Here is a 144,179-nt window from a genome sequence, read left to right on the forward strand (position 1 = left end):
GTTGTATTCTTCTGGGAGCATATACACAACTGCATGTGCTATTGCCTTTACTATACTTGGCTGTGTGTGGGGGAGCCCTTGTGTTGAGCAATTTATCCCTTCCACTGTTCCATCCCATTGTAATAAGGACCAAATTTACCTGTTTTAATAAGGACCATCTTGTGAAGGGATTGGGGTTCTCACGTTTTAATGCAGAGATGTTCAGGTTTATGAACGATTTGGAGAACACACACACCAGTTATTAAGATATAATTATAGATTACTAAATCCTCTCTCTCTCTCTCTCTCTCTCTCTCTCTCTCATATCATGTTTTCCGCCACTGAACTACAGTCCTGTGGAAATACACATGTGGCCATAATCCAGTACAGACTTAGACACGGTTCAACTCACTGAAATAAATGGACTTAAGCTTTTGAATTATGGTGCTGGAGAAGACTCTTAAGAGTCCCATGGACTGCAAGAAGATCAAACCTATCCATTCTTAAGGAAATCAGCACTGAGTGCTCATTGGAAGGAGAGATCCTGAAGCTGAGGCTCCAATACTTTGGCCACCTCATGAGAAGACCCTGGAAAAGACCCTGATGTTGGGAAAAATTGGGAGCACAAGGAGAAGGGGACGACAAAGGATGAGATGGTTGGACAGTGTTCTTGAAGCTGCTAACATGGGTTTGACCATACTGCGGGAGGCAATGGAAGACAGGAGTGCCTGCTGTACTCTGGTCCATGGGGTCACGAAGAGCTGGACACGACTAAATGACTAAACAACAACAAGAACAAAGCATGCCTTGCCTCAAACTGCAAGAGTGTCAGCTGTCTAAACAAATCACCCACCCACCCACACATCTTTTAATTCTCAACATGTTTCAGACACAAACACAAGCCAGTCTTAAGCCACTGTCTCACTTAAGATAGCAAATGGTTCTGTGGTCTGAGCAGTTGCATTGCCTTGAGTTGATTGCAGTCTGGAAATATAAGGCAGATGGATTACTCTTGAATGGGCGAGTAGCTCTAACTGCCTTCCTTTACAAGTGAGTTTTTTTGTTGAAACATGCTGGGAATCAAAAGATACTTCTTTGTCTATGCAGCTGGTGCTCTTGCAGATTTGAGGCGACCCTTTTAAAATCTTCCCTTGCTGCTTCAGACTTATTTATTTCTGAAATAAATATGGACTGAAATAACACTTTTAGTGTCTTATGCACACTTAACTGTGCTGGATTTTGGCTAATGTATTTTCAAGAATATGGGATTTTTTAATTTTTTTATTTATGTGCAACTATTTGTGAAACATGGTTCTCCACACACCATTCAGGTCACAAGATAATATCCATTGTGCTTATCAGCTAATTTATATATAATTTTAATCAGGGCACATATGTGCTAGCACAACTGATATACTTGAGATGGCATTCTACTGCCTGATTTTTGTTTACTCATTTATCTGAAAGGTGTTAGCGCTTTTGGAGCCTATCACTTCCTTCATTTGGAAAACACCTTTCAGGAGGTAGGACATAATAGTCACACCTCCCAACCAGCCAATCAGAATTCTTTCATTTATACAGCATAGTTGTGAGCACCATTGCACATTGTGAATGCATCAATTTTATCAAGACTATGGAAAGGTGTTTGCAGTTTTTTTCTGGCTAAGGTAGCATATCTTGCAGGCCTATGAGCTGCTGAGCTCTAACTAATGGACTCTTAGAACTATGGCAAGTCTGAAGATTTAGCACTACACTATACTATGCTGTGGTCTAAACCACAGAGCCTAGGGCTTGCTGATCAGAAGGTTAGCGGTTTGAATCCCCGCGATGGGGTGAGCTCCCGTTGCTCGGTCCCTGCTCCTGCCAACCTAGCAGTTCGAAAGCACATCAAAGTGCAAGTAGATAAATAGGTACCACTCTGGTGGGAAGGTAAACAGCATTTCCGTCATAGCTGTCAACTTACAGATTTGAAAATAAGGGACCAGCAGCCAAAATAAGGGACCTGCAGCCTCACCTGTTCCAGGCACTCCAGTCTTCCTGTCCTCCTGCAGTCTGGTCAAACTCATGCTGGGTAGCTTCAAGAACACTGCCCAACCAACTTTGTAACCAGAGGTTCAACTGAATAGAATCTGAATCACATGCACCACAAGGCCTATGCAGCCTCAACTTAAGATGGCTCCCCGGCCTGGCTTTGCACTGCAAAGTTTGCAGCAGCACGTGCAACAAATGGCATCCAGCATTCAAACCCCCCCTCAGCTTGCATTAACTAGCCACACACAAGGCATGCAAGCTCCACCCCCCAGTCGTTCTTAGACTTCTTATTGGGTGAGCAACACAGCCAAGCAACACAGTTGGAGCCTCCCTTCTCCCTGGCCGGCAAGGAGGGAGGGAGAGGAGCTGCTTCCTTTGAAATTTAAGGGACATCATTTAAGGGACATTTAAGGGACATCCATCAATAAGGGATAGCAGCGGGACATGGCGCTGTAATAAGGGACTGTCCCTTCAAATAAGGGACACTTGACAGCTATGATTTCCGTGCACTGCTCTGGTTTGCCAGAAGCGACTTAGTCATGCTGGCCGCATGACACGGAAGCTGTCTGCGGACAAACGCCGGCTCCTTCGGCCTGTAAAGCAAAATGAGCGCCGCAACCCCAGAGTTATTTGTGCCTGGACCTAATGGTCAGGGGTCCCTTTACCTTTACCTTTATACTGAAGCCCATGGCCAGAAATGTTTTGGTGAAGAGGTCTAAGGATAAACTATGTGTAGGGTGCACATCATGAGTAATGTGAAACAGCAAAAAAAAAAACAGCTACAGATACAAGTATAACCCTGATATGTTTATAGTTGCTAACTTATTATTTAATTAGACTTTAAAACAGAGCAGGGAATGTTAGAATCTGCTCAAGCAATGAGGCTACGTCAGGTTTATCCATCACACCCCTTCACAATTCAAATTAGCATGCTATAGGACTTCAACAATGGTGATTGTAACCAACAAGTGAGACCATGGTTTCCTAATACATCAGTTCCAGGCAAGTATCTTGCCAACAAAAGATTGGTTTGGGTAGCTGTAGGCTTCTCAAGAGAACTCTCCTTATTACTGTGATTGTGACATTGGTTTCCTCACACTGGTACAAGGCCAAGCTCTGTAGTCGTTTATAGATCTACCAGTTGAGACAGACCTGCTTGGATTGCAAGAACCAAGAATCTCAAAACTATTCTGTAACACAGGGATGAGGAGCCCATGGCCCTCTAGAAGTTCTGTCTAATTAATTTTTATTAGGACCCTCTAGATGTTGTTGGATTATGACTACCAAGATCCCTGAACATTGGCCATTCTGTTTGACGCCGGTAGGAGCTGGGAGTCCAACAACATCTAGAGACCTGCGGGTTCCCCATCTCTTGGTGAAATATTTGAAGTAAATGTTACACCTGCAAGAAATATGCCATACCCACTATTCCCCACCTGTGAAGCACAATAGGAATAGTGAGCCCTCCATGGGGATGTCATATTTCTTGCAGGTGAAACATTTATTTCAGCGCATCTGTGGTGCATCTTTTGCACCTCAACTGGACTTTCTTGTTGGCTGTTAGTTTTGCTGTTGGTTGGCTGTTACATTGACCTGGAGATTCTCCACATAATGGTGGCAATCCAACCAGCAAGTCGCTCTACATTTTGCTGGTAAAGTCTGGTGTAAAACCACAGGGCTACTTATTTTGGGCCGTATTCCCATGACATCTGTGTGTTCTCTTGTTCCAACAAATGAAGTTCTCTTTATTCTGTGATATAATATCTCATTGTGGGCCCAATGACAGTATAATTATAGGAAGCAAAACATGCAGACAGCAATTGAGGAGCGGTGTTGTATGGTCACCTATGTAGGAGACACTTGGGAACATGACTGTGTACCATCATCTGTCTTTGCCTTCTCATAGCTCCTCATGATTCATGCAACATCCTCACTATAGCAGCAAGTTGCTGGAATGGGAAAATAAATGCCATTTTTTATCACCTTGTTATGTTGAACATGCTTAATGAAGATCAGCAGTGGGTGTGCCATTTTACGCATAGTTTAGGATGCCAATTCCCGCCCCCTCTCAGATAATAAGCTGTCAGCTTCCTGTGAGAAACACTGGTCAATATGGCTTGTATATAAAGGTAAAAGGTAAAGGATCCCTGTATGGTCCAGTCAAAGGCGACTATGGGGTGCTGTACTCATCTCACTTTTTAGGCTGAAGGAGCTGGCATTTGTTCACAGACAGCTTTCCAGATCATGCGGCCAGCATGACTAAACCGCTTCAGTGCATGGAAATGCCATTTACCTTCCCGCCACAGTGGTACCTATTTATTTACTTGCACTGGTGTGCTTTTGAACTGCTAGGTTGGCAGAAGCTGGGTCAGAGCAACGGGAGCTCACCCTGTCATGGGTATTCAAATCGCTGACCTTCCGATCTGCAAGCCCAAGAGGCTCAGTGGTTTAGGTCACAGAGCCATCCGCTCCCTTGGCTTGTATATACCAGGTTGGAGAACCTATGGTCCTACAGATATTTGTTTGACTTTAGTCCCCACCATCCCCAACCATGGGCCCTGCTATCTGCAGCTTTACCCATCAATTTAAATAGTCACTTGATTTCTGAGTGGCAATTTCCTGTTTAGCTTTCATGTTCCTTAGGCATTGGGTACATAGTAAATAATCCATGGGCAGGCAAACAGATCTGGCTCAATCGCCTTCTAAATCCGGCCTGCGGACGGTCCAGGAATCATCGTGTTTTTACATGAGTAGAATGTGTGCTTTTATTTAAAATGCACCTCTGGGTTATTTGGGGGGCATAAGAATTCGTTCATTCCTCCCCCCCCAAAAAAAATAGTCTGGCCCCCCACAAGGTCTGAGGGACAGTGGACTGGCCAGTGGACTGAGGGACAGTGGACTGCTGAAAAAGTTTGCTGACCCCTGTTACTAATCTAAGGCCATCCTGTGGCTAAGTGGGCATTTGAACCCAGCTGCCTTTAGTCCTAGCCTTACTCTTTGACGACTACACTGCACTGTCTCTTCAGAAGCCTTGTCTATCATCAGGCTCAGCAGTGCATCCTTGCCACAATCAACACAAAACAATACTCAGCCGATACAAGGGTAATGGCTTCCTTTTAATTATCACTAGAAAGCAGTGTTTCCTTACACACCCAGAAACTGACTGAGCAGTACAAAGAGATGTAATCAGTGGGGCATGAGGCCATAAACCGGCTATCAGGAGTAAGGCATGCAGGCTCTTCTGATCCCAGTGTAGGTTGCTTTTGCTTGTTCAGAGCAGTCATCCCAGTATATAATCGCAAAGAGGCAAAAAAACTGCAGCATTTCCTTGATTAAGGTTGCACCAACCTCGCAGGCTAGTTGGTTAGTCAAGATCAGAATGGGTTAGTGACATGACATAAAAACATGTGGTTTCCTTTAATGCAACTCTCTGATCATTTGTCTTTACCTTTACCTCCACTGGAGAGGTGTAAAGCAAAGCTTTCTTTCTACCTGGGGAAAAAAGCCATTAAAAGGTGGTATCCCATCTCTCTACAATAAAACCAAGCAGCTTATGCAACTGTTAGCTGCTAACACTACAGGTCTCCAATGACTTTATCATCTCAAGTGATGGTGAATGAGTTTTAAAGGAACACACTCCACCTATTTATTTTTTAAAATGCTTAAACTATGTTTATGACCAACAAAAACCACAATTGTCCTATTTTTAGGAACAACATGGATCCTAGCTTATTTTCAAGGCTTCTTGAATGTATCACACTTGGTTTCTGAAGCTTAAAGTGGCTCCTTTTAAAGTTAAGTTGAAAGTGTATCTCCTGATGTTTTAGGAAAAAGTAGCGTCTTGGGAATGACTTTAAAATAAATATAATGTGCCTTCTATTTTATTGAGTGGCGTTAACTAATATCTACTCTGAGCAGATCCACTGTATTAATCATGTTAATTTCAGCAGGCCTACTCTCTTGAGTAAAACTCAGTTGAGTACCACACAGTATGTTTTCCCACTACAACTTTCTTGAATTCAGTCTAGTATGTCATTTCCTTTTGCCAATGTCCATTAAGTGTGAGGAAGAAAAACTTCTTTTTTAAAAATAATAATCACTTTTTATTGAAAAAGAGTTAAAATAAATTACATTTTACAAAGTCTAATATGTACATACAGTGATTCCAGTGACACAAATCAGCAAACAAAAGTACAGACTGAAACAGGAATTGTGTCTATTCATGGGATGGAGTGAGAGATGAGATCATTAGGTCTGTGCACACTTCCAGAAGCATATGAAAATGGAGACCCTCATTTTAAAATTCAGTGCAGCATAGAAAGCATGAAAACTAAAGGCTCTAGGAAACTTTTAAAATCAGCAGGGATACATAATACTTTTTCCAGAGAAGATACTAGTACATTTTCACTTGTACCATATCAATAAAATAAGGGGAGTATCAGATCATGCTCAGGGCAGAAAACTTTAGTTTATATGTTTTGAAACACCCATTGCCAGCAATGGAGTCAACTATGTATTCAAATTATGAAGAACCAATAAAAATGTTGCTTAAAAGTTTCATACCACTGTATTAAATTCATAACAGTTGTGTAAGCAAGTGTTTCAGAGCTTCATTTAGTGGCTCCCTTTAAAAGAAAAGCTAGAGTGATATACTCATTTACACTATCTATGGGTCAGTTTTGCAGTGGAAATGCATATCAATCAAACATCAATCTGGCAGGTGGGTTGTAAAGCTTCTCCTGTATTTTTTCAGAGCAAATTTTCACCCAGTTGCCACCCTACTATAAGATAGTTGAATACCCAATCTCAGTCCCAGGAATGACCCCAATGTTTGGCTAATTCTGGTCATGAGAATATCCTATACACCAGAGGTTTTCAACCTTTTGTGGCCCACAAAAGGTCCTTGACCAACTACATTCTTTCTGTGGCACCCCTGTGGGACTCAGGAGTCCAGTAGTGTCACCCCTTGTGTGTAAAGCTGGCAGCCTCTCACCCTTTTTTGGACACCCTCCCTTGTGGGGTGTTCCCTCAGCCTCCTCTCTTTCCCCCTCTCCTTGGGAGTCATCCGGGCAGCTACTGCTGCAGTCCCTGGTGTCTGAGCTGCCCACCCCAAAGAGAGGTGCTTCCCAGAGGCACCATTCGCTCACAGATCTTATAGCCAGAGCTGCTGCAATAAACAGCTGTGTAAGTCTCTGGGATGCAGAGATGCGAGAGGGCATCAGAGGAAGGGAGGAAAAGAAAGAGGAACAGAGGCTAGTGTTGCCCACGGCACCCCTGACCACCATTCAAGGCACACTGGTTGAAAACCACTGCTATAGACTGTTAAGGAAAAAGAAGGAGAGTTGGTGGGTTGTTTGGTCCAATTTATGGAACTGTATTTCCTCTCAATAACACTATGAAGCTTAGCAGCTATTGCCAGCATTCTGGGTTGTTCTGAGCCCAGTGACAACAGTAGCGGTGGGACGAAAGGTAAAGCAGCAGTACCAAGGTTTCATGATCCACAGCTTGGTAGAGATAAGTGGGAAGGAGACTCCTCCCTTTCCCTACTGAAACACATGCATAAGATTGATGCTCTGGTGCATTTGAAGGTTAGCAGCTTTCTTTTTTTTAAATAAAAAAACCCTTCCATAAACACCTATAACATGAACATAAAGTGGAGATTCCCCACTCTCAGGCCGGAGGAGGAGAAGAAGTTTCCAAACCTAACACTTTCGCTTGTTTTCACATTATGGAAATCCTTCTCAATACTTGGCTGAGAATTCAAGCTAGGCAAAGGCACTTCAAAGGGACTTAGATTGAAAAGACTGAAGCTCCACTAAACATGGAAGACAGTACTTCAGACCAGGAGAGTGCTAAGGCAAACCAGTCCTCTGGTAGGTCTAAGGTGACTCCATTGTTTAATGAATGCTAGGTAAAGAAAGAAACCAACAACTAACCGGTAGAATCATAGAACAGTGAAGGGAAAATGAATAGCTTTCAGCAGCTAAAAACCATGATCCAGTAAGTTATGCATATAGCCTTTTGGGCTGGCCACTTTATGACCAAAAAACCTCCTCTGCAAGGCACATGGTGGATTTGTTGAGAGGTAATATTCTACCAGATGATCCAGCTGTTTCTCACATGTCCACTTTGATTTTAACCAGGCACTAGGCAGAACACTGAAGTCTTTGTATCTATCAAATTTGTCTTCACTTAAAACAAGGATAAGGTTTCCTTGGAAGTGGGTAAAGTTCCTAAAATGCAGAGCAGTACCTAACCTATGTTTTCATCAGGACACACAAGCTCACTTGTAGATGTACAGGTGAGCCTTAAGATGGAGACCTCAGCTTCAAGTTCCTATCATTTTGTTTCTGCCTGCCTATGCACTAAACAACACAACAGTCACACCAAGACGTAATGTTTCAAGGGAATTATATGTTGTTTCTTGGCTGTTCCTATACTGATCTTGACACTAAAAGAAGTGTGCACCGTTCTGTACCTCTTTTAGTACAGAGAGAAACCTTTAAGTCATTCATTCATGGAAGACACAACAGATTGCAATGTCAACATTATGAAGTTATTTTCATAAAAATGATTTGCACTTCTGTAACAAAAATGGGACACAGTTCAGTACTTAGTGTATTAACTGCTATTAATATGAGGAACACTGTCACTGATAAAAACAGCAGGATGACATTTTTTGAGTTGTGAAACTGTTTGATGCCAAATGTTGTTTTACAGAGGTAAAAATAAGTCATGCCTGCAAAGGGTCAGTCTAACTATTAAAAAGTAGCCACAAAGCCTCTAAGAGAAACATCACTAGCCTCCTGGCCTTATTTCAGCTATACATTACATAATGCATAAGATAACACTGGCAAATCCAATTGAACAATTTCCTGTCTGGAAAAGTGTGAGAAAATAGAAGTTTTGAGTTCCTTCTTAATTTCTTTTCTCCTCTTGCAACCTTCCTTGTATATACAGTACGCATTTCCAAACAGAAATGAACAGACCATCTTTTGCAGCTAATGCCTTTGAGCTGTCCTTCTGCAGACATTTTCTAAGAAAGGGAATACTACACACCTCTTCCCCACTCTTCAGAAGCCAAACAGTAGTCAAAAAGAGAAGTTTGAGTATATCTAATCATTCAAGATCAGCACTGCAAAAATTCCACTTGGCCCTTCTTACCATGTCAGATTCAAAAATCCTCCCTCCAAGATTTTCATCATCCACTAATTCTTCCATTTCAGATCAAAACAGGAGGAAGTACAATTAAAATCTACACTGGAGTGACTCACAACCTGATCCTCAAACATCTCTAGGACTGTGATCTAGAACACTTAGGCCAGAACACTTGCTTAGATTGTTCACCATTGTAACCCTGCTCCAAAGATTTATAATGTAATTTAAAAAGGAATACCAACCACTGAGTTAATTATTTCTCTGCCATGCAAAGCCAATTATCAGATAAAGCTCTTTGCCATGATATCCTGCTTCAGCTGCTTTTATAAGTCTTCTCATACTCTCCCCAAATGCTAGTTAACATTTTCATTTTACTTAGAAAGCAGTTGAAATACAGTAGAAATATATGAAAAACCAACAACATTGTGTGCCCATAACAAATATGCATCTACTCTAAAGTATCAAATGGAGTGGATAAAAATGGAATGTTTTAGAATCAGAGAGACAATGAATATAACAAAGCAGCTCTTCAGCTGTTCAGACAAACATCAAGGTATTCAGGCTGTGTTTTGCATTTTTTATATATCTAAAAACCAGTCATTCAAAAGGGCAGTGTCACCCAACTTCACTTAGGAGACACGAGCACATGAAATTCAAGTATTTTCTGTAGACTATGGACAATGGAAGGGCACTTCTGATGCAAAACTGTTTGCCACTGTGCTTTTCTTCATTTTAAATCTGTCATCCGCAATCTCCTCGCACCAATCTGTTACTAAATTTTAAATATTAGTCATATGTACTTTTCATTATAACCAGGTTTAACTGCAGATAGTTTCTTGTACAATAGAAGATATAATGTCTCCATAAAATTGGTTCTGTGCCTCTAAGTTAGTGCTTTTGTTCATGGACCGTCAGCTCACGACTCAGAACTGGCATAACTTGAACAGTTATTGTTCAAGTTCCCTAGTCAGGACTGCCAATGTATCTCAACTCTGACCTTTAGATACTCAGCCCTTCTGGTTCAAAGCATCCCTTTGAAGGAGAATGGAAAGAGAGCTTCATTGTGCGATTTTGAGCTTGCATGAAACAATCAACATTTTCCACTCTGAGCCTAGATGTGATCTGAATTCAATTTTTCAGAAATCAAGAGTTAGTGCAGTAACCAGCCATGTCATACATACAATCAATCAATCAATCCAAACCAGTCTGATTTCAAAATCAGAACGTCATTCTTCATCAAATACTGAATAGGCCCAATAACTCTAGGCTTTTCTTCCTAACTTCAAGCACGACCAACTCCCCAAAGGGAAAAGGAACCCTCAAGTTTTTAGAATTGTCACTTCACAGTGAGTAATCAAACTGAGTAACAAACAACTAGAGATAACATCCAGCTGTTGAATGCTTTCAGTATGCTAATGCAAGGAGGTGGTGGCAGTAGAAAATGCCAAACATGGTATACCTTCCTCTTTTTCCTCCTCATGCATGTTCATCTGTTCAAATCTGTGTTAATTGATCTTCAGGAAGCCAGTAACAAAAAAGAAAAAGCTGTTGTTCACGTTGCAGCTTTTGCAGTATTCACTATGTTGTATTCATTCATTAGCTGCTCATAAGGCACAGATATCTCTAAATCATTATTGGTAAACGTAGATTCATCAGAGGATGAAAATGTCACCAGTTTTTTTGGAGACTCTGGTTCCTCTGCAAGATTGTCATCCATAGACGACTTTGAAGTTTCTTCATCATCTGAAATATCCTCTTCATCCTCATCTTCATTTACAAAAGTTATATTGGCATTTTCAAAGATCAGGGGTCGATAGTCCCTGGAGTCCCATGCTTCTCCTTCTTCCTCACTGATCCGATCCAGTTGATTTACAAACCCACTGCCCTCAATTGGGCTATCCCCAATACGTCTATCAGTTAGATGCCTCATAACATGAAAGTTTTGGAGTCCCAGAGAAACCTCATCATAATCAAATAACTTGCTCCTTGTGTACATCACTTTGACATCTTGGCTAGAATGTTGCAAGGCTGGCTTCACTGGCTCTCCATTTAGGATTTTGTCATTGCTTGTTTTCAGACCCTTCTTTCCAATCTGCTTGATGAGATCATTGTAAGTCTCTTGCTTCTTGGAAAGGAAGCTGAAAATGTTCACATCTTTTGGGTTAGACATCTGAAGAGCTTTTTTTGTAGGAGGGTGGGTCTCAAAGGACTCCTTCCTTTTTTTCCTTCGTTTCTTGATTGCTTTGTGGACCTCAACAAACATGCTGACCTTCCAGTTAACAAAGAGCGAAAGCCATGCTAGGCCTAAGTAGATCCACAGCTCCACAAAGTATCTGTAGAGTGAATGGTAGGTCATATTTGGATTCACACCTGAAAGGGGATAAAACAGAAAACAAAATTATAGGACCATACATACATACATGCCTTAACATTAGATTGACATTTTCATGTTTCACAAGAAACACAGGCAAGTTGTGCTTCCAACCCACTAAAAAGGAGATTTTTTTAAAATGTGAACAACTAATTGTAGGGTCTTATTTGTAGTACCTCTCATAACTTAAAATAGTCATATGGTACTTTGGGATCAGGGTCAGCCTTTGTGCCTGAGATCAAGTACCAAACCCCAACAGTCTGTTCTGCAAACATCGAGTGTCCAAGATTAAAAAGTCTTGTCACATATTTAAATTCCAATAACTGCACATATATGCTGACAGATGTTTCCATAGCTGGAGCCTTCTTTGTACAGGATCTTGTCTATCAATGAGTACCTAGGCAATCTCCTCATCACGTAACACATTGGCTGCCCAGTTTCTAGTCCTAATATGCGTTAATTGTGCCTTTCTTTCAGACCTACTGGTTGGTTATCTGGAACAACCTGTCATTCAGAAACCTTCTTGGCAGAGTCTCTAAATTATTATTCTTAATAAAAGTATCTATAAGATGGCTTTTGGGATTTGGCATGCATTTGTGACCGCTCATTTGTACCTGCCCCTTATGTCTAACTACTTGCCCTCAAGCTACTGAGTGGGCACATTGGGAAGAAAGAGGGGATGGATGGACTTTTACGCCCAACGTGACTGAAGTGGGTCTGCTGGCTGTTTCCTTATTTTCCAAATTAAACAACTGAAGGAAATGGTGAGTCCCTGCATCTCACTAGCTTAGTGGAAGGGTGGTGGTAGCATTACCAAAGAGTTAGTGCTGTGGTTAGTATTTTACTCTTCCCAATCAGGGTGAAATTCTTCCTCACACCAGTATTATTATTATTTTTTGTTCAGTTCACAAAGCAGGTGGTTTGCAAAATGTCAGTCAAGTCCCAAAACACAACCAATAAAATGCTTACAAGAGCAATCCATTAAAGCAAACATTGCAACAGAACCAAATATGGCACCATAACCATACACAGCAGCAATGCTTCAAGTAATACTGAGCCTCACACAGTAACATAATGCCAAACACGTGGCTGAGCCTATACTTCTTTAAATGGGGTGGGATCCCAGTAATGTAAGAGCTGCCATGCCTCAAGGGGGAAAAGATCCCGCATTCATGACAAAGGCAGCCCTCAGTGTGTCACCACACAATGAGATACGCTTGCTTGTGGGATAAAAAGAAAGAAAGACTGCAACCGCTGTTCTCAGCTTAATAATTTGCCCTTCCAATGTAATCTGATTGTTTATGTCAGTTGTGCATGCACCAACAACCACCCACATGACAGCCCGCGTGATTTTTCTTCTTTGCAGAACTGACAATTCCAATGCCAATAAAAAGTGGAGATGAGTCACTTATATAGGAAATCACTCTTGCATCTCCGCACATTGACTTTGTGATTGGCGGTGTGTTAAGAAGTGCTGCAAACTTGCAAAGTATTAATGTTAATTAGCTGCCAGGGTGTCATGAATTGTTACTGACCAGCAACGTAGTCTCCAAATCCTATGGTGGTAATAGTGATGAACGAGAAGTAGAGTCCTTCAATATAATCCCAGCCTTCAGTCACCATAAAGACAAAGGGAGGAAGAACCAGGTGGATCAAGACTCCCCAAAGGATGAAAATAGCAGTGCATGTAATTTGTGCTTTTCTCTGCAATAAATGAAAAGGGGGGGGGGAGGAGAGATAAAGATCAATCATTTTGTTCTCTTCTTGTGCATTTTGCATTAACGAAACAAACAAAACCACAATAACTGTCTATCCTGTGGCAAGAATGTAGCAACTGCAGCCAAACTGAAGGAAGTAAATATAGGAAGTAAATGAGTAAAATGCAGGTTCATTTGAATTTTTGGTTATTTCCGGACATGTTTTCTTGCTGGTAAGACAAGAAGCATCTTGGCATAAAACCATCACACCATGGATTTTCCCATAGCATTTTCGCTTTGCGAAGCATTTGTGTGGAACCTGCCCCACAGTTTAACAGTTAAATGAGAGAAACCTCTTAGTAACTACCTTTCTTTCTCAAGTTTCTAACTTGTAGATTTTTTGAGATGGAGGTTCTTTTACATGAATACCTGAGCAGAGCAAAAAAAAAGACATGGCAAATACACAGTGCAAAACCTGTGTTGTAATAAAACTATATGACACAATGTGATGAAGTTTAAACCATTAGCAAGTTCTTTCTAGCCAATGAAGATTCACCCAGCACCCAAGAAAGAGGGAAACAAACAAACCAAAAGAAACCCCATCTAGCAGAAAGATGGGATTGCTCAATCCTACAAGAACATAATGTATTTTTTCAACTAAGATAAGCCTGAGCCCCTCAAAACAGGGAATTTAGAGGGAAACAGAAGAGTACAGAAATACTGTGAGACATGATGGTACAAAGGGCAGGGAAATATTATTTTAACAGATCTGGACAGGGTTCCAACCTTTTACATTCTGAAGCATATGCCACTCATTCGGATTCTTTGCTAAGCAACAGCAGGAAGCCAATGACAGTTCTGGTTCTGCACTCTTTTTTATTGGCCCTTATTTAGAACTTACGTGAAGAATCTGGGCAATGCATTCTAGCTGCATATCTGAGCAATGTATTCTAGCTGCAATGTATGGACAGTCTTAGAAAGTAGGGAACAGAGGAAAGAGGGGAAGTTGGGGCAGAATGGAAGGCTGGGAATAGCTACCAAGGGGGAAAATTCACATTCCCAATCATCTAAAATTGTTTTTGATATGCTGATATGTGAATTATGGGTAATTTCCCTATACATAGCCCTTTTATTTTTTGTGTAGCTCATGCATAGGAATTTGTACTAAAATTTCAAGCTGCTTAGCTGCCTTGGTTTTAATTCTGTCCAGTACTAATTTATACTGCAAGCAGTTCTGGCGTGCATCAATATTGTTATCAGTAAGGAAAGGTGATCCATTGCATTTGAGTTACTTCAAAATAAAGGAAATGTTTTCTGCATCATCTGTCTCATAGATTGATTTTAAAGGTCTTCAGAGTTCCATGCATCCTGTGCCGGCAGTAAGATAATCAGAAATTCATTCCGTACCAGGCTTACTCCTCTCTTTGTCAGGAACTGGCCCAGCCTCTTGGCACGTCCTCCAAAAAACTTCCCCAAAGCACTGATCCATGTTAAGCAGAGAGGAACACCAAAGAGTCCATAAAATATACAGAAAAGTCGTCCAGCTGCAGTCTTCGGAGCAACATTTCCATATCCTGAAAAAGAGCATTTTATTAAAATTTACCTATGCCATTTTCAAGCACCAAACAATAATAATTTCTTCTCTGTGAAAGTTTTTGAGCTTGCTTACACATGACAGTTTTGGTCTGACATCCTGCAAGATCCTGCAAGATTTTTACTTGCCTCTACTGTGTAACATATGATCATTTAGTAAGTTACCAGTCAGTATTATCATAGCCTGCATATACATATCGGACACACATGGGCACTCACTGCAAACAGTAATAGGATATGAACTAGGCTAAAGATTCTGCGATTACACATTGCATATGCAGAAGCTGGCCTCAGAATTCTGAGTCCTAAGATTCTTTGCTTTCCGGTTTAAAACAAGTAAAGTTTTCGGCCCTTAATAAAGACATTTGAAAATGAGTGGATAGACAGTGAAATTTCAGAAGCCAGTCAGAAACCATGCAGCTGAATACTGAACAAGACATTGTATTTGCCAGGCTGTCATCTCATGATTGATCTGCAATGCTGGTGGAGGAACCACCTCACTTAGCTGTTGCTCTGTGCAAACACCTCTGTTCTGTGCTGTTCTACATGGTTATGAAGATGGGATCAGAAGATATTTTGTTTAAGGATTCAGACAGGTTACATATGCCATGAAAACTGGCACAAAAACTGGCACCCAAGCTTTATTAAATACTATATGGCATGTACCAAATTGCTCAGCCACCTGCCACTGAAAGAGAGAAAGACAAAAACAACTCTCTTATGCTTTCAGTCCTCGTGGCTGAAAATACACTAAACAAGGACCTAGGGAGAGCAGAGCCCATGTGTTGTAAGTCAATAAGAATATTCAAGTTTAAACCAGTTTCTGCTTTCTTGAACTGTTTATACAAAGTTTTTCTGGGCAGGGGGAGGAGGAAAGAATGTCAAGTTTCCTTCAAATTATTTTAAATAATGGTAACAAGTAGACCATAGTGCTTTATTTGGTTATGCAGTAAGGTTTCTACCTCCCCTTGCCCACCTACTCTGGTCAGTATGTTTTCTAACACTAAGCATGTTCTTTCTCAAGACAAACAAACAGACTGTGGCTCTGATGTTTTCCTACATCTTACAAGATTTTTTTTAACAACATGAATAATTTTGCAAAACAAAAAGCAGCATAAATAAACCCTTTAACACTGTTTTCTCTCATTCTCTCTCTAGCTTGGGAATGAGGCACAAATAATACATAAAGCTTTTTATTGGTTTGATTGTGGCAACTCATTTTAGTCACTTTGAGTCACTTTTGTGACCCAAAATTGTGGTACCCAGAACTCGACACAATACTTTAGGTGTGATCTAACTATGGCAGAATAGAGCAGGACTAGGACTGTGATTGTGGCACTTATACTTCCACTGACGCAGCCTAGAATAGCAATAGCTTCTTCTTTTTGCTGCTGCATCACACTGTTGACTCATGTTAAGCTTGTGGTCTACTAAGAACCCTTGTTCCTTTTCACATGTACTGCTGGCAATCCACGTGTTCCCCATCTTATATTTGTGCAGCTGGTTATTCCTGCCTAAGGGAAGAACCTGACATTTGTCCCTACTGAAATTCATTTTGTTAGTTCAGGCCCAGTTCTCCAATTGGTTAAGGTCCTCTTGAATGCCTATTCTGTCTTCTGCACCATTGGTTACCCCTCCCAGTTTGCTGTCATCTGCAAGTCATTTATAAAGATATTGAACACCAGTAGGGTCAGAACAGAACCTTCAGTCACCCAAATTGTCTATTTTTTCCAGGATGATGTAGAGCACTATTAGTGAGCACTATTTGGGTTTGGTCAGTCAACCAGCTACAAATCCACCTAACAGTTACCTCCCTCAACCCACATTTTACCACCTTCTTTGCAACAATGTCATGGGGAACTTATGCATTCTTTATTCACCAGAGCTTTAAGAAGGAGAATATTCAGAAAGCAAGAGCAAGCCAATACTCACCAATGGTTGTAATCACAGTAGCAGCAAAGATGACAGCATTAGGCCAGTTCCAGTAGTTGAAGGTGTCGTTGGCATCAATAGAAACCCCTTGTCCAGCAGCTTCTGATACCACCTATAGAAAAAATGACAGCGGTCACTCAAAATGCACCCAGAGAGTTAAACAAGACAAGTCATTCTTCCATTACAAAAATATTTTTTCCATTACGAAAATCTTCGAAATATATTTTACCCCATTCACACATGTTCTATTTTATCAATTTATCAGTGATAATTTTAAGATTGGCAAGAAAATCTAGTACCTCCCACCTTATAATATTTTTCAAAACCCTATAATAGCTGTAGATTTTGGAAGTAATTGAAATTAAAAGAGTAACTATTCAAAGCTGTAGAGCTATCTTTTGTATTAGATTCTGCAGTCATAAAAACACTTGGGATAGTCTATAGTCCAGTTTTCAAATGCAGTAAGCGATAAACTGAATTTGAGAATGATTTCTTGGTGTTGCTTTAAAGAACACGCAATGTTGTTTTGGGTCTTATCAAGGCCAGAGCGTAAGCATGGTGAATGGAGTCTTTTGGCAAAGCTGTTCAAATGAAAACAGTACAAGCACAGTGGAGTGCTTGTACACTTGCTGTGCTCAGGCAAGCCTCCATGAAACCAGGCTTTTCAGTTTATTTTTCTTTGCCTCATTTCCTAAATGAATTTCATGCTATCAAGGCTAACTGAGAAAGGGAACTGAGTGCAAAGAAACTTTCAGACTTGCTGTCCCAGTTTGAACACTAAATATTTATTTTGGGCATTTTGTGACAAGCGAGCCCATTCCTGCGACTTAAGCATTTCAGTGTTTTAAACATTTCTCCAAGTACAGCAGTTTTTAACAAGGGTGGCCTCGACTTTCTGTAGGCATTACTTTGGGACACACTGCACTTCCAACCTTTTTTATTGGTCCATTGTAGATTGCATATATTGATCCCAGCAAGAGATATGCATTGATTGGAGCCAACGAACCAATAATTTTGTTTTTCTTAAAACAAAACTTTAAAACCAAAACTACTTAAGGGAATTGAAGAGGAATTTTGCAATCCCTTCAGATTTTCCTTTCAGGGATGAGGGAGAAAGATGTCAGGAGCCTGGGGCTTTAAAGGGATGATTTACAGTAATATTAAGGTGGGGATTGTATGGCCAACCTCAGCATTTGCATATTCACATAACACCTAGTGTCTCACAGTACAAACTGTCTCTGACATCACTAGGACTCTCACACTTCCCCATAAGTGAAGAAACACCCTTGCTTTTGCTGAATTCCAGAGAAATCACTGTCAACCTACGGATAAAAAGAGCAAAACTGAGTGCATGTATTTAGTGTATACCTCAGAAACAACGGTAGCCTTCAGAAATGGAGAATATACTGAACTTCACATGCATGAAATTATGTCAAAACCTGCCCCATGTCATGCATATACCTGACAACTGTATGTAGCCTTTTGCCCAGCAGGTAAGGACCCAATAGCAAAATGAGCACATACGTTGTATTTATAACACAAGAAGACGAAGAAAGAGAAGATATAAACAAAGTTAAGATCAGAATGAAACTGCTGACCCAGCTAAGAGGCTACTTCCACAATCAGTTAATGCCACACTCAGAAAAGTAACTAGTGGAACGCAACCACAGGGAGCATGGTCTAATGAGGCAAGCCATTTGTGGCATGACTTTGGCGATTTTCACTATGTGGTCTCTAAAATGCCAGAACAAAATTGGTTTGCATGGGCATGATTTAAGTTATCAGAAAAACATGCAGCACAGCACAGGCTCCACAGAATTGAGTGGTCTGATTGAACTGCCCAGAGCCCTTTTAGGAAGAGGTGTAGCAATTCCATTATCTCTCCCAGTCACTCCTCTCTTAAGGCCAAGTGATATTTCATGACCTCAGACTCCCACAGTAAAATCAAAGACTCTGAATGCCACTATGCCTTATGCTGTTGGGCCATCCTGGATGTCATGATAAACCATGATTTATTGTTACATAATAAACCGTGGTCTCATCCACTACCCCTCTCCTCAGACAGGGTTGCAAAGGGAAGATTGGAAGCTTTCACTTCCATTTTTTGATTGACCTCAGTTTAGTGAACACCCAAACCCTAAATTGTGGCTAACCTTAAGGCAGCTTCTTAACCATGGCTTAAATTTGGCTTGTTGCACAGAAAACCAGAGTTAAGATTAAGCATGGTTTGTTGGGCTGGTCAAAACAACCAGCTGTGCTTAATAATCATAATAAAAAACAGAAATGAAATATTCATATGACTGTGCCAGAGGGAGAGAGGGGAGGGGACAAGCATAAGGGCCAATGTGGCTCAATTCTGTCATGTAAAACAATGGTTTATGACAATGTCTGAAACAGCTCAATATGCTAAATCTTATGCAGATAACTTCATTAACCACAATCTCTGTTCAATTACGCATTTCAATCTATACCCTTGTCTGCAATTCAAAGAGTCAGTGAAGCAACACATGCATAATGGTTTCTTCTTCCTCTCACATACAGATGACTACACTGGGAAGTTTCTATCTTACAACAGGGCACTTGAAACTTCTGGGCTCACAGAATTTTGGATATGTTGCTGTTAACAACCTCTTCCAAATTGGCTTTCTCCCATTCCTCATATATGAAATAGCAGACACAATCTTCAAGTGCTTGTGTTTCAGGGTAAAGAGGCGGGAGGCATAAATCAGCAGATGGAGAGGAAGAGCATATCAATGCAGTTCATATCCTGAGAAGCTACGGGGCCAACTCTTCTCATTGCTGTGTCAACATTTCACAAGTTCGCGCTCACAGCTGTTCTTCTGCCAAAGTTGCACCTCCCTCTTGTCCCCATTGGCATGCTTTTACCTAGGATGAGCTATGGCCTTGCTTGGCACGGCTTTCATTCTTTTCCTCATGTCTTTTGGCTATAATAAATCTCAACATGGAACTGAAGCAATATGGAGTCCATTTCAAAATACACAATCGAGCCATAAAAATTCAGGACACTTCTGGAACACAGAGCAGGCATTGTCCTGTTTGTTTGTCTTTTTGAGAGGGCTTAGTTATTATCAGGGTATCTAGAGTTTTATCCTAAAGGCATTCAATTTTTATTTAAAAATGGAAACTTGCAAGTCTTCTTTCTGTTAAGGTCATTTTTTTTTGCATACATTGCATGCATGCATGTGTGTGGGATTTTTCCTAAATAATTGGAAACCTGCTTTTATTTCATAATTTCTTCCGATTCTCTTCAGCATAATTCAGTACATGGGCCATATTTTGTGCCAACTCCTATTGTTGTTGTAGTGGTGGTTGCCATTCATTGATCTCAAGAGTGTGCCTCCAGAGAAGAAGACAAACCACTGTGTTAGCAGCACTGACATGAACTCCCCGAGAGCAATAGGTCTGGTATCAGCTTGGCTGCAGGAGTTGCTGGAATGAGGTGTACGAGGTGCCATCCAACTGTCTTAGGGACTCCTTTCTGGATTGGTGTAGGCTCCTTGGCATGTTCTTCTCCCAAAGATATCTCTCAAGGCAACAGAGGTTTAGGATCAGAGTTTTCCTTCTCATAGATGATGAGCCCCACCTGCTCCATCCTTTAAGTAATAAGGTACTAGACTAGAGGAACATGAAGCAAAACTGCTATGCTTGCCAGCATATAGCTAGAAGCCATACACACAACTCACGTTTAAAGGCACATGGTAACCTACCCACAAAGCTTAGTCACATGGCTCCTGCAATTCGAGTTCCTCAAACTTTAAAATTGCTGTTATCCACCCTAAGCCTTTAAGGAAACAGGAGTTAAGTTTTAAACAAATAAATTATAGTTCTAAGAGCACAGAACCAACAGGGATCTCTTCCAAAATTACAATCTCATCTCAGCTATGTTAATTGTTGCTTATAATGCCTTAGGATACATGTACAACCTTGAAGCAGACACAACTTACACAACTGAGATTAAAAATAAAGGAATCACGAGGCCGGAAAGAAGTGAATATTGTTGCATGGTATAAAAAGAAAGTAACAACTCTGAGCTGAAGACATTCCACAACACACTGAAGTAAATAATATTTGGGTCATTCAAACAATTTAACTAGCAAGCATCGTGTTTCAGATTTTCTTAAATTTGGCTGTGAAAGGTTGCTTTAAAAATTTCAGAATAAAGAGCCTAAAGGGCAGAGCTGAAAGCAGAGCTGAAGCACCAACATGTGCATAATAGAAGCACTGCCCAGTTTTTCAGCTGCTCCTGAGGCTTCAAAGAGATGCTTCCAGATTCCTCAGCTTCTCTTCTATCATAAAGGCTAGAAGCACGCCTGAAAAATTTCGACACTGCGAAGGAATCACCTGATTCCCTGACAAAATGGCAGCTCCCAAGTCCAGCTAAAGCCTTATAAAACAGCTTGGTGTTTTTTTACAACTGCACAATATTATCGGAAGGTATGCTAGCGCAGTCACAATTCTTATCTGTTCAGATAAAGCAGAAGATTATGGTCATATAAAACTTGTTTTGCTGCAAAAGGTTTCATCAGATGATGCTTATACTTATACACCTTGGCACAAGGCTGTTTACAAGTCAACACAAGCAGGAATAGCAACACAGGCAGTGACAAAATTAAGCTCTAGTAAAGAGCTAGACTGAACACCTTGCAATATAAAGGCTATACAGTTTTCAGATAGGGATGTGTTGAAATGTTAGCCTAGAAATATTTTCAGGGCAAATGAGCCTTTGAGGGGTTCAAAATATTGCCCCAAACCTGCTTATTTTTATGGGTGGAGGTTCCCTAGCATTGTTCACAGCTATTTTTTCTCCTGGACTGCAAATAATTCAGTACCATTTCTCTGCTCTGATATCCACTTTAGTGGTCCTAGCCAATTAGGGACCAGACAGTCAGTGTGATGATGCCAAAAGTAGCTGAGTTAGAGAAATGGCAATGATTTCTGGTTGTGTGGTCAGTGCTAACTAACCAGGAACACACTGCCTCTCTAGTGTCACAAAAGGTTTGTTCTGCAGCTGCAAGAAATCTATCCTTTAATATGGAAGCACCCAACACTTGGAATTCCCTGCCATAAATATTAGGCAGGAACTTTTACTGCATTTTTTGGCATCTGCTAAAAATAAATTTGTTTCAGCAAGCCTACCCAGGAATGCAATTTTTGCATGTTATTTCAGTAAGTATAGTTGTTGATAAAAAAGAAAATAACACCAGTAATTTTTAGTAAAATGTCACTTGTTTTTAATGTTTGCTTTTTTATATGTATCTTTTTATATATCATTATCCATGTTATATGTATTTGTCCTATGTGACCCTGTTGTACTATTATTTTCCTTATTTGATGAAACACTCAAATTTTAGAAACGAGAATATGCATTTAATGCCTGCTTCCAAGCCCCTTATGTAATTTCTTTCAAGATAGTGGAATGTCTGTGGATCTGTTATCTAATCACAGGAACACACAAAATACCAACGATTTAGCCAATCACAACAAAACAGCCCAGGAGCATGGGGTTTGAATTTATAATCGGATGAAACTTCATATCACTGTTCCTCTTTCAGAGGTTTTTTATTTTAACAGAAGCCAGCAGCAACAGAGCAAAATAGTAGGAGACAATAAGCCCTCCAGCTGCTCTCCCTGCAGTCCTGCCTTTGATTTCATCACTAGCCCTTTGGAGAGAAGGATGACAGATCAAGGCAACAAACAAGAAAGGGGACCCAGAGGTTGGATAAAACATAATCACATGGGTCTACATAAAAACAGCAACACAAACCAGCAGTCTGGAGACAGAAACTTCTTCACACCCAAGAAAGGGGATTTTCCTCTTCTTTCTGTTTTACCCAGATACGTTTGTAACCAGAAATTTTATAAACACAGCATTTTGACGCTAGAGAAAGGGTGGAAAGAGGCTGAAGCAAAGAACTTTGGTGCAGAGCGAAAAGAAGCTGCAAAAAAGGGGCAAATGACCAGATCACATGCAACTTGGGAGATAAGCTTCACCACTTTTCTTAACCTTCACTTAAGGTGTCAACTCCTTTCCAAGCACTGAATAGGAGGCCAGATGCGTATGTGCAAATGTGTGCGTAACAAATACATTCCTAGGAATTAGGACTTCCTCAGAGTGTATCCAAATCATGAGCACTCAGGCCTTTGGTTACTGCCCATCCCAATTTCCCATCTCAGACATAAATGGTAATGTTATGAATGTTCACTTGGCCTCTGCCTCCCCAGCTGCTTGAAACCTACTGGCACATGACCAGTGTCAGGAGCAAACAGCCAAACAAGCAACTCTTATAAGCAGCCTCAGGCACTTGACACAGCAGTCTCTCAGGGACTCTAGGAAATTGACTTAGGATGGCTGTTAAATCACTCTCTGCTTCCCTCTTACTTCCCACCTAGTAACATTATTTGAGATTCCGTTTGATACTTGACTTTTCTGGGAATGCTCAGTGACCTTCGGGGGTGAGAGAAAAACAAACAGGTGAATTGCATTGTCTCAAGCTGGCAGGCAACACCCTAGAGGTTTGCAACCTGTGGGGAATTTTACACTTTCATTTAACTGACCTTAATAGAAAAGCAAAATTCGAAGGGCTTAGGGGTGAAAGAGTCCAGGATATGAGTCAGCATCAACATTCATGTGCACTTGCACTGAAGGAAGAGTAGGTCATTAATCATATATATATATGCAAAAGCCAGAGATACTCTGAGATGATAAGTAGCTGCATATACCAATTCCCATATCAGCAGGGATTACTTTATCAGGCTCATTAGTAGGGGTGGAGAACTTGTGGCCCACCCAGATGAAGCTGGGCTACAGATCCCAGGGCTGGCCCACCCATGAGGTGGACTGAGGCAGCTGGCTTAGGAGGCAGAATCCAAGGGGCATCACTGTTGGAGAAGTGAGGAGAAGTGGCTTCTGGTGAGAACTTGTGAGGGTTTTCAAGAAATCTCAAGAGATCTTGCTGGAACCTACCACCATGTGATCCCCGGTAAGTTAGGCTACAGCTACTTTCCCATTTTGCCTCAGGCGGCAAAGATGCAATGTTTTGAGAAGCATTTCCGGTCTATCTGCTTCAGCCACAAGTGGCTGTTTGCTAAACTCAATTTCCCCCAAATCTTGATGATCTCTTCATCATGGCCCATGTCATGGTCCCCTGCAAAGTTTGTACCATCTTCTTGGCAGAGAAACATATGCATTAGGTTTGGAAGTCTACTTCACATTTACTAAACTGAACCCCTCACACCCTATAAATCAGTCATCTGGCATCATCTCTTGAAATGAGAACAATGGGAAGTCTTATATGGTATGAAGACTAGTTACTTTGTTTGGAGATCTAACTGGATCACCAACTTATAACTCTGTCAACATCCAATCTTATCACCCATCTCCCTGCAAAGCGTTATCATACACTTTACTTGTAATGTTGCCAAAATGACAGGGACATAAACATCTGAATATGTGGGTCTCCTTACTCATGAAAAACATATAAGGAGCAAAATGTTATTTCTAATTTAATCATTGCCCCAGCCTAGCTGATATGTTAGGAAGATAGTGTATAACTTACTTCCTTTCAGAAGATTCATAGCAAGAGCATGAGACTCTTGAGATTAGAACCCCACACCCTCTTCTGCTTCATTGGCAGAGCGATGCAGTATAAAATTAATTGAGCATAAATTTAGCTAACTCCATCTGAAGACAATTTAAAAGAGCTTTGGCTTATTTCTTATAGGGAAACTGTGAATTAGCCCAAAGGCATAATGGGAGCCAGGTAAATAGAGCAGGAAACTGGGGAAAGTTCACATAATGTCCTGGCAGATCATATCTATATTCATAAAATGCTGACTTCCAAACAGTAGTTACGTACAGCATGACCCTTAGAAATGGAGGCTACAATCCGATTGTAAGAAGGGCCCTGTTGGATCAGGTCAAAGGCTCATCTAGTCCCCCATTCTGTTCTCACAGTAACCAACCAGATGCCTATGCAAGCAGGACCCTCCCCAGCTGTGACTTGGTCATCATGGCTAGCAGCCACTGATGGACAGTAAATTTCACTTGGAAAACACTATGTATTCCTTACACTGTGTGTGGCCCTCTCTAGCACCTAGGTATTCATTGCAAACACTGAAAAATAGCTGTGAAAATTGTTCACCTCCCTTCAGAGGAGTGGATTCAGATTTTACTGCTGCAAGTGGCATCACTCCCCGACATCTAGTTTCTGAAATGCATGAAAAAACAGGGCCATCCCATGAAGTGGACCTGCATTAGGAGGTGCATGTTGACTCCCACCCTATACACTATTGCAGTTTCTGGAAGACTAAGCTATCTATGAGATATATAAGAATTGCTGCCAGTTTTGCTGCTCCACCCAAGCAAGAGAGAAGCAAGGGGGAAGAAAAGCGGGGAGTGTTCAAAGTACAGACGTTAATACTATTTGCACTCTTTGATAGCTGTTTAAATTTGCTAAGGCCTTATTCAGGTTTTCATCTGTTATTGCCTATTGTGAAGAACTGATTGTTGCTAGCAGATACCGTTTAATCATTTCAGCAGTTGTTTTGACTTGCAGTTATCTTTCAAAGGAATGGAATCAAAGTTCAAAGTGCTGTTGCAATTTCTCCACTGAAACGTGAACTTTTCTCAGCTGTGCAGGTGCAGCTGGAGAACTTTATGCACCGCATAAAGTGGATTACCTGGTGAGTCAGGCTATAATCAAATTAAAATTTTGGCTATGCTCCCCCTCTTATCAGCTGGCCTATGTGCTGCACAGGTTTTTTAAAGAACCAAAGTGAGTAACACCACTGCAGAGAAAAGTGAAGTTAAAACATCCAACACAAAATTTAAGGTTGCAATTCTAACGATGCATATTTGCGAACACATTTGGTTGGAATCTGTAGGACCTACGTTGGAATAAATATAGCTAGATTTGGGCTACCTGTTAAACCTATCAACTGATTAATGAGCAAGTGGATAATAAAATCTGCATCTCAGCAACACAAATATATGTAACAACTCCTGCTGGATCAGAGTGTATGTAGTCCAACATCCTTGATTCAACTTTGGGCGGTCTGGTTCTTCTGGGAAGTCTACAGCTGGCTATGAAGAGAAAAGCCCTCCCCTGCTGTTCCTCCCCAATAATGGCTTTTTAATGCAAAAAGCACCAAGAAACCAAATCATACTCTGAGAGAACAGCTTTGCTCTTTCAGATCGTTTTTGTAGCATTTATATAACAGTACTACTGAGTGTTCACATATTTTGGGGCTTCAAGGCACGATGTCTCATTTATTGCTGTTCATCTGTTATTTACTGTGCCAGCAGCCTAGACTTGCATCTGAACAAACCTCTGTTTCTTGCCTAACAAAGCGCCCAGAGCTTGTGGCAAAGTCTGAAATCTAAAGCATGCAAGTAAATGCTGCCGGGTTTCTTGTTTATTTCTTATGTAACAGAACTACACACACTGGGCATAGTTTTACTTCTGATTGCTGCGGGAGAGGGAGGGAGGAGATGTCGTCCAAGATTTTGTTGTTTTATCATCTACCAGCAGATTTGCCAGAGATTTAGGAATTCTCCATTTTAAAAAAAGGAAATGGGAGAGGGAGGGGAGTCATGTTTCATAGTAGCTATACTCTGCTTCATCACCAGCCTTTGTGATTATATCTGTCTATCTATATCTCTATATCTATACAGTGGTACCTTGGGTTACATATGCTTCAGGTTACATACACTTCAGGTTACAGACTCCTCTAACCCGGAAATAGTACCTTGGGTTAAGAACTTTGCTTCAGGATGAGAACAGAAATTGTGCTCCAGCGGCACGGCGGCAGCAGGAGGCCCCATTAGTGAAAGTGGTGCTTCAGGTTAAGAACAGTTTCAGGTTAAGAACGGACCTCCGGAACGAATTAAGTTCTTAACCCGAGGTCCTAACGACAGCTCTGTTACAAGCACTATTTATTAATCAAAGGGTGAGCAACAACTTCAGTGCAATAAAAATAAAAAAATGTAAAAGCCAAAACATATGCATCATCTCCCACCACTACCTCAGTGAGACTCACCAGAAGCCCACAAAACCAGAGCAGTTTCCATTGCACTGAATGCTGGAATCACTCAGGCTCCAGGGAAAGGAATAAAGCATGACCTGAGATACGAGGCATAACTAAACTAAAATGAAAAAGGCAAATGTTTCTGTTCCACTTGGAATGGTTTTATGTGTTTTAGAATTGTAATTGTTTCTATTATTGTATACCATGGTGAAGGAGTGGGTAAAAAATCTAATAAACAAACTAACAAACAAACAAACAAACCAGGTTTTAGAATATGCATGTAAAGTGAAGATGGTAACAATTAAGCTTAAAGGATACCTGGATCTTAAAGGATCTGCAGCAATTGGGTTTCCTTTGAACAAGTCTGAACTTTGCACTGTTAAGCTGGGGGCAGAATCAGAGCAATTAATGTTGGCACTCAACATAAATAGCTGTTTAAAACAAGCTAAAACCACGCTGCTTCAGTGCCAATGTTACAGGCAGCTTTAGAAGCAAAGGATATCTTTACATACATTTACTATATATTAAATACTTCTTTTTGATTCCTCGTTGGGGCATTATATAGTTCCCTAATCTGTTTCTTCATAGGTTACTGATAAAATGCTACCAGAAAACATAAAAAAGATTGCATTGTGGTGGCAAGCCAGCAGTATCTGACATGTTGTTGCACACCATTCCAGTCTCTGAGTGGTGTGAGATTCCAGGGGTCCAGTTGCTTACCCAGGGTTCTTGTTTCCTTTGGAACTGAGGCACAGCAGAGACTGTGGTGTCTTTATGATAATCACACACATATACAACCTGAGCCTATGATGATGGAAGGGTGCAAAGCATTACACTCCAACAGGGTCCTGTTTCTCTCATTGCTGCAGCCTTGGATCCAGAAAGAAATGAAGTCTCTCTGACCCTCTGCTCAGCTTGCTGCATTTAACAGCCTGACACTTCTCTCTCTCTAGCCCATATCCCAACCAACTGCAATCCAAATACAACTCTGCTTTTTTCCTGCTAACTATCTCTCAATGGAAGTGGGGACTCACACCCATCTGCTGTCCAGCACAGCATATCTGCTTTGTTTGGTTGCCCATTACCTTTCTTTTGTTCTCCGTTATGGCTCTTCTCCCAGGTGATTTCCTGAGCACGGGAAAAACTGGTTTGACCTGTATTTTGACACTGCTAAATTCAACACCTGGCAACCCATATTAACACTCTAAGCATTGATTAAACACCAAGAACCACTAGACCCAGGAATTTAGGGGAGGATCTGGCATCCACAAACTCATTATTATATGAACCTATGTTCTATGTTCATGAAGACATTGCAATAGGGAAAGGTTACGCATGCTGTCCTCACATGCATTAACAAAAAAGATAAAAGAAAACTTAAATCATGGCATGTAAATTGGCAACTATAAATTGGGTCCTCTGTTTGTCCATTGTCCTGCAGCTTACAGTGCAAATGAATACCATACTGCCAAGAAAAGGTTACCAGGCATCACAGACTGCTGGATCACACCCAGAGCAAATCACTGTCATCCTTGAACTTTTGACCTACTTGCATGATGTCAGAGCAAATAAGCAGAAGCTAGGATGAAAGCACAATTATTCCATCCTTACATGTTGGTTTAACACTGAACTTACTTTCTATTTCTTTTCGCCCAACTGCAGAAGCCACTTCTAGTTAATAAGTTACAAGCATCCTTGACTAGAAGAGCTATGACTGATTACCAGTTCTCTTAACAGATACTAATTCTGCAAGTTGACATAACTACACAATGGACATGTTTTACTTCTGAGACAACTGGAGTGGGGGTGGGGAATGGCCTTCCAAATTTGGATGATTTCCCCCCATTTAAAACAGCCAAGAATTATCTCCCTGCCATGAAGTCTGAGAGTACTTCAGAACAGAAAACAGAAATCAGTGTCAACAGTGGTTAAAGACAAACAAGCAGCTGTTGAGAAAAAGCCTGCTGTCAGAAAACCGAACAATTTGGTGTGGGCAGATTTCTTCAGTACAGAATTCTATTTAAAGTGTTAAAGCATATTATAAAATCTGCACAAAATCAAAATATTTAAATGAACTACCATTAAAATGTGGCTATCCCAGTGTTGTATTTGTCAGAGTACAACTTAAAACTCTAATTGATGTGGCCTGATTTGCATGGACCATGGTTTAGAATTATGTGCAAACCAAGCCCAGTGCCTTAACTATAGCTTATTAACTATGGTTCATTAATGGAGATAAGCCATGGATATTTGTTGACTTACTGAACTTAACTATGATTTAACATTATGTGCAAACATGGGGACTTCCTTAGCTATGCTTTAAGTGTGATTTGACAATCAAAATTGCCCACCAAGCAGAGACACTACACAAGAGCAGCTGTAAAGCAAAACTGCTCTCAGTGCTAAGCCATCGTCACTGCCAACTCTGCCTGGTAACAATATCAGTTTCCCTACCAATGTGGCTTTTGTTTCACAGATGCAACATGCATAGCAGAGGAAAACTTAAAAGGGACCTTTTTGAATTATTTTCTTAGTCCGTGTTTGCACTGTTGAAAGATTGCACTGTTGAAAGATTGCAACTAAATGCAGCTTTATTACATGCCTCTTTAACCTGTAGGGAAGGGTTTCAAGTCATGTTTATGTGCCAGATACCTGCTGTTCAAGGTTTCAAAAACAATTCACACAGGTAGCAGCAGACACAATAATCATGTCACACTTTCACTCCCTGAACTGACCTAGGTGAACTAGGATGCCAGTGTGTGCATTAAGCAAGGATGTGCTTTGTGGTCTTTAACTCTCCCTAAATTTTCTATAAAGCACAGCTGGGGAAATAAAGCCAATAAACATTGCAGCAGCAAAGTGGAGCAAGTAAAAGGGTTAAGAAACTGTGTACTGCTAAGAACTCCAGGTATTTCTTTGATAGGGGAAGGTGGGGAATTAGCTGTTGACAAGAGCAAATGAAGCACTCAAGAGAAAATTTCCACATCTCCTCTCTAGCAGCTGGCCAATGGGAAGGGGTACTGTGATCCAGTGAGCAGGAGCAGGGTACTTCAATGGCTTTCAGGAGAGCAAGGAGAGGGAAGTGGGGGGAGGAAACAAGTCAATGAAAAACAAAACAGACCTAGGATTGTTTATTTGGTTGGATGGTTTGTGGCTTAAGCGTGGCTTGTTTCACCAAATTCTGAGTTAATAAAACCATAGTTTGACTTAGTGTGATATATGTGGCCTCTGTATGAGGATGCGAAGTACAAATGATGCCTGTGCTCCTAGATACAAAATTTTATTTATAATTAATCCCCAAAAGCTCAAACACAAGAAAAACATAGACACTGCTTCAAGACAAGAAGCTTGGAATTCAGTTGCCTAAAAGAGAATTCACAGCCTTAAAAACCATAGAAGTATATAAAAAAATGGACACCAGTATTGATAACTTCTGTTGAAATAGTGTGATCTTAAATCAAAGTGAGATACAGAAGAAGGTTGCATCTTGTTTTTCCTGCAGAGTTTTGCAAACATCTACTAGCTCAATCATCAGCAGATAGATATTTGTTCTTCTGAAAAATGATAGCTTGGTTTTTCAAGACAGATGGCAAATGAAGTTTTGCAGAATTCTGTGATGTTTATAGGCGGTGCATGGAAAATTACACAAGAGTAATTGACCAAACACAGCATGTCTGCCTGAGGATAGGACTCCTCCCAAGACACAAGCACACGTTTTCATTGCTTCAGTGTTCCCTTTGGCATGGAGAACAAGGATTCAATATTTTAGAGAAAATGGAAAAATGTCCTGGGAAATCAGAACCACTGTTGTGGCAAGACAACCTTCTCTTTTGTGGGGTGTTATTTTAAAAGAAGAATCTTTCTCTTCGTGTCAGCCCTTTTCTACTATACATACTTCAAAACACTGTGATGACCCCAAACTGAAGAATTCAAAGTACAAAAATGATTTGGCTTTAAAACAGTTAGCAAGATGGCTCACTTTATAGAGCTAAGCCCCCCCCCCCCAGGCCACACTCTTAGTATTTTATCAACAAATAAAATTCAAGTGGTGTAACTATTTAACAGAAATGAGAAAACACTCTAAACAGCCACATCAAGGGCTTATTGGTTGAAAGGCAATGTATACTACTATAAAATGTAAATATAAATAAAAAGGCACACAGTCAATACTCATGCAAGCTAACATGTTTCAAAGTAAGTTAACCTGATGTGCCAAACAAACCCACACACAGGCTGCTGCAGGAGGTTTCTGTTCCTGAAAGATCTGGAATCTTATTGAATTCTTAAGAACAACAACAATGGACCGCAATTTTGATCGTTGTTCCTCCTAAAAAATTACCTAAAGCTACCATCCTGTGCACACTTACTTGAGCAAGCCTTATTGACCCCAGCAGTATTTACTTCCCAGTTTAGACTACAAGTATCTAAAGCAAAGCTGGCTAGCCTGTGACCCTCTAGATGTTGCTGGACAACAACTCCCATCATCCCTGATCATTGGCGATGTTGGCTGAGGCTGGTGGGAGATGAAATGAAACAACATATGGAAAACCATAGGATGCCCACCCACTAAACTAGACCTCACACTGAAACTAGACACACTCCCACTCAAAGAGAGGAGGTATCTGACTCACACGCTCCGCTGTTGACTCCACTTGTAGGTACAATATCTACAAAATCTTTATTTTCAGCTGGAAACAGCAAGTTCATCATTTCATAGTGAGTTTCCATCTAGTTGTCCTGCATGTAAACCAAACGAAATCCAAGAGAACATCCATCCCATATAATTAAAAAAGGAGAAGCAGCTAAACAAACTATCCAAGGGTGAGTATTGCCAAACCAGTAACTGGTTACTGTGTCATGAAACAGCAATTTAGATAACTATTTTAGAGGAGTCATTAAATAATTGTAGTTAAAGAGACATGTTCAGTCAACACAGATGGTTTAAGAAGCAGCGTGGATAACTGGGGGAAAAACTCTTCCCCACCCCAATGTACTGTAATCTGCTTTTGATTCTGCACAACAAGCACACTGTCTTACAGTGCAAACAATCTGGGGTTGTAACACCAGTTGCATTGCATGGGTGACACAGTTTTTGTTCACATGTGAACCTGTAGAAGCAAATTATATCTCATTTTTAGCCTGTGTCTCTTTTCGGGTTGCATCCTATTATCTGCTTCCACTGGTTCCTCATTTTTAATCCTTAACCGCAAGGCTTTTCAGTTCTCAAGAGTGGGATATTAAACTTTATAAACAAACAATAAACTTTATAAACAAACAATAAAACTCAGTAGCATCATCCCAGTTCTTTCCCAACACTGCTCCAGAGGATTTTGCGGTTGCGGGTGGTAGCAAGAAGCACACCCAGTTCTGCACAGCTGGTCTTCAAACTTGCTGGATCACGTATGTGTGTATTTCATACGCGGATCTGTGTACCCAAGTAGAAAAAGTGAGGTTCTGTTTTAAGGCTGCTGAAGGAGGTAGAGAGAGATGCCTCCTTGCATACCTTCACTTTAATGGCACAAGACCCTGAAAATGCCAGCATATTCCATATGTAAGTTCCATATTCAGGAACTTACATTTTTCAAAAGCTTAACTAAGGCACAAAATAGAGCCTTTATTATCAAACTTCGGTTATCCTAGTCCACATAAAAGACAGGGCCTTATCTGGCCCCACTCTGATGTGGTCAGGAGGACTGCCAGCAATAGAGGATTGGTGGTAGCACTGAATTGTTCCCTAAAGCTTTGGTGTGCTCCATATAGCCCAAATCAAACCTAATGCATAGTATTCTCATTGAGAGAAACTTTGGCTAATTAAAGCACAAGATGTTCTCATCTTCATTCCCCTGGGAGTTTAGATAAAACGAAGCTGAATGAGAAGAAATAAAAATCTGCTTGGACATTTAACAGTGCTTTACAAATGAGTCATGTGCTGCTCTCAGTTTAATGTGGTTAATAGCCCTAAATTGAATTATGTTAATTTAATATAATTTAAATACAGATTAATGTTGAGGCTTTGACACATAACTTGCATTAAAAGTGCAAAGGTTTGTCTAAACTGCATTTGGATACCAAGGTGTAACTTATGGGGAAACTGAACAAGTTTGTTTCATTATAATTAGTGGGACAATCAGTCTTACAGTACAAGCTAATGATATCTACTCAAATGGAAGTCGTGTGGAATTCAATAAGGCTTAAGGCTTATAAACATCCACCCGCAGAAAACCAGAATTGACATTTGCTCTGGTTTAGCTGTACAGAGTAGTTTTCCCAAGGGAAGCGCAGGGCTAAATAAATAAATAAATGCATGCTTGGAGTGTTAAAGTATGGACTTCTGCTTGGAAAGAGTGAGGCAAAAGACAAGTGAGGATGTGCCCTTAGTCTCAGGTAAGTGGGGCTAGAACTTAACTAATACAATTCTGTTACTTGTCAGTTAGGAGGTTTTACTCTGTTCTGTCTGGAAGGAGGATATACTATTTCAAGGATGTAGTTTGAGTTCTAACTGCCATTTTCCTAATTTCTTTGAATTTCAATATTTGGGGGGGGATTTGCAAAGAATGCTATTTAAGGTCTGGCTCTGTGTAAAATAAACCTACTTCCTGTGCTGTCATGGGTTCTAGTAACAAAAAAACCCACGGAAGGCAAGAAAAAGGAAAGGGGGGTTTCCGTCTGTGGTTCTTCAGAAAAGGTAGCATGTAACCAGCTACAAGTCTCGATATGATTCCTACAGAAACTTTTTGAAATGCTGTTATCGTTCTTACAATGACACAAACAGGCTAGTCAAATGCCATAATATGTAAATTCCTTCCAGTAGCACCTTAGAGACTAACTAAGTTTGTTATTGGTATGAGCTTTCATGTGCATGCACACTTCTTCAGATACACACGGAAAGCTCATGAAAGCACAGTACTACAATACTGTCTTATTTATTTTATAGTACAGTACATTGATTATTGCTTCCATTTTATAGATCAATGGTCTCGTTGGATAGTAAAATTCATGTTAAATTGCTGTTTTAGGGGTTGTTTTTAAAAGCCTGGAACAGATTAACCCGTTTTGCATTACTTTCTATGGGAAAGCACACCTTGGTTTTGAAACACTTTGGTTTTGGAATGGACTTCTGGAATGGATCAAGCTTGAGAACCTAGAAAGTTTTTCAGTGTACTATTAGAACCAAGCCTTACAGTGACAAGTGAGCTTTGCAATTTCTTTACATTAATATAAACACAAAGACTGCATATGCACAAGGACTGTGCCACTGTGATACTGTACCTTAATGCAATCACATCCTCTAGTTAGTAGCATACCACTAACCCCATGGTGGAGTGCAGTATTGAACAGTCTTGCTTTTTCAGAACTTCAGGCTTCACACAAATTGTTGCTGCTTTGTGGTTGGGCTTCATACAACAGGCCTAGCTGCATGTGCTGATAAGCCATTCAAAGAACTAACATGATCTGCTCTTACTAAGATCTGTATTAGATGCAGGCAGCTAAGAAAGGCAAACGTGCCCTTGAAAAATATGACCAGGAGGACGCATTTTGCTGGAAGCAGCAAATTTCTACTAATTGCTCTCTTTTCTCCCTGTCCTCAGTTTCTGTAGCTTTTACATCTGCTTAGTACAAAAATAAATAAATATTACCCCTCCCCACCTCAACAGTGCAGGAAACGGCTGTCTCAAACTTCTTTCCTTTAGCCAATTTTGTATTTTCAGGAACCACTGAAAATGTAACACCCTTCTTTTGAAACAAGTGCAGCTGCAAGCGCTGTTGCATCATAAAGCCTGAAACTGGATCGACTCAATGATGTGTGGGCCAGAAAAAGGAGAGCAGCTGTTGGGACTTCTGTCCAAGTAAGCAGCTGTCCATACTGGAGCAGGTCTGGATATGCATTCTTAAGATGTCTGTAAAATGGAAGCTTGGCTACTCCCTAAACATTTCATGTTACTACTACTATTACATGATTGACCTTAGCTGTACATCTCAATTGGAGAAAATATGTAACGCTGCTGCATATATTCAGAGGTGGATTTAGGGGAGCACGACCAGTTTGCCCACACTGGGGGTATCCGAGAGGGCACTGCAACAGTGACTTATAGAACGTATGTTGAGAGGTGGAGAGGCGGTGTGTGGGTGTGTGCGCGCGCCAAATTTTGGCGTTGCACAGGATGCCACTAAAATTTGAAAGCCCAAGTCTGCCACTGATACATTTCGGGGGGGGCATTAAGGAAAATTGGAAGTATGTGTCAAAGTCTCTCTGGAAGTTTTAACAAAATAGCTAAGTCCAGGAGTTCATGAGCTTGCTAGTTCTGGATGAGGCTGCATTCCCTGTGAAGGAACGGCTACATAGCTTTCAGGTCCTCTTGCATCCATCTTTGTCACTGGAGGACCAAGCAACTTCTTTGGCAAGGAGTACCTATCATCAACTTAGGCTGGTACACCACATATGTCCTTTCCTGAACAGGGCTAGCTTGGCCACCATTATCCATGCATTGGTATCCTCACAACTGCACAACTGTAATGTGCTCTCTTGGGGGCTTCCCTTCAGACTGGTCTGGAAGCTGCTGCTGCTGCAGGATACTGCAGTGAAGTTGTTAAATGCAGTACTTGGATATGCACATATTACATTATATTGAGGAAACTGCTCTGTCTGCCTATTCGGTACTGGACTATCTTCAGTGTGTTGTTACTAATACCTAACTAATACCAAGGCATTATTACCTAACAGCTTGGGACCAGATTAAAGCAGGTTTCAGGTAAATGAATTAAGTAAATAATGGATTGCATAGTGCAAATGGCAGAAATAGTGGTTCTCTCAGGCGTTGTCCTAGAGCTGAAGATATCTCAGTAGTTATTTCCAAGTTTCAGGAGGAGTTAATGTTGCTTCAATTCCACCAAGAGTATACAAGATACTTACACATTTACTTGGATATAGATGTTGTGCTTCTTCTTCTTCCTTTTCTTTCTTATGTCTTTTTTAAAGTACCCAGAAGCAAATCAAGGGTGGGGTAAGAGACCGCTCTGGCAAAGATAGCATCCTGTTCTTTGTAAGAAGCCACAAACTTGTTGTTCATATTTAGGTTTATCTAGGCTTCCTGCAGCTGCTTCTTCCCACCCCCACCCCTTATCCAACTGGGACAATCAATGGTATGTATCTTGAAAGGTCATGATAGCCATTGTCCTTAATTCACTGTCTGAAATATAACTGGCTCAGCTCTTGGCCAATCTGCTCTAGTGTATGTCAGACAGAAGTTGGAGTGAGGGTATCAAAATAGTAGGAATGTAAAATGTAATATGGCTAGTCCTACAGACATCAACATATGTAGGCTTTCCACTGAATATATCTACACATCATGTGTGAAAGGGGGCTTATACTAATCATGGGGTTGAGAGACAGAGCTTATCCAGACAATGAAGTCATGCTGCTACTCCATCCTTTTAGAGATAAGTCCTGCAACTCTTAATTCAAAGACAAGGTTTCATTATATAATCAATAAAAAACAAAAGATGCCAGGAGTCATCTTGCTGACTTCCACTCTTTTTTTAAAAAGCTGGATAAATTGTGCTCCCATGTATGATAGGGGAAGCAGTCGCACTCCAAGGAATAGCAAATTAGTTTCACAGCAAATTCTGTATTCATCTTAATTTACTTCAGCCCTTACACCCCTCCTTGTAGGCAGGATCTTGGATGTTCCGGTCCTAAATGGCATATGCATTTAGGAAATAAGATGCCCATGGCATTTGCTGAGCTACATAGAATACTGCAAACTGCCCTGTGATCCTTGGTTGAATGGCAGTATATGCATTTTAATAATTATAATAATTTTGACAGCACTCCAAATTGCAATGGCTCACTTGCTGGGGGGGAAAAATCTCATTTGCTCAACAACAATCTAAATGCTTATTGAGATGTGGAGAAAGTGGAAACATTCCTTCCACAAAGCAAGTATGGCAGGAGCTGGGACACTTTGGCCCTCCAAATGTTGCTGGATTACAACTTCCATCATTCTTGACCATTGGCCATGCAAACTGGGACTGATAGGAGCTGTAGTCTAACAATATCTTAAAGGCCACAGGTTAAATACTGTTATTGGAAGTGTGGTGTGCCTGCTCCTCTCTTCTTCCTCCATCAGCAACAATGCAGATGTTAACATCTGTTTAATTGACATAGCAATATAACATGTAATCAAGTTCTTGTTGAAAAATAAATTGGTACGTGACAAATGCTAAAGAAAGAGAGGCGGAGGGGAGGGGGGAGGAAGAGGAAGACAAGAGGTGCACAATTTCTAATTTGCGCAAGACACAGAACCAAGGAAATGATGCAACAAGCTACCCATGTTTCTGTGACTCAGTGGTTGTTCATAACATGAGTAGGGTGATGTGCTTTAGTTGCACTTCAAGGATCTGTGTCTGGAAATATGGAACCCAAAATTTTCCAGCAATGTCAAACATCTACACAGGAAGGCATTGGGGTGCATATCTACAAAGACTGCAGAGTATATTGACAAAATACACAGGTCTTCTCTCAAATCTTCAGGATTAACAGATCCATTATGGCCTAAGTTTTTGTGTCTACCTCCTCAGGCATATGAACTACTATAATCAGCTGGAAGATGTGTGAGTAGAGGAACGAGGGGAGTTGCAAGCAAAAGGACATGAAATGCAAAGGGGTAGATTTTGTGATTGAAGTACTGATGTGAAATGTAACAAATTATTTTGTTAAATTTCTGCTGCATGTATTTAGTGTTGAGCATATATTGCTTGATTGTAATAAAACCTCTAAGCAGTTAAGGGGGAGGGTAGCTAAGCTTTGAAATAGCAGTTCACACATCACCAGTTAGTATAGACTTGTCCTTCCCTGTAACAACATATGAGCTTTTAAAAAATTCTCAGCAAAGTTACTTCAGAGTAACCCTCAGTGAACCCAATGGGAACAGAAGGTTCACTTACTACATTACAATGCAATGAATTTATGTGCGCTACTATATACATGATTTGCATCACCCATTATTGCAACCTCCCACCAATCCTCTGCATCCAGCCAGTCCCTTATACAGGGGTAAATATCAGATGTAATAGAAGCTATGGTTTCCCACTATGTGAATGTGTATCCAGTTTGCACCTTTACCCCCTCCTCTCCCTTCCTTGGGTGTGCCTCTGAGTTGGAGAAAAACCTTTCCTTGCAGTTTTTAAACAAACCACAGTTCCTCATTATGTCTGAATTTATGGAACTGTGGATTGTTTGTTTAGTGAATATAAGCCAGAATTAAATCATGATTGCAGATCCTGGTTTGTTCTAACAAATGTAAAACTTTAGTCAGGACATAACAGAGAACTGTGCTTAGTATAAAACTGATCTCCTCATGGGTGCAAAAGAGGAAGCAAGCACAATGTTCACTGTGGCTTATTCATAAGTGAAGACCATTAAGACTGAATTAGGCCTATGTAAGTTCTAAATCATAATCCCAGAGCTGGTTCAAGCTTCTGCCTAAGGCAAAGGAAGAGATGGCACTCCCTATTCCATGTACAGAAGCTGGCTGGACTGGCATTTGAATTTTGCTTCAATGTTGGTGATGGAGTTACACCTGAGAGCAGCAGACTAGCTTAGTGTGCAGGGTTCTGCCCTCCAACACCATGCTGCCAGACTCCGAGTTGGCTGCTCAATGATAGAGCCAGCGCTGCACATTCACGGGTCAGCAGTAATCCACACTTCTCACTACTTCCATCCTAGCCCATGGAGCAGCATTTTGTGCAGCATAGCAGCATGATGGGTGCTGCTATGTCAGCAGAAGAGGTAGTCAGGTCACAAGAGAAGTGACAAATATCCCCCTAAACTGGGTATTTTATCTCAGTTGCATCCTCAGCAATGAAGAACACACATACATAGCCAGACCCTATTCATGTTTACTTAGATGTCAGCTTACTCCCAGCTAAATGCATGTAAGATTGCAGCCTATGAACATTTAGTAACTTTGCACAATTTCAAATTAAAACATGAAGAGCCCTAACTAGAAAAGGGATACAAGAAATAGAAACCTGACATGAGACTTCACTGTAACAGAGTGAAGAGAAACAGATAACGGTTCATACAGGACAGAGTACGGTTGGGGGAAACCAAAGGCAAGTGGAAATTAATGAAGGGATTCAAGCATGGGCACAACATGAGCAAAAGGGGAAGGAGATAGATGTACCAGCAGTATTTCTGAATTCTGCTGAAGAAGAACTTTGAAAAAGAAAGAGGAAGTTCTAGCCCCTTGAACAGGAAGCCTCCGAAACTTTTACTTATAGGAACATGTAGCAATGATTGTGCAAGATCAAGAAGCATATTCTGTGTGCAACATCATATACATGGAAGGCTAATGATCATAGCTTTACAGTGTTATAAAATTTGGTGACAGTGAACCCTCAGGCAAAATGCTGAGAGATTATTTAGCTCAACAACTACACAAAACCCATTTGTAATGTTGTGCAACGCACACGACTAACAAAACCTGAAATCTGAAACAGTGAAAAGGGAGGTAAATGCCAACAGGTTTTCTTGAATTTCCATCCCTTGCTGAAGAGGTACTTTTCAGGTTGTTGTTGTTTTTAAATAAACTTGATTGATTTTCCTCTAAAGCCAAGCAACTAGTCCCTCTGAAAACTTTGAAGAAACTACCAGCTGCATGCATCATTCTTCCATGTGCACACAAATAACTTCGACTGAGCTGTGCAGTAGTTGAGTTTTTATAATGTGAAGTCTGTCAAGCATCCCCCCATGTGGTGGGTGTGGGGCAAGAAAATACAAGTCCACAAAGAACAAGCAAACACCAAGTTTATGATCCACTGCCTTAGATGACAGTCACATCAGTCACCAAGGGGCCAACAGAGATATAAAGTTACAGAAACCTGAAAATCAGTAGTGACAGCACAAAAGAATTTAAACCAAAAGGTTACTTAGCTCACCCTCACACTAAAAGAGAGGTTTTCTGCAATAACCATCAGCCATGACTACCCCAGTTCACATTACGGAATGTTATCCCAGTGCATCCTGTGGTTAGAATATTTTCATTTTGATGTCAATAAAAGCAATGCTATATGATAACAATGAGTAAATTAATTGTAAGCCCGTCCTTCCTTTTTTCAAATTGGAAAATTGGATCCATTCCATGTATCCCCCAAAACAAGTGAAAACAGATAGACAGACCATGGAATACTTCAGTCATGCAGCCCAGGCTGTATAAATTGATTGACCCTTATTGCATAACCCTCTCTAGTTATATTAACTTCAAAGTGATGAAGCACAGGAAGAATAAGATATATACCAACGACCCTTTCAGTGGAAGCCCTGCACACAGGCTTTTCACCTCCCCACAATTGGCTTGGGTTTTTGTGTGTGTCAGAAGAAGCTCCAGAACAGTGCAGGGGGGTGGAATCATTCCATCTGGCAAACCTTCTGCATGTGTAGATGGAACGGTTGTAATAGTGCACGTTTAATTCCACCCACAAACACTAAGAACATAAAGAAGAGCCCTGGTTATCATCAGATAACCCTGGGTATTAGGAGGAAGGCTAGAAATACTTCTCTGTCTTCACACCATTATATACCTCTATCATGTGCCCCCTTCTGTACCATTTCGTCAGATGTTGCAACCTTTCCACATAGGACAAATGTCTCCAGGCCCTTGAGCATTTCCGTTGCCCTTTTCAACTTCAGCAGCAGATGAAAATGCTATGAATACACCAGAAGAACAAGCTTTTCTAAAAAAACACACACACACCACAGAATGCCTTTACCTTCCTGTATTTCATGACATTTTGGCCTCCCTCTTTTATAATTTTCCAGCTATATCTGTATATGTAATACATGCATATATGCCAGTTATTATAACATCATCAATGCACATGGTGCTTTACAGGGTACAAAAAGGGTCAGGTCCCTGCCCTGAGGAGTTTACAGTTACAGGAGCTTGCGAGGCAGCATGGCGGCTGCAGCAGCAGAAAAGAGCTCCTGAAGCCAGCCAGAGTGAAAGGCTCTGTCTGGCCGATTCCCGGGCTCCCAGGTCTGCTGCTGCCAACACTGCCAACGGAGAGGAATCGGGGGTGCCCGGGGCGTCTTTCAAGGGAGCCAAAACACCCCCCCACGACCTTGATTGAGCCGGAAAGGCACCCGACCCCCCCCCCAACAGCCGAGAGGAGCTCCAAATCCAGGAAGACAGTGGAGCTAACGCAGAGAGGGAGAAAAAGAGAAGGGGGAAGGAAGAAGGGAAAAAAAGAAAGAAAGAAAGAAAGAAAGAAAGAAAGAAAGAAAGAAAGAAAGAAAGAAAGAAAGAAAGAGGAGCCCTAGCTTTGCCGACAAGGAAGAGGGGAGGTAGGTGAACACGGGAAGGCAAAGGACGCTGCGAAAAAACACGTGGCTGAGCCGACCGGAGCCTACCCCTCCATGCAAAGCCGCATGACAAAGGAGATCACAGAAAGGAAGAAACTACCCCCTTCTTTTCTCCTTTTTTCTATAAAAAACAACAACCAACAAACAAAACCCTTTTTTAACCCCTTCCTACCCCTCTCCCCCTTTTTTAAAAAAGAAATTCTTTTTTATTCCCCCCCCCATATACCTACTTTTATCATTTTTCTTTTTAAAAGAGGGGCCACTGCTGCTGCAGCCACCCTTTATTTGAATCTTTATTTTTATTTCTATCTTTTCTACACACTATTTAAAGACACACTTTTCCACACACACACACACCCTCAATTTAAACCTCATTTTATTTTCACCTCAAACTCCCCTCTTAAGAATTAAAATGGCAGTACCCAGAAAACAGCCCTGAACCATCACAGGCCATTTCCTGGGACTGCCACTTCGCCCCAGACTTTCCACTCTCTTTTACCTATCCTCTTTTACCTATACTTTACTCATTTTTATTTTCTTTTTTAAATAAAAAGCTCTATCTATCTATCTATCTAAAGACAACCCCCCCTTTTTTTTTTACCTTTAATTCTCATTTTTATCTTTTACCTGTACATTTTTAATTACTTTTTTACAAATAAAAAATAATAACAATAATTAGGAGGAAATATTATTATCTATTTTATTTTTTTTATTTTATTTTTTAAAAACCACACATTTCCCCCCCCTCTCTCTTTTTAAAGCCCGTTCTTGTCTATTTGTTGGCTTGTTCTTGAGGGGGGAATCTTTCGCCCCCAGCTACGACCACCACTCTCTTTTAAAACAAAAATTTCCTCTAGATCACTGCTATTGTTACTGATACTCTCCCCCTCAACTCCCCCCTTTTATTTTTCTCTCCCTTTTTGCTCTCCCCTCTCTCTCTTCACCCCTCCTCATTTTTTCCCCTTATCCCACCTTTCATTTTCCATCCCCAATTTTTTTTCTCTCTATCCCTTTTATTTTTTAAAATCAACCCCCCCCTTTTTTAGCCTGTCCGTCAGTTTGTTTTTGAGAGGGGAGCACTTTCCCCCCACCCCCTCTTTTAAAATAAGACTTTCCCCCATACCATTGCAGCAGCTCACCCTCCCTCCCTCCTCCCCTCTCCCCCTCTCTTTTCTTCTCCTTCCCTCCCCCACCCTTCCCCCTCCTCCTCTCATTCTCTCTCCCTCCACCCTCTCTCTATCCCCCCCTTCCCCTAAAGGAAACACATACACACATTCATATCACCCTATCATAATTTGCCCCCTCATACTATAGCTAAAACTACTGCTGCAATCTAATACCTCTGATATTACTGTACCATCTCTCCTCTCTTTCAACTCTTTTTGTCTCTCTCTCTCTCTCTCTTCTCTCTTACTCCAATCTCCCCTCTCCCCCCCGCCTCCCCCCTTCTTCTCTCTCTCTTCTTCTTCTTCTTCTTCCCTTTTCTCCCTCCACCCTTTACATATAGCCTATTTGTCTGTCTCTGTTTCTAAGCGCACTCCCAACCCCAATTTCCACCTTAACTGGACCCCAGTACCCCTTTTGGGTATATACAACCCCCTCCTAAACACATATTCCCCCTGGCCCCACCCCTCTAATCTCTTGCATCTCTACCTGCTAACCCCCCTCCCTTTATATGAACTGTCTGTCCGTTAGTCTACCCACCTCTGCTTACCTGCCCTCCCCCCCAGCCTCGGCGGCACCGCTGAGGCAACTACAGAAAACCCAAGAGAAGTTCTTAAAACACAGGCTAGAAGTGACACAAATGACCGCCTAATCCAAACGCTCTGTAAAAGCCACCAGCCAACAAAGCCTGATCAGCTCAACAACCCAACAATACCCAGGAATCACCACTGGCACAACTCCTAACCACCACACGCCCTACCCCAAGTGGACGCCAAGCCAACCTCAAACCAAAACTATCAGGGAGACTGAGATGACACCAACCAGGGAGATGGCAAACAATGCTAAGATGGCCACTCCCCTTCAAGATGATGACCACCCAATAACGAAACGAGATCTGAGGGAAATGGAAGCAAGATTAGAAGAAACACTGAAGGCCACAATGGCTCCCATGCAGGTACTAATCAACAATCTAACCTCCAAAGTGGAAGCTCTAGAGAACAAAAACCAAATGCAAGAAAAAATAATAGAGCAATACCGGGAGGAGAACGCACGTGTGAACAAGAAACTGGACGAACTGGTAAACCAAATGGAAGCAGAACACAGAGAGATGAAAATTAAGCAAGCCGACCTTGAAGATCGCAATAGACGCTGTAACATCCGCTTCCGCAACTTTCCTGAAAAAGCAGAGGAGAAAAGCCCAACAGACCTAATTATACGCTGGCTGAAAAACACAATCCCAGGCCTGAAACTTGAGGCAGATGACTTGGAGAGGGCTCACAGAGCCCTAAAACCTATGCCAAAAGTCAGCGCCCCCCCCAAGAGACATCATTGTATGCTTCACGCGCTACAAAAAGAAGGAAGAGGTATGGAACAACCTCAGAAACTCAACCAACCTTCGATATGGAGAAACCCCCATTCTGGCCCTACAGGACCTATCTCAGGATACTCTAAACCGGAGGAAAAGCCTGCGCCCATGCACCCAGCGTCTCCAACAAGCAGGGATCAAATACCGATGGGGCTTCCCCTTCCGTCTCATTGTAACAACCAATACAACACAACACATGGTTACCAACATACCTGAGGCCCTGCAACTACTAAAGAACCTTGAACTCGACCTCCCACCGGAATGGCAACCGACAAACCCACCAAGTGACAGCCCCAACCACGAGGAAACAACAGCAAGCAACTGGACGACGGTACAGAGCAAAAAGAAACAACAGAAGCGGCAGAACAACGCAAACCAATACAGGCAAGCACAACGCTCAGAACCGTCCCGCCGGCCATACGACACAAGAAACCAGACCAAGATTAACCAAACCAATTCATCGCAGATGGACAACCCTACAACAACAACAACAACAACAACTGCAGCTGAATGAAGCAACCAGGGAAAAAAAAACCACAAACCGAAGGACTGGTGATTTCTCCCCCCCTTTCCCCCTCTCTCCCCCCCAAAACATAGATTTAGTTAACACCATCAACATCCCCCCCAGCCCCGCACCCCCACAGAAACCCCCACCCCAACACCAGTCCAGACGACCTCAACCACATTCCCCATCACCCACACCTTCAACATCCTCATACTCCATACTAAGGAAAAACAACTCCAACCTTAATAACACAACCCACAATCAGGCTAAAATCTGATACCCAACCAGCAATATGGTGGCACCAGAGCGTACCAGCACCCACATCCCCACCCCAACACACCAACAATGTTGCTTATAACATTGGCAACATTGCTTACGAACCTTATACCTGACAGCGACGTTACAAAGTCACTTCACACTGTCTCGCTGATCACCCCCTATCGTAGACAACAGGGGGGATGGCCTGTCCTTGAACATGGCCTTCCACACCAGCTGAGACCTAGGACCAACCGGCTAAATGCCAGATGGCCCAAAATACCCCAAACAAACACCTATATGACTACATATAGGAAACTCCCTACAACTTACCCCCTACTCTTTAACCCAAATCTCACTCTACTCCCACTAGCCCCCCACCCACCACACCCTAGGTCAGCGCAACCCCACTGGTTCTTTAAACAACACGAAGAGAGAGACACAAGACAACCCGAACGGGTTGGCAGGGAATCGCCCCACATAATAGATAAGCAAGATGGCTAACCTAAAAGCAATTACATTAAATGTGAGGGGGCTGGGAAACCCCATCAAAAGAAAACGCATCACCTCATACATAAACACCATGAAACCACACATCACCTTCCTACAAGAAATACACAACCCACCCAAAGGCAGCAAACTCCTGAGCGACCCCCGCTTCAGTCAACAGTGGGTCGCACAAGGCTCAGGGAAAGCTCGTGGTGTAGCCATAATACTCAGTAGAGACCTGAACTTCACTGCCACAACAGTCCTCAAGGACAAAAAAGGCAGATTCATTTTCGCTAAAGGGACACTAGATGGCAAAATCAAACTGACAATCGGCTCCATATATGCCCCAAACACGAAACAATTAGAATTCTTCCAGAAGACACTAAACAAATTCCTCTCCTTCTCTGAAGGGGAAGCAATCCTAGGAGGGGACCTCAATCTAAATATGAAAGGTTTATCCCTGAAAGATATCCACCCCACAACCCCATGGGCAACCTTCCTCCGAAGGAAACCCCCAACAACTAGGAACTCTTACAAGTTACTAAAAATGCTAAAAAACAGGGGTCTCTACGACATTTGGGGTGAGCAAAACCCGGGAGACATCAGCCATACATTCCAATCAGGACGCCATGATACAGTGTCCAGACTGGACAGCATTCTACTCACACAGGGTCTGATCCCCTCAGTGGAATCAACAAACATAGGTAACATTAAAATCACAGATCACGCCCCAGTAGAAGTCATCGTTAAAATAGGAGAAGGAACACAAACCACCCCATCATGGTCCTTCAGTCCCATCCTAACTACAAACAAACAAATTAGAGAGAGCCTCACAAAAACCCTCCAAAACTACTTCAAGGAAAACGATGTAAACAATATAACAACCCCCCTCCTATGGGACGCAATGAAAGCGGTCACCAGAGGAGCTTGCATAAAAGAGAAAACATTCCTTAAAAAACAAACCTCCTCAAAAATTAGCAAAATAGAACAAGACATCACAGCCCTCTCATCACGCTACAAACAAACAGGATCTAAAAAACTCCTCAAACTTATAGAACAAAAAAGGAGAGAACTAGACTCCCTAGAAATTAACAAAACAATGATCAACATTCTATACTCTAAACAACGTTTCTACGAATATGGAGGGAAAAACTCCAGATTACTAGCAAATAGATGTAGGAAAAAAGCACTCAAAACAAGAATACACTGCATCACCAAAAAAGACGGCAAAATAACATTCTCCCCCGAAGAAATAACCTCAGAATTTGCAGAATTCTACTCCAACCTATACACCTCCCATAACCCACCAGAGAAGGAAATCAGAACATTTCTAGCAGGACTGACCATGCCTACCCTAACTGATGAGGAACAGGAATTCATGGACAGCCCTATCACCCCAGAGGAAATAGATGCGGTCCTCAAAAACCTGAAACCACACAAAGCCCCAGGCCCAGATGGCTTCACAGCAGAATTCTATAGGAAATTCAAAGAACCCTTGATGCCCTACATGACCCGCCTATTCAACGACATCATAAAAGGGGCCCCCATCCCCAAAACCTGGACCCACTCCAAAATAGTCTCCATCCCAAAACCACTAAAAGACAGCCTCAAAGTAGAATCATACCGCCCAATCTCATTAATAAACCAAGACTACAAGATATTCACATCAATCTTGGCCAACCGCCTAAAAATCTTCCTACACAAGTTAATAGCCCCAGACCAGACTGGTTTTGTCCCTGGCCGCAATATAACAGACCCCATCAGGAAACTACTGAACCTGATCGAACACAGCAAGGCAACCAAACTCCCATTGACAATTATGTCCCTAGACATCCTCAAAGCCTTTGATTGCTTGGAGTGGAAATACATATTAGCAGTACTAACTAACATGAAATTTGGCCCCAACTTCCTACAAATCCTCAAACAAATATACTCCCAAGCCTCAGCAAAATGCAGAACTAACAATATGGATTCTAATACTATAGCTATCCAAAGAGGCACGAAACAAGGATGCCCACTGTCTCCCTTCTTATTTATCCTGGCTCTGGAACCCTTAGCAATCCGCATCCGAGCAGCCACAGACATCAAGGGAGTGGAAATAAAAGGCAGAACCTATAAATTAGGGCTCTTTGCAGATGACCTAATGGTCACAACACCAGACCCCATAAGCACAGCAACCTCCCTAATCAGAGAACTCAACACATTTGCAATGGTGTCGGGCCTACAGGTAAATTTTACAAAGTCAGAAGCAATGTGCTTCAACACCCCTCCTCACACCCAAAAAGAACTCACGAAGGTCACCAAAATAAAACTTTGCCACACCAAGTTCAGATACCTAGGGGTACAAATAACCAGAAACCTCAATAAACTGTACCTCCACAACTACAAGCCCCTGTGGCGACAAATTAACAAAGACCTAAAGAGATGGAATAACACGAATTTCACTCTCTCAGACAAAATAGCCATGATCAAAATGATCACACTCCCAAAACTAACCTACCTATTCCAAACCCTCCCAATCTGGATCCCCTCAACCCAACTTCGCAGTTGGCAGAGAAAACTACACTCTTTCATCTTCTCACATAAAAAACCAAGAATAAGCCCCAAATACCTGCACCTCCCCACCTCAGAAGGAGGATGGGGAATCCCCAACATAGAAGCATATTACAATGCCAACCAAATACGCCATATAATCCCATATATACTAGAAGATGAGACAAAACAATGGGTACACCTAGAGAGGGACACAATTGAAAACACCTGCACCACAACATACCCACTCCTCCCAAACAAACTAAAGAAAATTCCCACAACACTTAACAGGTACACACAGACCATGCTCAAAGCATGGAAAACACAAATAGGCAAACTATCCCCAACCCCATCCCCACTAATCCCCCTGGCGTACCACCCATTATTCTACCATGCAGCACAAAACCTCCAGACAAAAACCTGGCGAACCAAAGGCTTATATCGCCTAATAGACTTTTATAAAAATAACAAACCCTTGTCAACACAAGAAATACAAGACAAACTAGAAGACACCCAAATGACCTGGTTAACACAACACCAACTACATGCCTTCTTAAACAACCCAACAGTAAAATCAGCAGCAACTAGGCCCCTGACAACCTTCGAAAACCTCCTCCTAACAACAAAGGGAAATGGTAAAGGGACGGTATCCGCAATATACAAAATACTACTCCAAAATCCCGCAAATCCCCTAGACACAATCAAAAAACAATGGGAGAATGACATAGGCTATGAGATTAACCCCACTCAATGGACCAGAATGTGGTCTAAACCCCCCTTTAAATCCATATCAACAAAAAGAAAAGAACTCACACTGAAACTCACCTACAGGTGGTACCTAACACCAAGGAAACTAGCGCTAATACACCCAGGAACCTCACCAAAATGCTGGAGAGGGTGCACCTCCTCAGGCACATACCTCCACATGTGGTGGGAGTGTCCCAAAATTCAACTATTCTGGACAACAGCCATACAAGAAATATGTAAAATAACTAAGCAAGTAATAGACATCACCCCAGAATTGGCCCTACTAAACATCTTCCAAGACAACAATGCCCATTTACACCACAAAGAACTTATAACCCACCTGCTCTCAGCAACCAGAAACATCATAACCAGACACTGGAGAGACCTGTCAGGAGTAAGCATGGACCAATGGTACCAAATAGTATGGGAAACAGCCCTACTAGAAAAATTAACTAATAAACTGAAACTGACACGGGGACAAACAGAAGAAGACGCCTTCACCCCGGTATGGCTCCCCTTTATCACATACACAGCCCAACAGGACAATGACAATAATCCACCAACAGCATACAAATCAATATGGCTAACCTGATCCAAAACACCCACCCACCTCACTCACACACGAAAACAAAGATCACCACAGCCAATCACAAGCAAACAATCACACCCTAAGCCAACCCCAACCTCTCTCACCACCAAAGGAACACAAGTGAACAACACAAGCAACGCTGACACCAAACTCTACATACATTAAACATAATAGAAACACCGCCACCCGACCCCACCCCCATCCATCCTCCCTCTCCCCACCCCCCTTTCTTTTTTCTTTCTGTTTTCGTCTCCCCCTAATGCCTCAACAAATGAAACGGATTTGTAAAAACGTTACATGGAAGAAGAAGAAGAAAAAAAATACGAGGCACTACACTTCTGTAAAACAAGAAAATCCTTAATAAAAATATTAAAAATAAGTTACAGGAGCTTGCAAAACTGACAATGTTTCATGCATAGGACAGACAAAAGCTGGTCTACAAAAGTTTATGCTGCAATAAAGAGTAGCCTTCAAAGGTGCTGCAAGACTCTGTTCCAGAATCAGTAACATGTCCACTGCTATATACTACTAGAAGTTCAGTGAGGATTCAACCTAAATGATATTTTATGCAGCTGCAACAAGAATCCTGCAGTTCTTTATTTTACTGTCTAGCCTCACACTCTGTGCAAGCCAGAGCTTAACAAAAGTGCCAGGCAAACTTTCCACATAATGGAGCTTATGAAGCATATAAGAAGAGACAGGCAAACAAAGAAAAGGATCAAGGGCAGGAACTATTCAGCATCATCCTTTGTTTCCGGATCTCATGTGGCTCAATCAATGGGGCTCCTGCAAGTTGAGCTCTTTGAGGACTGGAATCTTTCTATTCACATTCAGATTTACCAGAGTATCCATACTGAGCTGATAATGAGAAAACATTCTAGAGAAGCTAGAAGTTGCAGGAAGGAATATTTCCCAGTGAATTAATTTAAACAGACGTTCACCTTTGAACTTTCAAGAGGAGAAAATTCATGCACCCGCACACAGCTCAGTTATCCAGATGCAAAGCATGAAACAGGTGTTTTGCTTATTACTGTACAAGCCTTGCCATTCAAATATTGAAAGAAAACTTAAAACTGCACAATGTTTCAAGGACACATCACATAGTTTTCCCCTCTCTCCCTGTTTGCACTCCCTTTCTTTTTATAATCTCTTCCACACTTTTCACCTGCTCACAGGCTTAAAAGTTGTACTGATAACATCTGCACAACATTTGAAAAAGAGGAAACGAGAAACTAAGCACCTGCTGCTGACATAAAACAGTACAAAACTGTGCTGGGCCTGCCCCTTAGAAAAGTCACAATAACAGCCACCGGCAACATATGACTGAGGAGGAGTTTACAGAGGGGAAGGAGTGTGACAAACCAATTGAGTCTGAGCACTCTGGGGAAAGTCCAGTTCTTAAACGCTGCTTAAAAGATAAACGCCTTTGTATGTCGAGAGGGTACAATGAGAGGGCTCCGAAAGGGTGGGGAGAATGAAATAAAACGACTGCTGTTACAAGTGAGCTTCGCGTTGAATGCCACATTTAATGTGTGCCCCCCCCCCCTTCAAAGAACTATTTGTTCTGCAAACACATACTCCCAACCTCGGATCGCTCCTGGTGCTCATCTACTGTACTTTGAATTTTGTTCATGCATTGTTAGGCTTGTGCAATTTAGGGAGGGAGGAGGTGCAGGGTTTGAAACGCACCGACAGAGCTAAACAATAACCCATGCTTTCATTCAAAGGGTTGGCTCCTTCCCCCAGGAGGAACACAATGATGTCCCCCGTGTAAGTGGTGGGGGGGGGGACTCTCTCTCTCTGTGTATGGGTGGGTGGTATTTCCCCTTTTTATTTCGTGTGCGGGAGGTGTGCGCTCAGTGCCATTTGCTTAGGCTTATAATACAGTACTCTTTGAAGTCCTCCGCTTTGGAAACCTCAAACGTGACCGTCGATTCACAGAAGGTGGACAAGCCGCCACACTCCAGCCCAGCCCAGCGACTTCTCCATCGGATTTCTTTCTGAAGAGCAGCGTTTTTCCCCCCGCTCCCAAACTCACCTGCAGGATCTTGTCCAGCCCTTCCTGGCCCAGGCAGGGAAAATCCTTGAGGAGTTGCGTTTTCTTGTCCTTGTAGCTCTGCGTCGCTTGCTTCCAGTAAGGCTGCTCCAAGACTTCGAAAATCGCTGCTCCGATGGACAGGTAGAAGATGATCGCGGACGTGAGCAGGGGACCCCTGTCGACCATGGCGGCGCCCAGTGGGGGACGCTCAGCGACAGCGAAAAGGAGAGGCGGCCGCCGGGATGTGCCTGGCGAGGGAAGCGGAGAGCAGACCTGAGCTCCCTCTGGAGAGAATGCGAGGGACTCTCGCGCGCTGCCTTGCCTTAGCCTGCCTGCCTGCCTCTGCTCCCCACCCCTTCCTCCTCCCCGAAGCCCCTCTTTTTATTTGCCTCTCACTTCATTCTGCTCTCCTCCCACCGTCTCCTCCTCCTCCTCCTCGTCGTCGCTTCCCCCCACCGTTCTTCCGACGGTCCTCCTTTCTCTGCCTGCGTCTCTTTCGCTGTTTGAATTTGGTGCCCTTCTGCTCCCCCACTCCTCTCAACCAGCGGCGCATGCGGAGCCGTTACCGGTTGGCCGGCGGCGGCGGCGGCGACGGCTCCGTTCTCCCGCCTCAGAGACGGAGGCAGCGGGGAAGCCTCATTCAGCCCGCCTGTGTCCCATGTGGCGCGCGGACTCCGTGTCCCGGCGCGTTCCGTGGCAGTGGCGGTGGCAGCAGCAGCGGAGGGAGGGCGCCGTGGTCGCCACGCCGCGTGCGGCAACAGCCGTCTCTTTCTCAGCTTCTCCCAGCCCGCTTTCTCAGCACGGAGTGGCCCCGGCCCGCCCTGAGAAAAGCTATTTAGGAGCGGAGCGCCCGCCCTGCGCGGTGCCAGCTCGCGGAATGGTCAGAGCTAGCTGCTGCCACCGCCTGGGCGGGGTGAGCTGCGCTCCTCGGCAGTTAAGCGAGGTGCTTGCTTGCTCTTACGTTGACCTGGGTGGGAGCTTACGTCAAGTGTGTGTGAGTGTCTGTCGTCTGTCTGTCTCTTTCACTCTCATATTCCCGCCCTCCGAGGGCTGAAGGGGAAAAAAAAGTGGATTTAAAAGTTCAAAAGGGTAGCCACGTTCGTTATCTCAGATAAAATGATCACTCTGGAGCTGAAGCTCATCTGTATGCTTTACGCAGTGCTGGAAAAGGAATGATGATGCTAATGAATAAAATAAAATAAAATCCTTTATCCACAGATCTCAGGGCACAAGAATACAAGATAAAAACACAAAAAGTAGTGGCCAGGCCTGGTTCCCTTGGCAGCAGTGCGTTTTGGTGGGGGCCTCCATGCTGCACCCCAGTCCTTGCCCCACCACCAAATGACAGAGGGCTATCTATCTCCCTCCCTTTCTTTCCCCTTTTCCACTCAAGGAGCTCAGGGCAGTGTACATGGTTCTCCCCTCCTCACTTTATCCTCACCACAACCCTGCGAGGTAGGTGAGGCTGGGAGGCCGTGGCCGGTTTAAGGTCACCCAGTGAGCTAATGCCGGTCGCCCAGATCAGAGTCCATTGCTAACCACTGCACCGTGCTGGCTGCCAAATAATAATGGTGGGTGGGGTTGCCTTCCTCTAAGCATGAGTGGGTTGACTTTGCCCTGGTTCAGCTTCCCAAAGAGAGAGTCCAATCACCTATGGCTGCTCGCTCACCCTCTGTCTCTAGGGGGTGGGTCACAGGCATGTTGCATCAGTGCAACTGATACCCAAAGATTCTGCTTCCACAGCATCTCTTACAAATTCAATGGTGGCTGGTGCTCCTTGAGACTGGTGGCATGGGTGTAGTCAGGATTTATGTTAAGGGGGACAGGCATCATGTTAGGGGGAGCAGGACCTCAGTTAGGTAAGTATTTTTTATTGATTTACCTGTTTTAGGGGGGCACTGCCCCCTGCCCCTCCCTTGGCTACGCTCATGACTGGTGGGATAGAAGGCAGGGGTGCCAGCAGGAGGTTGAGCTAGAGCCAATGACAGGCAGAAACAACTGGTCCCCAGTTTTGTCCCCAACCTCCTCCTTGGTGACTTCTAAAATTTCAACACTGGGATGAAGGAGGGGGAAGCTGTCAGTCAGTGCCACCCCCCCAGACTGGGTGGCAGTACAGTTGTGGCAGAAAACTCTCAGGTCCACACACAGCTTCCCAAGTGTCCCGAGAAAGATTGGCAGCCCAAGCGTGCTTTGGCAGTTGAGTCAGTGCTGAAGCAACAGAAGGCTACAATCCTATTCACACTTAACATGTTAGCCCATAAATTTAGTCATTTGTACCCTTTGGGGGAGCTTTGAGGTTGGCTTATTTTAGCCTCAGGACTCTGTGATGGCATATTTTCCAAGGCTACCCAGTGAGCTTCATACATGGCACAGATTTGAACCCAGATGGTCTTGTTCCAAATTCAGCACTTCTGCGTAAACACAAATTAGAACAGCATGTAAGTATATCTTTAGCATGTCTGGATGGTAACCTGAATGTGTTAAGAGATAATGGGTAGAAAATGAGCCTTCAAATCACAGTATCTATAGTCCAACACAGTTTTGTTTCTTGGTCTAAAATCTCTCACACAAATTATTTTTGTCCCCCTCCCACAGGTCATAATAAAAATAACAAGCGTATCTAGAGTAATGTTTTCTCAGTTAACATTTGGAGGTAAGCATATTTTCTCAAAGAACAAAACATGCTTGCTTTTTCTACCTCCGTTTTTCAGAGGGTGATCATATTAGTTTGTAGCAGCAAAACTAACTGAGTCTTGTGGCACTTTTAGGGGCTAACCAGTTTTATTATGGCAAAAGCTTCCATGGACTAGAGACCACTTCATCCAATGTATCATGAAATGCATCTCTTTAACCTCAATGACTACAGTTAAGGTTTGGTGGGTAGTCTGCCCCCCTCCCCCAGGCATGGGTTCAGTCCTGTCAATGATTTCCCCACACTTACTTTGTAAATGTTTTACTAGGTACACCCTGGGTGGAAAGTAAAAGATTAGCATTCTCATCCCAATATGTGAGGTCTCACACATTTAAGGAGAAAAGAAAGTTATAAAAAGTTGCAGGCATTACTGCTTCTCACCATCACAGACAGCTTCATGTTTACCTTTGGAAGTCAGCTGTGTCCTGCTGCTCCTCATTGTGGAGATATAGCTGTTAAAGTCACAAGAACAATATTTCCCCATTGTCATCCCTAAAGCAAGACCTAGGCTCCCATCCTATACCAATTTACCTGGGAGTATGCCCCATTAAGGGACACGGGTGGCACTGTGGGTTAAACCACAGAGCCTAGGACTTGCCGATCAGAAGGTTGGTGGTTCGAATCCCCGCGACGGGGTGAGCTCCCGTTGCTTGGTCTCTGCTCCTGCGAACCTAGCAGTTCGAAAGCACGTCAAAGTGCAAGTAGATAAATAGGTACCGCTCTGGCGGGAAGGTAAACAGCGTTTCCGTGTGCTGCTCTGGTTCACCAGAAGCGGATTAGTCATGAGCACCGTGACCCCAGAGTTGGCCATGACTGGACCTAATGGTCAGGGGTCCCTTTACCTTTACCTTATGCCCCATTAAACACAGACTTACTTCTGAAATATACATTTATAGTATGTGGCTAAGCTGTTTTGCAAAGTTTTTACTTTTTGCATTTGCCATTTGAGGAGGCGATTGTTTAACACCCACCACACTTTATTGTGTAGTAGTATTAGCTGAAAACAACTTCTTTGGAGCACAGTACCTGATCCCAGACAAAATCACCACAGGAAGGATGCATTCTGGTTGCTAGGGGGGAAGATGGAATTACAGAGATTCCATGGACTACTAGAATATAAGACAGAAGCAGGGCAAGTGCACTAAAGTGGAGGGGGAAAACTCTTTAGGACCCCAGGGATTCCTATCCCCCAGTGTCCAAACAAATCAATTATCAATCAGCCATTTAACTTCACTCACTGGAAAAACACTGACAGGCATGACCAGCCAGGATGGCTCATTTCATAGGCATTCCTTAGAAGGGTATCTGCACATTTTGATTCATAACTTTCTTTCCCCTGCTTGTGGGCAACAGTGAAGAGTTTCATGGCTGCATGGACCCAATGGAACTGGGACTACTGCTGTAGAAAATACTGATCTGGATGGACTAATGATCTGACTTGGTACAAAACAGTTCTCTTCTTCTTTTTCTAATGGGACTTACTCCCATGTGCATGGGATAGAAGCCTCAGTCAGAAACTGACAAGTAGCATGGGAAAATATTTTCATTTTCTTTGAACTATTCTTTTGTCTGTATGTTGTCTGCATTCATTGTAAGGGACCGCCGCATAAATACTGGCATTGCATGTAGAACATTGTGCATACTTAATAGTGTGCAAGTGAGAAACTCTTGTCGGTGGTTTTCTGTGACACATTTAGAAACCAGCCTTTATCCACAGTTTACATAAGAACTAAAGTACAAAGCAGACAGCGCAGAAGGATCTTGCAAAATGATATCACCAGGAAATAAATTGACTGATGAAATCAGTACTGATAACCGTAAAGTAATGCAACAACTACTGAAAAACAATTCTAGCTAGAGTGTTAGGCTTACATTAGCGGTTAGCCAGTCAGGAATGAAGTGGATGTAAGTGAGGTTGTTCACTCACTACAGAAGCAAGAGGGACCTAACATGCCTGGAATATGCTTTCCTGCACAGATCCTGATCTGGATGAGAAGTTTGCTTGTTTATTTTAGTGCAACCAATGTGCCAGTTTATGGAGTAACAGACAAAAAGGCAGGTCCTTTTCCCAAGGAGTTTCTGGTTTCACACAGGTGAGCAAGAAGGTGGCAAAGGTAAACAATATGTATTCAGGAAAACAATATGTATTCAGATGAGTTATTCACACATTAGATTCAGTAGGGCATCGCAATGAAAATTGTGCTGAAGACTTGGAAAAGGATCTGCAGAAGGATTTTTTAAATAATAATAATAATAATAATAATAATAATAATAATAATAATTTATTATTTATACCCCGCCCATCTGGCTGGGCTTCCAACAAAATATTAAAATACAGTAATACCTCAAACATTAAAAGCTTCCCTAAACATGGCTGCCTTCAGATGTCTTCTAAAAGTCTGGTAGTTGTTGTTCTCTTTGACATGTGGTGGGAGGGTGTTCCACAGGGCAGGAGTCACTACCAAGAAGGCCCTCTGCCTGGTTCCCTGTAACTTGGCTTCTCGCAGTGAGGGAACCGCCAGAAGGCCCTTGGAGCTGGACCTCAGTGTCTGGGTAGAACGATGGGGGTGGAGATGCTCCTTCAGGTATACTGGACCAAAGCCATTTAGGGCTTTAAAGGTGAGCACCAACACTTTGAATTGTGCTCGGAAACGTACTGGGAGCCAATGTAGGTCTTTCAAGACTGGTGTTATGTGGTCTCGGCAGCCGCCCCCAGTCACCAGTCTAGCTGCTGCATTCTGGATTAGTTGTAGTTTCCGGGACACCTTCAAAGGTAGCCCCACAAAGAGCGCATTGCAGTAGTCCAACCAAGAGATAACTAAAGCATGCACCACTCTGGCGAGACAGTCTGTGGGCAGATAGGTTCTCAGCCTGAGTACCAGATGGAGCTGGTAAACAGCTGCTCTGGACACAGAATTGACCTGTGCCTCCATGGACAGCTGCGAGTCTAAAATGACTCCCAGGTTGCGCACCTAAGGTAAGTGAGAAGCAGTTTCACAAAGGGGTGTTAGGAAGTGTTCCAGGCATAAGCAGGGAAGGGAAAGAAGAAAGACTTGAGTCAAGTGAAAAGAAGAACTTGAATTGGTGGAGGGGTGGAGCTGGAGACATTCCTGGAAACAAACACATTCTGCCATAGACAACTGTCCTATATCTCCTCCTGCCACCAAGACGTAGCAAAACAAAACATGTGATGTACATTTTGATGATCAGAATTCCTCTCCACTTGCATGCAGCAACCAATGTAGTGGACAATTGCCTAGTAAAAAAAGAAAGAAAAGAATGTCAGTAAGAATGTTGTCCTAACAAAGCAAATATTTTTTATTGCCTTTATTGAAATGTTGAAGACCAAAACCACCAGGTGATATATTTCTTTCCTTCTTGAACAACTGTTAACCTCTGTTTTCCCTTTGTCGGTATGGTTTGTTAATTGAGATTAAAAATCAATAAAAAATATTTATTTTGAAATTATATTGATTTGTTAAATTAAATTTTAAAAATGATGTTTTAGCAGTGTACACTACCTTGATATTTTATCAAGGCATAGAAAAAATTCTATAAATAAATAAAATAATAAGTGGTGGATATGATCCAAAGTATTCTCGAAGCTACCAGCATGAGTTTGACCAAACTGCAGGAGGCAGTGGAAGACAGAAGTGCCTGGCGTGCTCTGGTCCATGGGGTCACAAAGAGTCGGACACGACTAAATGACTAAACAACAACAACAACAAAATGATCCAAAACTACAGTTAATTTTATTTATCCTTGGTGGAATTATGATAAGGTAAGATATATTGGAAGGAAGCTGTTTTTGTGATTAGTGCAGTGATTGGCTATGACTTTTCATTTAATCAATTGCTAGGGTATTGGAAATACTTTCTGGGTCAGGAGCATGATGATTTGTGGTAGAATTTTTAACTACAGTTAAAATCTTAATAGTTCCCAAATAGCATGATTCAAACCCACCAACTTAGAGAATTGGTTTCAAAGACTTGTGACTTGGCCTTAATGGCTACCTTGCCTAAATATGTCCACCCGTGTGATTGTAAATATTGATGTGAGCCAAACTAAATTGACAGAATATTGAACAGAGAGACCACAACGTTTCTTGTATTTTTGTGGAGCTTGGGGCTTAATTTTGTGTAGATTATCTTAGTGTATTTGAACTTCCAGTATTTCACAATTATTAACACATTTCATCACAAGATATAAAACTTTCATTACGCACTGAGGAAAAGGTATTAGGGTGCGCCCACTTACTTCATTGTGAGTATTCTGAAATAGCTGGGTTGTGGATTGCATAAAACGTCCATATCCTTAACACTTGACATTGGCTTTCCCATGACCTTTATGACTCAGCCCCCATTGGAATTGGTTGTTCCTACCCATCCGGACGTTTTGAGGATGGAAGAAATAAACTGTTATAGGTGTGCTCTTCCTGAAGATGGGCATTAACCGAGACTGTTGGCATTTGAACAAAATCTGCACTACAAAACATGAAGACCCTTTTTTCTGTGCTAAAACATTACTAGCCATAGCACAACCTTTGAATTTTAGGGGTGTTTTTTTTAAGCTTATAACCCAGGATAGCAGCAGCTCTTGAAAAACAACAACTATAATTTTAGTGGGCAAAAAATATTTTTAGTTTTTTAAAATATGCCTTGTAATTGGTTTTACAGAAGACAAGACGGAATGAAGTGGCTGGATGGGTAGGAAGCACCAGCTGGGAAACCCCCAAGGGAACCCCCTGGGAAGAAGGGTCAGAGCCAGGGGATTGGTGGCAGGACAACGATGTGTAGTCAGAGGAAGAAGAGGAAGCAGACTGGGAGGAGGAAGTGTTGAAAGCTGAAGAGGCAACAGGGTTTAGTGAGCAGGAAGAGCCTGGGGCAGAGAGCAGTCCAGGCTCAGTAGTAGAAGAGGAGGCTGGAGAGGAGACAGACCAAGAGGCAGAGATGAGGCAGGCTGCTGAAGAATCCAGGGGGTCTCCCCCTCCTGCTGTGACCAGCTCCCCTCCTTGCTGGTCTCCCAGAACACACAGAGATATGAAGAGGGTAGAGCAATAAGATACAAGGTGACAGAGCCTTGGACTACTGGGGAAAGAACTGGGGGAGGAGCCTTATAAAGTGGCAACTGCCTTCAGACCTCGCAACTGCCTCAGTGGGGCAAAACCTACTGGGAAGAGTAGCTGTGATCACTAGGCCTGCACTGTTTTGGTTTCTTTGAATAAAGAGTTAACTTCACTAATGGCATGTTTTTATTGCTGACCTACTCCTGACTCTGGTTCCTGACATGAAATTTCCAAAGAAAATGTGATTGTTGACATAATCATGAAATTACTCTTGCTCTTGTCAACAAACCCTTTCAGTTTGGAAATTTCACTTCACTCATCTCGTCTTGGGCACAGCGAATTACAAGGCATATGTCCCCTAGCTGCTACAGTTTATGCTATAAGGAAGAATTTGTCTTAGCCATGGGTGCTCTTAGAGCCATGCTTTTCTTTAAGTGCTTTTCCATAAATGGCACCTCTGTTTCTGTCTTCTGATTTTAAAATGCCTCGCTTTACCTCATAAATGTTTCCCTCTTTTCTCTCTCTTTTTTAAATCCTCCTTTTCCACTCCCTGACTTTTCCTCACCCGCTCTGTTTAAACAGTGCCTTTATTGTTCACTCCCAACACCTGTCACATGGGCCCCACAGTTTTTCCTGTTAGTTGAGTTAATGAAAAAGTCGGGTTCATTTATATCATAGCTAAAAGTAAAACTAATTTTTAAAAAATACAATGAGGTAGAAACAGATAATATGGTTGTGAGCAATTCCACAATTATCAATCATTCTTACTATTTGCATAGGTCATCAGCTTCAGGCTTTCAAGTCCAGAAAGGAAATGACTTTCAGCTGAGGTGTGTGTCTAAGACATATTTGCTGTACAGATGTTTCCTAGATCAAGCACAATTAACAAATAGAAGTCAGGAAAAAATGGTTCTAGATCAAGCATAGGAAGGTGTGCAGCAGAAGCAATGGCTTGAGACTTAACTAATCATGGTGTGAATTTAAATGGGTGTTTTGGAGTTTGAAATACTTTGGAGCTGTATCTCATTCAGCCTGACAAAGGCCACTGATGCTGATGGCAATAAAATTGGCCCAGGATTTCCATTAAGTGTTCATGGCAGAAGACAAATCTAAATCAAGTTCTTTGGGTGAATGGCCAGCCTGTATTTTATTTCACTTCAACTGGTGGTGCCTCAGGGCTGTCAACAACTTGGTTGCAGCCAAATTTAAGAAGAATCATGCCAGCAGTACAATTTTTTTAAAAAAATTGAAGTTCAAAAGGAAAAAATGGTCCAAATGAAAAAAATGAACAAGGATATATTGTTTGTATTGAAGGAGCTAGTCCTTCAGGAATGAACCCACCACCATTTCCAGTAATGATTATTTAGAAGCTATGTGCTCTGTTGCTTATTCATCTTTGGCTTGTGAGCACACACTAGCTGTGTTTTATCTAGCTACTGTCATAAATCACTTGTGTAAAGGGGAGTGTGTTGCCCAATGAAATGGTGTTTAGGCAGACTTTCCTTATAATAATAATAATAATAATAATAATAATAATAATAATAATAATAATAATTTATTATTTGTACCCCGCCCATCTGGCTGGGTTTCCCCAGCCACTCTGGGCGGCTTCCAACAGAGATGAAAAATACACTAAAATGTCACATATTAAAAACTTCCCTGAACAGGGCTGCCTTCAGATGTCTTCTGAATGTCAGGTAGTTGTTTATCGCTTTGACATCTGATGGGAGGGCATTCCACAGGGCGGGCGCCACTACCGAGAAGGCCCTCTGCCTGGTTCCCTGTAACTTGGCCTCTCGCAGTGAGGGAACCGCCAGAAGGCCCTCGGAGCTGGGCCTCAGTGTCCGGGCAGAACGATGGGGGAGGAGACGCTCCTTCAGATATACTGGACTGAGGCCATTTAGGGCTTTAAAGGTCAGCACCAACACTTTGAATTGTGCTCGGAAACGTACTGGGAGCCAATGTAGGTCTTTCAAGACCGGTGTTATATGGTCTCGGCGGCCGCTCCCAGTCACCAGTCTAGCTGCCGCATTCTGGATTAGTTGTAGTTTCCGGGTCACCTTCAAAGGTAGCCCCATGTAGAGCGCATTGCAGTAGTCCAAGCGGGAGATAAACAGAGCATGTACCACTCTGGTGAGACAGTCTGCAGGCAGATAGGGTCTCAGCCTACGTACCAGATGGAGCTGGTAAACAGCTGCCCTGGATACAGATTTGACCTGTGCCTCCATGGACAGCTGTGAGTCCAAAATGACTCCCAGGCTGCGCACCTGGTCCTTCAGGGGCACAGTTACCCCATTCAGGACCAGGGAATCCTCCACACCTGCCCGCCTCCTGTCCCCCAAAAACAGTACTTCTGTCTTGTTGGGATTCAACCTCAATCTGTTAGCCGCCATCCTCCAACTGCTTCCAGACACTCACACAGGACCTTCACCGCCTTCACTGGTTCTGATTTAAAAGAGAGGTAGAGCTGGGTATCATCTGCATACTGATGAACACCCAGCCCAAACCTCCTGATGATCCCTCCCAGCGGCTGCATGTAGATATTGAAAAGCATGGGGGAGAGGACAGAACCCTGAGGCACCCCACAAGTGAGAGCCCAGGGGTCTGAACACTCATCCCCCACCACCACTTTCTGAACACGGCCCAGGAGGAAGGAGAGGAACCACTATGACAGTGCCCCCAGCTCCCAGCCCCTCAAGACGGTCCAGAAGGATGTCATGGTCGATGGTATCAAACGCCGCTGAGAGATCCAGCAAAACTAGGAAACAGCTCTCACCTTTGTCCCTAGCCCGCCGGAGATCATCAACCAGTGCTTTGGCTTCAGGAAAGTCTTTTGGTCTTAAGATCACATTATACCACATTCATTCTTCATGGCAGATTTGCTACACTGGTTTTGGGAAAGCAGACGAGCTTTTGGTTTTGCTGCAAATGCTGATTGAAACATGCCTCAACATAACAGAAGTTCTGTCTACAGAAGGCATCCTCTTGCTATGGAAGAACTTTAGAAAACTGCCAGGACCTAGATGCATCATAGCCAGACACTGGAGAGACCTGTCAGGAGTAAGCATGGACCAATGATACCAAATAGTATGGGAAACAGCCCTACTAGAAAAATTAACCAATAAACTGAAACTGACACGGGGACAAATAGAAGAAGACACCTTCACCCTGGTATGGCTCCCCTTTATCACATACACAGCCCAACAAAACAATGACAAAAATCCACCAACAGCATACAAATCAATATGGCTAACCTGACAAAACCCACCCCACTCACACATGAAAACAAAGACCACCACAGCCAACCACAAATGAATAACCACACCATAGGCCAACCCCAACCTCTCTCACCACCAAAGGAACACAAGTGAACAACAAAGAACCTGCACAAGCAACACTGACACCAAACCCTACATATAGTAAGTAAAATAGAAACATCGCCACCCGACCCCACCCCACCCATCTTTCCCTGCGCCACCTCTCTCCCTCTTTTCTTCCTAATGTCTCAACAAATGAAACTGATTTGTAAAAATGTTACCGGGGGCGGGGGGGGGGGGGGGCGGAATACGAGAGAGAGACATTGCACACACTTTTGTAAATTAAGAAAATATTTAATAAAAATAAATAAATAAATAAACAAACAAAAGAAAACATACTTGCAGCACAGTATAGAATATACTCTGTGATGTCCTGAGATTTATCTGCCTCTATTTCCCAGCACATAGATTGCTTCAGCAGTGTCTGCAGTAAAAACTGTTTTAGCTCATGTAGAGACTTGTCTTTGTTGGAGAGAGAGACACAGTTCCAGGGAAAGTTGCTGAACAGTTCCCTACTCCTTGAGCCTTATTGAACATACAGTAGAGGCTGCCTAAAATAAAAATTCTTGAGTGTGTTTGCCAAATCACACCTTATTAAACCAAAAATTAACTGGTGTTATCTCCCTGCCCCAGCTCATTTGCGGTGAAAATTTTAGGCGCAGCCAGTAAGTTTCAGATGCTTAGGCTTTAGATAGGCATGTAAATACCCTAACTGCACATCTAGGGACATTCAGTTTGCAAATCCCAAGTGTCTCCCAGGGGTCTTCACATCATTTTACTTGCCTTCTAATTCTCAATAACAGGCAAAGGGTTAATTCTCTAGTTCAGGAGTGGCCAGCCTATTATTCTTCAAATGTTGCTGAACTACAACTATCATTTCTGATTATTGGCCAGGCTGGCTGGGGCTGATGGGAGTTAGAGTACATCAACATTTGGAGGGTGACTAATCACATTTTAGCCACTAAAATTGGATGCTGACTACATCCAATGAATATTTCACTTCTGATTTCCTACGTTTCTTTTGCCAAAGAGAAACAATAGAAATAAATCATAAAGAAAATTTATTTAGTAGGATTTTTTTTCTATAGACAGTTAGTGAATACTTAGAAGATGGTATTGCTGCGAGACCATCTGAGAACTCTTATGATTTTAGGCATGCAGACTTTAGTAAATTTGATAGGCAGCTAATATCGGTTGGGGCTGCAAAGGGTTTAATTATGAAGCTATTGGTTCTGTGATTTTACTGTAATTGGATTAAATTTGTAAATTACTCCAATATGTCAAAAAGGCACCTGGATTTTGGACCGTAAAAAACTCATAACCACTACAACTTTTGAGGTAGTTGACAGAATTTTGCATATCCCTTAATCAAATAATCCTACAAAAGTTTTGGGTCTCAGGAAGTGTATGATTATTAATGCAAGTAATGTATAATAATTTATGCAATGCAAATGAAGACACTAGTTTCAAATTCTGGAAATAGGCACTGCTAATTAGAGTGGTGTTTGGTAGACCCATTCCACTTCCTCTTTGAGTTTAGTAAGATAATATGAGGTTGTTTATCTTTTCCTTGTAATTGAATTTTGCAGATATTAAGCTTTATTACAGAGTTTAGCAGTGTTCAGGGGCGCCGACTTATAAAAAATATTGGGGGGGCGGGGGCCCATACCGACTTATAAAAAATATTGGGGGGCCCCAAGACCTCCAAACCCCTGCTGCTGGGGGAACGAAAGGGGCGAGCCCCGGGCTGCCCCGACCTTAAGTGAACCTGTGAGGGCCCGCCCTTTGTGGCAGCCGATTGGCTGCCGCCGTGGGCGGTGAATATTAATGAGCTAGGGGGAATCCCCACTTCTCGCGGGGCTGACGCCAGCCCCACGAGATTGTTGATGGGTCGAGAGCCCGCAACCCCACCCCCTCTCTAGATCGGGAGTGGCTTTGTTTTAACTCATTACTGGTATTTTAAAAGGTAACTATCGTCAAACAAGGAAAATAAAAAATGCCAACATAATTTTGTGATTTTACAAAGCATAATATAACTAATAATTTTCTTAAATTATTGGGGGGGCGGAGCCCCCCCAAACAAATTTTTGAGGGGGCTCGGGCCCCCTCAGGCCCCATGGACTCGGCGCCTATGGCAGTGTTTTGTCTGCATAAAGATGACTGTATATTGGCATCACATTTTAAAAAATCATTTAATTCTTATAACAAGCGGCCAATTTCAGCTGCTATATCTTTCTCAAGCACAGAAGTGAAACATCTGCTGAGACCGACAACACTTTACTTGTCTTCCTTTTTATCTAAGAATGAGTTTGCCTGAAGCATTGAACACTGAGTATTAGGCTCTGTTGAGTATTATTGCATCACTGGGTATTAAATCTTAGTACTCTCTTAGATTGCATTACTTATAAAAGTGGAATATGCACAGCAAGGAGGAAGAGGTTAAAGAAACATTTTTCTCCCTCTCATAACACTAGAACTCATGAACATCCCATGAAGCTGAATGTTGGGAGATTCAGGACAGATAAAAGAAAGTGCTTCTTCACAGAGTGCATAGTTACCATATTTTTCGCTCTATAAGACGCACCAGACCATGAGATGCACCTAGTTTTTGGAGGAGGAAAACGAGAAAAAATATATTCTGAATCTCAGAAGCCAGAACAGCAAGAGGGATCGCTGCGCAACGAAAGTTATAGTTATAGTATAGCTGCACAGCCTGCATCCGCTCTATAAGACGCACACGCATTTCCCCTTACTTTTTAGGAGGGAAAAAGTGAGTCTTATAGAGCAAAAAAAATGGTAATGATGGAACTTGGTTCCTACGGGAGACAGTGGTGGCCACCAACTTGAATGTCTTGTTTGGGGACTCCTAATGCTGGTCAGCAGGCATGTATCTCCTGGGCAGATTACAATAACAGTACTGTACTTTTTATTCTTGGAGATTAAGTGGCTTTCATTCAGACAGGCTCTGCAATGTCTTTTGAAAATGCTGCAATAGCTTTTGTCGCTAGAACAATTTTCACAAAAGGTATTAGCAATGTACATCGGAACACTCTGCTTTCCAGGTTACAATCATTGGCAAAGTGTGTAGGTATTCTATTATTCTATAGGGATTTCTGGTTATTATTTGTGTGTCTGCACTACAACCTGTTATGGTGAGATGACCAATACTATAGTTTGTCAGTCTTTACATAGATTGCTTTCTGCCCAAAGCTTACCGAGAACTCAATATATTACAAAGTACGCTATTATCGCAGTTCAAGGCTTTCAAGTACATTCTAAAGCAAGTGGCATTTCCTGGTTTTGCCAAGAACATTGTCCTAAAATAGAACAGAAAACCAATGGAAAACAACAAGCATCTTCAGCATGAACCAATAAACCCAGTGACCGGCAATTTTTTAGAAATATCTCTACTTTTTATTATATCCATGGAAGAGAAAGTTTAATCATGTTTTGTTCAAAGCTGCAAATATATTTTTGTATGGATAAAACTGTGTAAACCTTAACTCAGCGGAGCCATTCATACTGTTTTATTGTATGTGATAATAAACTTTTGTGGAATTCAGCTCTTTGAGTGAAATTCAATGGTCTATAATAGGAATTTGCCAAGAAGTTGGATGCAGGTCCCATCTTAGAACTCTGCATTGCAAGTGAAATTTGAATTTGATATTGCAGAAATCTGCTGTTTACATACGGATAGTGCTTATATTTCTTTACACTAGCTCAGGGGTGAGGAACCCTTTCCAGCCCAAGGGCTAGATTTTGAGGGCCACATCATGCCAGTGCTGAGCGGAGCCAGTGGGAAAAAGTGAGGGGAACAACAAATGTCAATGTACTGGAGGCTTGCTTGATCAACTCTCACACATTTCTCTCTGTACTCCATCTAGACAAGCAAGAGGCATTATAAAATACAAGGACACATTACAGTTAGGCAAAAACATTTGGGTGGAGCAGGGTTGCAGCCTGGTAAGGGGTTTGGAGGGCCAGGCAGAGAGACATGGAGGACCAAATTTGACCCCTAGACCTGTCTGAGGTTCCCTACCCCTGGGCTAGACCAATCCAACATCAGTGGTGTTTAATAATAATAATAATAATATTTTTTATTTATACCACACCCTCCCTGGCCAAAACCGGGCTCAGAGCGGCTAACATCAAATATATAACATATTACCATAAAATCAAGCAATCAATTAAAATACATCCTAAAATCAAATCAGAATCAAAGTGACTACACAATGGAAAGGGGCAGGGCCGTTGCTCTTGAAGAGTTTGGATTTGGATTTGATATCCCGCTTTATCACTACCCTAAGGGGTCTCAAAGCAGCTAACAATTTCCTTTTCCCTCCTCCCCCACAACAAACACTCTGTGAGGTGAGTGGGGCTGAGAGACTTCAGAGAAGTGTGACTGGCCCAAGGTCACCCAGCAGCTGCATGTGGAGGAGCGGGGAAGCGAACCCAGTTCACCAGATTACAAGTCCACTGCTCTTAACCACTACACCACACTGGCTCTTGAAGGACTGATGTACTACTAAGATGTAGTCAGACACTGGTGCTTTTGTAGGGCTGCCATACATCCGGATTTTCCTGGACAATACTGGGATTTCAAAGGTGGAATTAACGTCCAGGAATTAACATCCACTTTGTCCTGGATCTTAGGCAAGTCAATAAAAAAAAAAAAATCACATGTGTTGTGTGTGTGTGTGTGTGTGTGTGTGTGTGTTTGTAGGGGGAAAAGCTCAACAAGCAGTGGAGGGAAATTATAGTTTAAATTGCACTGAGTATTTGAACGTTTAAAAATGACATCTAAATGCCAACCCTCCACCCCAATATCAGTTATAATTTCATATTCAATGCACCAAAACATAGTCTGGAAAGGTCCTTTGACAGTTTCGGCATAGCTTGTTGCAAGTTCTTGGGAAGTTGTTATATTCCTCCCTGTCAATGAATAATGCATAGGGTAGACTTTGTGCCTTGTTTTTCTTTATTAAAGCATTGATTTCATAACAGTATGACATTCCAAGCAGCTCAGGTCTTGGGTACTGTTTAGCTTACAAAATAGGAAGAGTAACTCAATGTTCTGCCCATCCTTATTACATCAGCCGTAGGCCTTTAGTAATTCCCATCTCCCTAAAACACATGTCTTGGTACATTCAAAAGGTATTTATTTTTTCACCTACTGAAAAAGGAGAATGCCGTGGGTGTAACTCTCTGGAATACAGCATAAGGGCAAGGCTTGTGGTGTTGTGTTTCTACAGTAAGCAATGTGAGCCATTCTATGTACCTGTCTGCTGATATGGAAAGTTTTGGGATTAGCTGTGTAAATCGCCTTTGTGGGTTTTTCTGGAGTCCGAGTTTTTAAAATCCTTTGCAAGATCTTACATGTGCTGTTGTTAAAAATGAAAAGAAAAGCAGCTATGCAATCTGTGCAGAAAACAACTGAATTTAACATTTATTCTGATCTGCTAGACCTCCTTAAAACTACAGCACATATAACCTGTGTATAACTCCTATGGAATATAATGGGACTTCCTTCTGAGTAGCCTGCAGTAAGTGTATCCTCCTTTCTTAAGATGTCGAACATTTGCAAGTTAAGAAGAGTAGCTTGATGCACGAACGGACTCTGCAGTGGCTCCACACTCTGTGGAATTGCCTGTCAAGGATGTTCCACCTCATTCCAAATCCAGTCTTTCCAGCACATTTTAAGACCTTCCTGGTTTTGAAAAAGCTTTTAAAATTTCTATCCTATGCACATTTATGTGGGAATAAGCCCCACTGTACACAATGGACTTCTGAGTAAACATAGGATTCGACAATTTCAGCTTTCTCCCTTTCTCATTTTTCCACTTTTAAATGTAAAGGTAAAGGTAAAGGACCCCTGACAGTTAAGTCCAGTCGCGAATGACTCTGGGGTTGCGGTGCTCATCTCGCTTTACTGGCCGAGGGAGCCGACGTTTGTCCGCAGACAGTTTTTCTGGGTCATGTGGCCAGCATGACTAAGCTGCTGCTGGCGAAACCAGATCAGCGCACAGAAACGCCGTTTACCTTCCTGCCGGAGCGGTCGCTATTTATCTACTTGCACTTTGACGTGCTTTCGAACTGCTAGGTTGGCAGGAGCTGGGACTGAACAATGGGAACTCACCCTGTCATGGGGATTTGAACTGCCGACCTTCTGATTGGCAAGCCCTAGGCTCCATGATTTAGTTCACCACATTTCTGAAGTAATTTGCAGATTTTCTTTTTTAAAAATCCTCATGAAAATTCTTCAGCATATTTGTTCAAATTTCTCCTGATGAACACATTTTGCAAGCAATTTCTCTCAACATAATGCATTTTTGGATGTTATTTTTGTGGGAGGTTTTACAGTCAGACCGTACAATGCATGTCTATGCTAGTTAGTAAATGAGGCCACAGAGCTGTAAATTGTTAGAGAAGGCTTAGCTAGGTCACACACCCTCAAATTTGGGGAGGATGAAATAAGGCTAGTTTCCTCTCTCTCTCTCTCTCTCTCCCTCTTTATAAAAAATATAAAAAATACAAAATACATAATAAGATCAAGAGCCAGAACAAAACAAATAATGCCCCCCCCCCCCCCCCGTAGCTGACCAGACACATGGGGCTGCAGCTCCCAAGCTCCAGACTCCATGTTTGAAACTAACTCTTGTATTTTTGTACTCAATAGTTTTTACCTTTATTGACTTTGCTGTACCATTAAATGATGCATGAGTGAGACCTCTGATTATGGTAAGTAAAGCATTTAAACTTACTTAAATTTGTGGTCTTTTCACTGTGAGAGGGATAGAGGAGGGAGAGCAGGGAGAGCACATTGTGAGTGCTTAATACTAGGATATTTAAAGGTCTAACAACCTATATTTCCTGCACTTTGAAGATGCCACATATATTTCAGCTTTAAACTTTGCTGGGGACTCTTTTGACTAGAGTGTGAGTTAAGCCCTTCATTTTTTGAATTCAGGCAGTTTACCAATTTTTCCTTGTGTCGTTTCCCACACATGTGGGACTTTCGGATTAATTGGTATCTCCCAGTTATTTCCCAGCAATTTTCACTAACATATTCATTTTTATGCACACTTCTCCCTAATATTTTGTGATCAAATTTCTCCCCCGTTCCTAATTATGACTATTTTATTTAGAAAGAAATTTAGGGCCTTCTGACCTGCTGTGCTCAAGCTATGCTATTATGCAGCTAGGTGTGATTGTGTATGTGTGTGGTTTTCTTGTTATTGCTGATTTTTTGCTTTGTTCCTTGATTTGATATTTTTTACAAGTATTTGAGACTTTTATTCTTCTTGGAGTGCTTTGGTAGAAAAGATGGGGTTCAAATAAACAAATAATAAGGGACGCCACTCATGGTACTTGAGAATAGGTTTCCAATGAGAAAAAAAAGAATGTCCAAAGAATCCCAAGAGAGGAAGTTACCTCTGCAATTACAACAAAGGCATTACTGATATTGCATTAATAATAATAACAAAAATGATCTTATGAGGATACTGAAATCACTGGTTAAGGAAACATTATACTAAGCATTCGATAAAGAAAGGTGTTCCTTTATTGGCTGATTCTACCTACTGTAGCCTGGGTCAAGTGTTGGCTGGACAGTGTGTCATCTTGACATAGCCAGGCATTGATTTTGACGTTCAGTGGCTAATCATCAGCTAGACTGCAGCTAGCACTTTAGTTAATATTTTTCTTTTGCATACAGCTCTATGGAACAAACCGAAGCAAGCCAATGAAGGAGCATGGGAGGGGACAGGGGGTTGGTCATTTACAGGAGGGTACAATAGGCAAAGAGTAGTGTCCTTGTAAAATTGATATATAACAGACAGCCCAAATTTTTGTAAGAGTTCCAAGGTTTCCTGCGGGATTCCTTTAGATAAGAATTTGAAGGGCGCTGGTCGTTTCTGAAGGTACATTCCCCTCTCAAGGTCCAGCGTACACAAGGAAACAAAACTCTTCAGACAAAAAGTACCAAACAAAATCAGCTGTTCCCCCCATGTGTTCAGCAGGACAGCCTGTTCACAATTTCACATGAAGGATAAAGAGAGTGAGATTATAGTCCTAGTGCTTTGAAGCATCCAAACTCAGGTTGCCCATGAAAGTTTTACAATGTACCATATTTTTCGTTCTATGAGATGCACCAGACCACAAGACGCACCTAGTTTTTGGAGGAGGAAAACAAGAAAGAGAATATTCTGAATCCCAGAAGCCAGAACAGCAAGAGGAATCGCTGCGCAGTGAAAGCAGCAATCCCTCTTGTTGTTCTGACTTCTGGGATAGCTGCGCAGCCTGCATTCTCTCCATAAGACGCACACACATTTCCCCTTACTTTTTAGGAGGGAAAAAGTGAGTCTTATAGAGCAAAAAAAACCAGTAGTTTTGAAAATGTCACTTGGACTTCAGATTACGTTGAGAGAGAGAGTACTTGTACCTCAACAAAGTATTAGTGCAAATACACTGATACTTCAGCACTGAAGCAAAAATAATAGATGAAATAGAGCTAAATCATGACTAAACAGGGCTATGAAAACACCACTGACCACGTAAACAGTTTTGCAGGTTGTATTAATGGACATCAGCTGCAGAATGAGGAAGTGCATTCTCAGAAATCGTATAGTCTACTATATTGTATCCAACAAGGAATGGACTGCCTTTAGAGAGTTTGACTGACCTTTGAAAGTGGTAGATGATTTAGGAAAATGTCAGGAAGCAATTGAATGCTGGCAAGGTGAGACCTGATGGATCTTCAAGAAGGACACAAGTGCAATCCTTTACATGTTTACTGAGAAGTAAGCCACATTGAGGTCAATGGGGTTTTCTTCCAGGTAAGTGAGTACAGGATTGCAGCCTAAAGAAGTGGTTTGATGAATAGCTGCCATCTTAAACTTGCAGTTAGTTGAATCAGGCCCTATATTTCTATAGAATATCATTTACTTTAACTACTTTTCAGTTTCTATTCTACTTCTTATTAATTCTCTAGTGTGTTCACCTAACTTGTCTTTTTTATAAAAAAAAATCTTTGTCTAACTTTTCATTACTTTAAGTGCCATTTGTCCTCCACTTTTTATGTAGCAATAGAGATGTTTGCTGTCCACTCTGCTTACCCTTTCTCCCTTGAACTTGTTGTTTGCCCTCCATTGCCATTTCTTGTCCTTCAGAACCCCCAAAGTACACAAGTATAACCTATGGGCTTTGAGGGAAACATACAGCTCTTTTTCACCGAAACCCAATATTTTCCTGCAAAGTACTGAATCTTCCCCATTTCCAACCAAACTCACTAACCACCCATTTTACAAACATAGGGAGCGTAGCATTATAAAAATGTTGTGCAGGTATGAGAAAAGATGTAATAGGGCATTGCAAACTGTAAAAGATCAGGGCTCATTCCAGCAACTGGTAAATTTTTTGTTCTCAAGAGGCTACCCATGCCGGATCCAGACCCAGAGCCACCCACCCATATATATATATATATATATATATATATATATATATATGCAGGTTTTGGTGTCCTCGGGTGTCTTCCCGTGTAAAAGTTGGGGTGTCTAGGCGACGTTTCGACGAGGTCTCACTCGTCATCTTCAGGCTGGTGCTTTCGGTTTCTTGTTACTGGAACAGAGCGGGATCTCAATGTTTGAGTTCCTATAAATACTGTAGAGGGGGTGTGGTGTCTAGCCTCCAATGTTCTGGGCAGAGAGGAAGTTCCAGTAGCCAATCCATGGTGGCACCTCCGGATGCTGCACCCCCCTGCAATCCCTACACAGATCTGGCTGACACAAGCCACAAAACCACAGCTCGCCCCTATACACGAAGCCAAGCCAAAGCACAACTAAGTGCAATACAGCCATCTTCTCAGGAAAACTCTTCACAAAGTTCAAGAGGTCAAGACACAAAGACTTTAGCAACTAATCCACACCTAATGACCCACCTAAGTGGTACTCAGGATATCACTCAAGAAATCACTCAAGGTATCTCTCAAGTAATTAAGGAACAAAAGAAGAAAAGGCACACTAGCCTGGGAACTTCCTCTCTGCCCAGAACATTGGAGGCTAGACACCACACCCCCTCTACAGTATTTATAGGAACTCAAACATTGAGATCCCGCTCTGTTCCAGTAACAAGAAACCGAAAGCACCAGCCTGAAGATGACGAGTGAGACCTCGTCGAAACGTCGCCTAGACACCCCAACTTTTACACGGGAAGACACCCGAGGACACCAAAACCTGCATTCCTGTACCCGTGAAAATCTACGAAAGCATATATATATATATATATATATGGATCCCACCCTTGGATCCTTACAGCTTCCTGCATTTCAAGGGAATAATCTCTAATACCACCAAATATAATTACCATGTATGAGCATGTGAATATGGGTTGAGCAAACATATAGCAGGTGCATTGGGTGAAGAGGAACTTCTGCAAAATGATGAGTAAGGTGTGTTGGTAGAAGAAAACAATAGCGGCTGGGGGAAAACCCAGAAAAAAGCAATTCAGATTAGGAGAAGCATTAGTGGTAGAGCCAAGTTGTAGCTGCCCAGTCTTGCTCAAAGGGAGATGGCTTTTATTCCACCTCCTTAGCTGTAATTGCCAAATTATTGTATAATGAATAATAAGGAATAATAACAGTAGTGGAACAGAGTCTTACATAATCAAGGAAACGAAAGACTTTGGTTTCCTCTTTGCAGTTCATGAGAGAAACTGATTTGGTGCACTCCATACTTTAAAGTATTTACTTGGGTGGGGGTGGCGTTCTGCTCATTGTCTCTTGTGTGGCATGTAAAATGCCACTGCAGCAGTGGCATGTGGGGTAATGTTCAGGTTTTCTGTTTTAAAAAGCCAAAGTGGTTTTATAAAAAGGTCAAACAGTATAATACAAAAAACACAAAATTCAATATAAGCAATACATTAAAATTACTGAAATAGCAGCACTTAAACATTTAAGAGTAGTGTTCAGTAAAAAAATTATAAAAACAACAGATCTCTGAATGCTTGTTGGGGGAGGAGAGAGGGACCTAAAAACAGAAAAGAGTGCAGAAGAACAGAAAAAGCTTGCAGAATAGGACCAAAACCCTATTTAATTTAACATCCTGTTTCTCAAAGTGGCCAACCTGGTGCCTGTATGAAACTGGAAAGAAGGAAAGAAGGTCAGTAGCCATCTTCTGTGGGTTCAATGCAATTGCCAAAGCCATTTACCCCAGTTGCCTGCTCTGTTTCTGCCCCCTTTTATTGTTTTATTGTTAAATTGCCAAGCCCATAAAGCTGAATTCGGACAAATTAAATGCATGCAAGTTGTGAGCTACCATATAGGATAGTCGAGGGGAATGACAGTGTGGGATCAACACCCAAAGCTCTGACAATTAGAGCACCTGCCCCTATCTTTGTTGTAGCTATGGTTAGGATCGACCATGTGTATCGCCTGAAGTGCATTAAGTCAACAATTTGCACGTGGGCTGCATAATCAAAGCATCAAAGCCTTTGGAAAGAACTCTCCTTCAAGTTTTTTCTCATCAGCAACTGTGAGTCACGGCACTGGCATGGATTTTGCCTTTTTCAAAACTGTCACACAGCTGGCATTTTCACTGGGTTATCCACTACAACCCCAATATTTCTATACCACCCTTCATCCAAGGATTACAGGGTGGTTCACAATATAAAAACACATAAATACATAACTTAAAAACAAACAAAACAATAACACCCCACTCTCTCTCCTGGTCAATCTCTGCTAGCTCAGCCCCCATCAGTGTGTATGTAAAGTTAGGGGGGGTTAGGCTCAAAGTCATCACTTTACATTTACAAGTCCTGTTCATGCATTTGTTCACACACACACACAGCAAATCATCTTGTCCCCTGGAAAATCAGGGTTCTAAAATGCACAAGAAGCCTGCCGACCACCCTACAAAATTTGGCATCATCCACAAACTGCCTTCTTTTTCCTCTCCTCATTCCCTCCTCTAGCTCAACCTTGGTCCCATCCAGATGTTTTGGACTACAAAAAAACATAAGAAGGGGCTGCTGAATCAGGCCAATGGTCCACCTAGTTCAGCATCTTGCTATCACAGTGGCCAACCAGCTGCCTGTAGGAAACCAGCAAGTAAGAGTCGAGCATGAGAGCACTCTCCTCTCCTGTGGTTTCCAACAGCTGTTCTTCAGAAGCACTGTGGTTCAAAAAACCTGGAGGACACAAAGTTGGTGAAGGCTACTCTTGGTCACTTATGCTAGCTTTCGACAGGAAGACAATCCCATTGTTTTTTCCAGCATCTCCCAAAGAGCCCTGCCTCCATGTACAAGGGTCAGTATACTGTATCTCTGATTACCACATGCTGAGGGCAGTATTCATCTTGCTCCATTTGTGAAATTCCTTGGGGCATTTTGCTGGCCAACACTGAAGAAACTGTAGGAGGCTAGATTGTTTGTCTGATCCACCTTGGGCTGTTCTTATGTTCTTAGGTGACACTCCCATATCTGCCCAATAATGGATACCATTTTAGATACGATAGCATAAATCTCTGCTTGTTCCACCGTAGCTGAAGTACAATTCTAGAAGCTGAAAAAGATTTGTATCAAAATGCAATGCTTCGCCCCCCCCCAAAAAAGGTGGGGGAACGCACCATGAAGTTTGTTTGCTTGCTTGCTTGCTTGCTTGCTTGCTTGCTTATTCATTGTGGGCCCAGTTGCAGTGCCACACACCCCTCCCCGGGCAGTGGCTAAATGTAAGATTAGATCTGGATTAGAAATGGCCACAACTGGATTAGATGACCTGGATTAGAAATGGCCACAACTTTATTGATTACAGATATAGGTGGATTTTTGGTTCAGGCATTGGGTGTACAGTGGTACCTTGGGTTAAGTACTTAATTCATTCCGGAGGTCCGTTCTTAACCTGAAACTGTTCTTAACCTGAAGCACCACTTTAGCTAATGGGGCCTCCTGCTGCTGCCGTGCTGCCGGAGCACGATTTCTGTTCTCATCCTGAAGCAAAGTTCTTAACCCGAGGTACTATTTCTGGGATGCGGAGTCTGTAACCAGAAGCGTATGTAACCTGAAGCGTCTGTACCCTGAGGTACCACTGTATATCTGCTCCAGCCCCCATCCCTGCCCAAAAAACAGTTACTTAATTTTAAAAAGGTAAGGGAACTCAGTTCCCCCAAGTTCCTTCTCCCCCTGAGTAAATGTATAGTAGTCTGCCCTCCCAATCTGGTTTAAAATGTTAATGTGCAAGGGAGATTGCATAGAGTTTCAGTGTCTGTTGTTGGAAGAGCGATGAAGCATGACTCATCTAAAACAAAGGTTGATCATTATCTCCTGTGTACTTTGGAACAAAAGACATGCCCAGAAAATGAGGGGCTCCCAGGCAACCCTACCCAGCATTGGCATGTGACAGCTCCATTGTAGAAATGTGTTGCATGTAAAAAGGAAAGGAAGGATGCTGCATTTTGTTGATACTGCTGGAGGAATTTAAATTGCCTGGCTATTATTAACTGCCCAGTAATTGCCAACCATTAAGAGCCTGATCTTAAACACATTTCCTGGAAGCAAGTCCAAGTTTCAAGGAAATTTTTTGAGATGCCACGTATTTTTAATTTTTCTAAAAAGCAGCAACATTTCTCTTTTCTCATGGAGCATCTAAGATGCTTTCTATGCATTATGCCAGGTGTATCTGAACTGATTTGTCCCACAGTGCTGATGTCATTTTGTTTTGTTTTTTGGTGGCCCGTACGGGGAGTGCTGATGTAATGTTAAGAAAAGCTTGGTATCATGTGTGTACGGGAAATGACACAGAAGTTTGTCACCCAATTGTCGTTCCTCCAATCTTGACTGGGGAAAGATTTCATCCATTCATTCATTTCACAAGATTTATACACGGCTTAATCAAAACACTATAAGTGATTTATATAAAATGAAATTATTTTTTATTAAAAATAGCTCTAAGAACAGATTTTTTTAAAACATTGGATGTAATAAAGCTACCAAAATATAGATAAAATAAACATTAAAAAAAAATATTCATAGTAAAATTATATGTCTGGGTAGGCTTGTCAAGACAGACATCAGAAATAAAACAATGAAATAGGCAGGGATTTACAGAAAATAGGTGCCACTACTGTACACTGAAATACCAATTTCTTACAAATACAGAACCAAAATTACATGGCACTGAGATCCCATTCTTTACAACTTATAATTAAACACCAGTTTTATTTTGTGCATAAGCAAGCAACAATTTTTCCAGGTTCAATTTTTTATTTTCCAACACTTCAGAGGGAACAAAAATGATTGATATTCATTTTGAAAACATGGGGAGCTCTTGATTTCAATGGTACCACCTTTCACGTAGAACCTTGGTAGTCCTTAACATGGAAAAACAGCTTGCTGCAGTTCTCTTCAACAGTCATCTCCTGTGTTAGTTCCCTGTGTTCACTCCTTTTCACTTCCTCCACAATCTGGATTGACTGGTTAAAGAACGCATCCTCAATGCCTCTCACCTGAATATAGTATTGACAGAGTGAGTCAGCCATTTATTAATAAGGGAAATTTAGGGTGCCCAGTTGGTTTCGCTGTATTGCTTAACTAAACAGTACATAAGAGAACTGGATTCTGCCACGGGCATGGGAATTTTGAAACCAGGTATACAACAGTATTGGAGAGGGGATGTAGTTCTGGATCCCCCCCCCCCAGAACAGGAGCAGTAGTGTCTTTGGCTAGAGCCCCAAGGTAATTAATGGACCCTCCTTGGCATACGTAGGCTTCAGCTCCTAGTGGCTGAGGCAGTTTTGCCCCCCCCCCCAATGTATTTTCTGATAGGGCTGTTCAGGGGGCATTCAGCTCTTCCCCCTGGCTCTTCATGACATTGCATGTGTGACATCTAGATGTTGCCCTCTCAATCAGCCTCTGCTTCCAGGTCTGGTAAGTGAATGAAATGATGAGGCTTTCAAGTTTGGACAGATTGTTGTTGTTGTTTAGTCGTTTAGTCATGTCCGACTCTTCATGACCCCATGGACCAGAGCACGCCAGGCACTCCTGTCTTCCACTGCCTCCCACAGTTTGGTCAAACTCATGTTAGCAGCTTCAAGAACACTGTCCAGCCATCTCATCCTCTGTCATCCCCTTCTCCTTGTGCCCTCCATCTCTCCCAACATCAGGGTCTTTTCCAGGGAGTCTTCTCTTCTCATGATGTGGCCCAAGTATTGGAGCCTCAGCTTCAGGATCTGTCCTTCCAATGAGTACTCAGGGCTTATTTCCTTAAGAATAAATAGGTTTGATCTTCTTGCAGTCCATGGGACTCTCAAGAGTCTCCTCCAGCACCATAATTCAAAAGCATCAATTCTTCGGCGATCAGCCTTCTTTATGGTACAGCTCTCACTTCCATACATCACTACTGTACTGGGAAAACCATAGCTTTTACTATATGGACCTTCGTTGGCAAGGTGATGTCTCTACTTTTTAGCACAGAGGAAATCAGAGACTGAGGGCTTACCCACTGTTATGAGAAAAAAAAACCTGCTCTTTTTCCCTTATGGGGTACCCAAGAGCCCATATTGAGTCCTTTTGTAGGTTCTCTATCAGTAGGAGAAATAACAGAGGCCAACCAGAGAATACTGAGAAGCAAAACAGCTATTAAGCCTGATCTTTATTAAACTGTTGCAACAGAGTCCTCACTCACCACAAGCAGGAAAGAGGAGGAACCCAGAACAAAGGTGTGCCTGACATTTTATAGACTTTTGAAACCACCCTCAAACTCCAGACCACCCCCAGAAACATCATACATACATCACAGAAGGGGTGTAGCCCAGGACCACCTCCCCCAATACATCATACATACATCACGGGGGGGCGGGGCGGTCTAAAACAGAATCCTGGGTGTGTTATCTCCTGTCTGGCAGGTTACCTGATTTCATTATCTGGGTTTTGGCCACTCTTTTGTTATTATAACTACTTAATTCCTGAATCCAGGTCACAGGCTCACCCTATTCACACCTTAAATGTGCCCTTAAGGCGGGAGGTTTTTCCCCATTTCCTTCGACCCTGCAGAGAAATATTTGAGGTAATTTTGGGAAAGAGAAAATGGTTTCAGGACTTTTCTGTGGGTTTCAGACATGTGGTTGACATATTTGTATGTGTTTGCTTGGTACATTTAGGGCAAACTGATTATGTGTAGCTGTTTGTCACACAGCTGTGCTGATTTTGATAATGCTGCCATTGCACCCAATTTTAATGGGGCGGGGGGAACAGCCTTCAGCCCTCAAGAATCAAGTCTACCTCTCTTAGATGAGCATACTTATTCCAACTGATTTCAGTGAGAAGGGTTTGTGATAGAAACATGCTTATTTCCTCCATTGAAACCAATGTTTGGTTTTTATTTGTATGTTTGGGGCTTTGATGTGTAGTTAAGCCAGATTCAGTCCATATTTAAATATGGCTTCATACATGTATGACAGGCATAGGCAAACTTGGCCCTCCAGAAGTTTTGGGACTACAAGTCCCATCATCCCTGACCACTGTTCCTGTTAGCTAGGGATGATGGGAGTTGTAGTCCCAAAACATTAGGAGGGCTGAGTTTGCCTATGCCTGACGTATGATTTCAGACAGGACTAGAAGATGTTTCACACACACACACACACACACACACACACACACACACATCATACTGGTTGAAACTGGCATCATCATTTGCATACAGAATGTACTGTTACAGATTTGTATTGCAACCCAGCCAAATGGTCAGGGTGGTATGACAACAACAACAACAACAACAACAACAGCACATGTCCTGAGGGATAGCTCTGTTGGTAGAGCATGAGACTCTTCATCTCAGGGCCACGGGTTTGAGCTCCACATTGGGCAAAATATTCCTGCGCTACAGGCAGTTGGACTAGATGATCCTCATGATCCCTTCCAACTCTATGATTTTATGTGTCTAAATCTTCTGAGGGCTAAGAACTCCAAGGGTGTTTTCTTGCCATGTCTCCCTTGGAATCAGGTTAATTTCAGACTTGCTGGCATTTTGTGATATATGCTATATTTATGGGCGTACACAGGTTGAGCATGGGCAAAGGGACAATTTAACTTACACAGATGCCCCAACTTCATGACCCTGTCAGGTTTCTAAGGAAATATGAAGACGGAACAGTGCAGCTCAGCACTCTGTCCTCTCAGCCTATACCTAGAAAGGATGAGTCATCGTTTTTGCCTTTCTTGTAAGTTCACAAAAGTTTCCTCTCACCTGAAAACTATCAGTTAACTGAGGACGAGATCCTGCAAAGAACTTGCCAGACCAGTCCCTTGCTAATCCTGGAATTTTCACAGTCGTCATCACTGGGTTAGAAGATACCCTGTGAGGTCATTCAGAACCATTCCCAAACCCATAAGAGTATGAACAGTAAGCCCACCATTTATGTGGGGGTTAAGTTCTGGGGATTGTGCCTAAAAGCCCTCTTAATGAATTGACAGCTTTGCAACAATAAGCACTCCCCACAAAAAAGCAGGAAATCACAGGTTTATTTATTTATTATTACATTTATATCCCACCTTTTCAGAGTGTTTGTTGTGGGGAGGAAGGGAAAGGAGAATTTTAGCCGCTTTAAGACTCCTTAGGGTAGTGATAAAGCGGGATATCAAATCCAAACTCTTCTTCTTCTTCCATCACAACAAGCTTATGAGGTAGTCATGAAGCTGAGGCTCCAATACTTGGGCCACCTCATGAGAAGAGAAGACTCCCTGGAAAAGACCCTGATGTTGGGAGAGATGGAGGGCACAAGGAGAAGGGGACGGCAGAGGACGAGATGGTTGGACGGTGTTCTCGAAGCTACAAACATGAGTCTGACCAAACTGCAGGAGGCAGTGGAAGACAGAAGTGCCTGGTGTGCTCTGGTCCATGGGGTCACAAAGAGTCGGACACGACTAAACGACTAAACAACAACAAGGCTGAGAGGTGGTGATGGGGTTACCCACCCCACTAGTCTGTAACATTCAGCTTCTAAGGTCAAACTAGACATATGATATAAGGGAGTTCCTGCAAGCCCATATCTTTCCACGCAGGGCAAATAGCTTTGAGAAGGATTTTCAATGGAAATATGGCTTGGGGAAAAATATCCCTTCCCATGACTCACAGTTCTGATCTGGATTAAATCCTTCCTGCAGCTTTATCCCCTACCCGAAGAAGAAAGCATTGGCATTCCATTTGTGGCATTCTCAAGTCATAGCTAGTTTGTAGCTTGACAGTTTTATAGGGTTTGACAGGATTTCACAAAGAGGAAAAACGCAAAGTCATAAGTTTATGGTTCAATTCTGTGCAGCAAAGACTAAAATGCTATGTAGGGGCATACTTTGAAACTGGATAAGCCTAACCTCTCACCTGAAATCTCTTGGCAAATATGAGCCTTTGATCATGCTTATCTAGTAACAGCATCTCCTGCTTTAGGGAAGGAACACAAAAGAAATGGCATTTAAGAAAAAGGTCAAACAAATTTGCAAAGAGGCTATAATTGCTAAATCTTCGCATGTGATGCAATATTTTATGCTTTGAACAAGAGTTCACACAGTTTTTGTTGTTGTTGTTTTTTAAAATCTTCAATTTAACAGCTTCACTTCTTTTTTATCTGCCAGGATCACATGTCTTAGGAAAGGGGCTCTAATTCACGAAGGCTTTTACTGCAGCAAATGTGTTAGGAAGAAATGTGTTATGCTCAGAGTAGACTCACTGAAATCAGTGGTTAAATCCAATGGATCTACTCAGCGGATAATGTAATTGGATATCTCACCATCTACGGTGCCACGGGACTGTTTTTTGCAACAGCAGACCAATGTTGTTATCCTCTGGAAGTAATTCTTCAATTATTCTACTGGTGATTTTAAAGAAAAGTTTCACCAGATGTATATGCATTTCACAATACAGTACAGTGGTACCTCGGGTTACAGACACTTCAGTTTACAGATGCTTCAGGTTACAGACTCCGCTAACCCAGAAATAGTACCTCGGGTTAAGAACTTTGCTTCAAGATGAGAACAGAAATCGTGTGGTAGCGGTGCGGCAGCAGCGGGAGGTCCCATTAGCTAAAGTGGTGCCTTGGGTTAAGAACAATTTCAGGTTAAGAACGGACCTCCAGAACGAATTAAGTTCTTAACCCGAAGTACCACTGTACAACTCCATGGCATGAAGGGAAGGATTGCAGGTTAGGTACTTTCTCTCATAGTCTCTTTTGGAAATGCCCCCATCGTCTAGAGAAATAAAGGTTTGAGAATGTGTTTATTGTGCTAGAGTAACATAAATGCAGATCTGGTTTCAAACATGAAGTCAAGATGGATAATAGGCAAAATGGCAATACAGTACTCAACTGATATGTGAGAAGGTAAGCAAAACAAAGGTATCTATAGTTACCTTAGTTCTGCAAGTCAGCAAAACCTTTTGCAGCTGCCTTGATACGTTGCAGTACTATTGTGTCCTTAAGCCTATCTGTCCTCAGATACCTGTTCAGGGTGTAACAGAGGTGCACTCGCATTTCTTGAGATTACGTGAAGAGGATAAAAAATGGCCTAAAGTGGCTTCAAGTAGAAGCTGGTTGATGATTCTTCCAGGTAATCTCACCATGGAGTAATTTTTCACAACTTAGCCTAAGAAGGTGATGGCAAAGCAGCTCCCGTGGGACAGTTCCCCCTCCCCATGGAACTGGTAGATAATAAACTACATTCCTGAGTCTCAATATCAAAAGGGAACACAGCGGCTGATCTCTAAGCTGAAGTCCATGACTCATGCAATGCCTGGAGTCTATCCAGGTGTGATTAACATGGATGGCAAACAGAACTCCAATTAGCCTTAAGTAGTTGTAATGGCTCAGAAGAGAATGCCCATGCAAATCACTTACTTTGTTGATTGCTAGGACTATCTACTGATTTCTTTATCTTTAAGAAAAAAAGAAAAAAACTCTTGACAAAATAAACAATTCCCAGACAGTTCTGGCTTTAGATTCTAGGAGGGTAAGGGCTGGTTCAGGCAGGTTATGGCAATTTGTCTGTTGACATTCTTCTTGCAGCATTCAAAATGCCCATTAAAACAGGTTCTGTCTATCTTGCTTCAGTGGCTGCCTGCCAAGAGTGTGATCTAAGAGTCTGATGTAGAGGTTTGCATGTGCAGGACTTTAAATAGCAGAAATTCCGTCCTCCTAAAGAGATCTTAAGGAGAAAAATGGCTTATTACAACAACAGCACAACAGAAGAGTGAGCTTGAGGAAGGGAAAGCCGCTAGCACTCGCAGGGGAATTTGCTGCAAAGGGCACAGATGAGATCATCTCCTTGAGGGACAAACATTTATCAGAAAAGTATCACCGTTGGTTTTAATGGGACATGTGTCTCAAATAGGCATGCTTCAGGGAAACATCTGGAGATAAACCGTGCAAAAAAAAAAAAAGCTAGCATAAGAGCTGTGAACCCTCCATAAAGTATTGTGGGGAATTTAAATCAGGGTGAACAATTCTTTTTCTGTCAAGGACCATATTTCTCCCATGGCGATCTGTCAGAGACCACACAGTAATGATGGTGGAGCTTGAGTTAAAAGTGGGCAGCAGTTGGAGCCAAAAGCGGACAGGATCTGAGCCAAAAGGAAGTGAGTGGAGTTACCTCCTTCTCTCTCTCTCTTTCTGATACTGCTTTGTCATTGCCACCCCCTTTCCTCCTTGCCAAAATTTCCCTCCTAAAATTAGGCCAAGGGTGGCATGAACTTGGGGCTGAGAGTGTAGGCTGCCCACCTGTAATTTAGATGGCAGGTCATGTAGAATGAGACTGCTTCTTCTCTTTTCTAATGTTTGCTTGTTCTGAAAAGCAGCATATGTCTTTGAAACAATTTCCTCACAAAGTGGTTTAGCGTTTGGGTTGAATTATTTACATGCGCTTTATCTTGTATTTTATTCTGTGATCCTGGGATCCCTTGATGAAAGGTGGTATACAATTTTTAATAATAATAATAATAATAATAATAATGCATCAAATAACTACCAAAAAAATACAAGGATAAAGCTGTAAGACAATCTCAGAAACTGCTTGCTCCCCTGCCATTTTGCCATAGCAGTAAGAAATCCTATTTAAAGTTTACCATTGTTTATTAGTAGTAGACTAACAGGCATTCAGCATGCCATCAGCATTCATAACATTCATCCTTCAAAGGCAGCAGGACTTTGACTAAGGACCAGTCCCTTCTTCATTAACTAATATCACTCCCACCAACTCTGTGCAATTTCTAATTTGAAGAAGGAGAAGGAGAAAAATGAAGAGCCACTAAGGAAAAAGTGCAATGTGGTTGCCTTCTTCACTCCGTTCCCTGTGTGAAATGCGCTACCCATGGTATTCACAGCCTGTTTCCCCGTGACTGTTATGTGCGTAAGAGTGAGATCAGTGTAGGCCGATGTGTTGCTAATTATACGTTTCATCAAAATACGGGAACCAATTTTCCATCTGAGGGGTGATTGTTTTTGCTTGCCTGTTCTTAATTTGGCATATCTTACTTCAAGCATGGGTTTGTCCTTATTTTGCTAAATAAATAAAAATGTACTTGGAAGCAAGGCCATCTTTATGTCAAATTGACCTGTGATCCAAGAGACAGGTCTTTTCCCAGCAACAATGAATCTATTTAGAGGTAATATGAAATACCGACCCGCTTTGAAACAGATTTGCTTTCCTATACACACAGAAATGCAGAGAAAACACCAGGTCAAAGTATTTGCCTATCTAGTCCAAAGTAATATTCTCTGATAGGGCAGCGGCTCTTCAAGGACTCAGAGGCAGAGGTCTTAGCCACCACCTGTTATGTACCTGATCCCAGGGACCTTCTGCATGCAGAGCACAGTCGTAGCACTGAGCTATTAGAACAGGGCAGCCCTACTTTTCATACCAAGTGGGCTGCAAGAGTACTTCGACATGGAACCCACAGGCACCACACTGCCTTGTGGCAAAGAAGGCATCAGGTTTGTGAAGGAGGTATGAGGCTCTGGCAAGATCCCAGAGATTTCCCCACCTCCTTCCCAAAGCTGAGAAAGTGCAAACTAGGCTTTGAGAAGGAGTAGCGAAGACTCCAGGACCCTGTCAAAGCCTTTTCTTTGCTTACCTGGCTTTGGGAAGGAAGTGATAGGGGCCGAGGGGGCATCAAATGTTGCAGAGGGCCACCCAAAAAGGCCTTGAGGGCCGCTTGCATATTGGACTGCTCCGTATTAGAGGGCTGTAATGCAAGAAGATTGCAAAATGTTTATTGACTATATGGGGGGGGGGAATTGTGTACACTTGAAAACGTTGGCAGCATTAAGAGAATTTCAACAGCGTAAATAAGTTTTGATGGATGTATTAATGGAATACTGAATGGTTTAGTTTATGTAAAATATGCAGGGATTTATGCTACGCAAAATGAACCACGGAAAGAGAAGAAGGGAAGTCATTGATTTTTTAAGGTTGTTTAAATGAGTATTCTAAATTGTAAAACAGAAAATTTAATAAAAATTATAGAAAATTGTCGTTAACAATTGTTAAACACTATTTAAACTCTGCAACGGGCAAAATGATGTTTGTAAATACTGAGGCATTCTGGAAATTTGTAGCAATGGAAGTGTAAAATTCTTTTTGCATGCAGCTGGGCTAAAACAAATAAGGAAAACTGTATCTGCTTTGATCCTGCTTGTGGACCTGACTCAGACTTCGCTCACTTAATTACTTGTGATCCTTTTTGCTCACTCCCACATACAATTTCCTTGTAACAGTAGCGCTGCTGTGAAAGACGATGTCTAAATTTCATTGTAACAGATGAAAAACCAGGACTCAGAAAAGTAATTGTATGGATAAAACGGACCTAAATTAGAAGCAAAATTACTCTATGTATTCATAAATTATATACTTATTTCCATTCTTCTAACAAGGTTTTAGAGCTGCATAAATTAAGTCTACCATTTTTCTGGAACACAAAGACAATATTGTTGCACACCACCCCAATCTCCAAGCAGTGTGAGATCCCGGGAGTTCCAGGAGCTTACCCAAGATTTGGTTTCCTCAGAATGAGGAACAGCAGAGAGTGTGGTGTCTTTAGGATATATGGCTTATTTACACATATATACAACCTGAGTCTACAGTGGAGGGGCTCACAGCATCAACACCCCAAGAAGATTTTGCTTCAACCATAGCTGAAGCCTTGAGTCCCTGCAGAAATCAGGCATGGCTCTGTCTCTCAGCTACCCAGCCTAATTCTAGCCTCCAACTCACTCTCACACCTCAACTTTGTCTTTTGTCTTTCTAACTAACAGCTAGCTGAGGGAGGGGGCATCATCCATTTATTTTCTGGCACAGAGCCACTTCCTTTGTTACCTTAATGACCCATACTTGGGACCATTACCAAGAAGCTACTTCAACAATTGAATGATCAATTAGATTTTAACCCTTGCTGGACCCAAGAATTAGAAGGGACTCAGGCATACAGGCTAATCCCATCCCCAAATCACAACACTTTTATTGCTTTGAGGTCTTATGCAGAGGTACAATTTAACTGTAGTTCTATTAAATCGTCTCCCTTGGGTATCTTTTTATGCTATTCTTTTCTAAACCAGCAAATGTATAGGTTAGCATCCATCTGTCCTGGGAGACAATGGAGGACTGGGCCTTCAGGGAGTGTGCCTGTGAATTTGCTGGTTTAGAAAAGAATAATAATATAAAAAGATACTCATAAATTCATAAATGCACTAGTAACGCCATCTGCAAAGTGGCACCTCCCATTCCATTTCTTCAAGGACTCTTTCCTTGTCAATGAATGACGTTGCAGTTAATGGGGAATTTTGTGAAATGCGGAGTGTGTGGCGAGTCGAGAGAATAAGCTGTTGTCCCACACAAGGGACATACAAGAATTTTGCATAAATGTGGTTTTTCTAAGCAAACAAGTCACAATAAAGGACACAAAGTCACATGCAGTGCTAAATATGCGTGAACTTCATCTTGGGGAGAAGTCAGGGTATTGTAAAAAAAAATAAATCAGTTGAAACCATACTCTCATTACCAAAAATAGACTCTGTCTAGCAGTGCCTTTAGGGTACAGCTATCTCATCACACTCACAAAAATAGTCATCACATGGATTCACATGTAATGTTGGATGGAAAGTCCAGTCCTGTCCGCCCCCCGCTAATAGAACAATTGTATGCATTTTATTCAGATGAACCCTACTATATGCAGTGGAGACTACTCTTAGGTAAATATTCATAGGACTGCAGCTTAAGACTGGAACTTGAGGAATCGTCTTCACACAATGCATGGCACAACCCTTAGCACTCCAGTGTCCGGACAGTTACAACAGGCTTCCTTTCAAATTCAGTATGAGTTGTAGATATTCTCTGGGGATGGTTCAGTAGTTTTGTGTATAATTTATACTCCACTTGCATGTACTTCAAGTGGCTTACAAGCTCCGTTTAAGAAACAGTAATCAATAACGCAACATCAGTAAAGAAAATGAAAGTATCAGTAGCTGTGGTGTGAGCCAGATGACGTAATCAAAAGCCTGTGCGCAGTTTTCAAGTATTTTAGCTACAGCAGTAAAGAGAAGAAGCCATTCCCAAGAGAGAGCTATGCCTTAACTGTATCTTAATGTATGGGAACATGACTCTTATTTTCAGATAACTGTTGCTGAGTGGTTTGACTTCATATTACCACCATGGCCATTAAAAAGTGAAATAGTTTTGTTGGCTTTCTTGAACCAGGTTTGAAGAATGAACACATTCTTGCACAGAACTTGGCTTTGAAAGTACACCTAATTATGTGGTCGGCTGACAAATTCACTCCTAGATCCAGACATAAAACATTTAATTCAATAAGGGGGGAAAATGATGTGCATGTGTAACACTTTGAGTTCCTAATCCCTTGATGTACCAGGTTGACCCTGTGAAAGTCTCTGTTGAAGTAAAACTCAGATACCTATTTATTTTACAATGTGTACAAGTTAATAATCCTTTATTGTGTTTTTTGAAAAATGACATTCATTTTCTTGAATGCACCTCTATTCTGATTGGATGCTGATGAAAATAAAGAACTAGAGAGAGAATAATCAAGAAACAAAATTTAAACCATTTTTCAGTGGATGTAGAAATGTGTTTCACTACTTCTAAGCAAGGATGCCAAGCACATATTATTTTTAAGTGGTACAGCTCATAAAACTACCTTCTGGCAGGTAACTGGTACCAGGGTCTAAAAAATTCAGTAAATATCATAGACAGCCTGAAAGTTTTATTTATATATTTATATGTTTCTATTGTCCCCAGCTCTGGACCCACCAGCCTGGACATGACCTGCCAGGTTTACTGATGTCAGCAACATTTCCAATTATTTGGTGTGGTATGCAAATTAGTCCAGCTTGTAATATTTGGCTGTGAGATCGGTCACCCATTGTAATGTGGACTGGGGTCACACTGAGTAGGGCACAGTGGTGTATCCACATGCATCCACTAGCACTACATAGGTTTGGGAGCAAGACACTGGAGCTCTCAGGCTCCAAACATGACAAATACACAATGCATGACACATGATGTCATTCAGCTGTGCATCTCCCAGAAGCATGGAGTGGTCGGTACTCCATCACGACTCATAGCTTCTAGTCCCACCCCAAAGGTACCTTGGTGAAGATAAACAGGTGATCTGGAAGTAGTGTCACCCTCTCCAACATCTTGCTTTTTAACCACTTCAGTCACTGCCTTCAAATTTCACCTGCAGATGCAGATTCAATTACCCCATCTCCAAATGAATCCAATTAACTTCAGCTGCCCTGAGATCACCCCTGTGAACACTGCACAATTATAGACTCACAAAACCCCCTCTCTAGAGGGAGGCAACAACCAGCAGTGAGGCTGTAATTACTATGCACAGACCCAGACTCAGGCTGGCTAGCCGAGTATATGCTCCATAAAAGAATCTCTGTCAGAAAAAAGGAATGGAGACAGAGTGACTCCAAGGTCTTTACTTTGTAGAGACAGTTCCTTCTTTCAGACTTGTACTGAGTTCTGCAGCCGTCCTCCCCTGTAGACAGTTCTGTCAATGAACTGCAAGGTACTATAGAAACAAAAAGGCACTGATGAGAACAAACCCAACACACACTGTTTCAGTTCACTGAAACCTATGGAGTGCCATTGCACTTGATTACATGGCAAGCAGAGATTTTGGCAGTCCGTGACCATATGGATAACTTCTCTGCGTCCTTATATCTAATTGTAAATGTAGCTTCACCATAGCAGTCAGCAAAAGTGTCCAGCTGCTTTTAACTGTCCGCGAATATAATGAAATAATGGCTGGATTATGGGAGGGTGGAGGAGACAGAGGGTCCTTAATGAGATCCACAAGCCATACCTCTGACTTCCCCTAATTTTAGTTCTACTATGCCTTCAAAAAGCAAACAAATAACTAAGGATGCCTGGCAACCTCTGGAGTCCCATAATTATAATACTGATAATGGCTGCCTCTGTTTATTGATGAGTTACTGTATACATTGAACTTATAATCAAAAAATATAGTACAGCACATCAAAGGTGCTCTATGTATGCTGAATAAAGAGGACCAGTGAAAAACTGAAGGTATTCTAAATGTGCTCAGAGACTATAACGTGCAGCAAGAAACACAGAGCCTCATAAAATCTGGATATATGTCTGTCTTAAAGGGACCTTCCTCACACTTTGGGAGTCATAGTTAAGTCACCTGTCTGTTACCAGCTAATGCAGATCAATTTTATTGGACCAACCAAAGAGAAATGTATGTTGTTGTCATTTCTGCCGTATTAATGGTGTTTTAAAGACAGATCTTGTCTTCATCATTCTTCCAACAAGAAACCAAACAATAATATTGATTTGCCTAAGAGTATCTGACAAAATCATGCTGGACAGGGATTTTGCTGCAAATTAGTCCAGTACTTTGTCTAGTGGATTATACTGTTGTCTGTTTCAGACGAATCCCAGCCCCAGTGCAAGGACCTTGAGTTTGTTTTTGCCATCACATAGAAATAATGTTTGAGGCTGTTCACCCAGATGAATGAAAACAATAGAAATGTTTATAAAATGAACTTTTTTAAAAAAAAGAAAATAAAAGAAAATTTGAAATATTTTATCTCTATTTCACACACCATTTCAATTACAGCAGCTTTCTGGTTTGCCTCACCTCTGGGTCTGGGTGCTTAATGCTTAAAGCCATCATTTTTTTCATGATGTGTTGAGGGAAGGAGACCCTCTTGCTGTGTTAGAATTCCATTCCTAAAGGAACCCCATCCCTACAACAATTTAAAACACTGTTTAATATGTCACCATTATTGTTCTTTGGAAGCAGTGCTCTTCCTCTGTCCAGTGCTGAAGCAAACATCTAGTCATCTTTTTTAGTAGGGAAAGGGTGAAGCAGTATTCTGCCAGCTGTTTGTGTGGATTTGTGTGAATATGATGGAAAGTCTTCTAAAAGGTGGATGGTCACGTTGTGGCTCATTGCATTGAAAGACCCAGAGGGTAGTATGGCAGACGCCACTGAAGTGAGTCAAAAAGAGTGTTCTTTACCTGAGGGAGACCACAGTTTACCTGACACTGTTGTCTGATTAAGCCTGTATGGCTCAATCAGAATGACATCTCTTTTTTTTGTATGACTCACACTACTTATTGGAGGAAGAAGCTACATCTTAAGTTCACATGATTCTCATATGCTATGAATGTACGAGTAGATAATTAACCGTTGCTAGCTAATAAATGCTGGCAGAAGCAAGGATTCTGTTCAAAGGCTTTACAGACAGGAGTTGCATAGTTTGTGGCATAGAAACTGACTCATAAACTTTAACTAGTAGGGGTGAATGTCAGATGATCTCCATCCCGCATATGTTTTGGAACATTTTTGTCGTTAGAGTTGCAAGGAGCCAGACTTCAAGATGAGTTCCAGTGCAGGTTTGGAAGTTGGAACCACTGAATATTTGATAAACAAGGTTTTTGAAGTTTGCCTTAAGTGGCCCTGCATACAATAACGAATTCTTTCATCCTAGTAGCTGGATGCCGCTATGTGGTGCCTGCCAAATATTTTATGCAATTGGTTGTCACCAGTTTGCAAAAGGAGACAATCTAGCGAAAGCACTTGACTATACATGTTTATTTAGAAGTGTGTGAAACCAAGAGATCTGGGTTACCTTTCTAGTAAAACAATATCTCAGAATGGCTTGCAGGAGGAAAAAACAGCTAACTAAAGAACAAACAATAATTAAAAGTGTTTTAAACAGAAGAGATCAATAAAACATTTAGAAATGAAATCAGAGCAGCCAGGGGCGCCGACTTATAAAAAATATTGGGGGGGGCCATACCGGGGTCCTGCCCCGGGAAGTTTTCTAAATTTTAGATGAAAATTAGTGAGTTTTAAAGTTTTTTAAAGTATTTTAGAGTCATATGATCAACATTAGAACCCCGAAAACTCGACTCTCTATAACTCCACACTCCGGGAAACTCGACAAGCCTGAAACACTTTTTGGCTTTGAAAAAAGAAACAAAACAAAAACACGCACGGTATTTTCGTAAAAAGCTAATTTAATTTACAGTAACAATTATGCTTATAGACTATTACAGAGCAGTGAATATATAGCTCTGAAAAGACTGAAATGATATTTAAATAAATCCTAAACTATCATTAAAAGAATAAAAGTATTTTAGAGTCATATGATCAACATTAGAACCCCGAAAACTCGACTCTCTATAACTCCACACTCCGGGAAACTCGACAAGCCTGAAACACTTTTTGGCTTTGAAAAAAGAAACAAAACAAAAACACGCACAGTATTTTCGTAAAAAGCTAATTTAATTTACAGTAACAATTATGCTTATAGACTATTACAGAGCAGTGAATATATAGCTCTGAAAAGACTGAAATGATATTTAAATAAATCCTAAACTATCATTAAAAGAATAAAACATAAAATATTGCTGTCGCACAGTAATAGCACTTTGATTAATAAGTGAAATAGCTAATTTAAGCTTACTTTGAATAAGGCTGAGGGTTCATTAAATAAATATAAAATCTTAAAGTTAATGCTTTAATACAGTTAATAAAGTTAATACAGTATGCCTAATACTGTATGTAAATACTGTAATACTGTATGTAAATAACGGGCTTTAATTGGGTCTTACACCCTAAAAATATTTAAGTATTTGAAAATAACTAATACAGTACTATAGTTATATAGAAATACAGTACTAAACTAGTACTAATATTTCAAAACTGAAAATTAAACATTCTGTATGTATTTAATTCTCTATTTTACAAAGATTTTTAATATCTGACAGTGAGTTTGGAGTAGCCCAATGCAAAAATCCTGAGGATCCATGTGGATCCATGCTTTGTAACCACGTTTTTGCACCACTGTGACCCTAGGCAACAGTGGGTGCGTGATTTTTTTGGTGCAAGATGTAGCCATGGACATGCTATGTGATCTGATGGTGAATTTGGGGTGACCCAATGCAAAAATCCTGAGGATCCATGTGGATCCGTGCTTTGTAACCACGTTTTTGCACCACTGTGACCCTAGGCAACAGTGGGTGCGTGATTTTTTTGGTGCAAGATGTAGCCATGAACATGCTATGTGATCTGATGGTGAATTTGGGGTGACCCAATGCAAAAATCCTGAGGATCCATGTGGATCCGTGCTTTGTAACCACATTTTAAATGGGGAGGGAAGGAAAAACACAGAAGGGACAAGAAGCACAAGAGGGGTGTGCGGAGAAGCAGCTGGCTAAGAATGCAGGGGAGGAGTTTAACGGGGTGGGGGGAGGAAAGGAAGGCAAAAGTCCCCCCCCCCCAAGCCAGCCCTCTCTCTCTCTCTCCCACCTGTATCCCTAGAGCACGGAGAGGAGGAGGTGATGGGCTGGAGCCTGCATGCAGTGTGACTAGGAAAGAATTAGAAGGAAGGACTCGATCCTTTCCTTAACCCTCTGCTTGCCAGGAGGGCAGTGGATTCCCTGCTCTTTGTTGAGTTTGAGCAAATGCAGCAACAGAAGCGGGTGGGCAGTAAGACCCTGAGGCAGAATGCAGGAAAGCAGCAGCTTCCGCCTTCCCTCTGATTTTTGCCTGATTTGATTTTTGCCTGATTTTTGCCTATTTTTGCCCCTGCGCTCCGGCGAGTCAGCTCCAGGGACCACACATTCGCTCAATAACACGCACAGACATTTCCCCTTACTTTTTAGGAGAAAAAATCTGTGTGTTATAGAGCGAAATTTACGGTAATAATTTTCTTAGATTATTGGGGGGGCAGAGCCCCCCAAACGAATTTTTGAGGGGGCTCGGGCCCCCTCAGGCCCCATGGAGTCGGCGCCTATGAGAGCAGCAGAAAAGAGGGTTCACAGCATTAACAGCTATTGTAAGACACTAAAGGTCTTGGAAAACTGGAAGATCTTAACATGCATTCTGAATGAAGAAAGAATTTAGACCATTCTCAGCTACTGAGGGAGAAGAGTATTATACGAAAGGGTTGCCATAACTGAGAAGGCCTTCTCCATACCTCTTAAATTTCAGTCAGGTTCATACTGGAGAAGATGATCCTTTAAGAACCCAGATCCAAGCTATTAAGATTTCATGTGTCGTGACATGCTCACCATTCCTCTTACATTGTGGGCAAATTGGGGACCTCTTTTGGGGATCCCTTGTGTAGTTCCTCACCTGCGTAATAGCTTATCACTACGCATGCATTTTAAAGTAGCAGTATAATTGGGTATGATCCAGCCAAAGTGGTCTAAAATCCTGTTGATTCCAGTTGAAGAGTTAAGCATGAGGTTGAAATCACTGTGAAAGGCACTTAGTGAATCATTCCTATTATCTAGGTTTTTCTTCCCACCCCAAGAATTCTGAACAAGTTCTATAACACTGATTAAAAGAAGTACAGTCATTATTAACGCAGTTTACAAAGAAAAAAAATCACGAAGGACTTATAAATAGCTTGTATGGTGATGTCAAAGAGAGCAATTAAGGAATTCACTTCAAAAAAGATGGCGTGAAAGAACTCCATTCATTTACTATTGCTTCTCTAAGAAAAGGCAGTACATTGAAGCAGACAGATTCCCCCCTCCCAAGAAACAGAGATCACTTAGAATGTCTAACTTAGTTCTTCTTTAGTTTCTATGATCACTTCATTGATTACTTGATCAGAAACTGAATGGAAGACAACATCTGTTCCAGCTGCATCTCAGCTTTCCCTGAATCATAGTAGCACTTTTTCTTAAATAATACCAATCCTTATTTATTATTGTAGCCAGTGCTTTGAGAGGCTTGTGGGTGAGAGTTAATTATAGAACAAATTGTTTTTTCACCTGTAACACAGATTTCTCACTCTGCTACATGTTTCTTTCCCTTATCCAACTGCCCCTTGCTTGAAGTACAGTCATCAAACCCTAACAACCAGTTTAACAGGAATTGTTTACCACGAATCAGTCCATGCTGGATTCAGGGGGAGGCTATTGTACGTCTAGCAGCTGTAGAAGCTAGTGACCTTAAACCACCTGCTGAGAAAACAATCAACATATTTTGTGTTTGGAGCACTGTTGCATATTTACTAGAGTAGCTTGTATCTACCAGTTATTATGATGTTAGTAATTCAGTTCAGACATGAATCATGGATCGTCTCGTAACTCGGACAAACAGAAAATATCAGGAATGTTTCACCTGCAATTGAATGAGTTGTCTTGCAGCTTACAAAGTCCATGCAGGTGCTGGCACAAACTGCATCAGCCTCCACATGGAGAAGAAGGAAGGGAAGAGATCCAGTCGGCTATTTTTAAAAGCCCATTGGAGAAGAAAGCAAGACACTAAGTCTGCATAAGCACAGGGTGTGTGCGCGCATTAATAAATATACTTACTATGAATCACCATAGTATCTAGGATTTTTTACTGGCTCTTGTTGAGCTCCTTAAGGCATGGTGGGGAAGGCACATGAGGCAACCACTTTGTTGAACCTAAGCAGGTCTGGGCAGGCAATGGATATGTGAGCACCTGGGAACCACCTTCAGTTCCATGATGGGTGGGATATAAATGTGAGACAAAAATAAAATAGGCCCCCCCCCATTTAAAAGGCTAGATTGATATTTGGTAGGCATACTACAAAAGAGATACTACAAGGACCAGTTGGATGCGGAGGAATGGTGGGAGGAGCCAGCTGGGAAACCCCTAAAGGAAGAAGGCTCAGAGCCAGGGGATTGGTGGTGGGACAATGATGAGTGGTCAAAGGGAGAGGCCTGGGAGAAGGAGGTGTCAGAAGCTGAAGAGCTAACAGGGTTTAATGACCAGCAAGAGTCTGTGGCAGAAAGAAGTCCAGATTCAGAAGCCAAGGCAGGAGAGGAAGGAGACCAAGAGGCAGAGGAGTCTGACCTCAAAGAGGCATGAGTGTCTCTCCCTCCTGCTGTGACAAGCTCACTTCCCCGCAGTCTCCCAGAACCAGAGGAGGCATGAAACAGGAGGAGCAGGTACACAGGTGCAGTCTCAGACTGTTTGGGGATAGCCCTGGGGAGGAGGGGACTTAGTTGTGGGAAGGTGGGGACCTTCAGTCTGCAACTGCTTCATGGGGTAATTCCTATCGAAGAAGAGTTGCTGTGCTCTTTACAGATGCTGTTTTTTCCTAATAAAGAGTTAACTCCACTTACCTTGTGCAATATACAGCTGCCCTGCTCCTGACAAATGGGTGTGTGTGTGAGGAAAATAAGCAAAGGTTAATACTATGGCCGCAGTATGTAGTATCTGTGTCTTTAAGGCAGGGATGACTAAACTGGTGTCTCCAGGTGTTGCTGGACTCCAGCTCCAGCCAACAAGGCCAATGGTGAGAAAAAGACTGTAAAATGCTTTGTGTGCATTGGCAGAAAGGTGACATATAAATATAGCAAACAAATTAATATTCACAAAACAATTTAAAGTACAAGCTGTTCACCCATAAAGTGTTTTTTATTTGACTACCATGGTCAATTAAGATAGCATCTCTTTGCCTATAGGTAGAAGTAAATGCTACAAGCTGACTATTGCTCAGGTTCATACAGAAGTGAACTTCAATTGGTGCATTAAATGAAAAAGGTCAGCAGAAATCATCCATCCCCATTTTGGAATTCCAATGATTTGATTACCAAGGATGAATCTGTTAATGGCTCCAAGTTATGCTGGCTATATACAACCTTCTGCTGGGAAGCAATGCAGGGAGATGTCTGTTGCCTTTGGACTTCTTAGGAACAGCTGATTAGTCAATATGGAAACAAGAAGCTGAATGAGATGGACCACTGGCCCATTCTAGTAGTGTTCTTCTTACAGTGGCTTGTTCTTCTTTTGTTTTCTCATTAAAGAAAATAGCAATGCTGGAGGTAGAAATAGATTTCAGCTACTTAAGATGGCATTGGGAAAAGCAAGAGAATATTGCAGAAGAGAACGTATAATACTGTCTAGCCTGAATTATATTTATATGTAGGTCTTTGATTACAGATCACTGAATAAAAGCACTATCTCAATAACTGATTGCTCATGCATTTATCCCATTTCTGTTCTATACATATGCTGCAGCTTCCTTGAGTCTCATTCCTTTGTTATGGATTGAAGTAATGTAGCAATATATTCCTATATACAACTTTGTGGCTCTAAGAGAGATGTCAAGACTGCCAAAACCACTTCAGAGACTGAAGATGCTGTGCCAAAAGAGTAGTGTCTGGCAACAACAGTTCAGCCTTGAGTTCTTCACTGCTCCGCTTTACCTAACGTATTTTCCACCCAAAACCCAAATCATATTGTTCTCTTTTCAGAAACAAGAAATTTTTCCATAAGATCAAAGTCACCCTTTCGGATGCACTGCAATTACTCACATATTGAGCAACTTTTTAAATGAAGGCCAGCAGAAAATACTTCTGTGTTGCAACCAAATTAAAATCGACACATCCAGATCATTATTCATAGTAGTTTCAGCATCCACATCCTTTGTGCCTTACTAGTCTCGTTTTAAGACTGTGCTGTAAAGAGTTTGCTTGAACTCTGTGTTGAGAACTGGTGACTTTTCACCCAAATCGAATTTTGCTAACGAAGGGTGACAGAATTTACAACCCAGTCCTAACAAAATCTCATCAGCATCAGCCGAATTTACTACCAAATAAATATGCTTAGGTTTTAGTCATGCAGCACAATGCTTTATATGCCTACTCAGAAGTAATTCCCTTTGAGTTGAATGTGACTGTCTCCTAGGCTTAGGCTGCAGTCCTAACCCCACTTACCCAGGAGTAAGTCCACTGAATTCAATAGTTGGACTAGATGACCCCCGGGGTCCCTTCCAACTCTACACCACTTCTTCTTCTTCTTCTTCTTCTTCTTCTTCTTCTTCTTCTTCTTCTTCTTCCTCTTCCTCTTCCTCTTCCTCTTCCTCTTCCTCTTCCTCTTCCTCTTCTTCGAATCATAGAGTTGGAAGAGACCACAAGGGCCATCAAGTCCAACCCCCTGCCAAGCAGGAAACACCATCAGAGCACTCCTGACATATGGTTGTCAAGCCTCTGCTTAAAGACCTCCAAAGAAGGAGACTCCACCACACTCCTTGGCAGCAAATTCCACTGTTGAACAGCTCTTACTGTCAGGAAGTTCTTCCTAATGTTTAGGTGGAATCTTCTTTCTTGTAGTTTGGATCCATTGCTCCGTGTCCGCTTCTCTGGAGCAGCAGAAAACAACCTTTCTCCCTCCTCTATGTGACATCCTTTTATATATTTGAACATGGCTATCATATCACCCCTTAACCTCCTCTTCTCCAGGCTAAACATGCCCAGCTCCCTTAGCCGTTCCTCCTCCTCCTCCTCTTCTTCTTCTTCTTCTTCTTCTTCTTCTTCTTCTTCTTCTTCATTCAAAAACAACAACAGCCCTGTATCTCATGTGCCACATTTCTGGGTAGAGAGGTATATCTTCCACATATCAAAAACTAAGAAGATGATTGAGCTGAATGTGTCAGTGGAAGCCAATGTCATCAATTTTCAGCCTTGGCCCAGTTCTTTAAGCAAGTCTGCTGTCAGGGACTGGGCAGAGGAGGAATGGTGGAGACTGTCTCCCCAGCTTGACCCTTCCAGGGAGGAGGAAGAGGAAGACAGTTTAGATTTAGAACAGGGGTTTGAGGGAGGTCACAGCTCAGAGGCACATGAGGGGGAAAGTTGGGAAATAATGGGAGAGGAGGAGAAGGAAGCACCAGGGGTGCAACAGCTGACAGACACAGTGTCTTTAGAAAGCATTCCAGGCGCTCCATCTCCCAGAACCCAGTGAGCCTTGAAAGTAGGAGAGCAAAGAGCTCTTAGACTGAGGGCATATAGCAGCACCTGTAGGAGAGACTATGAGAATGATGAATGAGGAAGTGGGAGAGATGGGAGTGTGTGGAGATTCACTCAAGACAGCACCATTATCCAAGAGGCTGGGTTCTATGGCCTCTCTCTGTAAATACTGAATAAAAAGTGGAGGGTAAGAAACATTCCCTTGTCTTTGTACGTTCCTGGGCAACCAGCTGGGAGTCACTGGCAGCAGCCTGACACCTGTGTAATCGTATCAGAGGGAACTGTTATATTTAGGTTACAAGTGCTATTGCCAGAAAAACTATGACATTATTTCTAGAGATGGGCAAATTCTCCCATTTTTTATCTACACCTGCAGCAGAATGCAGTGGAAACATGGTGGCAAAGTCTCATGATGGGAGAATGAACTGTACCATTTCCTGCTCCAAATGGCAGAATCACATTTTCATGGAATTCCCTATGTTGGGCAGGGGGCAGGATTCACCCCTCCACACATAGAAAATTTGCATGCAAGAAACAGACTGAGCTTGCATATTGTTCCAGACCATTTCTAAACTTCTTTTTAATGCAAAGCTCGTCACCTGCTCACTAAAGAAGTTATGGTCCATCCTGCAATTTCAATCTGCTTCATGGGTAGAACAGGTCTGGATTCATTGCTGATTAGTTACAGGGGGACATCACAATAAGGAAGAAAACCAGATCACCTCAGTTCCAAATAGTAACAACAAGGAATGAGGAATGCTGTTTATTTGGTAGAACTGAAAAGAATGAAGATGACTTTATCCCATTCCTGGAAGTAAGCCCAGTGTTAGATAACAAGGAAACTATGCTAATAATTTTCTACCTAAACAGGCAAGCATTTTCAGGACTAACATTCTGACTGGCGCCTTTTATATAGCCAAAGCTGTACAGGTATCTTACCAGAGGCAGAAAGTTCACTATCCTTAAAACTTCTGGTGATTTTTAAAATTGTTCTGGGCAAGGAAGACCTTGTGCAGGTATAGAGATGGTATATGGATTATGGACTGTATTCAGTTTTATGGGTTCCACATTGTGCAGGCCTGCCTTCTAAGAGTTCAGAATCAGATTGTGTGGGTCTTTCAGGATTGTATCTTACAACAACAACAACTTTATTATTTATACCCCACCCATCTGGCTGGGTTTCCTCAGCCACTCTGGGCAGCTCACAGCATATATCAAAACATACTAAACCATCAAACATAAAAAACTTCCCAATACAGGATTGTCTTCAGATGTCTACTACATAAAAGTCAGATAGTAGTTTATTTCCTTGACATCTGAAGGGTGGCTGTTCCACAGGGAAGGTGCCACTACTGAGAAGGCCCTCTGCCTGGTTCCCTGTAACCACACTTTTTGCAGTGAGGGAACCGTCAGAAGGCCCTCGGCGTTGGACCTCAGTGTCCGGGCTGAACGATGAGGGAGGAGACACTCCTTCAGGTATACTGGGCCGAGGCCATTTAGGGCTTTAAAGGTCAGCACCAACACTTTGAATTGTGCTCAGAAATGCACTAGAATCCTAGAGTTGGAAGGGACCCTGAGGGTCATTTAGTCCAATCCGTTGTGATGCAGGAATCTCAACTAAAACATGCATGGCAGATGGCCATCCAACCTCTGCTTAAAAATCTCAAAGGAAGTTGAGTCCACCACCTTCTGAAGGAGTCTGTTCTACTGTCAAACAGCTCTTACCATCAGAAAGTTATTTCTGATGTTTAGATGGAATCTCCTTCCATTGGTCCTAGTCTAAGAAGAAATGAGATTAGTTTGACATTACTTTTTGGGGGCAGTGGGGAGAAATTCATGTTGGGTCTTACTAATCACAACATCCTTTTCTAAGTGCTCACAGACCAACAGTTTAATTATCTGTTCCCTGTATCAGTGTCAAGCTTCCTGGTTAGTAGTTATGTGGGTCTTCTCCCCCCGTCCCACTTTTGAAGTTGGGGACAATATTTGCCCACCTCCGGTCTGCAGGGACCTCACCTGTTCCCCAAGAATTCTCAAAGGTTATAGACAGAGTCTCTGAGATTACATCCAGAAGCTTCTTTAGTACACTTGGGTGCAGCTCAGCAGGCTCTGGAGAGCTGAATTCATTTAAAGTAGCCAGGTGTTCCCTCACCACCTCCTTTCCTATCTTGGGCTGCAGCTCCCTCCTTGCATCATTTATTTGGTTAGCCTCGTGAATTGTTATTAATTACATTATTACCTCACTCTTCCTCCAAAGGTGTTCAAGGTAGTGCACAGTCTCTTTCCTCATTGCATCCCCATTCCTCCTTTTGCTCGTCCATAAGAGTGCTTCATGCAGTGTGGTGTAGTGGTTAAGAGCAGTAGTCTCCTAATCTGGGGAACCGGGTTCGCGTCTCCGCTCCTCCACATGCAGCTGCTGGGTGACCTTGGGCCAGTCACACTTCTCTGAAGTCTCTCAGCCCCCCTTACCTCACAGAGTGTTTGTTGGGGGGGGGGGGGAGGAAGGGAAAGGAGAATGTTAGCCGCTTTGAGACTCCTGAAGGGGAGTGAAAGGCGGGATATCAAATCCAAATCCAAACATAGAGCTCTCACATGCAATATCTAGAGCTGCCGACCTGGTGTATCAGAAATGCGCATGCACTGCCCAATACACTAGTGTTGTCAAAACCGGCAATGGCAGACAGCATGCACATACACCTGCTGCTGATTTTAATACAGTGGCTATTGTGTTTTCATGCATACATGGGGCTCCCCCCATGGTAGATGGCACTCCACAATAAAAAATATCTCGCACTGTGAGCAATAGGGAAGCCCTACTTGCACATGCAACATTGCCTCACATCCATGCAGTGAAAATAAATCACAGTCATAACAGAGTCAGAGTTTGCATTCCACAACTGACTTCACCTCAAACGCTACACGTGTCTTGCTGCAAGTCCCTGAGTGATTGATGTGCAAGGATGAATCAGTCCTTATCTGCATGGAATGAGCTCCAAGGCAATGTGCAATGTGGCCCTTTGTAGTAGGTCTAATGTTGGTTATACCTAAGGGCTTGACAAAAGCACTCCAGGGAATGGCAGCACTTCTGGCAATCTTTATTCCTGCAATCTACGTATGAGAGATACAGTGGGTTGCACAACCCATGTACCTGGCTTCTTGCTGATGTGTCCAAAGGAAAACAATGTTCCTCAGGATGCATCCCATGCTCCTATTTCCACACTGTCGTGTTAAACCAGAAAGTTTGGAGGAACCCTTTAGGTATAGCTTGGTCTCTGTGCCAAGTCAAATATTATGCATATTTATGATTAATATTGAATGGGAAAAAATGTATCTACATTGCAAACATGTAACAAGCATATAAATAGCTCTTTTATACACTAGGCATTCTTAGCAGCCAATAAAATGTAGCTATGAAAATGCCCTCCAATTTTATATGCCTACACGTTTTTTTGTTATTTTCTTTCCCTGCTCTTGCAAATTGATCTGTTTGTGCTGGTGGAAGTGAGATAAATGGCACCTTCACATGGAAGTCATCCATGCACCCATGCCGAGTATCATAATGCACACTTGAAAACACAGGAAGTGTCTCTGGAAAGGGCAGATAACCCCCTTTTTTAGGACTCTCCTATACCAGCCATGGGGAACCTTTGGCCCTCCAGATGTTGATAAACTGCAACTCCCATCATCTCTGACCATTGTTGATACTTGCTGGGGCTGATGAGAGTTGTAGTTCCAGGATCAAATCAGAAGCCAGGATGACTTCTCTAATTTCAGGAATGTCTCGTTAAAATAGGGGCAGTTGGAGACTGTGGGTATATGACTTTCAGAAGGCTGCCCAGAAGGGAATGCAGCCCTGGGTGAAAAATGTTCTTCACCCCTGACATAGATGATTCCAGTTTGCAGGCAGCTTGAAGCGGACTCAAAATTGCCCATCAAAAGATAACATAATAGGTGCCTTGTCAGACATACCTGTAGGGGATACAGAATCTTTTCTCCCATAATGACACCTGCATAGTCATACTTTCTCTCCCAAGGTAAAAGCATAGGCCAGCTTTTCAACATAGACCAGTCAACTCTTCTCTCAGGTCAGGCGATTTTAAGTCTTGGCAGGTCACCCTGCCCTCTGTGTAATTCAGTGGAAAGGGGAAGAGGAAGAAGTGATGTGTTAATTGAATGGGAGGCCAGACAAAGGATCAGGTAGTATGTGCTAAATACTGTTAATTAGCTCAAGTAGTGCCTCATTATAAGGAGACTGGCAAACCCATTAGCACTGTTGAGGGATTACATTCCACTTCATTATTTTTCAGTATAATTTCACATTTCTTTGTAGTGGGTTCCACAGCAAAAGGGTTCGGTGGAGAGAGAGGGGCATTATCTCAAGCACATAAACCCAATAGTCTGTGCTTTGCAAGCAGACACTGAGATGGCCTGTCAATTGTGGCCTTCTCACCCACTATTTATGAGCCCCTGGGGAAGTTCCAGATTTCCATCATTTATGATCTGACCCCACTTCTCTGTGAAAATATCTTCAAATTGTATTGATCTAGAAATCACATACAGTAATATCTTGGATCCCGAAGGCCTTGGTACTCGGACGTTTTGGCTCCCGAACGCCGCAAACCCATAAGTGATTTTGGAACCCGAATGTCCCATAGGCCTTCTGCAGCTTCTGATTGGCTGGAGCCATAACAGGGTGAAGACATCTTCTTCTATTTGTCCCCATGTCAGTTTCAGTTTATTGGTTAATTTTTCTAGTAAGGCTGTTCCCCATACTATTTGGTACCATTGGTCCATGCTTACTCCTGACAGGTCTCTCCAGTGTCTGGTTATGATGTTTCTGGCTGCTGAGAGTAGGTGGTAGTTAGGGTATGTTGCATGCACACAGTAGGGCAACCATGATGGATCAAAATGGATAACACTATGTCATGTCTATGTCTCTGCTGTAGAAGCTGCTTGTATCTTTGTTATTTTGCTTTGCTACTTGAGGACCTTAACCTTGTGGTAAGAGTCATAAGAAAAACAGCTGCGACACAAAAACCAAAGTGAACCCATAACAACTTTTGGCAAACCAGCACTAGACTGTGTCAAAGTTCCCTGCATAGGGAGCTGCTGACACAGCAGAGATTCTAGTTGCTCATTTGTGGTGGGCATGGCGCACGGCTCCTTCACAAGTCACTCAACTCACACAGGGTTTATTTGCATGGCCATTGTGTCCAAACTGCTTGTCCCTTCCCAGTAGTGCAGGCATGTCCAAAGTCCGTTTCGGGGACTAATCCGGCCCATCGGTCGGTTCAATTTGGCTGCTGTGTTGAGTGAGTGTTGCCAGATACAAAGGGAAATGGGGTGTTTAAAGAGAATGGATTATAAAGAAAGCACTGAGTTTAAATTGTGAGGGAAGTGTGCATTCTCTGGAGACATAATGGTGTGATCCATTTAAATGTAAAAAAGCAAAAAAGGACAAACCTGATTTGTAGACCCCTCTTTGAATTAGTTCTGTCCTAGGTGGGGCTCCAGTGCTCTGTGGTTCTCCGTTAGCTTGAGATGCTGGCAAAGTTCACCTAGGCCAGGCTTAGAGAAGAATTTTGGTGAGCTTCCTAAGCCCTCACATTCTTCTCCAGCTCAGATAAAAATAGTTAAAGAATTCCTGGCATCCTTCCCACCATCTCAGGTGGCCCTCCCCTCCCCCTTTCCCCCCAGACCCACTGCACCAGCCCTTTCCCCAAATACACTCCCTTCTTCCCTGGCAAGCAGAGGTGGGAATAACAGTCACATGTAGGGAGCAGGAGTGTTCCTGCCTTGCTTTCCCCTTCATCTGAGTAGCAGCACATGGGGGTACAAGGCCCAGAGGCAATGCACCTCTCCCCAAATCTACTCTGGATTTACTTGGTGTAGAAAGAAGATTGGAATTTTGTCTGCATGCTGAGCACACAGAGTCCTTTTCACTGCGTTCACAAGCCAGATGACTATTGTTTTAAAACATTACTCAATCACATTTATTTATGAGCTCTGTAAGCGGAACAAGGCATTTTCCTTTGCTCCTTCAATATCGAGAGATGTCCTTGGTCTTGACACCTCCTTTTAATGTCTTTTTTCCATCGGATATAAAACTGCATATAAAAAGGGGGGGGAGAGTATGAAAAGAAGATGTAACTTTCCACAATGATATATTTCAGAGTGGGGAACTGGATCTGGCCAATGGATGCAGATCTTTATGTCCTGGACACACTGCAGGTCAGATTGGACAGGTAGGTGGAGCTGCCCATCACCGGACTTAACAATGATGTCAGGAGACACATTCCTTTGAAACCTCAACATTCAGCTAACCTGTACTACAGATTAAGGAGGCCTCTTTCTTCGTCTGGCACATATTGGGAAGACATAAAGTGATGATAAAAGTGATGATTAGAAACACCAAGAGAAGCTAAAGAAAAATGTTGAACGGACCTTGGTAAAGATGAGGTTTCCAAAGGTGAGGCTTTTGATCAGAGGAGCAGGACAGTCTCTGTCTAGCTTTCTAGCTTACTGTTCGAAGTGCCTTGCTTTGACCCTGTCCAGTTGGCTTGCTCTCAGAGCGACTCAGAAACCACTGTGATGTCAAAGATGGGAAGCCTGCTTTGATGGTAGAGAATTATTCTGCACCCCGCATGTAATGGTTGTGCATTTTGGTGTTGAATTTGTTGATAATGGTTTTCAGTAACTGGGAATGAAAACCCTTCTGGATGCTTTTCAAAGGCAGAGGTTTCTTCTGATGTGGCTTTGCTCCACACCAGCCCCTGTTGTGTCATTATTCTGGGAATATGCTGCCAAGAGTAAAGCTATCCATGCTGGGAGAACATCAGCGATGCAATTCAGGGGGAAAAGGTATACTGTTGTATATTTATAGATCTTTCTCGCCAACCAAGGAGTTTCAATGGACCAGAATGTGGTCTAAACCCCCCTTTAAATCCATATCAACGAAAAGAAAAGAACTCACACTGAAACTCACCTACAGGTGGTACCAAACACCAAGGAAACTAGCGCTAATACACCCAGGAACCTCACCAAAATGCTGGAGAGGGTGCACCTCCACAGGCACGTACCTCCACATGTGGTGGGGGTGTCCCAAAATTCAACTATTCTGGACAACAGCCATACAAGAAATATGTAAAATAACTAAGCAAGTAATAGACATCACCCCAGAATTGACCCTACTAAACATCTTCCAAGACAACAATGCCCATTTACACCACAAAGAACTCATAACCCACCTGCTCTCAGCAGCCAGAAACATCATAACCAGACACTGGAGAGACCTGTCAGGAGTAAGCATGGACCAATGGTACCAAATAGTATGGGAAACAGCCCTACTAGAAAAATTAACTAATAAACTGAAACTGACACGGGGACAAACAGAAGAAGACACCTTCACCCCGGTATGGCTCCCCTTTATCACATACACAGCCCAACAGGACAATGACAATAATCCACCAACAGCATACAAATCAATATGGCTAACCTGATCCAAAACACACACACACCTCACTCACACACGAAAACAAAGATCACCACAGCCAATCACAAGCAAACAATCACACCCTAAGCCAACCCCAACCTCTCTCCCCACCAAAGGAACACAAGTGAACAACACAAGCAACACTGACACCAAACTCTACATACATTAAACATAATAGAAACACCGCCACCCGACCCCACCCCCATCCATCTTCCCTCTCTCCACCCCCCTTTCTTTTTTCTTTCTTTTTTCTTCTCCCCCTAATGCCTCAACAAATGGAACGGATTTGTAAAAACGTTACATGGAAGAAGAAGAAAAAAAATACGAGGCACTACACTTCTGTAAAACAAGAAAATCCTTAATAAAAAATATTTTTTAAAAAACAACAGGGACTCTGTAGGTAAAAGGTAAGGTTTGTTACAATCCATATAATACAATTATTGCATAATACAAATGGGCACTGAAACTACTGAGTTATGAGAATTGGTACTGAAAGGATGTAACATGAAAGATACAGTCTGGACTCTTCCAGCCAACTTGATTATTCACTCTATTTTTCACAGATTCCACCTACCCAGTGCAGTCCCCCACCATGTCCCATGAAAAGAAGAAGAAGAGTTTTGATTTGATATGCCTCTTTATCACTACCCGAAGGAGTCTCAAAGCAGCTAACGTTCTCCTTTCCCTTCCTCCCCCACAACAAACACTCTGTGAGGTGAGTGGGGCTGAGAGACTTCAGAGAAGTGTGACTAGCCCAAGGTCGCCCAGCAGTTGCATGTGGAGGAGTAAAATCACGAACCTGGATCACCAGGTTACGAGTCTTAACCACTTCACCACACTGGCTCTCAAGCCGCTCCTGAGGTTTGGGGGACCTCCCTCAGAATGATTTAGAACAAATAGTGCAGAGGGTTGAAGTAGGTAGAGGGGTAAGGTGAAGAATTGGATCACCCAACTTGAACAGGCATAAACATTTGCTGCAAGTACAAAGCCATTGAATGCAATCCTACATCTCCACTTTGAATCCTGGATATAAATGTGCTCAATATTTGATATACAGTGGCACCTCAGGTTAAGAACTTAATTTGTTCTGGAGGTCTGTTCTTAACCTGAAACTGTTCTTAACCTGAAACACCACTTTAGCTAATGGGGCCTCCCGCTGCCGCCGCGCCACCAGAGCATGATTTCTGTTCTCATCCTGAAGCAAAGTTCTTATTTCTGGGTTAGCGGAGTCTGTAACCTGAAGCGTATGTAACCCAAGGTACCACTGTACATGTTTGCATGTAGTGCTGTGCTGAGTGCATGTTCACCATAGCTTAGAAACTCTTCCTGTCAGATGTCATTAAGTATATTCTGGATCACAAGCACTGACAGAAGGGTTAGTTTGTGAGGTAAAATACATTTGCAATCCTTGGATCACTGTTTGGAGAATAGCATAGCTGTCAGGAGTGCAAAAAAGGGCCATTTCTGCATCAGAATAGAAGATATTATGTTTGTGCAGTTTCACTATCCTTGTTAGTTTTTTTTTTTAGTTCTAAATAGAAACAAAACCCATAGATGATGGCAGTTGTTGTTCAACCCCTTGGGAAAGCACCATGTTGGCTACACTTGCACTAGGGAGCATCTTTTGTTAAACTCGGGATACCTGAGAAAGCACACTTAGGATTGCACTCGACTTAAATAGTATTACAATGTGCTCTATGTGGTAAATAGGAAATTTGGTTTTCCCAGCCCAGAATCAGCATCCTGGGGCAGCTGCCAGGACTCCAGCAGGGCCCATCAATGTCCCCGACAGTGGCAGTTGTAGGTGACCATTTTAATTTCCCTCAGTGCCCTGGACTCACACCACGTCAGGTGGTCAGGTAAGCTTGTGACTTTTGTCAGGTAAGCCCATGTAGGAGCAGGCCCCACAGAGGCCACTATGCTGAGAGACCTCTCAAACATGGGGCTGGCTTGGGATTTCCCATTTGAAATTCCCTAGGCCTTAAAAAAACAAACATCGAGCTATCATTCTCAGTCTGGCAAAGAGTGTTAGGAGTCTGTCCATGAAGTGGTTAGTAGAGATGACGGAAGATCAGCTGCCCATGAATCAGGCCAGACCCCTTCATTATCAAGGACCAAATAGGAAGAGGAATGACATCGCACCCATTTGTGGGTGAAACTAAATCCAGAGGCTCATTTGTAGTCCTGACAATGAAGAGCAACACGGAGATTTTGTGGAGTGTTGCGACGATTATCAACTGACGCAGCAGATTCTTGTTGGGAGAGAAGGACTTTAACTGTATTTTAAGGAAGAGATGAAAACACTTTCAAAGCTCACTCCAACGCAAAGTCCGGAAGGCACAACTTTTGACCCTATGGTGGTTTTATAGAGGACAGACTGACATTTGTGTCAGTGTTTACATTAGGCAAGAGAACCAGCCCAAGACAGCCAACCATTGCCTGACCCCTTAAAAGGGTCACAGGACAGTTATTGAATAAGGAAGTAGATGGTTGTTTTTTTAAACCCTTTATATACAGATATCACATTCTAGAAGCAATGGGAGTGCTTTATTGAGGTTACAATCCTAAGGGGAGGAAGCGTTTAAAGATGGGCTGAAGCATGTCTAAATTTGCCCCTCACTTGGAGGTATGGAGGACTGTGATGTCTGAAGATCCTTTGGATCCCAGCCATGTCCCAGAACATTCATTTTCTGGCCTTGCTGATGTCAGAGCACTGGGATCAAGTTAGGCCATGGTAGAGTGTTAAAGCTGCTTTCCTTCCCTGCCGCTATCCCATCTGAATTGCTTCCTTTCTCCACCTTCCCTGCTATGGCTGAAAAAAATTAGTGAAGAATGGGCAATAATACGATTAATGTCACATCTAGTTTATCCCTTGGTGAACTCCCTTTCTTGCAATATATCCTGGTGGAATCCACATGCAGAGGATGCATATTTTTAGCCTTTCTTTCATTTTAGATAAACTCTTCTTATACAGCCTCTCAGCATTCTGCAACTTTCTCAATAACCTTTCCACCTTTGTGGAGCTGTCTAATCCTTAGGTGGGCATTCAAGTGTAAGGAAAAATGCACACTGCATCCTTTTGTGTTATCTTACATGTGATCCCCATGTCAAACCATATTACAGAATGCCATATTAAGTATATTTTGTGTGTTCACAGACACTGATGGCTGTGAGTACGGAATGAGAATCAACTAAATATGCTCCATGGAATTTAGGCAAATTTATATTTTTTCATATGGAGAAATAACATGTGATTGCTTTGAGAACAGCAACAACCAAGAGCCTCATGGTGCCCCCTTAATAATGAATTTATTGTGCTGGAAACTTTGGTGGGCAGAGGTCCACTTCATCAGATGCTTGTGATCTGCAGTTTTAGATACACACATGGGGCGGACGCTACACCAGCCTTTGCCATCCTCCAGATGCCCTCCAGATGTTCTTGACTGCAACTCTAATTGGTTTCAGCCAGCATGGCTGCAGGGTCTCCTTGCCTCTTTCCTTAAATCCCCTTCCCCATTTTTCAGGGGTATTGTTGGTGGGTAGCTCAGAGACCCTGATTCTTCCATCATTTGCACTGGCCGTGGATCTTCTGTCCCACCCACCCCCCTTTAAAAAAACAAACTAGTTTTTTATGCTTACAAGGCTTCTGGGTATGTTACAAAGTGCAGTGCCCAGTCAGCCACCACTTTCATTTGTTAAGCAGCTGGAGGAGGAGGAGAGGACCAAGGGTTAGATAGCTCTGTGAGTGGAGGTCATCCTTTTCCCATTCTCTGGACCCCTTGGGAAACTCAACAAACCTGCTGTACCTGGAACTGGGTGTGGAAAGTGCAACTGATTGATAGGAAAGGTAAAGGTAAATGGCCCCTGGACGGTTAAGTCCAGTGAAAGGCGACTCTGGGGTTGCGGCGCTCATCTCGCTTTCAGGGTGAGGTAGTCGGCATTTGTCCATGCACAGCTTTCCAGGTCATGTGGCCAGCATGACTAAACCACTTCTGGTGCAACGGAACACAGTGATGGAAACCAGAACGCACACAAACACCGTTTACCTTCCTGCAGCAGAGATACCTATTTATCTACTTGCACTGGCGTGCTTTCAAACTGCTAGGTTGGCAGGAGCTAGGACAGAGCAACAGGAGCTCACCCCATCTCAGGGATTCAAACCGCCGACCTTCAGATCGGCAAGCCCAAGAGGCTCAGTGGTTTAGACCACAGCACCACCTGCACAGCTGTGGGCAGTCTCTTCTCATTGTAACACTATTGTGGGTGATCTGAGAGTTTGTTTGGACCCTGGGTGAGAACCCGAAAGCTGAGAGGGAGGGTGTGTCAGAAGGGAAATGAATTTATTTTTATATGTTGGTAACTTTGTATTAGGGATGCGGGTGGTGCTGTGGGTTAAACCACAGAGCCTAGGACTTGCCAATCAGAAGATTGGTGGTTCAAATCCCCGTGATGGGGTGAGCTCCCGTTGCTCAGTCCCTGCTCCTGCCAACCTAGCAGTTCAAAAGCATGTCAAAGTGCAAGTAGATAAATAGGTACGACTCCTGCGGGAAGGTAAACGGCGTTTCCGTGCTCTGCTCTGGTTCGCCAGAAGCGGCTTAGTCATGCTGGCCACATGACCCGGAAGCTGTACGCCAGCTCCCTCAGCCAATAAAGCGAGATGAGCACTGCAACCCAGGAGTCGGTCATGACTGGACCTAATGGTCAGGGGTCCCTTTACCTTTACTTAACTTTGTATTAATGTAACCAAGTTACATTACGAACTGTTTCAAGTGGCCAGCTAAACCAGGTGTGGGTAGACGATGGGTCTCAAACCCTTGGTGAGTTCGAAACTGGATGTATGTATTGCAATGACAGGCTCTGGCAGATCAAGTGGACGAGACCGATAGTGGGCCCCACAGAAGGCAGTTTCTGCACGTGCTGTAGAGGGAAGTGAGGGGCAGATGGGACTCATCAGCCTGGGAAGGTAACCCATCCAGGAGAAGAAAATTGTGATCCTAAACCTCTGCTGCCTTGTGGGATATCTTCTGGAGAAGAAAATGCTAAGTTTTCAGTCCCTAAGATGGTTGGATGGTGCCTTGTACACCTCCTTCCAGCATCTCCTGCAGCCAAGTTGGTGCCAGAAGTATAGCTTTGCTTTATTTTGGACCACATTAATGAGGCTGAGAGAGGGGACTTGTCATTTGGAAAGCCCAGGCTTACACCCTAGGGAGGTTACTTCAGTGCTGCTAATACAACCATTTGACACCCCCTCTATTGCCTCTTGAGTCAGATGGATGCCAGCAGCAACAATAAAAATAATGTTACATTTTTATATGTATCATCACCACCACCATCATCATAAACTTTATTGTGCTAGCCAAAGGCCATGGCATCATTCACAAAGGGAACAAAAAGAAAAAGCAACAATAACCATAAAAACCATAAAAACCTCAAGCACTGCAGATACAATAAACCACAATCACATCTCCTAAGAATTATTTGTTGCGTACGATAGGATAGTGATGGGTTCTCAGGTAGAATGTGCCAGCTTAAATGTCCGAATCAACCTTCCAATTGACCACTATTTTACTTACGTATTTTTTGCTCTATAGGACACACCAGACCACAAGATGTACCTAGTTTTTGGAGGAGGAAAACAAGAAAAAAATACTCAGATGCCCCAAGTCTACTATGTGGGAACTTTAATGCCCGCATTGGCGATGGCCCAGAGGGAAGCCTAACATCACGTGGAATAGATCTGGGTGACATTTTCCCCTTTACTCGTACTTCCATGGATAAGAAAGTTAACCCCCAAGGACTGAAACTCCTAGAATGGGTTTTTCTGCACAGTTTCTTGATATTAAATGGATGCCCAGCTGACACCTCCAAGGGCCAACTCACTTTCTTACATAGTGAGGGAGGAAGTGTTATTTGTTGTTGTTTAGTCATTTAGTCGTGTCCGACTTCATGACCCCATGGACCAGAGCATGCCAGGTACTCCTGTCTTCCACTGCCTCCCGCAGTTTAGTCAAACTCAAGCTGGTAGCTTCGAGAACACTGTCCAACCATCTCATACTTTGTCATCCCCTTCTCCTTGTGCCCTCCATCTTTCCCAACATCAGGGTCAGTTTCACCACCACTCTTCAGCCTGGTGAAAATAGTAGACGTACTGGTAAGAATTGAAAGTGATCACTTCCTGCTTTTAGTTTCATTAGCTCCTTTCCTAGAATGTCAGCCTCCTGCAGAGTCAACGTGTACAGTTGGAGAATCTTTGGGCACGTCAAGAGTGAAATGGTCTCTGATGGTGAATGACGAAATACATAAGATCCTGGCGAGTGACTTCATGAAGAACCTACAACATCACCTCAGAAACATCTCAGCAAACCCAGTTTCGGATTTTCTACAAATCAGCCCTTATCTAGCCAAGCCCAATACCACAAATAGCATTTTTATATGTAATTTTATATGTAATTGTGTATTTTTGTGATATTTTGTCTAAGTTGCCTGTTGTTGCTTCAGTTTCTTTTGTACACCACTTAGAGATATTTTAAATAATCAAATAATTAAATTAAGAGCTGAAAATTTCCATGTATCTACAAATACATAAGTGAGAATTTGCTGGTTTTATGCAAAGTTGCATCACAGGCCTGTGCTTTGGATCTTTAAAGTACCTAGCAACATCTCTGCCATTCATGCTTTCTGCCTTCCCCATCCACAATCACTGATTTATCCATTATTATCTGATCAGACTATGTGCCGTACCAGTGATCATAGTATGCATTTATGAATGTGTATGTGTTCACCCATCCATGTGCATGAGAAGTTGCTGCAGATGCCATCCTTTAAAAAAAAAAAAAAGGAGTGAAGGATAAGCTAAGATTTATAGAGGCAATGAAGCAATACATTGACTTTCTACTTTCACAATCTAGTGACCTGTATTCTAGTTTTCTAGATAAGATGACTCCAGCTTTAACAGTCATTGCCAACCGATTTTGGCATAACCAGCTACAGATCAAGCATGACTGCCTAACTGGATGGACTTGTCCCACTTCTCTCATGCAACAGAATGCTGCGTCAGCAAAAGCTTTTTCATATATAAAAAAATCCAGAGTCTTCATACTGACACTCAACATGCTGTTTCTAGTCTAGAATGATTCTAGATCATTGGTTCCCAAACTACACCCCTCCCTGCCACAGACCACTTGAAAATCATTGAGATTCTTGGGAGACAACTTAATGATTTTTCTACCCATTGGAGCAATTGTAACACATTGTGCTAGATGCTGATGATTTAAACTGTATTTTTACAGAAACATTGCAGACCACCTGAATGAAGTTTGCAGACCACCAGTGGCCCAAGGACTGCAGTTTGGGAGCCCTGGTTCTAGATCTTGCTGTCCACAAGAGTGAGTGTGGTTACTTGATACACATTTGAAAACCTTCCCCTTGATTAGGTTATCCATGTCTTTTCCTTCCTGCGCATGTCCCAGGTGACTGAAGAAGGAAGTGGTGATTGTGATCTCAGTGTTATGTCCACCTACACTCTCCATTTCTGGGGTTGCCTACTTCTGTTTTCAAATGTGGACTACACAGCAAAAACAAGAGCTCAGTTTCCACTGATTCTAGAATAAAACATTGTATGTACACAGCCCTCACATGGGAAAACTGATCTCCTAAGTCATAGATATTGCAACATCTCCTCTACGGCAGATCATTTTTTAAAAAAATTATAGAGTGCTCAGAAATCCTCAGAAATGCAACAGGCTGTACCTTAGCAAGAGCTGCACAACGTAGCTGGGCTTTTAAAAAGTTGTTTAGCTTCTACATCATCAATTAAATGGATAGAATCTTTTGAAATGAGTTCCACCCTCTCCTTAAATATTTGCTGTATGCTAGAAGCAATGCCAACAGCTGATTGTGTTTTACGAGCGCTTCCCATCCTCTAAATGGTGTGGTGCTGATTGATGAATGGCTGTTTTGATTCCCATCTTTGCTTGGAACTTTGCGCAGGGAGTTTCACAGTGGAAGGATCTTAGGGTTAGTGAGCCACGCCATCAAAGGAGGACGTCAGAGGGAATCTTTTGAGGTTAGGCTTCTTTTATGTGGATTTGGTGGTTTTAGGCACTTGCTACATTTAGAGTTAAAAGCTCATTTAATGATGCAATGAAATGTGAGAGTTGCAAGATAAGAGGAGAGGGGCAGAGATCCAACACATGGATGTAAATGGGGTGATATCATATTCCACATATTAAAAATCATTACCTCCTTGTTAGCCCAAGCAACAGTCCAGATTTCTGTACATTTGGAAACACTCAGGCATAGCGGGAGAAATTCAAGTCACTGGAGCTACCGCAGGGATAAATTTAGCTTGTTGCTGAAAAGCCATTGTATGCCTCATGGAAAACACAATTTCACAATAACAATACTTGGCACTTATATAAGAAGTTAGATTTCAAAACATTGACTAAAACTCTCACAACAGTGGCAGCTAGTGAGATTCAAGGGTTGGGCACCCACAGCCCTACTTTCCTGTTCTGTCCTTCCTCGATACCAGAGCCAGTGTCCACACGTGGGAACCTTGTGGTTCTGTCAGGATCTCAGTGCCTGGCAGTGCCCACCACCAAGGCTTTCCTTGCCCCCACACCACTTTACATTTTTTCCAGGCCCAGTACTCTGATCATCATGGGAAAGCTGGGTTGAGCCACTACTTTAATTATCCGCAATGCCCTTGACATATTGTCATTCCAGGGCAATATGGGAAATCAAATTGGTGGCTAGGCCTGGCCACCTGCACTGCATGGACTGTTGCTGTCTGCCACAGCCGGGTTAGCCCACTAGAGAAGAAGCCCAACAGAGGTACCTCTCAAATCAACAGCCAGCACTCGGTTAAAGGTAAAGGTAAAGGGACCCCTGACCAGTCGTGACCGACTCTGGGGTTGCAGAGCTCATCTCACTTTATTGGCCGAGGGAGCTGGCATACAAGTGACCAGCATGACTAAGCTGCTTCTGGCGAACCAGAGCAGCGCACGGAAATGCCGTTTACCTTCCCTCCAGAGTGGTACCTATTTATCTACTTGCACTTTAACGTGCTTTCGAACGGCTAGGTTGGCAGAAGCAGGGACTGAACAAGGGGAGCGCACCCTGTCGCGGGGATTTGAACCGCTGACCTTCTGATCGGCAACTCCTAGACTCTGTGGTTTAGCCCACAGTGCCACCTGCGTCCCAGCACTCGGTTAGGTGCATTATAAATCTGGGTCACTCACAAGAACTAATTGGAGATCCGCCTTAACATTAAGATCTATAAAGCACAATAAAGTACCTGTTAGTGATGGATGCAAAAAGTTAAACTGTAGAAATTCAGTTTTATATATTGTAATTCAGAATTTGACACCTGCTTCACCCAGACTCCCAACCTGCCTTCCCCATTCCTTTCTAAAAGGTAGAAGTACATCTTGCCAGCATTGTTTATCCCAAACTCAGTTCTGCCTGCTTTTCTATGGGATCAAACTGTCAGTCACTTGTTGCAATTGGTAGACCTTTGTTTCACCCCTGTTTTATAGGCTAAGTAGGTCCTGCCATTACATCAGCTGTCACGAGCAATTTCCTATCAATGTACCACCCAGGCTTATGTTAAAATGTCTTCCTATTGGAAGCCAGGAGAAGTTAAGGTCTTTGGATTCCATGTGTTTTGATGGGGGCAGATTTTAAATAACCATCTTTCACCCCAGGGCTGGCTCACCCATGAGACCGGGTGAGGAGATTGCCTCAGGCGGCAGGGTTCCCAGTGGCAGCAGATCCCGATGTTGATCTTTCTTCCCATCACCTTGCTCTTGGATGTCAGTCTGCATTCACCCCTTCTTCCCTGGCAGTGAGAGGAGCACCTGATTTGGGGCTTTGTCTCTGGTGGCAAAATGTATTGGGCTGACACTGCCTCACCCCAAGTTAATACTTCGGCCTTTCCAACAAAAGTACTAAAAAAAAGAATTAGCACATTCAAAGGAAATGGTATCGGTAAAGACTGGGAACTGGCAGCGTTGTAACACGATAACCCAGTGAAATCTCTCCCACACAAGAATGTTCCTGCTCATTAATCCTGTGGGTGTGGTTCTGTTAATACTTTAGTATTTTAGAGTAGATCCAGTCCCAGTAATAAACCTGGACCAACTTAAAAACCCCTCATTTAGCTTATCTAATGAACTTTGGGGAACGAAAAAACAGGGGCAAAGAATCCCAGAAACATCGCAGTACCTTTGAGCCTCTCTCCTGTACATGCATATTCAGAAGGAAGCTCCACGAAGTTCAGTATATACCTTACAATAGTTATGAGGATGCTTTCAGCATGGGTCACACAGACACCCTTTTCTCTATCTCTTTTTCTCTATTTGAGCAAAAAGGGATTTGAGACTTTGACACGGATATCTATTTACGGTAAATGTTTATAAGCACTTGCCCATTTTTTCTGGACAATTTTCCAATTCAGAAAACACGTATCACTACTCAAATGTGAAGTAGATTTGCAGCCCTTCTTTGGGATTTCAATTTAATCTCTTTAACAAAACCACCTGCCTCAAATACATGTTTCCCTTAAATGTGTTGCTTACTCAAAGTATGTATGAGCACACTTTCAGGTAGATAACGGTATATATTATTGCTTCAGGGACCTCTCATTTTAAAGCAATGCATATTCCTATGGAAACATCTCAAGCAAACAAACCATCCCTGATCTTCACTTCTGTCCTCTTCATCACTGCTGACTTTCATCTAAACAAACATACGCCTACCTAACTGATCCACACACCCAAGCCCAAATATGTCACAGCATGTGAAATATGATGATGAAATGATGATGCATTCTGACACCTGGCACAGGCGCCAACACACACGGCGGCATCACTAGCACCCTCTGCTGCTGAAGGCAGGTAGCTGCTACTCCAAGAACTGTCTGGTTCATCTAGACCAGTGGCTCATGCAGTGTACCGGATGCACATTAACAATCACAATTTGACTCAGCTGCTGTGCTACAAACAATTCACAGCACGTTAAACTGTGTCAAGCAACCTCAGTAATATGAACGCTGCCAACGAGCAAGGACATCTGTTTCTGAGAGATCTTAAGTTCGTTTGAGTTAGTTAGCCATACAGGAACATGGTGATTCATGCACTGGTAACCTCACAGCTCAATTATTGCAATGCACACTATACAAGGCTTTTCTTTGGCTTGGCTTGGAAGCTTCAGCTGGTGAAAATTGCTGTGGCTAGACTGTTGATGCGGACAGACTGCCACCAACACATAACTCTGGCGCTCAAAACAAAATTTTTTTTCCTTCCAGTAGCACCTTAAAGACCAACTAAGTTAGTTCTTGGTATGAGCTTTTGTGTGCATGCACACTTCTTCAGATACACACTATATCTGAAGTGTGTATCTGAAGAAGTGTATCTGAAGAAGTGTGCATGCACACAAAAGCTCATACCAAGAACTAACTTAGTTGGTCTTTAAGGTGCTACTGGAAGGAAAAAAACTTTTGTTTTGACTATGGCAGACCAACACGGCTACCTATCTGTATCTGGCGCTCAAATGCTTGCCGTGGTTGCCCATATGCTACCAGACCAGACTTAAGCTTGTTGTTTTAATTTACCAGGGGTGGATCTAAACCACTATAAATAAGTCAGAAATTGGATCATTTTAGCAAGAAAAAATCTCTATAGAAATTGTGTTTTAAAATTTCCTGCTCTCTGGCACCATCTGGTGTTGCATGTTTATAGTGCATTCAAATCAGTGTTTCTTTACTAATGCAGCTGACTCCCCAGTCCTTAACAGTTTGGGTCCAGGATACTTCAGGGATTGCCTGATCCCTTATATCCCTGCTAATCCCAGAGGTCTCTTTGTGGTCCCCCATGGTTCGTATCCATTTTTTTAATGTCACCTGCTTTCTTTCTTGCTTTCCTGATTGATAAACTACTTAATTTGGATTTTCTTCCCATCCACTCATTGGCTCCATGCATGGGAATTATTTATGATTTATTAATTGTATTAATAAGGCATGATAGAAATATGTTAAATTAATAAATAAGCATTTTCTTTAAAGAAGAAAAGCCAAACACTTCTCCAAGGATTTCAATATATCTCCATACCATTGCAGACATAATGCAATGTCATGATGAAGCTGCTTGGATATACCTTTACTTTGATAAATAAACCATTTAAAACGTAATAGTTTATATCTGCAATTTCAATTAAGTACTAACTCTTGTGCCTGGCGTGCTCTGGTCCATGGGGTCACGAAGAGTCGGACATGACTAAACGACTAAACAACAACAACTAACTCTTGGGCTGCATGTTTGTTTGATCTTCATTTTTTTATGGTGCTTAATATGTAGCATTCTGTATTTTTGACAAATTTATTGAACAGATGCTTTTAAAAGACAATAGGAAATAAAACACAACTTCTTGCTTCTAACTTTTAAAGGTCTGCGTAATTCCACCTTCCCTCGTACTAAATTTAAATGTTTGGAGAAAGAGAGAGATAATCTTCAGCTGAGAATAGAAAATTGAGATAGGTAGGTGTTAATTATTTTGGTAAGTGCCTAATTATAATTAACACAACCAACAATTCCTGGTAATTGGCCTCCATAGAGTTTGATCATTAGCTTGTGAAATCAGTCAGTGCTCCAGCTGACCCCTTGCATAGGAAATGGTAAGAAAAACGTAAAACAAGTCTTTTGCTGCAAGTAAGCTGCAGGGGGTGTGCATGTGTGCCACACATAATGAGCATACTTTTATAATCTGTGCATTACTCTTCGTAGCTCAGCATACATAATGTTGAGCTTGGAGCAACAGTAAGGTAAAGGTAAAGGTACCCCTGCCCGTACGGGCCAGTCTTGACAGACTCTGGGGTTGTGCGCCCATCTCACTTAAGAGGCCAGGGGCCAGCGCTGTCCGGAGACACTTCCAGGTCACGTGGCCAGCGTGACAAAGCTGCATCTGGCGAGCCAGAGCCGCACACGGAAACGCCGTTTACCTTCCCGCTGGTAAGCGGTCCCTATTTATCTACTTGCACCCGGAGGTGCTTTCGAACTGCTAGGTTGGCAGGCGCTGGGACCGAGCAGCGGGAGCGCACCCCGCCGCAGGGATTCGAACCGCCGACCTTTTGATCGGCAAGTCCTAGGTGCTGAGGCTTTAACCCACAGCGCCACCTGCGTCCCAGTAACCAGAGTTTAAATCCCAAGTTCAAAATGGTTTGTGAGCAGCACCATGCAAGCTGACACACAACTGTTCTTGAGATGCTATCATTTGTGTGATGCCAAGTCCACACACCCACCCAAGACTCTGAGGCAGCCTCCACCGTGTGGAAGACATTCTGAATTTCTGAACCAGACCCACTTGCCCCACAGCTTGGCCCCTGTGCTCTCTCAATCTGATCCAGTGTTATAGTTTGCGTTCCGGCTCTGTGTTTTCAGAGTCCTGTGTAATAAAATGGTCGTCTGGATATGCCCTAGAGATTTACATTCACTCCAAGTGCCCAAGTTTGCTAGGCCCTAATTTGGGGAAAAAATCACTCTCCTTATTATGACTCTAATTTTGACTTTTAGGGAATGTCTTGTTATTGTCATTGTGAATTGCCTGATGCGTCATTCTTTGGGCCTCAGCTTCCTTGCCAGGCAGGGGCGGAGGAAGGGGGGTGCGGAGGGTGTGGACCGCCCCAGGTGTCACCACGGAGGGGGGTGACAAAATGTCAGGTGGCACTCACCGGGCACGTGCACTGCCCAAACAGTCTGCTTGCTGCCTCCCCCTCAGCTGTAGGGTGGCTGAGTGGGAGGAGGCAGGCAGACTCCAGAGGCCCCACCCTCGCTCCACCCCTATGGGCAGCTTTCTCCGCCCCTGGGCGCGCCACTCCATGCGCCTGAGCAGCTTCCTCTGCTGCTGTTCCCAGGGTCTCTTGAAGTGGAGAGAAGATTCACCATCTCTAGCACTCATGCATGCATGTGTAAGAACATCAAGGCGCCATGCACGCAGCATGCTACTCCATGCCTAACAGCTGCTGCAGTCTATAACTGTTGGTAGTCTAAGGGAGGGTTCAGACACTGCTCCATGCATGAAAGGGACTGTGGGGCCATGCAGGCTAGTCACATTCCCACCATGCACAACCCACCACACCATCTGGGCATTGGACTGGCATTCTACAGATGCACACCAGTATGTACTCAAAGCCCCTTTGCATGCCAGCCAAACTCATGGGCTCATGAACTCAAGTGTGGCCACGGCTTACACTGGAGGTGGAGCCAGCCTGCTCAACCCCTCACGCATTCTTTCAATGTGTGTGGGGGTATTCTGCAGTATACTGAAAGGAAAGATAAGCAATGCACGGCCTTAGGAGTAAGGGTGGCCCTTGAAGTGTCAGCATCGCCCTTGAGCCAGTGCCACGAACTGGACTCATCCACTTCAGCCCCGACTGGGCTAGGCGAGCTGGGTAGCACTTCCAGAGACCACCTTCTGGACAGGAACAGGTCAAAGTGCTGTGGACTCACAGCTTAGAGTTGTGAGCACCGGATTCACTCCCACAAGAAGACAGTCGTTGCACAGCAGAGTATAGCAGAGCATAAATGACTGGCAGAGCGGCTCTGTAGAATAACTACTTTTATTCTATCTACAACTATCATACAACTATATACAGAGCTAAATGAGGTCTAAGCATAAAGAATGCTACACTACACTGAGTGTCTGCAGCTGCTCTTAGCAGCAACCTTATCTATACACACGATCTCTAACATTCAGTCTCTCTCTCTCCGACACACTGACTGACTGACTGACTGACTGACTGACTGACTCTTTGATGTGGTGCTGGAGCAGAATAAGTAGAGAGCAGAACACTGCTCCTCCTCTCTGGAGAATCAGCAGACTCATCAGGAGATTCTTGGATATGGGAGGGGTGAAATCTCCTCATGAAGTAATACTTTGTATTGTGAGTACAAAAAGCATCGCCTTATATTTGTTTACGGAACTTTGGAGAGTATGGATTTCACTGCTCTGTTTGGCATTATTTTGCCCTTTCTCCCCCCGCAGCCTGTCTGGATGCACTTTGTTTTGCTGTCAGATAAACCTCCTGTTTATGGTCCCGTCAGCATTTTCATTGCAAGCTCCCAAGGCTAATAATAAATTGAGCTACAGTATTAGTTCATGGCGGGAAGCAGTAATCATGGCAGGTTGCAGAACTCCTGACTGTGAATTATATAACTGGGAGCTGTAGAGATAAACAGTGGGAACAACATGCAAATCCCTTTGCGTTAAATTGGCCTGATATGCAAATACAAAGTATACATTGGCTAGAATGGCTTTTGGTTTCAAAACGCCCCCACCCAGGCTATTCCCCATTAAAAAATGTTCACATGTGGCATTTAAGCTAAATCATAACGACTTCTTCAGCCAAACTAGAGTTGACTGAAGGTGTGTGGCTCACAGTTAACAGAAGGTTGGAAATTATGGTGAATCTCATAAAGATTCTGGTGCCCCACTTCATAGCTGCCTAACATTTTCTGGTGTAATAAAAGTACTTTAGTTTTATGAAAAGTGAAAAAAGAGAGAGAGAGAATGTCAGTGCAGGGCAAGCATTTGAAAACCTGCAAAATAATTCACACAACTGACAAGAGGTGGTGGAAGTGGGGTAGGAACTGGCAATCCCTTTAATCAAAGAGGTGAAAATGGTTAGGTCAAGAATCTCACTTCCATGAAATGCCACTCTCAGACTCTGCCACACAGGAAAGACAGGCATTTCATAGCTGCCTGTGAGTGAACCAGCCAGACCTTGATATCTACAGGCTTTCCTCCTTTTCTGTGTGATGTCATAAGACCACAAGGAGAGCCCTGCTGGATCAGTCCAAAGGCCCTTTTCATCCAACATCCTGTTCTCACAGTGAACAACCAGATTTCTAGGGGAAACCAAGAAGACCCTGAGTGCAACAGCGCTCTTCTCGCTTGGGATTCTTAGCAACTGGTAATCTGAGGCATACTGCCTTTGACAGTGGAGGTAGAAGATAGCCTTGTCGTCCATGAGCTTGTCTTTCAAAACCATCCATGAACTGGGTGAACCAAATATGAACTGGGCGAAAATGTGTTTTCTTCTGTCTGCCCTGAAACTGATGACTTCTGTCACTGGACACCATCTACCCTTTGAGCAAGAAGAAGAGAACATTTTTTAAAATCAGTGTTTTACTATTTTAAAATTGTAAAGCACAACAGTGGTACATAAGTGCATATCTATCTATCATCCATCTATCTATCATCTATCTATCTATATCTATCTATCTATCTATCATCTATCAATCATCTATCTATCATCTATCATCTTCCAACCTTCAGTTTTATTGGATGGCTGTGATTTCTAGCATTTAGAAAGTCCCTGTCCTGGGAAAGGAGTGAGCCAGCTGTGAAATTAGGATGGAAAAGCACCATAGGAAAATAGCAGTGTGGTGCCAATACCTCTTCACCACAAACAGACACACCAAAAGTTGGCTGTGGCCATGTGTACTCAGCCTTGCTTCAAGAGGTTTTGTATTTTTTCTATTTTTGGAGGGCTGTTCTCTTAGCAGCTCCACAATAATTTTTAGGACTGAATGCTTGAAGCAGAGCCCACTGCTTAAGCCACCTTAGCTGACAGACATTCATGCCTTGGAAAAATGTCAGGTGAGCTTAAATTGCCCTTTCTTTGGAGGCAGGCTGGGGGAACTAAGCTATTAATAATGTGTGGTACTAGCATTTGTAAATTATCTGGTTTTCTGTTGTAATGTTACCCCAAGAAAGAATCTTCCTCTTGGCACTGAACAGAGTAAATTGCCACAGTAGTACAAGTAAATATTTGTTGTGAAGAAGTTTGCAGTTTTGTCAGCCACCTCCCTATTAATACATTAATCCATTCTATGGCACTGGGCAGGTTTTGCATCATGGGAATTGGGGGTGATTAAATATTGGTCAACCAAGAAAGCCATTGCATTGAGTGGTGTGTGGGGCAAGGGGGGGCACTAAGCCCTGTGGCTTGAGAGGAATGAGGAAGCCTCAAGTATTTTCCTTCAACATTTTGGATGTTGTTCAAGTTCCTGGTTCATGTTATGAATATGGGCTAATTGCTAACCCAGAAAGAGGTTCCTTCAGAGGAGATTAACTAATTCCATTTGCTTGAGTGAAAGGCCTTTCTTCCCAGCGTAGAATTGTAGAAAAATAGGCTCAAGCAACTAGATAAGAACAACATGAATTACTTGTGATTTCTCAGTGGTATCGCAATTGCTGTCCATTTATTGAAATTCATAACTGCCCCATGAGCAAAACACGAGCCCACTTCTCACATTGCTTCAAGCTCTGTGTAAAAATAATTATAGAACTCTCATTCACAGTCATACATGTGCCTTGGGTAGAAAACACACTTCCGTACTTTTCAGCTATTCACGTTGCATGTAAAAACATTACAGAAGCGAGGACAAGTGGGCTAAGCTCTGTCCTCCCTGCTGCTAGCCTGGTAGCCTTCCATAAATTGGAGGGGAAACTTCAGAAGTGAGGCATCTCCATGAGTACAGGAATCTTCTCACTTCAGAGTTTGCTATGAGGGTAGCTACGATAGGTGGGCCTTAGCTTGCTCCTCTCTGCTCATGTATTACTATTACATGTCCTCCAACATGTTCAGGCCCAAAACTGGGCTGCACATCTTCTGGGCTGTGCTCCTGAGAGAGTAACAGGACCTCCGTGAGATCATCCCCCCCAAAAACACCTTTTGGTGGGGTTGAGATTGTAGCACCCCAAATGGCTGCTGTGCTCTCACATGAAGAAACAGGATGTCCCGGTTTTCCCGGGACAGTTGAGGGGTTTGTTATTTTTATTAATTTCATTCCATACCACTTAATATTTTTAAGGAAAAGAAATCTCAAAGCAGTTTGCAGCACATTCAAACATCAAATAAAACAATCCAGAATAAGTCATTACTGAATAAAGTCAAGTATAAAATATACATTCAAACTTAATTAATAGGAAATCATTAAGCCAATAAAGGCTGAATGAATTAATGAAAATGAATAACAGGAAATTAAAATATTATCTTCAAAAGAAAACAATACTAAAGGAAGTCAAAGATACCGTAAAATGCACATTTAAAACCGCATAACTGACAAAAGATAAAAATATTATTGTAAGCATAGAATATATCTGCTGCCTTTGCAGTCTAATCCTGCCAATGGTGGTTTGTGGCAGGTGGGGGCTGTGGAAGCTCAGTCTCAATGACCTGGGTCTGCACCAAGAGACAGCTACGATGGTCTCCAGCCTCAGCTTTTGTAGCTAGAGTCAATCAGCATCCCACCCTCCAATCCCAGGTGGAAAAAAAGGCCTGCAAGGCAGGGAGCCCATCTTCCAGGACTCACAGCCAAGATGCTGTTAGACACAAGGAGAATGCCTGAAGAGGGTTATAACCAGTACTTCTGACTTCCTTTTTCTACATGATTGTTCTCAGTGCTTTTCCGGTACTGCGTACCCTTGTGTACCCCCTGAAAAAAAGCACTGATTGTTCTTGTCTCCAAGAACTCTCCTCAATTCCTGGAATCAGACTTCTCTCCCAAGAATCTCCATAAATCTTTAGACTTTAGATTAATGGAGGTGAAGGCTATCGTTGGCGACTAGCCATAATGGCTATGCTCTGCCTCAACAAACAGAGGCAATAATGCTTCTGAATACCAGTTGACCTGATCCAGAATGGCTTCTCTCATGTTCTTGCATCCAAGTACATCTCAATTTCAAACCGGTTGTCTCCTTGAATTCTATCAGAAATGGAATTACCCAAGAGAAGCAACGACAAAACTATAAAGTTATGTGAGATCAGATGGACATTGTGCTGTGCTGCCAATGATTAAAACTATTAACCTCAAAGAGAATTTTTATGAGGTCATGTGGAAAGCATGTGCAGGAAGTTGGAGAGCCATCCTGTAGCAAGTCTCGTATTGACTGATAACATTTCAGAGAAGTACTTTCCCCTTGAACTCACATGGCATGGCTCCTTTGCTTGTGAGGTCCTGTAAACAGGGTACAAGTTGCTTAGGATCTCCTTGGGAAAAACAGGTCCAAAGGAGAGCAAGTCTTCTTAGTTCTTGCAGAGGAGTAGTTTAAATAAGTAAACAAGGAGATGGAAGGAGAGAGAGAGAGGTCTCTCTGCTTTATCTCTCCTGTCACTTAAGGGCTGCTTTGTATGCTACATTTCCCTTGCAATGCAATATTAAATGTTTCCCCACTTCCATGAGGGATTGAATGGTCCAGCACTGAGTTTCCTCTGGAGCAATGAGCCCTGGAGGCTTATAGTGTTCCCATAGTATTTCCTTTATTTACATATTGGAAGGAATGAGGCACTCCTTCAGCAGGCAGAAAATCCCATTGGAGTTCCATGATTGATTGATTGATTGATTGATTGGATTTAATCCATTTCTATCCTACCTTTCTCCCAAGTTGGGATTCAAGGCAGCTTGCAACATTTAAAAACATCAGTTATAAAATATGAAATAATAAAACAAACTAGTTATAAACAATAATTAAAATACACCACAACATATCTAAAAACAGCAATTAAAAAATAAAGATGAAGTACCTCCAGCTAACACATCATTCTGAAAACCACATTTTGTCCCGCTCTTAGTGTATCCCAAAATGTCCTTCCACTGTTGTTGCACACCAACTCCCAGCAGCCTCAGCCATCATGGGCAATGGTCAGGGATGATGGGAGTTGTAGTCCAGCAAAAACTGGAGGGCCACACTCACAGTATGGAATAGTAACTGCTTCTTTCCCTGACTGGCCCTAGATGTTTGCCCGGCAAGAGACTATTATCAGGCTGCTTCTGTGTGAGCTTCTAAAGTCTTGTCTGAGAGGAGGCCTAGAGTCTGCAGCTACAAGAATCTGCTGGTTTCTGCTATCTCTCCCAGTGCAACATGGGCGGTGGAGGTGCTGAGGCACCTGGATGGATGCCTTATGTGAAAAGTTGGGCCTACCGAGTTCCATAGCTGCCATTCAACCATTTTTGTCATCCTGCCATTCAACCATTTTTGTGCCTTGATCTGAGGCTTCCCTGGGTGGGTAAGGCACAGGCCCTGCTGGTGTGCAAATCAGTGTTGTAACTGGTGGGAGCGTTGACATGGAAGCTAGGGGAGTGACTGCCAGGGTTGTTTTGCTATCTCCTGTTTCTGCTGGTAATTGTCTTGCTCGAGGCAAAACAACTTTGCTGCTAGGAGGGCCCAGGATCATTGTGATGTGATGCCAGGGGCTAACACCAGCATTGCTTTGACTTGGGTGTGGGATTGCAGTGATTGACCTCTTATCTGCCGCTTCTTGGAATTGATTTGGAATGAGATGTACCCAAACGGTACTGCTGGGCTTAACTTATTTTTCAGATGTTTCTAATACTTAGGTAATATAGCCATTATGATTAGTAGTTCCTGATAACATTACCCTCCCTGAATTAATCTACTCCCCTTTGATATCTGCCTGCATTGGCAGCCACCGCTACATCTTGAAGGAGCCAATTCTGTAGCTTAGCTATGCCCTGTGCAAAGAAGTACCGTATTTTTGGCTCTATAAGATGCACCAGACCATAAGAAGCACCTAGTTTTTGGAGGAGGAAAACAAGAAAGGAAATATTTTGAATCCCAGAAGCCAGAACAGCAAGAGGGATCTCTGTGCAGTGAAAGCAATGGACCCCTCTTGCTGTTCTGGCTTCTGGGATAGCTGCGCAGCCTACGTTCGCTCCATAAGACGCACACACATTTCCCCTTACTTTTTAGTAGGGAAAAAGTGTGTCTTATAGAGTGAAAAATACAGTACTTCTTGCCTGACTCTCCCACTGTTCAGCTTCATTGGGACAACCCCTGGTTCTAGGATTATGAGAAGGGGAGAAAAATGCCTCCCTATCCAATTTCTCTGCACCTTGAATAATTTTATACACAAATAGTAATTCCAGCTTTTCATAGCCTCTGATCTACTGCAATTATTCTTTCAGCCCAAACATACACAGGAAACCCTGCCACAACAAAGAGAAAAGCCACAAGAGGTAGATCATATTAGGAAATGTTTATTTATTTCCCCCCGTTCCTCCAAATCTCTTATAAAATGAAAGGAGGAAATGCAGTTAAATCCTATGAAAACATTCCCTGTCTATGAAGAACGTTATTTTCTGTCCATTCTTTTCTTAGAGTTCTAGCATCCCTGAAGTCAGTCCCAACAAAGACTGAGCTGAGTCAGATCCATGTTGTCCTGCAGAACCCAGTCTCAGAGCACTGAGAGACTTCAGGGACCCCTGCTGCTCTCCATTCCAAGTGTGGTGAAATATACTCAGAGTCCTGTAGTGATTTCATGCTCTTTATTGCAGCTTGTAAAACAGTGATTGAATTGCCCCCAAACCTCAGGCTTTTATATACATTATTTACACAATGAGTCCCATCTAATTGGCTGATTCTGCTTCCCTCCTGGAAGGCCAATGAGTTGTTGCATTCTACGATCCTACCGGCCTAATAGGCTGATTAACTTCTTCCTGGAGCCTGATTGGTCTTCTCCTGCAAGCCAATCAGTTGTTGCATTCTAGGATCCTACTTGCCTATTGTTCTAGGTCCAAGGTTAGTACATAGCAGGTGGTCTCACCAGAAATTTGTATAACAGCATTATGATTGTGGCAGTTTTATTTTCAACCCCTTTCCTAATGATCCGTAGCATGGAATTCAGCTTTTTCACAGCTGCTCTGCTCTAGAATCTCCTGACTTTGCCTTTGTTATAGTTGTGGCCACTACTTGTTTCTGGGGGTACACAGGGGTATGCATGCCCCTAAACATTTTGTGAATCTAAGTTTGTCCTCATTGAGGGGCAGTATTTCAATATGAGTAGGAAAATGAGAGTACCTCTAAGCATTTTTTAAAAAGAAAAAAAGCACTGGTTGTGGCAATTTTGTTGTCTCCTGCCCCCAGTGTGATTTGTGAAGAAGGCAGGTGCCACTTCCAGCAGTGGCCACAACTTGCTAGGGGCTGATGAAAGCTGTGGTCCAAAACATACGGAGAAGGCCAGAATACTGATCCAGACAAACAGCCCCAGTTAACTCACTTATACTGGAGGGGGAAATGGTTACAGTAATGTTTGATAACATCTCCCGCTTGGTGCTACTTCATTTTACAGCTATTTATAGTCAACATGGGTTTGAACCCTCCCCTGGTGATACCATCTCAAGAATGCAAGAAGCACTTTACCTTTAAGTATCCTTCTGAGGACAGAACTCCAAGTTGCAAGGCAACAGAGATAACAGTTATCAGATGAATTTGATGTTGTCTCCAGATGCTGGAAGCATCGGATTGGTTTGAAAGATCTGGAAGATTTCCACATCAGTGGAAAACAAATGGAAAGAAGCTCCCAACTAGCCAGATTAAATGGAGTTAAAGAACATCTTTAAAAGGTTTTAAAATGTTAGAGCTATGCAGCCAGACTTGATGTTTCTATTTTGGGGAGAGGGAGGGGAAATGTTTTCCAAAACGGAATATTTGCAGAGTTCAAGAATTGGCTTTGAATGAAACCTGGGGGTGAAGTAATGGGTAATGCCAATGGTCATCTCATGGGGGGGGGGGGACCTAGCATCTGAGGGTTTCATTCTCATGTTGAGCTTTGCAAATATCACTCAGGAGTAAAGAAATCACATTACAATCACAGGAATGGTGTGGGAAAAAAGCTTTCCTTGCTCTATTTTGTTACTCAGTTGAACCAAGATTTAAGTAAATGTTAAACAACAACATAATAAAATAAAAGAGGGTTGGATTCCAACACTGCTGGAGTTTCCATGCAGGAAAACTATGAATGGTGATATTCCATTACCCTCATTTCTATTAAATGTGATGGTACTGAGCAAAAATGTAGCTATTTTTCTTCAAGAGTGTTGCATATGCTGTATGGCATTTGCCCTGTGTATCACAGCCTGTCTAGATGAAGTTTAACTCCAAACCTTTATGTGATGCTCCAAAACCAGCCAACAAGGAATGGGTACCTTTGAGTTGCCCACTTCAATGAAATACCACCCAACTGGCAGAAACTAATGGAGGCTGCCACAATGGCAGTGATGAGCAGAGGATAACATCTGATTTAATTGACTGTGTGGGTTTTATTCTTTATTTATTACTAGATTTATATACCGCCCTTCATCAAAAGATCTCAGGGCAGTTCACAAGATTATCATGCTAATAATACACAGCAGCACTTTATAGTACTTAAAGAGAGGGTTTTAAAAATCAGTTTTGTGCAAGCACAGATTCAAGATTTCCTGCAGTATGTGATATAGGGAGGCATTATTAGCTAGTTTAAATGAGAGGGAAATGAACCACAGTTTAGTTTATTGTGTGTTTACATATTACTTCACACACCCAAAAGAAGTCCTGGAGCGATTTACAGGACAATAAAATACAGGATACGATATGTAAAAAGAAATTCATGGAGACAGTGCAAATACATAAATGTTGTTGTTGTTTAGTCGTTTAGTCGTGTCCGACTCTTCGTGACCCCATGGACCAGAGCACGCCAGGCACTCCTGTCTTCTACTGCCTCCTGCAGTTTGGTCAGACTCATGTTTGTGGCTTCGAGAACACTGTCCAACCATCTCGTCCTCTGTCATCCCCTTCTCCTTGTGCCCTCCATCTTTCCCAACATCAGGGTCTTTTCTAGGGAGTCTTCTCTTCTCATGAGGTGGCCAAAGTATTGGAGCCTCAGCTTCAGGGATCTGTCCTTCCAGTGAGCACTCAGGGCTGATTTCCTTAAGAATGGATGCGTTTGATCTTCTTGTAGTCCATGGGACTCTCAAGAGTCTCCTCCAGCACCATAATTCAAAAGCATCAATTTTTTGCCACTCTTTTGTTGACTATGAGGGCCACTCCATTTCTTTTACGGGATTCTTGCCCACAGTAGTAGATATGATGGTCATCCAAACTGAATTCGCCCATTCACATCCATTTTAGTTCACTGATGCCCAGGATGTCAATATTTATTCTTGCCATCTCATTTTTGACCACATCCAACTTACCAAGGTTCATGGTTCTTACTTTCCAGGTCCCTATGCAATATTTTTCTTTACAGCATTGGACTTTCCTTTTGCTTCCAGGCATATCCACAACTGAGCGTCGTTTCGGCTTTGGCCCAGCCGCTTCATCAGCTCTGAATCTACTTGTACTTGTCCTCTGCTCTTCCTCAGTAGCATGTTGGACGCCTTCCAACCTGAGGGGCTCATCTTCCAGCATCATGACTTTTATATGCCTGTTGTCTTTGTCCATGGAGTTTTCTTGGCAGGGATACTGGAGTGGCTTGCCGGCTCCTGCTCCAGGTCAAACTCTCCTGCTCCAGGTCAAAACTCTCCACTATGACCTGTCCATCTTGGGTGGCCATGCACGGCATAGTTCATAGCTTCTCTGAGTTATTCAAGCCCCTTCACCACGGCAAGGCAGTGATCCATGAAGGGGACATAAATATTAAAATTGTTAAAAGTAAAGGGGGGGGGGGAGTGTCACCACAGGCCTGAAAATTAGCGCTCTCCAAATGTGCAGGAGAATAAAAATATATTTGTCAATATAATAGCAAAGTTAGCAACAGGTAAGATTCCTTGGGGAGAGTGTTGCACCATCAAGCAGCTACCACAGCAAAATTATAAAGCTACACTCAGGAATTGACTGACCAGGAACAAGACCTCAAGGTTGTAGCTCAGGGAGAGTGTCAACCTAGTGTGGTAGCTGTGGATGGAAAAATAAAACTTCTGACATAATGTCTGAAATCTAAGGTGCTGCCACATTTGGAATACTGTGCACAATTCTGACTACCTCCCCTTCCAAAATGATTTTGTAGGGTTGGAAAAGGTTCAGAGAAGAACGATCAGAATGATCAAGAGTGGGGAAATTCCCCTACGACACAAGGTTGCAGCATTCAGGACTTCTTCCAATAGGTGCTTCTTGCAGCAGGAAGTACAGGCTCGGAGGCCGGGGGGTGGGAGCCAGTGATTCACTGTGTCTTTCAACAGGTGTGTGGCTAGCACAAATTAAACAGTGCAAGCCTTTTCTAGTATGGAAATGCATGCACCTGTTGAAACGATGTCTGCCAGACATCTTTTTACCTGTGTGTGGTCCTGATGTATTTTTGAGCACCACAGCTTGTTACATTTCCAATGCTGTTAAAAAACGGCCACGGATGTTTGTTTTTTTAAATTCAAACCAAACTAGTCCCCTTTGGGGCACAATGAACTTGAACTGCAGCTAGTTCCTTTTTAAAACGAACTTTCCTAGCACTGGCTAGAGACCATGGGCTGCCAAGGCTTTTGTGGGCATATTTTGCCAAGTGTCATGGACACTGGCCCCTTCCCCTTCACCTACAGAAAGGAGCTATGCTGTGGTAGGGGGGAAATGTATGGATAAGTAAATGACAGGAGTAGTAAGGGGACCTTTATTTATTTAGTACATTTTATACTCCCCCCCTTTTCATGCGACATGGGAACCAAGATTGTGTACATGTGGTTCCTAGGCATTCTACCATCCTAGCACTAATCAGACCCAGATTTGCTTAATTTCAGAAAGGCAGTATCATGTATCCTCAGCCCATGCCCTTGTTCTTCTCTGTGCACAGTATTATCATTGTATTTATGTGCCCTTTTAGTTGCCACTGCATTGTAGGGTGTGAACATTTATGATAAGCTGCTTTGCGTGCTGTTTCCAGAAAAGCAGCATATACATTTGCCAAGTATAAAGGTTCCCCCCACTTACGTGGGGGCTACATTCTGGGGTGCCACGTGCGTAAGTGAAAATCAGTTAAGTTGGAAGCACCCTCTAAAAAGCCTCTAAACACCTGTTTTTCCCCTGCTCTCCAGTTCTCTCCACACAACTCTCTCTTCCACCAGAGCTGAAGCACTGGGGTCGGCTGGAGGCCACGCAGGAAAGTTGCTGCTGCTGCACTACCCCATAGAGCAGCTGCTAGGCAGGGAGGCTGAGCAGTATAAACAAAACTCTGCTGTGCCTCAGGTCTTTTCAGGACTTCCTCCACCCTCGCTGACATCCTCTTCAGGTTCTGGGGAGGGTCTCCTCTTGAGCCACGAGGACTCTCCAGCTCTCTCCCACCATTTTCTGGTTTGAATCTCTTTTCCAGCACCAAGCCTATATATGCGGTCACATGCAAGTAGGTTGTGCATAAGCGGGGTGACACCTGTATAAGAACAGCCTGCTGGATCAGGCCAATGGCCCATCTAGTCCAGTACTCGGTTCCCACAGTGGCAGACCAGATGCCTTTGTGAAACCTAGAAGTAAATGAATGAATGGGAGCCTTGAAAGACAAACATTTCCCCAGCCATTAAGGCTGGAAAGAAAAAGAGATTCTTGGGAACACAGGTTCCGTATCAGATTCTGGATTTTGCACCCATGAAATTACTTTGGACAAATAGCTCTGTCTGAGGCTGTTTTGGAAATATGCTCTGGCATGAGAAGCATTAGGTTTATTCCTTTGAAATCCTGGCTGACATCTTGCTGCTTTCCTTGGAAGTTTTCTTTTTGAACTTGAAATAATTATGTTTCCTACATTGGAATGAGTCTACCACCCATGACCAGTCTTGGGTCCTGAACAGTACACTTGCTGCTGCTTTATATATTTTCTTTCCTGGTTTCTAAACTTTTGAAAGCTGGCTAGTGTTTTCATGTCCTAATCTAAGGCTTATTGGTTTAAACTCACGTTTGGACAGCACTCTGTTTGTTCATTGGGGATTCTCTGAAGTTGTTAAAATATTCCAAATGGGACAAAGCAGTGGAAACATAAATTCAGTCACAAAAAATATACAGTGAGATGAACAGAAATGCTTTTTTTAATGTTTTAAAATAACAGTGATATTTAATGTTGAGCCCAGGGTTGTAACAGTATCTGAATTCCCTTTAATTAATGAAGCAAGGGGCAGTTCTGGAACATTTTGCAGATCCAAAAAAAGGGTTCCTGTGCTATTAATAGCTGTATAAGAGGCATCATGTTGTGACCAAATGTCTTAGTCTAATGAGCTCAAAAATAGGAGTATCCTAAGGCCTGGTGTTTACAGAATGCAGGAGAAACTGGGGCTGTGGGAGAGAAATACACAAGTACCTAGCTCCCCCCCCTTTTTACTCCCACACTAAGTGTGCTCTGGGGAAGCAGGTGGCACTGTGGGTTAAACCACAGAGCCTAGGACTTGCTGATCAGAAGGTCGGTGGTTCGAATCCCCGCGACGGGGTGAGCTCCCGTTGCTTGGTCCCTGCTCCTGCCAACCTAGCAGTTTGAAAGCACATCAAAGTGCAAGTAGATAAATAGGTACCGCTCCAGCGGGAAGGTAAATGGCATTTCCGTGCGCTGCTCTAGTTCGCCAGAAGCGGCTAATGGTCAGGGGTCCCTTTAAGTGTGCTCTGGGCTAAGAACAAACCTTGGCTACAGCCTACGGGTCATGTTTAGTGAGGGGTCAGATTAAACATGAGCCTGGGTTCGGATGACATGTTAAGACAAACCTTTGCATAGCTCAGTGTTGTAAATGAACAAAAAGAATCAGAGAGGACCAAAGAGACTACAAGCTCCTCTCTCATGTGATCCTCCAAAGCTATAGTTTCTGTCTTACCATGTTGTGTGAACCAGGCCTACATCTTGAATGACATCGGTTAGTCTGAAGGTGCAGGTGTATTGCTGAAACTATGCAGAGCTTGCCCTGTAGGCTAAAAGGAAGATTGTCTGGGAAATTATACACAAGCCATGCCGAGCCCTTCAGAGAAGGATAGCTGGGGTGTATGCAAATAATAGAGGCCTATGGGGGGAAGAGGGGGGTGGGGCAAGCTGGAAAATAATCTTTATTGATTAGGATTCCACCACAATCACACACACACAAATAGTAAACTACATTAATTATAACTATAATTATAATTATAATCTTCATCAACTCACTCTTCATCCTAAACTCATACATTAGCACTAAGCCATAGTTTGGATCAACATGATGTACAAACCAGGCCAATATCTTGCCTACCACCATTGCACCCAAGCATAATGTTGATGCATGATAACTTCGTTCACTTTCAAGTGCTTGGGCAATCTAAAAAGCTGTTTAGAAACTGGGAAACAAGTGCTGGAATTTCCTTAAACTTTCTGGTCTCTTGTTTTGAATGCTAATGTATGTTTTCACAGGGTGTGAACTATTTATTTGGTTGCGGAACTTTCAATAAGTATTGTATTTTTAAAAAAATTAATTACATGGTTGTTTAAGCAAAACCACATGCATGGCCTCAGAAGAAACCTTTTAAAGACCTTAAAGTATCTCCTGTAATTTTCCAATGGAGATTGTGGAAGAATCCCAGTCATCTGCAACAAGCAGCTGAGTGGGCATGTTTTTCTTTAGTCACCCTTGAACGAATAACCTTCCCGGTTTTGGCAGACAACTGTTCTGTGGGTGATTTTTCCACCCTTTATGATACAAATCTCCTTCTGCTAGGACTACCTCACCCCACTCCAAAGCCCTGGGAAACAGCAGAAACATGCCGGAAGCAACAGAGAATCTGACGTGCTGACGGGATCTTTGCAGACAGATTAGGTGAGATGATCAAATTACAATGGGACAATGCCTAATGGTACAAAAGCTAGAGTTTGGGGGAAAGAAGCAAATGCTGTTTAGTTGCATCAAAATCACCAGCAGCCAAATATGGTGCAAGTGTGCAGATGGATGGGATGAGGGTGCCAGTGGAAGAGGTAATAATAATAATAATAATAATAATAATAATAATAATTTTTTATTTATACCCCGCCCTCCCCAGCCAAGGCCGGGCTCAGAGTGGCTTACAAGCAATAATAAAAACAAGATGAATGATTACAACTTAAAAACAAAAATAAAATACAACATTAAAATAATGGAACATTAAAATATTAAAATGTAGCCTCATCGCAGGAGAAGGAAAAGAAAGAAAGAGGAGAAGAAAAAAAAAAGAGAGAGAGAGAGGGAGGGAATCAAATTGGCTCCAAGCCAAAGGCCAGGCGGAACAACTCTGTCTTACAGGCCCTGCGGAAAGAAATCAGATCCTGCAGGGCCCTGGTCTCATGAGGCAGAGCGTTCCACCAGGCCGGAGCCAGAGTTGAAAAGGCCCTGGCTCTGGTTGAAGCCAATCTAACTTCTTTAGGGCCTGGGACCACTAGGGTGTTATTATTTATGGACCTTGAGGCTCTCCGTGGGGCATACCAGGAGAGGCGGTCCCGTAGGTACGAGGGTCCTAGGCCGTGAAGGGCTTTAAAGGTCAAAAGCAGCACCTTAAATCTGACCCTGTACTCCACCGGGAGCCAGTGCAGCTTGAAAAGCACTGGGTGAATATGCTCCCATGGCAGAGACCCCGTGAGGAGCCTCACTGCAGCATTCTGCACCCGCTGGAGTTTCTGGGACAGCTTGAGGTACATAAATTAAATGCAAGCGGGGGGGGGGGGGAGCATTCCAGAAAATGTTGTGATGGACACAAGCATGAATCACTTTAACATTGATTAGCCCAGAGAAGGGAAGACTGTGGTTCTCCAGATAGGGATAGGAAGGAAGTCCCTTTGGTCTCTGCCAAAATGACCACAGTATATTCTAACACAGTTTTTTCTTTCATCCATCTTCTGGGTTTGCTTTCCATATGCTTTTCAATTTCTTGCCTCCTTGGAGTGCTCACTCATAGGCGTTTATTCCCAATGAAGGAAACTGGAATTAGCTGCTGCCTCCATGACAGGATTGCTATTGCTTCTATGGCTTCTATGCGGTTTTTATGTTGTATTGCAATTAAGTGTTTAAAATTTGCTGTTAGCTGCCTTGAGCCCAGGTTTCTGAACCGGGAAGGGCGGGGTATAAATAAAAAAAATATTATTATTATTATTATTATTATTATTATTATTATTACCACTAGCACCCTCTGCCATCTTTTTCTTCTTCCCCCTCCTCCCTGCCTTTATGGATATTGCGTCTGACTCTGGTGGTTTTAGTAAGGTAAGGGTGGCCCCTGCCCAACTGAGCCCCAACAAAATGGCTATTGGCACGCAATATCTAAAAATGGCAAGCCTGATGCCACCACTTATGAGATGCTGGGTAGAAACAAACGGCTATCACATCCCCACTGGCAGACATGATAGTGAAATGATAGTACCAGACCAAATGAACCTTTGTCTGATTCAGCAGGTAAGTTCTCAAATCCTGTCGCCCGATATATAAAAAAGATACTTGCATATAGTGTGGGGGAAATGGTGAGCTCTCAATGACAAAAGTGGTGCCTGCTGTGCTTAAAGAAGTGACCCTGTGACTGCTCCATCGTCCTGGGCTCTGGTGGTAGCGGCTGTGCAGCACTAGGCCCTCCTAGAGGAAACAGATTATCTAGCTGGGACTGAATCAGTCCTGGTCACCCAGAGGGGGTGGACCATTAACAGGAGAGGGACAGGGGAAGTGCAACCCTGTTGATCTTGCTCACTCTCTCAGCAACTTTTGATACCATTGACCTGGAACATCTTGGTGAGTTGAGAGTGGGGCACTTGGTGCTCCACTTCTATCTATGGAAGTGGTTCCCCAGATGTTGTTGGACTACAACTCCCATCATCCCTGAGCTCTGGCCTTGCTAGCTAGGGGGTGATGGGAGGTGTAGTCCAACAACATCTGGGGACCCACAGGTTGAGAAAGGCTGATCTACAGGGTTGGTTCCAGAGAATGGCACTGGTTGACTTTATCCTAGCCCACCCGGCAGTTACCTGTGATAAGTATATGCAACAGAACCTGCCATGCTTTGGAATACAAATGCTCTTTATTAAAGGCAAGGACTGTGGCAGCATCTGCTCAGCCTTCTATTGGGCAAATAACCCTACAAAGTCACTAGGTTGCAATACCACAGCAGCATTTTGAGCAGTGGTTAATAGGTGAGACAGTCACTTCACATTTTTCCTACACAGAAATAACCTTGATATAGGGGGGAAACCTCCCACACATTGCCATAATTGTACAGTGATGTTCATGGTTTTCCAACTCCCACGCTTGCAGTGATGTAAAAGCCCTTCAGCTAAGATGGCACAGGCCCTATTATTCCTCTGACACAGAGATTCATCTCCACGTAGAAAGGAAATCATATGTAAGGCAGTCCTTGAACAACTCAACGAGCAGACTTTGATTTCCACTCTGGTCCGAGTTGGATGATCTTACATAGCCACACTTCTGCCAGTGCCACAAAATGGTGCTCTGGTGATGGGCTGCCCAGCTGGATGTTTCCCTCCAGCAAAAGCCAAAATACTTTGGTGGAATAAAGCATATATGCCATTCAATTTGGCTCCGCAGGCTTGGTGTCCTTTGTGCTGCAGTTCTGCCCATCTTTAGATTCCAAAGTGACATTTGGGTTGCCACTTATTAACTCTTGCTCTGCGTCTCTGCTCCTTCTCTTGCAGCACCGGCAGAGGCCACTGGAGTTCTCTAGCAAGCTGATGCACAGATTGATGATCAGGGCTAGCCAAGCCATCCCAAAGAGAATCCACAGAGACACCACATTCTTATACCAGGATGGGTAGGTACGCTCAGGGTTCATGCCTATGGAAAAACAACACTCGAGCTGTTTAGAGGTATGAAATGTCACTCCCTTGAGAGAGAAACATGAGTATTTTACAATGAACCGAATCAACCAGGATTGAGCCTAGAACACTCAGGTGATTGAGAAAAACGAAATCCTGCAGTGTCTGGAGCATCTAAGAGTAGATGGGACACCATCCAGGTCAGAGACCAACCCAAAGGCACACTGAACTATGATTTCATTACCCAGGAATGTATAGCATAAATGAACCAGGGAAATGTAGCTTAAGAAACATGATTCCTAATGGTTGACTCAGTTGCCCATAGCCACCAGCATAAAAAAGAAGAATAGTCATTATGTGGAGGTAGAATTTGCATTTTGCACCTTGTTTTGATTCAAAGTCCACATTCCATTGGCAGGGCTCTTGATGGAGATGCACCCAAGACCAGCAACCTTAGGGCCTATTTTCATGCAAGTAGTAAGGAAAAAACAAAAGGCCCAGGCCATACCATAATGGAGATGGAGTTGTATCTTGGACTAATCAAGACTCGTTTACAAAGGGAAATGAAATTAATTTACTCATTATATAATTTAATATGGCCTTTAAAAAGTATATACTGTATACACTGCTCTTTTCCACCTTCTTCTTTAAACAAATGCCCTCAAATCACTGCCTCACTGGGATTAATGCCATATTCTGTGCCATGCACCATCCGTTGATGCCTCTTTTCATCTGAGAGCTGCTTGTGGTTCATTAGGAAAGGGCTGTTTTCCTCTCTCTAGGTGTGTCTGTGTGCACATGCTTACTTACATGGGATTGTGTGAGAAACATATCACACACGGATTGTTCTAAACCTGAGTGATTAATTCAGTGCTTGTTTTCCCAAAGAGTTAAGTGCTTCCCTCACTGAAAAGGGCACCACAGCAATGTGCCATGAGGTTGTTTGTGGAAGTGAAGCCAAAAATTGTTCTCTCACAAACTGTGTTTGTGTAATCAAGCACATAAGTGCTCCAGAGCAAAGGGCCCTTCACATTCAAGTAGGGCCGCTTCTTTCAGCTTATGCTGCAGAAGCAAATGTTGACACTTCAGCTTTCAGCTGAAGAAACAGGGTATTATTCCTTGTTGTTATTAGACTCAAACTTGAGAAGGCCACTTTTTTGCCCATAACAGGAACTCACACATGGGAGCTTACTGAAAGGAAGAGAGAAAACCAAACTAAATAAACCTACTGGTTTATCTAAGTCTGAAAACATTCTGTATATAATAGGTCTGAACTACTTACCAATTACATAATCTCCAAAGCCTATTGTGCTAAGAGTAATGAAAGAATAATAGAACCCTTCTTCATAGGTCCAGCCTTCTATGGCAGTAAACAACAGAGGAGGTAGCAGAAGGAACAGCAGAAGGCCAGCAACCAGTGCACAGGTCCGCGTCAAGACAGCTGCCCCTTTCTAACAAGAAACAAAAATAATGCTTGAAGCAGACTGGTAGATGGGCATAGGCTCTTGTATCTCTTCCTGATCTCTTTAAGCCATAGTTCCATATCGCAGTATGTCTGAAACAGGGATCTGGTTTGACTGCAGTGTAGCAACCATGCTTTGATTATGGTTTACCACCCTGGTTAGTGAACTGACATTAAACCACAGTTCCCCTTTAAAGTTGTAATGACCAGGATTAAAGTACCAAAGTCACCATGCAACGAGAGGAAGGAAAGGTGGAAACGTGATGACCAAACGTTCCTTCCTGGTTGAATTACACTACCGTTTATTAAGCCAGGGACATTACAACAAACCTGGCTCTAAGTCTGCAGACAGAAGTATGGTCTCAAGAGTCAAGCCCTGAGAACAGTTAAGTCAGCCAGCGTGGTGCCCTCCAGATGGTCTACAGCTTCCATCCGTCGTAGTCAGCGTGGTTTAAAATATCTGGCGGTCACCAGGTTGACAAAAGGCTGACTCAAGGCATCACCAGCCTCAAGGCAAAGGCTGAATTAAGGCATTTTTGGTGCCTGCTAAAAACATTCTTGTTTAAGCAAGCCTACCCAGATGCCTAGAAATGCTGATGTGAATTTAAATCTGTTTTCGTTTGATTTGTTTGATTTTAATGTTTTATCTTTTTGTAAACCGCTTTTTTTAAACAATCAACCAGTGTACAATTTTTATGAAATAAATAATAAAGTCAGGGGTAGACAACATGAAGCTCTCCAGATACTGTTGGACTTTAACCCCATAGCAAGCCTTGCCAATGGTGAGGAAAGACGAGAACTTGAGTCCAGTGACATTTGGAGGGAACCACATTGGCTATATCAATTAAGTGTTAAGTATAATCAAGAAGGTGTCTGTAATTCTGTGTGGCTGTGGATTGCACTACAATCCTCAATGGCAGTGGCTTGTAATTGGGGTGGTCTGCACATCATCTGATATTTTTCTCAATACCATAGAGGACCTCAACTCACATCCTTTATAAAACACACACACGTTTCTAACCCTCATTAATGTGAAAACTTAAAATCATGGTGGCATGGTTCTTCTTAAAATCATGGGAGCCTACGGAGGGCTCTGGATGGTTCTTCTAATGTCTAGGAGTTTGGAACTTTAAGTACATCTTTCCATCAGTCCCAGTAAATCTCAAGTTACTTGCTCTGTAAACACCTTGCTGCAGCAGACCTGACCTTTGTTTGTTGTGCACTGTGGCTTGGACTACATAGGTTGGTTGGTTTGTGGAAGAAGACTGGTAGATGGATTGTCTGGCCTTGTGGCCACTTTTTGATCCCTTACAGTTCTGTGGGTTTGGCCCTGACTGGTCACGCTGTGACTCAGAGACCTCAAGTTACAGATGAGAAAACGAGTATTATTATTCCCACTAGTTTATGGCTTAGCTGAAACTTGAACTTGGATCTTCCAGGGAAATTCAATGCTACTCAAGGCAGATTTGAAAGATGCATGACTAATTGCCTCAATCTGCCACAAAAGTGGGTTGAAGGAAGGTTCTCACAGATTAAAAGGAGACAGCACTATCAATTCTAGGAAATACGTTTTTTATGCTCTCCAGCTTTCATTTACATTTGCTTCATAACATTTTATTTTATGTTTGTTTTTTATCTGGAGATGTGGGAATGGTAGATTGCTAATTTCTTTTCCTTCTCCCCTCTTCATGTTAAATGGGCCTTTCTAGGATCTAGTATAAATAAATAATTATATGGCCATATAATTATAATAACTATAACACACACATGGCTCTCAAAGATAAAATGGCAAAGTAAAAGTAAAATGCAATGTCATAAATTAACAATATTATAAAACTACAACTCGCAGCCTAAACATTTCCAGAAGAGAGAATAAAATCAGATGACTAAAAACATGTACATAGCATATTAAACAGTGGTTTAAAACAGCAATATCACATATGGGGGGTAATGGGGAGTTAAGGCCAGGGGGAGCCCTCATTTGGCATGCCAATGACCAGGTGCCAGGCAAGGCTCTCTGGGGAAAATATTCCACAACTGGGACACCATCGCACATAAAAAGCTCTGATGGCCACCCAACTGACATCACCTGTGTTGGGGCACCTGAAACAGGATCTCTGAAGGGAAGGCAAATGTTCAGATACCCTGGTACCCAACCACTTTGAATATTAAGACCAGTAATTTGAACAGGGCCTGGAAACAGACTAGCAGTTTATACAGGTCTGGTGTTTGAGCAAATTGCCCAGTCCCAGTTAATACTTATGTAGCCCTATTTTTTACCAACTGCGGTTTCCAGGCCATTTACAAAGGTTTCCCCACATACAACACATTGCAATAATCTGAATGGGAAGTTACCAGAGAGTGGGTCACTGTGGCTGGTCTATCTCCAGATATAGCCACAGCTGCTGCATCAGCTGAAGTTGATTAAAATGTTTGGAAACTTCTACTATTGCAAATGGAAAAGTAAATGTCCCCAGCAAAAGCGTGCACATTTTTTTTCACTGGAATGACAATGTTTGCAATAAACACTTTTTTTTTTTTACATTGGTGGGTGTGAAATGTTTGGATCTTGACATGCGATGCAAGCAGTCATCAGAACAGAGTCAGATCTTCAACCTGTGCTGGGCCTGGGATTTGTCTGAAACAGCTGATGTGTTGCTGTATCCAGGAATTGCAAAGCATCTGAAAAAACTGCAGAGTTTTTCAGGAATACTATGCACAGCAGTTGATCCTAGCCTAGTTCAGGGACTGGGACAGGACTATGTACATGCGTCATGCTTTCTGAATACTTGGAGCCAGAGACGCTGGTAGATAACCTGAGGAATGCAAGTCCTGGCCAGACATAATGTGAAGGGGGAAAATGATGAGGAAGAGGCAGCAGGTAATAACCCAACCTTTGCATGAAGGAAGGCAATTTCTCTTTGATAACAACTTACCTAAGACAGGCATTCAAGCTGGGTACTCACATTACATTTTTGTGAGATCTCTCTTTTTCCCCCCTGCTGACATATTTTACCGAAAAGTTCTGGCTTTTTTGAGTGGAAGTTATGACTCACACAAGCTTTCTGTTGCTTTTCAGCACTGTCGTTACAGGATCAGGCCAAAATGTTCTCAAGTAGTCTGCGTGTGGAAGAGATTCTTTTCCCAGCTCCAAGTTCCCCAGCTGGTTGCATTTTTATATCTATGTATATATTTATATATTTTTAAAAATAAAAATTGCGCATTTCTGAATTCCACATCAGCAATATAACAAGTTGATGACAGATACCTGAGCCAAAGGGAAGAACATCTCCTTCTAGCTGAGTTGGTAAATTATAGTAGGGTAGTGTTGAAAAGCAGTACAGGGGAGATTTATTGGAAAGCTTTTCTAGTGGGGAAGAGACACAACTACTACTTCCACGGATGCTAGGGGGAGGCAAGTTGTGAATGGTGTTGCCAGATGCAGAAGAGAATAGGGCTCCTGAACCTCTAATAGTTGTGTAAAAGAAGGGATCTCAGTAGGTATAACTTACTATTCAAGCTCCAATCTACAGAAACTACCCCTTCCAACATAACTATTAAAGGTCCAATGGTCCTGTCTTCTTTTGTATCTGGCTACCCTAATTATAGGGACGCGGGTGGCGCTGTGGGTTAAACCACAGAGCCTAGGGCTTGCTGATCAGTAAGTAGGTTGGTGGTTCGAATCCCCACGATGGGGTGAGCTCCCATTGCTCGGTCCCTGCTCCTGCCAACCTAGCAGTTCGAAAGCACGTCAAAGTGCAAGTAGATAAATAGGTACCGCTCCGGCGGGAAGGTAAATGGCATTTCTGTGCGCTGCTCTGGTTTGCCAGAAGCAGCTTAGTCATGCTGGCCACATGACCTGGAAGCTGTATGCCGGCTCCCTCGGCCAATAAAGTGAGATGAGTGCCGCAACCTCAGAGTCGGCCATGACTGGACCTAATGGTCAGGGGTCCCTTTACCTTTACCCTAATTATGAGATACAATACAGTGCTGGAGGGTTGCTATGGGAAATGACTGAGCAGACAGCCAGTCTGGGAAATGACAGCCAGCAATGGGAAATGACTGACCATACAGCATTGATAAGTGGAGGTGAAATAACATTTCGCTCAGAACTTAGGTTTGGGCAGCATCTGCCATGTTTTCCTTTCTTTCTCTTCTCAAAGTGTTGCACTTGTGGGGCTTCTACTCCCTATTTTGCAAAAATTAAGTAGTTTAAGTTTGTGACAAGGCTTGGAATTGGTTTGGGTGCAGACAGAGACAAATTAAGGTAAAAGGCATGAAGCAGGAGACTTGCACCTTCACCAAATACTGCCTTTGTTTCCTAATTGTTTTCTCCAATCACACCTACTTGAAATCTTGTTAGATCCCTCAATACACAATACTGTCTTGTGTAACAGAAACCACACTAGTACAATGAACATAGTACAGAGTTCATGCAGGCCTAGTTGTGAAGTTCTCAGTTTTAAAGGATTATTTCTAAACAACCAAAACGCTCCACAATCCTGATCAGAGTGTCAAAACTTTTGCATTGTTTGGAAAGCATAACTAGATTTTGAGCCCAGAGCTGCCTTTGCAGAAAGTGCTGATGTGTCCTTCAAGTACTTACACAAAGTATCAGTACACAGAGAGTTAAGAAGAAAGTATATTAGTACTGATAGTACCAGTAATAATGAGTATAATTTACAGGGTTGGTCCTACCATTAGGCAGGTGAGGCAACTGCCTCGGGCAGCATATGCTGGGAGATGGTAGTGTCCCTCAGCTCTTCATCCTGAGCTCCCTGATCGTATGCTTGTTGGAGAAGAGAGCTCTTGTGTCATGCACTTTGCCCTCTGCCTTTATAATTACCCTACTGATCTCCCTCAGGGGCAGCCTTGTTGCTATTACTGATGTAGGAATTGCAATAAGAAATGATGCTGCAACAAACAAGTCTATACTTTGGTCTCATAACTATTCCGTGTGCTGCCATTTTCAGCCACAAATCAAAAATGTTCCCAGGACTGCAGTCCTACATATACTTACCAGGGAGTAAGCCCCATTGAATTCAATAGGACTTACTTCTGAGTAAACATGCCTAGCATTGTTAGTTTTGCCCTCAGCTGGTCACTTAAACACAGAGAGAAGCAAGTGTTATGCATAGCCTCTGGAGACCATGTTGCAGGGTGTGGGGAACCTTTGGTCCTCCAGTGGTTCCTGAACTACATCATTGCCCATGTTTGCTGGGACTGATGGGAGTTGTAGTTCAACACCATCTGGAGGGCTGAAGGTTCCCCCCACCTACTGTATTGCAATGAGAAGAATCTGTACATCAGAATCACAGGCTATTCTGTGGGTTAAGACACCATATTGTTGCATTATCGGGCCAGCTGATTGGCCTGCTACAGATTTAAGTCAAAGACATGTCACTTTTATCTGCACCTAAACAACTCACCCATGCTGACAAAAATGAGCAGTAAAGCACCCTTGCTGTTTACCTGCCAGTGAAACTTCTCACCCAAGTGGAAGGCGCACAAGTGAACACCAGAGAGCATCAGCTGTCCTATCCTGTTGAGGAGGACAAGGTTCAAAGGAATCCCAAAAAGAGCAAAGAAGATGCAGAAGACTTGTGCAGCCTCCGTGCTGGGACTCAGGTTACCATAGCCTGGAAGGAGAAAGTTGATAGTTAGTTTAAAAGAATGTGGCTGTAAAAACATAAATCTGTTTCAGTGTTATCTGACCAAAAGACGAGGGTCAGAGGTTAAGGATATGTGGCACGAGGCTCACAGCTTTTATGCAGTCCTGGAGGTACTTGTGTGGCCTTATCAGAAAATCCCAGCTTCCATTAAGTGAAGCAAGGTTCTCACCCATCACTTCAGAGGTAAGCTAATATAGTGGTACCTCAGGTTACATACGCTTCAGGTTACAGACTCCACTAACCCAGAAATAGTACCTCGGGTTAAGAACTTTGCTTCAGGATGAGAACAGAAATCGTGCTCTGGCGGCGCGGTGGCCCCATTAGCTAAAGTGGTGCTTCAGGTTAAGAACAGTTTCAGGTTAAGTACGGACCTCCGAAATGAATTAAGTACTTTACCTGAAGTACCACTGTATATGTGAAGCCAACCTGTACAAAAAGCTAAAAGATCAAAAGGTTATTAGATGCCTGAAGTAACAGATATTGACGTGGATATTCTAATTCTATTATTGCATGGATGTGGTGAGACAGAAGTCTCACATTTAGGGTAAACAATTTTGTATTTGTGTGTTCAGTACTGTGTATCTACCAGCCAAGGATATATCAGCTATATTCAGGTAGATAAAATAACAATTTTACTAGGTTGCCATCATAACCAATGCATGTTTAGAAGTAAAGGATCACTGGAATATTACTAGGACTCACTCCATAGCAATTAGATTTAGGAATGTGGTCAAAATACTTACTTCCCCCCCTAAAAAATTGTATGCTTACATCCAAGCTTCAGCAGTACATAACAAAAATACAAATGGGGAGTGGGGATGA

General features: G+C 42.6%; 2 protein-coding genes and 1 long non-coding RNA gene across 5 annotated transcripts in view; 1 reads left to right on the forward strand and 2 right to left on the reverse strand.

The window, feature by feature from the left end:
• Nucleotides 1-6,089: 6,089 nt before the first annotated feature.
• KCNK5 (potassium two pore domain channel subfamily K member 5) lies at nt 6,090-51,825 on the reverse strand. 2 transcript variants are annotated; one of them, XM_083732567.1, is made up of 6 exons: nt 51,422-51,825; nt 50,856-51,103; nt 16,762-16,873; nt 14,644-14,810; nt 13,075-13,243; nt 6,090-11,538 (listed from the first exon to the last, which is right to left on the reverse strand). In XM_083732567.1, the coding sequence occupies exons 2-6, from the start codon at nt 51,039-51,041 to the stop codon at nt 10,721-10,723; spliced, it is 1,452 nt and encodes a 483-aa protein (XP_083588693.1). In that variant the 5' UTR covers nt 51,042-51,103; nt 51,422-51,825; the 3' UTR covers nt 6,090-10,720. The 2 variants fall into 2 exon arrangements, with proteins under 2 accessions (XP_083588693.1, XP_083588694.1); XM_083732568.1 differs by lacking the exon at nt 51,422-51,825 and having other exon boundaries at nt 50,856-51,402.
• A 74,384-nt stretch (nt 51,826-126,209) lies between these two features.
• On the forward strand, nt 126,210-133,291 carry LOC310841613. Of its 2 annotated transcripts, none has more exons than XR_014562606.1 (2): nt 126,210-127,120; nt 133,159-133,291. It is a non-coding gene; the product is annotated as an uncharacterized lncRNA (long non-coding RNA). The 2 variants fall into 2 exon arrangements; XR_014562607.1 differs by having other exon boundaries at nt 126,210-127,110.
• Nucleotides 133,292-135,453: 2,162 nt separating this feature from the next.
• Nucleotides 135,454-144,179, reverse strand: part of LOC310841189 (uncharacterized protein) — a 46,644-nt gene continuing 37,918 nt past the window's right edge. The window contains exons 8-10 of the mRNA XM_083731774.1: nt 143,158-143,324; nt 137,506-137,674; nt 135,454-136,242 (exon numbers count right to left, since the gene is read on the reverse strand). Coding sequence (XP_083587900.1) covers nt 135,980-136,242; nt 137,506-137,674; nt 143,158-143,324 — 599 coding nt within the window. The 3' untranslated portion in view covers nt 135,454-135,979. The remainder of the gene's footprint in view (nt 136,243-137,505; nt 137,675-143,157; nt 143,325-144,179) is intronic.

The sequence above is a fragment of the Podarcis gaigeae genome (assembly GCF_964106915.1).
Source record: "Podarcis gaigeae genome assembly, chromosome: 3".
NCBI classification, from domain to species: domain Eukaryota; kingdom Metazoa; phylum Chordata; class Lepidosauria; order Squamata; family Lacertidae; genus Podarcis; species Podarcis gaigeae.

Excerpts from the sequence above, each read along its gene's own strand:
- KCNK5 (XM_083732567.1), bottom strand. The coding sequence starts at position 51,041 with ATGGTCGACAGGGGTCCCCTGCTCACGTCCGCGATCATCTTCTACCTG. Across the intron at positions 14,811-16,761 it reads TACTGTGATTACAACCATTG|GATATGGAAATGTTGCTCCG; the intron begins GTGAGTATTGGC and ends GCTCTTTTTCAG. Across the intron at positions 11,539-13,074 it reads ATTTGGAGACTACGTTGCTG|GTGTGAATCCAAATATGACC; the intron begins GTCAGTAACAAT and ends ATCCCCTTTCAG.